The 139,513-nt window shown below is 46.2% G+C and overlaps 2 protein-coding genes across 8 annotated transcripts in view; one reads left to right on the top strand and one right to left on the bottom strand.

Annotated features, from left to right (window-relative positions):
* Positions 1-18,428: 18,428 nt before the first annotated feature.
* On the top strand, positions 18,429-121,698 carry LOC138754870 (phosphatidylinositol 4,5-bisphosphate 3-kinase catalytic subunit alpha isoform). Of its 2 annotated transcripts, none has more exons than XM_069919793.1 (22): positions 18,429-18,625; positions 60,434-60,702; positions 62,260-62,422; positions 63,876-64,085; positions 65,284-65,534; positions 66,388-66,633; positions 67,112-67,197; positions 70,702-70,807; positions 72,538-72,690; positions 83,654-83,788; positions 84,535-84,659; positions 86,408-86,489; positions 103,530-103,694; positions 105,243-105,346; positions 106,065-106,236; positions 108,189-108,295; positions 109,324-109,445; positions 109,647-109,725; positions 110,158-110,328; positions 111,565-111,682; positions 111,953-112,104; positions 116,302-121,698. In XM_069919793.1, exons 2-22 carry the CDS (start codon positions 60,514-60,516, stop codon positions 116,564-116,566), a joined length of 3,201 nt encoding a protein of 1,066 aa, XP_069775894.1. In that variant the 5' UTR covers positions 18,429-18,625; positions 60,434-60,513; the 3' UTR covers positions 116,567-121,698. The 2 variants fall into 2 exon arrangements, with proteins under 2 accessions (XP_069775894.1, XP_069775895.1); XM_069919794.1 differs by having other exon boundaries at positions 18,429-18,629.
* A 9,403-nt stretch (positions 121,699-131,101) lies between these two features.
* The window catches only part of tfr2 (transferrin receptor 2), a 66,156-nt gene continuing 57,744 nt past the window's right edge, over positions 131,102-139,513 (bottom strand). For all 6 annotated transcript variants that reach the window (XM_069919800.1, XM_069919803.1, XM_069919801.1 and 3 more), the window contains exons 15-19: positions 137,827-137,903; positions 134,853-134,937; positions 132,970-133,197; positions 132,154-132,294; positions 131,102-131,948 (exon numbers count right to left, since the gene is read on the bottom strand). In XM_069919800.1, the coding sequence (XP_069775901.1) occupies positions 131,706-131,948; positions 132,154-132,294; positions 132,970-133,197; positions 134,853-134,937; positions 137,827-137,903 (774 nt within the window). In that variant the 3' untranslated portion in view covers positions 131,102-131,705. The remainder of the gene's footprint in view (positions 131,949-132,153; positions 132,295-132,969; positions 133,198-134,852; positions 134,938-137,826; positions 137,904-139,513) is intronic.

Raw genomic sequence — 139,513 nt, 5'->3', positions numbered from 1 at the left:
TAGGTCAAACTTGAAGGCTGAGTACATAGTTAATGGTGAGATACTTAACAGTGTGTAAGAACAGAAGGACCTTGGGGTCCAAATCTGTTAATCTCTCAAGGTCGCTGCCTAGGTTGATAGGATAGTTAAGAAGGCCATTGGGATGCTAGGCTTCATTAGATGGGGGATTGAGTTCATGAGGTGATGTTGCAACTCTACAAATCTCTGGTGAAACTACACTTAGAGCATTGTGTTCTGATCTGGTCATTTCAAGCAATGGAGAGGGTGCAGAGGAAATTTACCAGGATGTTACTTGAATTGGAAAAGCTGGGGCTTTTCTCCTTGGAGAGAAGAAGTAAGAGCGTTCTATAAGATAATTAGGCCTAGATAAGGTGGACAGTCAGCACCTGTTTCCCAGGGCGGGAGTATCAAATACCAGAGAACAGGTCTGCAAAGTGGAGGGAGGGAAGTTTAGGGGAGATGTCAGGGGTAAGTTTTTTTACACAGAGAGTTGTGGATGCTTGGAATCCCTTGTCAGGGATGGTGGTGGAGGCTGGAACATTGGGGACATTTAAGAGACTCTTAGACAGGCACATGGATGGAAGAAAAATAGAGGGTTATGGGGTAGGGAGGGTTTAGTTTTTTTTTATATATAGGTTACTGTGCTGTTATGTAATCTGTCCCAATTTTTGTACTCCATACCCCATCCAAAAAGGTGCCAAAAGCCTTCTTCATCACCCTGTCAACTGGAGTCTCCACATTCTGTGTTGCCCAGCTCAGAATGAATCAGGAGTTTATTTTATAAATTTAGAGTTACTGCACGGTAACAGGCCCTTCTGGCCCATGAGCCCATGTTGCTTCAAATAGACCAATTAACCTAAAAACTCTTGTAAAAACACAATGCTAGAGAAACTCAGCAGATTAAACAGTGAACTTTAAACAGCAAAGATAAAAATGTTTTGGGCTTGAGCCCTTCATCAAGGTGTAGACAAAATGTAGGTAGGTGCCCAAACAAAATGGTGGGGGAAGGGGCAGGGGGAGGAGCATGGTCCCACAGGCAGGAGCTCATTGTTGGATCAGGGAAGTAGAGCACAGCAGCAAATGGGGGGATAGCTCTGTGAATAGAGAGGGAAGTGGGTGGAGAGTTGGAGGAAAGGGAACAGAGGGACGGGGAGGGGGGGAGAGAATGGGGAGTGATCTAGCAGAAACCGGAGAAGTCCATGTTAATGCTATCTTTCTGGCGAATGCCCAAACCAAGGCCCCCTGTAAATTGGACGAGAGAAAAAAAAAATCAAAGGACAACCTACAAACCCCATACCTTTTTGGAGGGTGGGAGGAAACCGGAGCACCCGGAGGAAACGAGTTGAAATGAGTTATCATGATCCACAGACACTATCTTGTTTTCTCTTATTTTTGCACTAATTTATTTATTGTTGTAATTTATAGCAATATTTGCATCGTAATGCTGCCACAAAACAACAAATTTTGTGACACGCTCTGAAAATAAATTCTGATTCTGAGTTCCTTATAGCGAATTTGGATACATACTGTGTGTCAGACAGCAACTTCTCTGCTGAGTCCAGTAGTTTGCATTTCAGTGAAAGTACTCCTGGTTAGATTCCCCTGGTCTCTGCAGAATTTGCAGATTTCACATAGGGAATTAAAAAGAATAAAAACAGAAAATGCTAGAAAAATTCAGCATGTCAGCAGAATCTGCGGAAAGCAAAAATAAACACTTTAGATCCAGGAGTCTTTTTTAATTTAACTGTAGACAAACAGACCGGTTAACAGGCCCTTTCAGTCCATGAACCCGTGCCGCCCAATTACACCCAATTAACCTACAACCCCCAATACGTTTTGGAGGATGGGAAGAAACTGGAGTCCCACACACACACACAGGGAGAACATATAAACTCCTGACAGACAGCACAGGATTCAAACCCTGATGAAAATTCCTCAACCTGAAATATTTCCTGTTTCTCTTTCCACCAATGATATCTGACCAGCTTGAGTTTTTCCAGCATTTTCTAATTTCAGATTCCCAGAGTATGCAGTTTGTTTTGTTTTCATTTACGGTTGGCCTCAGAATCATGGGTGTCCAATCTCAATTCTGATTACCACACTCTGGAAAGGACATGCATGTGAAACTAAACTGAGGGTGTGACTGAGATAGGTGAAATGGCTCGCCAGTTTTGCAACAAATGATTCCCACCTGGGCAAGAGCTGTAGAGAAGTTACCTAATCTCAGTTGTGGTTGTTAGGAATTGCTTAGCAATAATTTTGCAATCACTGACAGGGTGTGACAGGAGTGAAATACTTGCAACTCCCTTCTCTGTTCATTCAACGTGTTTGTGTGCGTGTGCGTGTGTGTGTGTGTGTGTGTGTGTGTGTGTGTGGGGTGGGGTATATGCATGCGTTTGTGAGTACACATGTTTGCATGTGTATTTGAGTGTGCACGTGTATGTGTGTGAATGTAAGTGTTTGTGTGTGTGTGCATGCATTTGCATATGTGTGTTTGTGCACGTGTGTGGATGTGTGGGTGCGCATGTATGGGTGCGTGTGGGGTTGGGTGTGTGTCTGTGTGCGCGCACATATGTGTGTCCATGTGCGGTGCATGTGTGTGCACACGTGTGTTTGTGAGTGTATGTGTTTTTGTGAGTGCGTGCGTGTTTTTGTGTGTGTGCATGCGTTTACATGCGTATGTGTGTGGGTGCATAAATATGTGTGTGTGAATGTGAGTGTGTGTCCTGAATTGAACAAAATCAGAGTGCTTCTGAACCTCCCAATACTCCCAAAGCCCTAACCATAAACAACCCTGGAAACTACCAATAGATCTGTTTACACGACTGGGACATCACATTTTATTTCTTGTACCAAGTGCACATTTATTTATCTATCCTTTGATATTTATGATGTCTTTCGGTCCTGCATATGTGGTCGTTAAAATTTTTATTATAGTCATCGGGTTATCTTAAGTACCTGTTTGGGTAAAGCAGGTAAGAATGTCTGTGTGTCTGCCCATTGTGCACACATAAATGGCAATAAATTCACATTGGACATTGAACATTTTAGATTTGTGATCTCTCTGATTCACATGCAGACATTTGTCAAGTAATCTTGTTATACCTACAAACGAAATAATATCTCCTCTGTTTTATAATCCACACTTAACTCTTGAGGTGTGATCATATAAAAGCAGGAGTTGGCCATTCAGTGCATCGAGTCCGCTCTGCCATTCCATCATGAGCTGATTCATTCTCCCACTCGGCCCCATGCCCCAGCCTTCTCCCCATAACCATTAATACCCTGACTATTCAGATACCTGTCCATCTCTGCCTTAAGTACACCCAACGACCTGGCCCCCACAGCCGCCCATGGCAGCAAATTCCAGACACTCACCACTCTCTAGTTTAATAAATCCCTCAGTTTTAAATGGACACCCTTCAATCCTGAAGTTGTGCACTCTTAAATTTTACATTTACATTATTTAAAAATCTCAACATACAGCACTGTTACAGGCCATTTTGACCCACGAGTCCGTGCTGCCCAATTTACACCCAATTTACCAAACATTGAGGGAACCAGAACCCACAAGGAAAACCCATGCAAACACGGGGAGATCATATAAACTCCTTAAATACAGCATGGGACTTGAACCCTGGACCCGATCACTGGCTCTGTAAGTGTGTTGCTCTAACTGCTATCCCATCCGTGCCGACTTTTTGTCCTAGACTCCCCTACCATGGGAAACAACTTTGCTGCATCTACTCTGTCCAGGCCTTTCAACATTCAAAATGCTTCATTCTTCTGAACTCCAAGGAGTACAGTCCAAGAGCCATCAAATGTTCCTCATGTGCTAATCCCTTCATTCCAGGAATCATTCTTATGAATTTTTCTGGACCCTCTCCAATGCCAGCACATCCTTCCTTAAATAAGAAGCCCACTGACACAATGGCTGCAAGGTCAACATGGAAGTTTCATCAATGTTCAAAAACATTGAAAATCACAGATGCTCTTGATGTTTTAATGCTTTCACCTCAATAAAGGCAAAAAACCCCACAAGAATAATAATATAATTAAATTAAATTAAATAATGTAATTAAATGCACTGAGTTCATTTGTTCCCAGGATGAGGTCTTCCATGCCAGATCATTAGAGATATCCTCTTTCTTCAAATATCGTAATGTCCCCTCTACCACCATCGACTTGGCTCTCACCCACACATCCTCCATTACCCGCACATTTGCCCTGGCCCCCTCTGCCCCAAGTGCAACAAGGACAGGATTCCCCTTGTCTTCACCAGCCACCCCACCAGCCTCTCTGTCCAACATATCCTCCTCCACCATTTCCACTACCTACTTTGTGATCCCACCACCAGAAAGATATTCCCTTTTCTTCCTCCCACCTTCCTCAAGGACCACTCCCTCCGTGACTCCCTCGTTTACTCCTCCCTCCCCACCAATTATCCCCTTGTTAGCTATCTATATGACCACAGGAGGTACTCCCTCACCACCATTCAGGGCACCAAACAGTCCTTCCAAATGAAGCAACACCACTTGTGAATCTGCAGGGTTCGTCTACTACATCAGGTGCTCCCGTTGTTGTTTCATCTGCATCGGAGAGACTAGGCGCAGACTGGGAGATTGCTTCATTCAACACCTCGGCTCTATCCACCGCCATTGCGTGGATATCCCAGTGGCCACCCATTTCAATTCTCCATCCCATTCTCTTAATGACATGTCCATTCGTGGTCTCGTGCACTGCTAGACTGAGACCACCCGCAAATTGGTGGAACAACACCATATCTTCAGTTTGGGCTCCCTCCAACCAGATGGTATTAACATCGACCTCTGGCTTCTGTTAAACCCCCTCCCCACCCCCAACTTCTTCCCTCTGTTGCCTTTTCTCAGGTCTATCTGTCTCTTTTCCATTTTTTCCTCTGTCTCTTTTCAGAGTCAAAATCAATTCTCACCTCTCCTCTTATCATAAATTAACACCTTTTGTGGTCTGAACCCCTCCCCAGCCAGTCTTCAGTCTTTATCCAGACATCTTCCTGTTCTTTGCTTATACATTGAAGAAAGGCTCAGGCCTAAAACGTTGGTGATGTCCAATAGACGCTGTGAGACCGGCTGAGTTCCTCCAGCGTTTCTATATTTTTACAACAATCACAGTGTCTGTAGACTTTCGTGTTTCACTCCAAACTTTTAAATACCCTGGTCATCTTGTGCTTTGTTATATAAGAACAAAACAAGTTTTTACGTGCTCTGCCATAATGATTTGTTTAGCAAAGAAGCTGGCCATCAAATAACAAATTTTGTGTTTTTTTTAATTACTGTGGACATTTAAAAAATGGTAGAGATTGTATAAATCCACCAGGCTGAGAAACAGCATCTTCCCTTCCCTTCTTTATTTGGGAGAGCTTGTGCATGAATTACGAAAATGGTTTGGAGGTGCAATAGGTTATCAGGAAGGTAAATGGAACCTTGAAAGCCTTCATAGCTGGAGGGATTGAGTTTAGGAGCAGGGAGGTTCTGCTGCAATTGTATAAGGTGCTCCATGCAGTTCTGGTCTCCTTACTCGAGGAATGGACTGGCTTTGGAGGCGGTGCAGAGGAGGTTCACCAGGTTGATTCCAGAGATAAAGAGGTTGGCCTACGAGGGACTGTACTTGCTGGAATTTAGAAGAATGAGAGGGGATGTTATGAAACATAAAATTATGAAAGATTGAGGGGGGAGGCCAGAACTAGGGGACATAACCTTAAGATTCAGGGTAGTAGGTTTAGGATGGAGATGAGAAGGAACTGCTTTTCCCAGAGGGTGGAGAATCTGGAATTCACTGCCCATTGAAGCAGTGGAGACGACCTCAGTAAATATAGTTAAGACAAGGTTGAATAGATTTTTATATAGTTGGGGATTTAAGGGATATGGAGAAAAGGCAGGTTGGTGGAGATGAGCCTGTCATCAGATCAGCCATGATCTTATTGGATGGCAGAGCAGGTTCGATGGGCCAGATGGCCAACTCCTGATCCTATTTCTTATGCTGTTATACAATTCGCAGCGGGCAGTGAGACTGCTGAACTGCTCATACAAACCCTCCAAGACTCTACTATTTATTTAACAACATTTATTTGTGTGTGTTTGTTTGTGTGTGTGTGTGTGTGTGTGTGTGTGTGTGTGTGTGTGTGTGTGTGTGTGTGTGTGTGAGTGGGGGGGGGTGGTACTGAATATGTGTGTTATGTCTTGTTGCGCGTCTTCACCAAGGACCATAGAGCGCTGTTTCGTCAGCTTGTGTTTCTACAATCAGATGATAAATTAACTTGAACTTAAATAAAGTTAATGGCTCATCAACTTTTGAGTTAAGTACATGTGTACTTTTCAATTTTTATTTAGCATTCTGCATAATGTTAATAAAATCGTGCCTTTGCTTTTGGACGCAGTTTCTGACAATTGTTCAGCATCGGTTGCTCCACTGCTGTTGTGTTGGGCACCAGGAGTCTTTGCTCCACTGCTGTTGTGTTGGGCACCAGGAGTCCTGAAGTATTGAAGCATTCCAGCAACTGAACTGATATTTGATCTTGCAGGGAGCTGAAACTTTGAGGTCAATGACGAGGGTTATGGAGTCATACAAATAAATGGTTAGTGTAGGGGTGACACTATTGGCGCAATGCTATTACAATGCTAGCAAGTGGAACCTGGGCTTGAATCCGGCGCTGTCTGTAAGGAATTTGTACATTCTCCCTGTGTCTACGTGGGTTTCCTTTGGGTGGTCTGGTTTCCTCCCACCCCTCAAAATGAACCTGGGGTTGTAGGTCAATTGGGTATCATTGGATGACATGGGCTCATGGGCCAAAAGAGCCTGTTACTGTGCTGTAGGTCTAAATTTTTTTTTAAACTTAAAATTATAAAATTAAAACAATCTTTCACCCAACAAATGATGATTTGCATTCCAAGATCCAAGATTATTTCATTGTTGTAATAAAACAGAAATGTGGCATTATACGAAATTTCATAAGGAAGACGAAGATTCACCATCAGTAGAAATTGCCCAGCACCCCTTACAGTCAGAGAAAGAGAAGCAAAATAGAGTCTCACCAAAGATACTGAGTGTTTGTGGATTCGCCTCCAGTGCTCCAGCACCCACACAGACTTCAGTCCAAACCAATGGCCACCCGAGCTCCAGGTGCACGTCTGACATGATCAGGAAGACCTCAGTGTCCTCTTGCATCCTATGCCTTCAGCCAGTCTAGAACTGGTTTCCAGCAGTTCGCAGCCTTGTGCGAGTCCCTCGACCTAGACTACGTGGGTTCCTTGCCTTGAGTCACCCACACCCAGCCACCTGTGTGTTCTTCAGCCTCTTTGCCATTCATCTTCCACTAATTAATTTTATTCTCCTCCACATTCCCATCAACTTCCCCTAGATTCTACCACCCACCCGCACACTCAGGGGCAATTTACAGTGGCCAATTAACCCAGGATGAGGGAGGAATCCAACGTCATACGTTCTTGCGTTCAATTCTATTTACACCATTACCACCCCTGTGGCACCTTGATACTCTGTCCTCTGTTGTTTGAGGGGCTTCCCCTTGGCCTCAGCCCCTCATTGCCCAATAATAGGAGGACTAGATTTTAAGATGAAAAATATGAAAGTCTGCAGACACCATGAGTGAAGTAAAACCAGAGGTTAAAAATTTGTAGTTAGCAGTGAGGCTAAAGGTGGGGGTGGTGAGGGAGAGAAGGAAGTGAGCAATGGCTGCATGGCATAGCTGTCAGAAGTGTTACTCGATACAAAGGAATGGTGTAACGCAAGGCCATCAGGCAGAGGTCTGCGGGGATCGTCCTTCAGACTCTGAGAGACCGAGGACTCGATGGGGTGGTTCCCTGAGCAGAGCATCCAGGTCATCTGGCGGAATGCCTCATCGCCAAAGCTCACAAATACCCAGACTTGGCCTGGCTGGCAGTGAGAGGAGCCCTTCCGGTCAGGTCCTCTCTGTGCAACCAGAACATGCACCCACAATGCAAGTTGTCCTCGAGATGACTGCAGTGGAGACTGTCACCCACCTCTTTAACCTCTTTACAGAATGCAGATTCACCAAGAGTGTGTGGAGAAGGATGCAGGGGCCCTTGTCACAGTTCATCCCCAGCAGCAGCACGACAGAGGACTCTCTAGTCTACGGACAGTTCCCAGGAATGCACACAGAGTCAGAATCTGGAACTGCTGGAAGACCCAGTGTCCTTCCCCACAGTGCCCTCATGTTGGCTGCACCAAGCCTCAGTGCATCATTCAGCATGTACTCCTGCAGCCTGGAACGTGCCAGTCGACAGCACTCCCTCACTGACATCTTGTTCTGGAAGAGCAATGCGTTTTGAGCAGATCAAAGTGCATCTTTCACTGGATCTTCCAGCAATCCAAATTCTGACTCTGTGTGCATCCCTGGGAACTGTTCGTAGACTTGAGAGTCCTCGGTCACGCTGCTGCTGGGGATCAACCGTGACAAGGACCCCTGCATCCTTCTCCACATACTCTTAGTGAATCTGCATTCTGCAAAGAGGTGGGTGACGTTCTGCACTGCAGTCATCTCGGGTACAACATGCATTGTGGGTGCATGTTCTGGTTGCACAGAGAGGACCTGACCGGGAGGGCTCCTCTCACTGCCACCCAGGCCAAGTCTGGGTATTTGTGAGCACTGGCGATGAGGCATTCCACCAGATGACCTGGATGCTCTGCTCAGGGAACCACCCCATCGAGTCCTCGGTCTTTCAGAGTCTGAAGGACGATCCCCACAGACCTCTGCCTGATGGCCTTGTATTACACCATTCCTTTGTATCGAGTAACACTTTTGACAGCTATGCCATGCAGCCATTGCCCACTTCCTTCTCTCCCCCACCACCCCCATCTTAAGCCTCACTGCTAACTGCAAATTTTTAACCTCTGGTTTTACTTCAATCATAATATCTGCAGACTTTCGTGTTTTGCATCTTAAAATCAAGACATCAAGTAAAAATATCCTGTCCAATCACTGTTTCCCTCTCTAATGAAACTTTTGTTTCATTGAAGTAAAACCCTAAATCTTGCAGACACCGTCGCTGAAGCCCGGAACAGTGGTGATGTGTCTTTCCCTTTGCAAAGCTCTGCATACCAAACTGCATGAGTTTTTCATGCTCTGCTGGGACCAAGGAAAGCTGCCTCAGGACCTTCGTGATGCCATCATCATCATCCTGTACAAAAACAAAGGCGAGAAATCAGACTGCTCAAACTACAGGGGAATCACGCTGCTCTCCATTGCAGGCAAAATCTTTGCTAGGATTCTCCTTAATAGACTAATTCCTAGTGTCGCTGAAAATGTCCTCCCAGAATCACAGTGTGGCTTTCGCGCAAACAGAGGAACTACTGACATGGTCTTTGCCCTCAGACAGCTCCAAGAAAAGTGCAGAGAACAAAACAAAGGACTCTACATCACCTTTGTTGACCTCACCAAAGCCTTTGACACAGTGAGCAGGAAAAAAGGGCTTTGGCAAATACTAGAGCGCCTCGGATGCCCCCCCAAGTTCCTCAACATGGTTATCTGAAGGAGTCAGGTGATGGAGTAGTGGCCGGACGGTGAACTCCAGCACTCTCCAGAAAAGTCGGAAAAAACAAAGGAAAACACAAAGGCACAAAAATAAAAATTAAAGTAAAGTGAGTATAAAGGTGGAAAGAAGATGGCGATGAAAAAAGAAAAATCGAAACCAACGGTAAGAAGAGAGGAAGAGAAGACAACGGAAGAAGAAGGAGAAGGCCTTACCCATTCGAAGAGGCCCGCGGTGGAGAGAGAAACCCGCTCCCTCAGGTCGGTAGAAAGTGGACTACAAAAATGGCTCGCTGAGCCGAGTAAAAGTGCGCAACCGCGCATGCGCGATGCGCATGCAAAAAAACACACCGACGGGAGGGGTGACCAGCTGGGGAGTCAATCTCCACAGCCGGCAATGACAGCTGCAGAACAGCTGCAGCAAGAGGAGAATATAGAAGACAACGAAAACAAGAAAGAAGAGAAGAAAAGGACAACAAAGAAACAACAGATGGCCAAACCAGAGGAAGAAGAAGAGGAAGAGTACAGTGAAATAGAAGAAGAAGGGAAAGGCAAGACAAAGGATATACTTTCTCTTATTAAAGAATACATGGAGTCATTTAAAGAATGGCAAGCGCAAGAACTTAATGATTTAAGAAGAATAAACAACACAGAAGAGAAAATGAATAAAATAGATATGACCTTATCAGAAATGGGAAAAAGAATGGACAAGGTGGAAGAACGAGAAGCAGCAGTAGAAATGGAGGTAGAGGACTTAAAAAAGAAATTAGAGGAATCTAATAAAAAAGTTAAAGAGACACAAGAACTGTTAGCTCAGAAAAAAGATATAATGGAAAATTATAACAGAAGAAATAACATAAAGATAGTGGGCCTTAAGGAAGATGAAGAAGGCAAGAATATGAGAGAGTTTATAAAAGATTGGATCCCAAGGATCCTAGGATGTCCAGAACTACAGCAAGAAATGGAAATAGAAAGGGCACATAGAGCAGTGGCCTTTAAACCACAACCACAACAAAAGCCAAGATCTATTTTAGTAAAATTCCTAAGATATACTACAAGAGAAAAGGTACTGGAGAAAACAATGGAAAAAGTAAGAGAGGGCAACAAGCCACTGGAGTACAAAGGGCAAAAAATCTTCATTTATCCAGATATAAGTTTTGAACTCCTGAAGAAGAGAAAGGAGTTCAATACAGTAAAGGTGATTTTATGGAAGAAAGGGTATCTTCTTCTTTGGCTTGGCTTCGCGGACGAAGATTTATGGAGGGGGTAAAAAGTCCACGTCAGCTGCAGGCTCGTTTGTGGCTGACCAGTCCGATGCGGGACAGGCAGACACGATTGCAGCGGTTGCAAGGGAAAATTGGTTGGTTGGGGTTGGGTGTTGGGTTTTTCCTCCTTTGCCTTTTGTCAGTGAGGTGGGCTCTGCGGTCTTCTTCAAAGGAGGCTGCTGCCCGCCAAACTGTGAGGCGCCAAGATGCACGGTTTGAGGCGTTATCAGCCCACTGGCGGTGGTCAATGTGGCAGGCACCAAGAGATTTCTTTAGGCAGTCCTTGTACCTTTTCTTTGGTGCACCTCTGTCACGGTGGCCAGTGGAGAGCTCGCCATATAATACGATCTTGGGAAGGCGATGGTCCTCCATTCTGGAGACGTGACCCATCCAGCGCAGCTGGATCTTCAGCAGCGTGGACTCGATGCTGTCGACCTCTGCCATCTCGAGTACCTCGACGTTAGGGGTGTGAGCGCTCCAATGGATGTTGAGGATGGAGCGGAGACAACGCTGGTGGAAGCGTTCTAGGAGCCGTAGGTGGTGCCGGTAGAGGACCCATGATTCGGAGCCGAACAGGAGTGTGGGTATGACAACGGCTCTGTATACGCTTATCTTTGTGAGGTTTTTCAGTTGGTTGTTTTTCCAGACTCTTTTGTGTAGTCTTCCAAAGGCGCTATTTGCCTTGGCGAGTCTGTTGTCTATCTCATTGTCGATCCTTGCATCTGATGAAATGGTGCAGCCGAGATAGGTAAACTGGTTGACCGTTTTGAGTTTTGTGTGCCCGATGGAGATGTGGGGGGGCTGGTAGTCATGGTGGGGAGCTGGCTGATGGAGGACCTCAGTTTTCTTCAGGCTGACTTCCAGGCCAAACATTTTGGCAGTTTCCGCAAAGCAGGACGTCAAGCGCTGAAGAGCTGGCTCTGAATGGGCAACTAAAGCGGCATCATCTGCAAAGAGTAGTTCACGGACAAGTTTCTCTTGTGTCTTGGTGTGAGCTTGCAGGCGCCTCAGATTGAAGAGACTGCCATCCGTGCGGTACCGGATGTAAACAGCGTCTTCATTGTTGGGGTTATCATGGATAACATGATTATCCAACTGCACGAAAACCAACAAGGTCGGGTCAGTTACAGCAATGAGCTCTCTGAACCCTTCTCCATTAACAATGGCGTGAAGCAAGGCTGTGTTCTCGCACCAACCCTCTTTTCAATCTTCTTCAGCATGATGCTGAACCAAGCCATGAAAGAAAGGGTATAAATTTATACTAAAGCATCCAGCGGTATTGAAAATATTTATTCCAGGACAGCAAAACAGACTATTCTCGGATCCAGAGGAAGCACGAAAATTTGCAGAACAATTACAAAATAGACTGAGAGATGAAGACGTGTAACGAGAGTACAAAAGACTGCGAACTAAAAAGACACATAAGTTTTGAACTCCTGAAGAAGAGGAAGGAGTTCAATACATCGAAAACAATCTTATGGGAAAAAAACTATTCTTGGATCCAGAGGAAGCAAGGAAATTTGCAGAACAACTACAAAACAAACAGAGAGATGAAGACATGTAATAAGAGTAAAAATGACCACGATTTAAATGTATGTGGGTAAAGAGGTATATGTGTGTATATGTATAATGTGCATACATGAATGTATCCGTATTTAGAGGAAAATATAGATAGTATAGACAAGAATTAATAAGGGAAGGAAATGGAATAGAGGGAATAAGGAGGGAATTAAAAGAGTGACCTTTGTTACATATGAAAAGTGAAACCTTTTCTGGGGGTTGCTGGGTGGGGAGGAGTTACGGTCACTGCAAAATCAGCTGACGCTTGCGAGTGAATTCGCAAATCCAAATGGAGAGGGGAGATGTGGTTGTCCGACAAGGGATAAAGGACAACTCAGGAGGGGAAGGGGAGATTGGGGTTAAAGAAGTTTTAAATAGGAGAATAAGGAAAATGTTTGAATTTTAGGAATGTTGTCTTATAAAGGGTTCAAAACAAGAAAACAGAAATGGATAAGAAGGAAAGGTGATGATGGAGAAACGGAAAGGGAAGATAAACAAAGTATGAAATGGCTACGTTGAACTATATGACTTTAAATATTAACGGAATACATAACCAAATCAAAAGGAAGAAACTGCTAAATTTACTGAAAAAAGAAAAAATTGATATAGCATTTGTGCAAGAAACACATTTAACTGAATTGGAGCACAAGAAATTAAAGAGAGATTGGGTAGGACATGTAACAGCAGCGTCGTATAATTCAAAAGCAAGAGGAGTAGCTATGTTAATCAGTAAAAATATACCAATTAAAATAGAAGAGAAATAATAGATCCAGCAGGGAGATATGTAAAGATAAAATGTAAGATATATTCAGAGTTTTGGAATCTACTCAATGTATATTCACCTAACGAAGAAGATCAAAAGTTTATGCAAGATATTTTTTTGAAGATAGCAGATACGCAAGGGAACATATTAATAGGAGGGGATTTCAACCTTAATTTGGATTCAAATATGGATAAAACTGGGAAAAAAATTAACAGAAAGAACAAAGTAACCAAATTTATAATTAAATCGATGGAAGAAATGCAACTTTTGGATATATGGAGGAAACAACACCCAAAGGAAAAGGAATATTCATATTACTCGGCTAGACATAAAACATACTCAAGAATAGACCTATTTTTGTTATCAGCTCGTATGCAAGATAGAGTAAGAAAAACAGAATATAAAGCTAGAATACTATCGGACCATTCACCCTTAATATTGACAGTAAAGTTAGAGGACATCCCTCCAAGAATGTATAGATGGAGATTAAACCACATGTTACTTAAAAGGCAGGATTTTAGAGAATTTATTGAAAAACAAATTAAAATCTATTTTGAAATAAATACGAAATCAGTGAAAGATAAGTTTATACTATGGGATGCAATGAAAGCATTCATTAGAGGGCAAATAATAAGTTATGTAACCAAGATGAAGTAGGACTATAATCAGGAAACAGAGCAGTTGGAAAGGGAAATAGTAAATATAGAAAAAGAATTAGCAATGAAGGAAGATACAACTAAAAGAAGAGAATTGGCGGATAAAAAAATAAAATATGAAACACTACAAACATATAAGGTGGAGAAGAATATAATGAAGACAAAACAGAAATATTATGAACTAGGTGAAAAAACGCACAAAATCCTAGCATGGCAGCTTAAGACAGAACAAGCTAAGAAAATGGTATTGGCATCAAGGAAAAAAGACAAACAAATTACATATAATCCAAAGAAATTAAGGAAAATTTTAGAGAATTCTATGAACAATTATACCGAACTGAAAACGAAGGGAAAGAAGGGAAAATAGATGAATTTCTAACTAAAATTGAACTACCAAAAGTACAAATAGAGGAACAAAATAAATTAACAGAGCCATTTGGAATAGTAGAAATACAAGAGATAATAAAAAAATTACCAAATAATAAGACACCAGGAAAGGATGGATTCCCAATAGAATTCTATAAAACATTTAAAGACTTATTAATTCTGCCCCTCCTGGAAGTAATCAACCAGATTGATAAAACACAAAGCTTACCAGATTCATGTAAAACAGCAATAATTACAGTAATACTAAAGCAAGGGAAAGATCCACTCACACCAGCGTCATATAGACCAATATCTTTACTTAACACAGATTATAAGATAATAGCTAAACTATTAGCAAACAGATTAGCAGAGTATGTACCGAAAATGGTAAATCTAGACCAAACTGGATTTATCAAAAAAGACGCACAACAGACAATATTTGTAAATTTATTAACTTAATTCATGCAGTAGAAGGGAATAAAGCACCAACAGTAGCAGTTGCTTTAGACGCAGAGAAGGCCTTTGACAGAGTAGAATGGCATTATTTGTTCAAAGTATTGCAAAAATTCAGTTTACCGAAGAAGTATATTAATTGGATTAAAGCATTATATAAGGGACCATTAGCGAAAGTGACAGTAAATGGACATGTATCAAAGCAATTTAACTTAAGCAGGTCAACACGGCAGGGATGCCCACTATCACCTTTATTGTTTGCGTTAGCTATAGAACCACTAGCAGAATTGATAAGAACAGAAAATAATATAAAAGGGATAAAAATAAAAGACAAGGAATATAAATTCAGTTTATTTGCGGACGATATTATAGTATACTTAACAGAACCAGAACTATCAATTAAAGCATTATATAAAAAATTGAAGGAATAATGAGAAGTGTCGGGTTACAAGATTAAAAGTGAAGCAATGCCAATGAATAATGCGGATTTCTCAAAATTTAAGAAGGAATCACCATTTAGATGGCAAATGCAAGCAATAAGATACCTATGTATACAAATAAATAAAAATCTCGGTCATCTATATAAACTCAATTATTATCCACTAATAAAAAATTACAGGGCGATTTAGAGCATTGGAAAGATTTACCACTAACACTAATAGGAAGGATAAACTGTATTAAAATGAACATTTTCCCAAGGATACTATACCTATTTCAGGCATTGCTAATACACCTGACAGAGAAATTCTTCAAGGAGTTAAAGAAAATAATAAGGATATTTTTATGGAAAGGAGGGGAAACCGAGGATAGCACTAGATAAATTAACAGAATGGTATAAACAAAGAGGCTTACAATTGCCAAACTTTAAAAATTATTATAGAGCCGCACAATTAAGATACCTATCAGATTTTTATCAAACAAGGGAAAAACCAGACTGGACGAGATTAGAATTAGATAAAATAGGGGAAAGGATACCTGAACACATATTATATAAATAGGATGAAAAATTGGTACAACATAGAAGTTCTCCAGTATTACATCATCTACTCAATATTTGGAAGAGGATTCATGTAGAAAGAAATAAAACAAATGATCAATTACCAAAACTAATATTGATGCAAAACAAGTTACTCCCTTTTACAATAGATCACCTTTCCTTTAGAGAATGGGAGAAAAAAGGGATTAAAAGAATAGAAAATTGTTTTTCAGGAAATAGATTCTTATCCTTTGAACAAATGAAAGATAAATACAATATAACTCAAGATACAGCGCTGGCATATTACCAATTGAGATCCTACTTGAAGGATAAATTAGGAAGCAGTTTGAGTTTGCCAGAGGGCAAAACTTTGAATTTGTGATTACAGATACAATGATAATCAAAAGATTTATACAAATATGTATATTAAACTGCAAGAAAAGGAGAATGAGGAAACAAATGGTAAAACTAAACAAAAATGGAACAAGATTTAAATATAAAGATAAAAAAGGAAACATGGGAGAAGTTATGCTCTCGAACGATGAGAAATACAATAAATACGAGGTTACGTATGATACAATATAACTGCATACACAGGCTATACATTACACATCAAAAGTTAAATAAATGGGACCCAACAGTATCTGATAGATGTTTTCGATGTAAAAAAGAAATGGGAACAACAATTCATGCAATCTGGACATGTGAGAAAGTAGAAAAATTTTGGGAAGATCTCAATCAGATATTAAATAAAATAACAGAAAACAATATAGCAAAGAATCCAGAGATCTTCCTCCTAAGTAACATAAAAAACAAAGAATTTGGAATTGATTTGGAGGATGCACAAAAAAGATTTGTTAAGATAGCTCTAGCCGTAGCAAAAAAAATGTATTATGTCAACCTGGAAATTGGAAGATAATTTGAAAATACAACAATGGTATATAGAAATGAATAAATGTATTCCATTAGAAAAAATAACATATAGTTTAAGAAATAATATTGAAATATTCAAACAAATATGGGAGCCTTACATTAAACATAATAGCGAAAACCTACCGGGGACAATCACTACCTAAGTTAACGGAAGGAAAAGGAAATGAAAAGAATGGACTCAGTGGAATTTCTGGTGTATTTTTATTGAATGACAACATTGTCTGACTGGTTTAATGTATCCTAGATTTTATACCTTAAATGGACGGGATGAGGGAGGTAGGGAGGGTGGGATGGGAGGAGGGAGGGGGGGTAGAAAATGGCACTGTATATGTGTGAAATAGAAAAAGTGTGTATCATGGTTAATGTGATTTATGGAGTGAAAAATAAAAAATTTAAAAAAACAAAAAAAAAACATGGTTATCCAACTGCACGAAAACCAACAAGGTCGGGTCAGATACAGCAATGAGCTCTCCGAACCCTTCTCCATTGACAACGGTGTGAAGCAAGGCTGCGTCCTTGCACCAACCCTCTTTACTATCTTCTTCAGCATGATGCTGAAACAAGCCATGAAAGACCTCAACAATGAAGACGCTGGTTACATCCGGTACCGCACGGATGGCAGTCTGAGGCGCCTGCAAGCTCACACCAAGACACAAGAGCAACTTGTCCATGAACTATTCTTTGCAGACGATGCCGCTTTAGTTGCCCATTCAGAGCCAGCTCTCCAGCGCATGACGTCCTGTTTTGTGGAAACTGCCAAAATGTTTGGCCTGGAAATCAGCCTGAAGAAAACTGAGGTCCTCCATCAGCCAGCTCCCTACCATGACTACCAGCCCCCCCACATCTCCATTGGGCACACAGAACTCAAAACGGTCAACCAGTTTACCTACCTTGGCTGCACCATTTCATCTGATGCAAGGATTGACAAAGAGATAGACAACAGACGCGCCAAGGCAAACAGCGCCTTTGGAAGACTACACAAAAGAGTCTGGAAAAACAACCACCTGTAGAAACACATCAGTGTGTACAGAGCCGTTGTCATACCCACGCTCCTGTTCGGCTCCGAATCATGGGTCCTCTACCGGCATCACCTACAGCTCCTAGAACGCTTCCATCAGCGCTGTCTCGTTCCATCCTCAACATTCATTGGAGTGACTTCATCACCAACATCGAAAAACTCGAGCTGGCAGAGTCCGCAAGCATCGAATCCACGCTGCTGAAGACCCAACTGCGCTGGGTGGGTCACGTCTCCAGAATGGAGGACCATCGCCTTCCAAGATCGTGTTATATGGCGAGCTCTCCACTGGCCACCGAGACAGAGGTGCACCAAAAAAGAGGTACAAGGACTGCTTAAAGAAATCTCTTGGTGCCTGCCACATTGACCACTTCCAGTGGGCTGATATCGCCTCCAACTGTGCATCTTGGCGCCTCACAGTTCGGCGGGCAGCAACCTCCTTTGAAGAAGACCGCAGAGCCCACCTCACTGACAAAAGACAGAGGAGGAAAAACCCAACACCCAAACCCAACCCACCAATTTTCCCTTGCAACCGCTGCAACCGTGTCTGCCTGTCCCGCATCGGACTTCTCAGTCACCATCGAGCCTGCAGCAGACGTGGACATACCCCTCCATAAATCTTCATCCGCGAAGCCAAGCCAAAGAAAAAAGAAGAATAAACTACCCTGTCTGACCTGCTGAGTTTCTTGACAAGTTTAATTGACGTGTAATGCAGCCTGGCCCGGGGGTGGGGGGGGGGGGGGAAGAATATCTGGGTTGTGTGTGATGTGTATTCAGAAATCTGAAAGATAACTTGCCCTGGCCGTGTGTCTGCCCCTTTAAGGGGCCGAAGCGCCCGCCCCTTTAAGCGGCCGGTGCGCTCTCCCCTTTAAGCGGCCGGTGCCCCCTCCCCTTTAAGGGCTGCAGCTCGGTTGCCATCCCGACTTCTCCCGGCTGGATCGGGGCGGAGATCGGACGGTGGGACCTGGACCACAGCTCGAGGCCCAGCTCAGCTCAGCTCTGCCCTGCTTGGCCCAACGCCCGCGTGTGGAGCCGCAACCGGAGCAGGACGAGGAGGGAGCTCGAGTGTCGGCGGCCCAGGCCGCGGGAGGCAGGCAGGTGGATGGGTGGGTGGCGGGGCCCGGGTCCCGAAGATGTAACCGCCCCCCTCACTCTCACCCCCACCCTCACCCTCATCTCTGCCACTCATCCTCACCACCCCACCCCCCCACCCTCACCTCCACATCATCCTTGGGCCGCGGAGGCAGGTGGGTGGCGGTGTCCGGGGCCCCGGAGGTGTAACCGCCCCCTCCTCCTCCCTGGGAGCGTTCTCTGTCAGCATTACTCCCATCCTTACTTGTCTCTCCTTCCCCCCCCACCCCAAAACTATTCCCTGGCTGCTTTAGCCAGATGAGTGAACCCCCTCCCCCCAGACGTGTTCCCCCACCCCTCCTGTCTCAGCATTATCCCTACTTCCCCCCCCCCCCTCCCCCATGTACCTCTGTGTTGGGCTTACCCCCCCCCCCGTGTTTCTGTATTAATTCCCCTACCCCCCCCCCCAAATTATCCCCACCCCAGTTTCCCTTTGTTAATTCCAGCCCTCAAATTATCCCCGTATCTCTACATTAATCCCTTAGCCCCTAAATTATCCCCCTAGCATCATCCCCCACCCAGACATCTCCCCTCTGTGTATCTGCATTAACTCCTCTACCCCCATGTAATCCACCACCCAGCCCAGACGAGTATTTCTACCTTCCCCCCCCCCCCCCCAATACCTGTATTATTCCCCTGTCTCTTGTTTCTGCATAATCCCCAGTCCAGTCTGCAGGCAGGGTGGCAGGGAACCCTGGACCCCAGACATGTCTCCCCTCGGCCCCGGTGGGTGTTTATGTATGTATGCATTACACCCCTGAAACCTCACCCAGATCCCAGACATGTCCTCTCTGTCTTCATATGCCATAAGGAATTACTTAAGGTGGTGTGCTAGTGGGGGAAAAAAGTTGAGAACCACTGCTCTAGACCCCCACATTAACTCCTATGTCTCTGCATAATCACCCAGTCCCCAGAGAAGTCCTTCTCTCCAGGTGCATGTCTGCATCCCCTCCTTCCCTGCAAGCACCCTCATCTCCCACCATCACTCATTCAGAGAGGTTGAGTCCACCATTGTAAGGATAATCCAGGCATTTGTCTCAAAATACTTGCTTCTTCTTGGCCTTCCCAGTTTGTAACAGGCCTGAAATACCCAACGAATGTGACATTAACCCTTGCCCCTAACTCATTTCGTATCAAACAGGCCTTGTGCTGAATTATTTTTCTGCCTTGTGTGACAGACACTGACCTGCACCTACATTACATTGGATCTGGCCAAATTTAAAAAAAAAATGTCAAACTACCAATTCAGCCCACAGCTAGTACCACACTCCTATCACTCTGCATGAAGTTTCCCAAAAACTTTGCCTTTCACCCTTTACTTGCGTCCTCTTGTTTGTATCTCATCTACCTCAGTGGAAAGGCCTGTCTGCATTTGCTCTATCCATACCCCTCATAATTTTGTACACCTCCCAAATCTCCCCTCATGCTTCTACGCTCCAGGGTATAAAGTCCTAACCTGTTTAACCTTTCCCTACAACTCAATTGAAGTTCTTAAACATTAGGTAACTGAATCAAGATTTTTACCCCAGCAGGTCTAAATATTTCAATTTTGCTTCTGCGCCCCCCCCCCCCCCCCCATCCACCCTGCTTATTGAGAGAACCCTTTCCCTGTCTCGCTGCTGCCAATTTTATTGGTGGTTTTACTTTTGTAACATGCTCAACGTGAGTTGCTGGCGATATGTACACCTTGCTATGACTGTTGGCCTCTTGGTGTTCATTGTTGGTTGGCTGCTTTCCCCCGAACGGGGAGGCTATCGGAAACTTATTCCAGGGTGGTCAAAGTTATTTAATGCAAGAGCCATTTGCAATAAACTTCAGATGTTTTAAAGCCGCAAGTCATGAAAAATATATTACATACATGTTTTTACTTTTAAATGTGGATTTTGTTAACAAAGAATTTATATAAATATTAGAAAATATATACAAGTATGTAATAATATTTATTCATGTGCATTGTTTTAAACTAACTAATATCAGTTTCAATAATAAAAAAGTACACCTATATACCAAATATTTTCTAAACCCTGACGGATTTTATGTGGAAATCTCTGCCTCATTATATTTAAGATGTAGCGTGATAGATTTTTGCATTGTGGGGGAATTGAGGGTTATGGGGGAAAGGTGGAGCTGGGACTACAGCCAGATCAACTGTGATCCCACTGAAAGTAGGAGCAGGCTCGACGGAGTGGATGGACGACTCCTGCTCCTGATGCGCTCTCTTTGGGAACGCTGCTGCCACTGACCGCTGCAGACACCTGCGCCACTGGAGCATCCACAGTCGAATGTGCTATGCGGGAAGTGACCCGATGCAAAGCTGCCTCCTGTGGCAGGGCGAGGCCAGGGGGCCTGGTCTGACTGCAGGGATTTGGAGTGTCCTGCAGCAGCTCCGGGTGCGCTAGTACCTCCTCCAGCCTTACGCATTTCCGCGAGCCTCATGTAATGTCAAAGAACTGCATGTGGTTCCTGAACCGCGGTTTGTCCACCCCAGCGTATTCGTTGTGCTTAGTTTTTTGCTGGTGTGTGTTACTTGCTTTACCCTGGTATGCATTTCCTGTTGAAATGAAGGTGAATTTATCAATATTTAATAATTCCTTAGCCTGCAGCCTTTTTACACTGGATAAGTTCCAATTAAAAAAATTCACTTTTCAGTACAGAAAAGGCTGAATGTTAATCAAGATGGGGAAATTATACAAATTGAATCTATTTTGGAGAAAGGACTCGACAGATGTTTGGTTGTAGCTGCATTCTCTGTCCCAAAAAAGGCAATGATTCACATGTTTGCCCTGTTTTATGGAATAACAGGAATCTTGTGGAATTGACACACAGCTGTGACAGTGCCAGTGTGCTCGACCTTGCAGCTCTTGTTATATTGCTGTTTTTTTCATTATTCACTCTAATGGGAGGAGTATGTTACAACTTTATTTTGTACTGGGCTTGCTGGGAGTATTGTCAGAATCTGGTTTATCGTTGTGAACGTGTCACCTTAATTTGTTGTTTTGCAGTAACAGTATTGTGCATTATAGGTGCAAAGTTGCTATAAATTACAATTCCGTAAATACAAGACTTTAAAAAAAAAAGTGCAATAGAGGAGAAAGTGAGGTCGTGTCTGGGGTTTGTTGTCTGTTCAGGAATCTGATGGCAGAGGGGAAGAAGCTGTCCTTGTGCCGCTGAGTGCTTGTCTTCAGGCTCCTGGACCTCCTTCCCAATGGTAGCAGGGTGAAGAGGGCATGGCCTGGGTGGTGGGTCCTTGAGAACAGAGGCTGCTTTCTTGAGCCACCGCCTCTTGTAGATTGATGGAGTGGTGTCTGGTGTCCGTGATGTCGCTGGCCGAGTTCACAACTCTCTGTAGCCTTTTCCTGTTCTGTGCATTGTACACAGATTACCAGACAGTGATGGTATATGGAGGTGCCACTCTGTTGTGCATTCCAGCATAGTGTAGGTCCTTCGGCCCACTGTGAACCTACCTAATCTGACCCTTCCCCTCCCTCATACCATAACCCTCCATTTTTCTTTATCCATGTGTCTGAATCATTTCAATGCCCATATTATACCAGTTTCCACAACTGTTTTAAAAAAACCCTCACTATCCTAAACTTATACAGATGTCCTCTGGTGTTTACTACTGTCACCCTGGGAAAAAGATGCTGGCTGTCCGCCCTATCTATACCTCATCATCTTGCAGAGTCCTTCGTACCTTTTGCATTATAGCTGGAGAATCTGACTGAATGGAGGCCATTTGCCCCATCATACCCCCTCTGAGGAGGGGGTGGTGGAAAAAAAATTAATAGAACATAGAGCACTGCAGCACAGTACAGGCCCTTAATATTGTGCTGAACCATATATTCCTTGAAAAAATAGTGAACCCTCCCTATTCCGTAACCCTCTATTTTTCTTCCATCCGTGTGCCTGTAAGAGTCTTTTAAATGTTCCTAATGTTCCAGCTTCCACCACCACCCCTGGCAAGGCATTCCAGGCACCCACAACTCTCTGTGGGGAGCGGGGAGGGGGGAAACGAGCCCCTGTTGTCTATTCTAACTTTCCTCCCTTCCCTTTGTACACAGGCCCTCAGGTATTTGCTGTTCCTGCCCTAAGAAACAGGCACTGGCTGTCCACCTTATCTATGCCTATCAGAATCTTGTCAACCTCTTAAGTCTCCTCTCATTGTTCTTTGCTCCAAAGAGAAAAATCCCAGCTCTGCTAACCTTGCCTCGTAGGACTTATTTTCCAGTCCAGGCAACATCCTGGTAAATCCCCTCTGCAACCCTCTCCACAGCTTCCACATCCTTCCTGTGATGAGGTGACCAGAACTGAACACAAGTGAGGTCTCGACTTTTGAGCTCAGTTGGAATCCAACATCCCAAAGGCCTTCATAACCTGTGCAGCAACCTTGAGAGATGTATGGATTTGGACCCCAAAGTCCCTCTCTTCTCCCACACTGTTAAGTATCCGACCATTAACCCTGTACTCGGCCTTCGGCCCTTTCCCCCTGGCTGCATTATCTTTATCTAATAGTAAGCAACACATTGAGCTCAGTTACCTTTTGAACAAACTTCCTAATTAATTCCAGCCAAAGGAACAATAGTGTTAGGCTGGAATGAATGCAGGGACAATTCACAAAAATATTGTGGTGGCATAGTTGACATCGCGTTTAGCACAACACCTTTACAGCGGCAGTGATTGGGACCGGGGTTTGAATCCTGCTCTCCCCATATCTGTGACCCCATATCTGTGTGGGTTTTCTTCAAAATAGTAGGATAATGGGGTGTAAATTGGGCCGAAATGACCTGTTACCGTGTTTTATGTTTTAATTTAACTTAAAATTTGCTTGGCTGGGGGACTGAATTGTTAGGGTAGGCTGGGATCTTTCTCCCTGGAGTGTGGGAGGGTGAGGGCGACCTTATTGAAGTTTAGAAATGCACAGACAAGGAAAGCAGTCTTCCCAAGAGAAGGTGAATCTCAAACTAGAGGGTGTATGTTTTGGGTGAGAGGGAGAAGATTTAAAAGAGACCCTCTGCCCAGTGTCTGAGGGGTATGTGAAGTGAACCACCAGACGTAATGGGAGAAGCAGGTACAATTCCATTCAAAAGATAGGCTCATGGATATGGAAAGTTGAGAGGAAGTAGAACATGAAAGTTTGCAGACACAGTGATTGGAGTAAAAATTATGTTGGAGAAACTCAGCAGGTCAGACAGTGTATTTTATGCAGCGAAGATAAAGATGCATAAATGACATTTTGGGTTTGAGCCCTCCAAGGTATAAAGAAAATGTAGACAGGCGCCTGAATAAAATGGTGGGGGGGGGTCGAAGGAGCACGGTCCCACAGGCAAGGAGGTCATAGCTGGGTAAGGCACACCAGCAAACAGGGAGGGAGGATGGTTCTGAATGGAGTGGGAAGGTGGTGGAGAGCTAAGGGAAATGAGACAGAGGGATGGGGAAGGGAGAATGGGAAATGGGCTAGCAGCAACTGGATGTAATGCATCCGGTTGGAGAGTGCCCAGATGGAATATTAGGTATTGTACCTCCAATTTATGGGCAGTCTTGGTTTGTCAGTACATGAGACCACAGACAGACATCGGCGTGGGAGTGGGGCATGGAATTGGAATTAGAACATTTTTCCAGCTATGGCCCCCCCCCCCCCAGCCCCATTCCAGGAATCTGCTCAAAATTTATGGGCCCCTGTCCCTGTGAAGCAGTCACATTTTGATTTCTTCTATACTTATCTCCAACAGACTGGGGAAAAAAAGCATTAATGTGAGGTGAAAAGAAAACTGGGCTTTTATTTAAATGTGCTGACCCCCTGTTTGGAGGCAAATGGGATTAGTTTGGTCAATGTGGATAAGTCAGAGTCGAGATTATTGTCATGCACGTCATGAAATTTGTTATTTTGCAGCAGTATTATGGTGCAAATATTTCTATAAACCATTTCAAAATAAATAAGTGCAAGAAAAAAGTCAAAGTGAGGCAGTATCTGTGATTCGTTGTCCATTCAGGAATCCAACGGCGGAAGGGAAGAAGCTGTCCTTGTGCCGCTGGGTGTTCGTCTTCAGGCTTCTGTACCTCCTTCCTGATGGTAGCAGGGTGAGGAGGTGGTGGGGTCCTCGAGGAAAGAGGCTGGTTTCTTAAGGCACTGCCTTTTGTAGATGTCCTCAATGGAGTGAAGTCTGGTCCCCATGATGGCACGGGCCGAGCTCACAACTCTGTAGTTTTTTTCTGGTCTTGTGCATTGGGCTGAAGGGCCTGTTTCTTTGCAGTGCAACTTGAAAAGCTCACAAAATATTTAATTTTTCTTTTAATTTAACCTGTCCCCAAGCAAATTAAACTGTCATTCTCAAAATATATCAACACATGTTGAGAACCAGTTGTGTGATTACATTGCATAAAGCCCAGTGATCTCAGCCTTTTCCCAGCATTAAGGCCTGTAAATAAAGATAGTTACTCAACATTATTGGAGTGGGCTTTCTTCTCCCCTTTGAGCCTGTCTGTTTTTGAATTGTTGCTCCTGATCTTCACTGGAAAATGCTCAAGATCTTGCAGAGGGTGGCTTGTGACTGGCTGAATGGGGTGTCAGGTTTTGCACTGGGATGCAAGAGGGTGCTGAAGGGTTCCCAATTGTATTGGAGGTTCAGATCTGGAGCTCCAGTTGCAAATGGTTTGGATTGGACTCTTGATGTGGCTGCGGGAGCACTATGGTGAATCACGGACATGGGATGACTCTGGGGTACTCTCGCTTCTCCTTCTCTGACTAAGGTGCTCCAGGCAATAAAAACAATTTTGTGTAATGTGATATTGTTTTTAATTACTTGACAATAAATTGAATCTTGAGACTTGCCAGGGATCTCTGTCACCAGAAGGAACTTTCCTTTTCTAGGCAGCAGAGGAGATTACGGGGAAGGTTCTCCAGGCTTCAGGCGAGCGTTGGTCAGAGTAAATAAAGTGTTTTCAGAGTTGGGAGGGTTGGTGAATCGGGGTGAGTAATTGGTGAGAATTTGGGTGGGGGAGGGAGAATTTCCTTTCCAGAGTTTGAAAGAGGTGGGGGGGGGGGGGGGAAGCAGTTTCGGGCAGTTTTCCAAATAGTGCTTGTGTGGATAATTAAAGGAAATGTTTACAGGGTTGCCGGAGAGGGCCAAGCTCGATTTCCCTTGAGGGGGGGGTGATGTTCAAGCGATGACTTTGAGCTGTATGATTCCTTGCATTGCACTAATGTGCCTTGTTCCTGAAAGACTAGGCACATTTTGGAAAGCCTACAAGTAGTGATACAAATCTCTGTATCCTACTGATGGTTTTTTTTTGGTTTGAGAACTTCACTAATGCTCTTCAAGTTTAGCAACCCATTTCACTTTCCCACCCCATTCCCTGGCCTGTCCATGGACTTTTGCACTGCCAGACTGAGACCACCCACAAATTGGATCTTCATCTTCCATCTGGGCAGCCTCCAACTGGATGCCTTCTGTAGTTCCTGTGAACCCCTCCCGATTTATCCCTCCGTCTCCTTCAGTTGTGCTTCTCTCTTACCTTTCCCACAGCTCTGCATTCACAGAGCCAAACCCAACCCCATCAATTCTTTCCTGTTCTCTCCATATCCAATTAACACCTTTTCTCTTTTGGTCTGTACTCCTCCTCCTGCCCTTTCCTTTAATTTGGGCACCTGCTTGCTTCAAAGAAAGCTCAGGCCCGAAACGTCAGTTTCTTGTAGATGCAGCCTTTGCCTGCCCTGTGCATTGGTACCTCTGTACCAGACAGTGATGTAATCAGTTGTAATGCTCTCCAATGGGGGCTCTGTGTTACCTGCTCAGTTCCTCCAGCATTTCTGTGTTTTTACTACAATTACAATGACTGCAGACTTTTGTGATTCACTCCACTCGCATCCACAAGTGAAGGGAACCTTTCAACCCATCACCCAGTTTTGGATCAGAATCGCAAAGCTCAAAAATACTTGGTAATATTCTGTTGTACACCATTTGCTTGCTTCCTCCCAGACTCCAAGTGTCCTGTAACAGAAAACCAATTGAACTGCAGATGCTGGAATCTGAAAGACAACAAATGCTGGGAGAACTCCGCCTGTTCTGAATAATGTTTGTGTTACAGTGACAGCGAGCTCGGATTTTAATCTGTTACTGCCCGTTAGGACTTTGTGCATTTTCCCTGTGACCCACGTGGGATTCCTCCAGGTGCTCCAGTTTCATCCCGCATTCCAAAGACTTGGGGTGGTTAATTGGTCACGTGGGTGTAATTGGATGGTGAGGGCTCGTGGGCCAGAAGGGCCTGTTACAGTGCCGTATCTCTCAAAATAAAATACACACACCCAAGAACCGGGCCCATTGGCCCAATTTGACCATACTGACCAAGTCGTCTACCCAAGCTAGTCCCACCTGCTTCCATTCGACCTGTGTCCCTCTGAACCTCTGCTATCCATGGAGCCATTCTCAATGGCTATGCCCCCCTTGGGACTCTGCTCAAAGTTTCTAGCCCACCCCCCCCTTCCCTGTGACACCGTCAAATCTAGTTGGTTTCTTCTGTACTTCTTTCCTACAGACTACAAAAAAAATCAGTCTGTGCCCCCCCCCCCCTCCTTAAATGTGCTATGGCCCCTGTTGAGAACGGCTGCTCTTGATGTCTGTAAAACGCTGTAATTTTACCCATAGCAGTTCACCAATGGAAATCATTTGCCTCTCACCTTAAACCTATGCCCTCTGGTTCTGCACTCCCCAACCTCATGATTTTATAGACAGTTAAGGTGAGCGAATGAATGAGTTTTTGTCATACACATGATGTTCAGATATAAAGAAAGTCTTGCAGCTTTCCAGTGACGTAAAGCACAGGAACAGTGATTAAGGTACCTTGATACAAAAGAAAGAGAAAAGAAATAATAACACTTGGCATTGGTGCAAAAAAAATTGGTCATCACTCTGCCTCCTACACAACAGGAAGAGAAGTCCTAGCACCTCCTCGTATATCAAACTCCAGTCCCAGTAACACTCCCCCAGTTTCCCCTCTGTTTTCTGGAAGGTTGATTGATCTGAAACATTGGCAGGTTTCTCTTTCCACAGGCACTACTTGGGCTGAGATTTTTTTCAGCATTTTCTGTTCACCTGCAGTCCCAGCTCTCTCCTAGCAGGCTTAGAACATTTTAAAAAATCTTTAGACATTCAGCACAGTAACAGGCTTTTCTGGCCCATGAGCCCATGCTGCTCAAATGCCCCAATTAACCTATAACCCCATGTACCTCGCATTTTTAATTTCCCACACCGATGTCTCTATCCATGGCCTGACATCGATTTCTAGACCTGGTTGAAGTGCTGGCTGGCTCTGTTGAATTGCAATTCATGAACATGCCATGACATTCGCTGTTTCTCGGCAACATTACAGGTGCAACTATTGCTATAAATTTTTAAAAATTAGTGCAAAATAAGAGAGAGTGAGGTAGTGTCTGTGGTTCATCATCCATTCAGAAATCTGATGGCGGAGCTGTCCTGATGGTAGCAGAGGGAAGAGGGCATAGCCTGGGTGGGGTGGTGGGGGTCCTTCAGGGTAGAGGTTGCTTTCTGAAGACTCTGCCTCTTGTAGATGCAGCCTTTGCCTGCCCTGTGCATTGGTACCTCTGTACCAGACAGTGATGTAATCAGTTGTAATGCTCTCCACAGTACACTTGTAGAGATATTTTGAGTCTTTGGTGACCTACACCATCTCCTCAAACGCATAAGGAAGTATAGCTACTGGCAAGCCATCTTCATGTTTGCATGGAAATGTTAATTTAATGCCCTGTTTCTTTAGGTGTGTATAATAATTTGCGTGCCCCCTGGAAGAAGATCATTGGCTTGCTCACCATCTGCATTTCGGAACCAATCCGTTGGCTGTAGGATGTTCTGAAGAGGTACAAGTTGTTATAAAAACACGATTCCTTTTGTTAGTGGTGGAGCTGATAGAGCCACTGCCTCAGAGACCCAGGTTCAGCCTCAACTTCGGGGACTGTGTTGGCCTGTGTGTTCATACACATTTGGTTAGCACCTTCTCCCCCATGAACATATGGAATCCTTTTTTGCTTTGATTTCTTCCCACTTCCCAAAAAGTGGGTAATTGGTTGCTGTAAACAGCTTCCTTGTGTGTTTGAGGCTAGAATCCAATGGAGTGGATTGATAGAGAGCACAAAAGCTGTAGCTGTTGGAATTCTGAGTGAACAAAGAGAAGCAGGAGGGACTCAGCAGGTCAGGCAGCATCTATGGAGAGAGTTGATCAGACAACATTGTGGTAAAAGCACACAAATGCTGCAGGAACTCAGCCGGCCTCACAATGTCCATAGGAGTCAAAGAAATATAACTGATGTTTCTGGCCTGAGCCCTTCTTCAAGGAATGAGTAAAGAATAAGAAAGTGCCAGAATAAAGACTGAAGACTGGCAGGAGTCCAAACCAACAAAAAGTGTTAATTGGATACAAGAGGAAAGATGAGATTTGATTTTGGCTCTGTGAAAGGAGACCGGTGGGGGAGAGGTGATAGGGGAAGAAGGGGGGGGGAGGGGGGGGTTGGTCTCCATTTTCTTGTGTCCTGCACCAGTCTTCTGGTTACCCTCGAGGCCACTGCCGAACACAGGCACCACCATCTTGGGCTCAGATCCTGCAGTCAAAGGATTTTAAATAAAACCACCGTTGGCTCCTTTAACGGGCCATTTAAAGCCTGCACGGAGCTGTCGGCAGTGGACAGGTCAGTAGGAATCCTCCAGGGAGTGCTCTGTCTCCGTGCGTGTGCACCAGCGGCAGCGCAGCCATTAATTCCCACCTCTCCCCCTCTACCTGCCTCTACACATCTACCTTCTGTCCAATACCCTATTTGCCCTTCTGCCTTTCCCCGTACCTTCCTAGTTTAGCCTCGAGAAAGAGTCCAGACTCGAAACACTGACTTGCTATTTCTACCCACGTAGCCGCCGAGTCCCCCCAGCAGAGTTCACTCAAGATACCAGCATCAGCAGTCTTTGTGGAGTCTGAGAAGGCTTCCTGGCCCACTGCGTCCCATGGAATTCGGGTGATCTCTGCATGCTTTGATGCACATACAAATGCTCTTGCAAGGAAAATTATGCTGTTTCCCTAACTTTCATGGAACACACAAGTCTGTAGACATTGTGGTTGTAAAAACACACTGAAATGCTGGAGGAAGTCAGTGTCCAAAGGAGGTAAAGATATATTGCTGATGTTTTGGGCCTGAGCCCCAATAGAGATAGAACTACCTGGGGGAGGAGTCCAGACCAATAAAAGGTGTTCATTGGAGAGGTAAGAATAGATTTTGTCTGTGTGAAAGGAGACAGAGGGAAAAGGGAAAAAGACAGCAGGTGGAAGGCGATAGGGAGGAATGGGTAATTAACGAAAGGCAGAGAAAACTGTTAATGCCATCCAGTTGGAGGGTCCCCAAACAGAAGGTGTTGTCCTCCAATTTGTCAGAGGTCTCAGTTTGGAATTGCATGAACCCATGAATAGACGTGTCAGAAAAGGAATGGGACAGGGAATTGAAATGGGTGGTCATTGGGAGATCCACACTATTGTGGCAGGCAGAGTGCTCTCTCAGTCTGTGCCCAGTCTCTCTCTGGCGTAGAGGAGGCCAATGACCTTCCCTGCCAGTGGCCTTCTTTGTCCCTTTACCCCACCAGCCACTCACCTGACAACTTTGGTGATCTGATGGCAGGTTATATTGGAGTAAGAACACAATGCTGGAGAAACTCGGCAGATCACAGTGTACTTTATATTGCAAAGATAAAGATACATAACCAACGTTTCGAGCTTGAGCCCTTCATCACTGTATGATCACAACATTTGTTTTACTCCTGCAAAACTCTGAAATCTCTTCGAGAAAGGCCTATCTTTTACTCTCCGAAGGGAATTCTCTCTCACTGCCCTCCACCTGTAATTCCTGCTGTTCTCCAGCTTTACAACTATGTACTCACCCAGACTCGTTTCCACAGCCACGTTGACTTCCTTGCTACTGCCTCCATCTTGTGCCTTGTGGCTCCCAGCACTGGTTTTAGGCCTCCCAGTTTGGCCCCCCCACAAGGATCTCAAGAACATGCACAGCAGAGACTGCTGCTCTCTTCGCTTCTCTCGATGAATTGCCTCCTGCCTGTGGGACAGTGCTCAACCCTCTGCCCCTCCCCACCATTTTGTATGGGCAACTGCAGACATTTTGTTTATACACTGATGAAGGGCTCAAGCTCAAAATGTTGGTTATTTATCTTTATAAAGGACACTGTTTGACCTGCTGAGTTTCTCCAGCATCGTGTTTTTACTTCAACCACAGACTTGTGTGTTTTACTTCAGGTTAGTGGCGCTGTTAGCGCAGTGCTGTCACAGTGCCAGTCACTCAGGTTTGAATCTCGCGCCATCAGGAGTTTGTACGTTCTTCCTGTGTCTGCATGGGTTTACCCTGTGGGGCTCAGATTTTCTCCAACTGTTCAAAATGTACTGGGAGTTGTAGTCCACTCGGGTGTAAATTGGGTGGCACAGGCTCATTGGCCAGAAGAGGTTGTTACTATGCTGCATGTCTTTTTAAAAAATAGTTATATTGGTGCTCATCTGAGTTTCTGAGTGCGCAATTCAATTGTTTTCTGTCACTGGGGTACAACGAAAAGCTTTGTTTTGTGTGCTATCCAGGTGAGCTAGCCTTGCAAAGTACATCAAGTAGTCCAGGAATAAAAAGTGTTCTGATAAATGAAGAGTGCGAGGTTTATTGTCACACAAGACAAAAATGCAAGGGATAGTGTTAAAGTTCAATTAAACAGGGTAAGGTATGCTTTGTATTAATGAGAGGTCCTTTACCAACAGGAAATGATCTTGAATCTGGAGTTCATTTTTTTTGTGTATCAATTGGGGGAGTGGGGTGGGGTAGGTGGGTGGAGTGTGACTGGGGTGGGACGTATCCTTTAACCCTTTGGACTCTGGACATTGTAAACTTTCATAATACATACTCTGGACTGGGTCCATGGGTAAACTGCAGTTCGAACACCAGTTTGAACCAGCTTATGGTTGGGTATAAAACCAAATCTGGAAAAGAAGGTCATGGAGTATATGCTCTAAAAATCAGGACACTGAACCGGGAACTTCTTCCCACCGAGAGTGGTGGGAGTGTGGAGCGAGCTGCCAGCTAAAGAGGTGTATGCGGGCTCAATTTTAACGTTAAAGAAGAATTTAGACAGGTACACAGATGTGGACTGGGTGCAGGTCAGTGGGACTAGTTCGGCACAGGCTAGAAGGGCTGTAGGGGCCTGTTTTTGTGCTTTAGTGTTCAAATTTGGGTTCTTTCAAAATCCGAATTTATTGTCATGAACATATCACATAATTTGTTGTTTTGCAGAGGCTGTATTGTTCATTACAGCTGCAAAAATTGCTGTAAATTACATATAAAATAAAAAGAGGTTGTGTCTGCAGTACATTGTCTGTCAAAAAACTGTTAGTGGAGGAGCATAAGCTGTTTGAATGCCAATGGGTGTTCATCTTCAGGGTCCTGTACCTCCTTCCTGGGGCCTTCATGTCGATGCAATCATGAAGAAGGGTCACCAGCAGCTACTCTTCATTAGGAGTTTGAAGAGGTTTGATCTGTCACCAAAGACGCTTGCAATTTTCTGCCGGTGTACCGTGGAGAGCATTCTGACTGGTTGCATCGCTGTCTGGTACGGAAGTGCCAATGCACAGGGCAGGAAAAATTATTTGAATGTCCAAATCATTGGGCAGCTGATCAAGGGAGTTTTACTCTACCTCCCAGAGGCCATCGCTGGCGAGCTGACCTGCCGCGTTTTGAACTCTAGTCTTGACTCCAGAATCTAAACTTTTCAAGGTAAAAGAGCTGTATCCGGTGGGAGATGCTCAAAAATCTTTCGGAGAGGGGCTTCTGGGTGAGAGAGTGTGTTCAGTGCCCTCTATATAACATGCAGTATGCTTTAGAAATAATTTCTTGGAACTCGTCATGTTGATCCATGCACACTGTCCTTGGGAAGGCATTTGTGAGCTTGTGGCCAACAGGAAGGCTGATGTTTGTTTTCCTGCTATATTTAAAAGATTTCTGTGTTACATCATCATGTACCCATCTGTTCCTAATAACAAGCCGAGTTATTTCTGTTCTCATCAAATTCCATCGAGTTTTGTCCCATGTTGTAGTTGACTTGGATTGAAATCCTGCAATTTTCATGTGTTTGAGGTTCCTTTTATTGTCCTGCAAGTATACAAAAGATGTAATATAAGCAATATACTTCAACTTGTCCCTGTCATAAGGCAAACAAAGAGTTGCTGTGAGCATTGCCCGGCACTCCCAACAATAGGAGAAAGAGAAGCAAAAGAGGCACTGAGTGTCCGTGGATTTGCCTCCAGCGTTCCTGCAGCCTCTGCAGCTGTACAGACCCCTGCTCAATCCATTGGCCACCCGAGCTCCAGATCCCAACCTCCAATACGATCTGAAAGTCTTCAGTGCTTGAGGCCCTTTGGGAGCCTTTCTTGCCCTTAGTGCTCTCTTGGTTCTGATACCTGGTTTCCATGAATGAGCCGCCTGCAGCCTGCGTGTGTCACCCAAGGTTGAGAGGGGTTGGGTTGGAATAAATTGTTTGTTATTTTTATTTTGCATTTGGTGGGTGTCTGAGTGCCTTCATGTTGGTTGTGGTGGAGTGGTTTGTACTCTTGCCTCAGACTCGACCTGGCAAGAGTGTGTAAACTTCAGTGCAGAGGGAGTGCTGTTTTCAGAGGTGGTGTTGTTTGGACTGCTCTCCAGTTGAACATTCTTTTGTTGAGAGAAGCAGCCATATGGCACTGCTCTTTGAGGGAGAGCAACTCTGGTTCTCGACCAGTGCAGGCCTCGCATTTACTCCTTATCCCATGTAATTGTACGCAGATTTTTTTGGTCATTATCCTCCTGCTGCTTGTGGGAGTTGCTTTGAATAAATTTAATTACCATACTTTCCCCAACTTGCATGCCTACCCCTGCAGTACTGTGGCTGTACTGTGCTATATGCTCAGAGCTGATTGAGCTCTTTGGGGTATCTGCGGTTGTAAAATGCAACCTAGAAATAGTGTGTCCAGGTGCTTTTGTGTGGGCTTGTAGCAATCCTTTAGTGTTGAAGCTTTATCACACTGCTCAGAAGAGTGGTGGATATCCACATATGGTCTAGAATTTCAACGTGCCCTTCAGATCTGTGGGCTTGCAGCTAAAGCATTTCTACGTGGCATCAGTGTCTTGGAGTTTGGTTTATCGTCTGCACTGCTGATGGTTCACAGCATTTTAGTTCTTTTTTCTAAAATTCCAAATCCAAATAGTGCATTTGATTGACGTATTTTGGCATTGAGAAACCAGGAAGAGAGGCTTCTCTTTCTCTAGGGATTTTGTTTCCAGCCCTGTCACACCCCAACACATTTCCTTGAAATGGAAAAATGCTTGCAGTACTCTGGATCAGCCAACGTCTGTGGTAGGAGAATTGGTTGACGTTTTGGGTTGAAGACCTGCCTCCAGGGTGCAGGTTGATGGGATGAGTTGGGATAATAGCTCGGCATGGACTAGATGTGCTGAAGGACCTTTTCTCTCGCAATAGTGTTCTAGATTCTAAGTGAGTTAACGAGGTAGTTTTCAATAGCGGTGGGGAAAGAAGTGCAGAGAACTTGGGGAATATCTCTGGGGTGAGATGGAATGGGGTAACGCAACAGAAGTGTATCGTGCTGTTCAGAAATGCCTTCCAAAGCAGATTGTGCGAGGGGTGAGAAAGTGAGCATGTTGCCCTGAAGCATGAGCAGGGAGGGCCTTCAATGCAATTGACGCCTAGCAGAAGAGACCAGTTCTGATACCAACAGAAAGAGATAATTGTTTTAAAGTTGCACCATTTGCTATCGAGTCCAGATTCAAATCTGAATTCTTAGATCTGGGATTTCCACTAGTTGTGTAAGTAATCTAATTTCCTGGGCACAATCCTCAGACTGACTATCAATAAGACTTAACAGAGGCGATGTACTTAGGAGACACAGTTTTAAGTTTAAAATTTTTATTTTAAATATTATTTAAAGCATGGTTGAGGCTGATTTCAGCCATTTAAACCCGCGCTGCCAAAATTCACCAATTAACCTACGCACTCTGTATGTTTTGAAGGGTGGGAGGAAACTGGAGCACCCGGAGGAAACCCATGCAGACACATGGAGAATGTGCAAACTCCTGACAGACAGTGGCAGATTGGAGCCATGGTCGCTAACTGTGCCACGCAGTAGATAGAGCGGCTTCATAGCGGCAGAGACCCAGGTTTGATCCTGATCTCTGCATGCGGAGTCTTCATGCTCCCCCTGTGTCTGCACATGGGCGTCCTACATACCGAAAGATGTACAAGGTCGGTGGATTAATCAGGCACTGTAAATTGCTCCCTCGTTGCATGAGTGAGGGGTAGAATGTGGGAGGAGTTCGATGGAAATGTGGGGACAACATGGTCGTGGTGCGAGAGCCGAGGTCCCCTGGGTGCGAGAGCTGAGGTCCCCTGGGTGCGAGAGCTGAGGTCCCCTGGGTGCGAGGGCTGAGGTCCCCTGGGTGCGAGAGCTGAGGTCCCCTGGGTGCGAGGGCTGAGGTCCCCTGGGTGCGAGGGCTGAGGTCCCCTGGGTGCGAGGGCTGAGGTCCCCTGGGTGCGAGGGCTGAGGTCCCCTGGGTGCGAGGGCTGAGGTCCCCTGGGTGCGAGGGCTGAGGTCCCCTGGGTGCGAGGGCTGAGGTCCCCTGGGTGCGAGGGCTGAGGTCCCCTGGGTGCGAGGGCTGAGGTCCCCTGGGTGCGAGGGCTGAGGTCCCCTGGGTGCGAGGGCTGAGGTCCCCTGGGTGCGAGGGCTGAGGTCCCCTGGGTGCGAGGGCTGAGGTCCCCTGGGTGCGAGGGCTGAGGTCCCCTGGGTGCGAGGGCTGAGGTCCCCTGGGTGCGAGGGCTGAGGTCCCCTGGGTGCGAGGGCTGAGGTCCCCTGGGTGCGAGGGCTGAGGTCCCCTGGGTGCGAGGGCTGAGGTCCCCTGGGTGCGAGGGCTGAGGTCCCCTGGGTGCGAGGGCTGAGGTCCCCTGGGTGCGAGGGCTGAGGTCCCCTGGGTGCGAGGGCTGAGGTCCCCTGGGTGCGAGGGCTGAGGTCCCCTGGGTGCGAGGGCTGAGGTCCCCTGGGTGCGAGGGCTGAGGTCCCCTGGGTGCGAGGGCTGAGGTCCCCTGGGTGCGAGGGCTGAGGTCCCCTGGGTGCGAGGGCTGAGGTCCCCTGGGTGCGAGGGCTGAGGTCCCCTGGGTGCGAGGGCTGAGGTCCCCTGGGTGCGAGGGCTGAGGTCCCCTGGGTGCGAGGGCTGAGGTCCCCTGGGTGCGAGGGCTGAGGTCCCCTGGGCGCGAGGGCTGAGGTCCCCTGGGCGCCAGGGCTGAGGTCCCCTGGGCGCCAGGGCTGAGGTCCCCTGGGCGCCAGGGCGCAGGGCCCCTGGGCGCCAGGGCGCAGGGCCCCTGGGCGCCAGGGCGCAGGGCCCCTGGGCGCCAGGGCGCCGGGCCCCTGGGCGCCAGGGCGCCGGGCCCCTGGGCGCCAGGGCGCCGGGCCCCTGGGCGCCAGGGCGCCGGGCCCCTGGGCGCCAGGGCGCCGGGCCCCTGGGCGCCAGGGCGCCGGGCCCCTGGGCGCCAGGGCGCCGGGCCCCTGGGCGCCAGGGCGCCGGGCCCCTGGGCGCCAGGGCGCCGGGCCCCTGGGCCCCTGGGCGCCGGGCCCCTGGGCGCCGGGCCCCTGGGCGCCGGGCCCCTGGGCGCCGGGCCCCTGGGCGCCGGGCCCCTGGGCGCCGGGCCCCTGGGCGCCTGGGCGCCGGGCCCCTGGGCGCCTGGGCGCCGGGCCCCTGGGCGCCTGGGCGCTGGGCCATCTTGGTCTGTAGGAGTTGCAGAAGAGTTTGTGTCTGACAGAATAAACCAGTGATGCCCTTTTGAAGCAGGAAAAGACTGCAGAGAGTTGTGAATTTGGCCTGCAACATCACGGGCACCAGTCTCCATTGATTACATCTACAAGAGGCGGTTTCTCAAGAAAGCAGCCTCTATCCTCAAGGTCCCCCACCACCCAGGCCATGCCCTCTTCATTCTGCATGAAATATGAAAGTCTGCAGACCCTGGAATTGTGGTAGAAACACAGAAATGCTGTGAAACTCAGCCGGTCTCACAGCGTTCATAGGAGGTAAAGATGTATGCAGATTCTACAGGTATACCATGGAGAGTATTCTGACTGTTGCTTCACTGTCTGGTACGGAGATGCCAATGCACAGGACAGGAAAGGCTACAGAGAGTTGTGAATGTGGCCAGTGCCATCATGGGCACCAGTCTTTACTCCATCGAAGATGTCTACAAGAGTTGGTGTCTTAAGAAAGCAGCCTCTATCCTCAAGGACGCCACCACCACCCAGGCCGTGCCCTTTTCACTCTGCTACCCTCGGGAAGGAGCCTGAAGATAGACACCATCTTCCCTCTCCGCCACCAGATTCCTGAACAGACCATAAACCACAGGATCTATTTCACTCTTTTCACTAATTTATTTATTTAATTAAAGAAATATTTGTACCCACAGTGCTAATGCTGCCATAAAACAGCAAATTTTGCGACATGTTCATGATAAATTCTGATTCTGAGTCCTGCCTTTGTATGGTCATAAAGTTGCAGAATAAAGGGCTTTGTCAGTGAGCGGATTCTGAATGCCTGCCTTCAGCTGAAGAGCATTAGGGAGAAGAGTGCATCCTGTTGGCTCGCCTTTTATGTATCAGTAAATGAACAGATGAATTAATCCCACACGAGCTGTTCTAATACTGATTCAAATGGGGCTTTTTTGTCAGTTTTTTTCCTCTCTGGGCCTGTCAACTTGGAACGTATCCCACACAGCTCCTGTCCCCGCACTTTTTTTTCCCGCAGCTGTTAACGTCTAGCACATGGAATCTTTCAGAAAGGCAGTTATTGTGTTCTGTTTGAGCAAGAGCTCAGCATCGTTTGGCTGAGGCTCTGGATTTTTTTGTTTAAATTTTTAATCTTTATTGAGTGTTTTCTCTTGGAAACAAAGCACTGGGTTATAATGAGATTTGATTGAGTGCCATAGCTTCTGGGCTTGCATTGCTCTTTGATAGGTGATGGGTATCTGCAACTGGCCCCCATTTCTCCAGCTAGGCCCTCCCAAGTTCAGAAGGTCACAGGTTGGAGTGGAACTTAAATTCCGTACTTGGGGAGTGCACGGTCGGTGGTCCCAGAGAGTCGGAGAGTTAGAGCACAGAAGCAGATTGTCCAGTCCTCTAAATCTGTACTGTCCATCAGGAGTAGAAACACAGCAGGTCAAATAGTGTACTTTATGGTTAGCGACTAGCATGGGCCTATTACAGCGCCAGTGATCAGGACCAGGATTTGAAAGCATCACCAACCAGCAGGAGGGACCCAGCTCACTCTGAGGAGGCAGCTGCAGGCTCTTTACCATCTAGCTGACTTAACCTCTCATATCAAAGAGCGCACAATTGCTGGCAGAGTGGGTAGAGATACTACCACACAGTTCCATAAACCTGGGTTAAATCATGACCCCTGGTGCTGTGACCCACGCCTTCCCTGTGATGTAGATCACAGAAAACCACTGGAACAGACCCGTCAACCCCCAATGTCTGCACCACACAGTCCAAACCGTCAGCAACCTGAGCTCCAGATCCAAACCTCTGAAAGAATCAGGAAGCCTCCAGCACTCTCGGCACCCTTTCGCCTCCCAGTTCCAATACTGGTACTCCAGGTATCTGCTTCCACCACTACCCCTGGCAGCCCATTTCAGGCACCCACCACTGTGTGTATAAAAAAAAAAAAAAACTTGCCCCTCACTTCTCCCTTAAACTCTTCCCCCCCCACCTCACCTTAAATGAACATCCTCTGGGGCATGATACTCTTACCCTGGGGTAAAGATTCTGACTGTCCACCCCATCAACTGAATTTTATAAACCTCTACTAGGCCTCTGTTGCTCCAGACAAAACAACCCAAGTTTATCCAACCTCTCCCCATAACTCTTACCTGCTAATCCAGGCAAACCTCGTGGAACCCAGCACAGATGCTACCATCTTGGGCACAGACCTCAGAGGTAGCACAATGTTCAAAACATTGTTGGCTCCTCCAATAGTCCATTGTTTGTATGATCTTGCCAGTATTTGGGAGCATCTAAATTCCTTGCCTCCTGGTTCTCTTGAATCACAAAAGGTTGGTTTGCAGGTTCAGCAGGTTATCAAGAAGGCAAATGCAACATTGGCGTTTATTGCTGGAGGGGTTGAATTTAGGAGCAGGAAGTTTTCTGCTGCAACGGTACACGGTCCCGGTGAGATTTCAGATTTATTGTCAGTACATGCATGACATCGCATACAGCCTTGAGATTCTTTTCCCTGTGGGCTAGGCAGAATGACTGCAAAAAAAGTTGTACACAAGATGTACACAAAGAAATGTAAACTGTGCAATAGTTAGAAAAAAAATCAATAAAGTGTACGTCCTTAAATGAGTCCCTGATTGAGTTTGTCATGGAGAGGGAGCAGCTGTTCCTGAACAGTCTTGTGTCACCGATATCTCTTTCCTGATGGCAGCAGCGAGAACAGCGTATGCTGGGTGGTGTGAATTTTTTGAATATTTTAAGAAAATACAGAATATAGGACTCCATTAATATAATAACAATAATACATTGAATATAGAATCATAAAAAAACATTCATAAGGTCTTGGGGGGGGAGGAATATAAAAAGGAGAGTCGATCTTCTCCCAACTTCCCTCCCCTGATTCTAAAGAAGAGGGGACAAGCCTGTTTCCGCTCCGTAAGTGGTTATATGGTTATAACAGCAGGGAATAGAGGGAGAGAAAAAGCAACAGGATCAAGGTTCGACATCTCAGAGTCGCATCATTTTAAAGTACTAATAAGAACTATACTAATTGACAAATATCAAAATAAATTACACAATCTAGGCATTTAAGTAATGTAGATAAGGTTCCAAATTTCGACAAATGTACTATGTCTATTCCTAAGACGAGAAGTAATCTTCTCAAGGGGAAGGTCACTTTTCACATCCATGTTCCAACAATCAATGTGAAGTCGGGAGTCGGATTTCTGTGTTACCGCAATACATTTCCTGGCTATTGACAGTGCAATTTTAATAAATTTAGATTTGCTTCTGAAGTTTATCCCCACATATGTTGTCAACACTTCCCCAATTCCATCCAAAAGGGTCTTAATTTCGTGCATAACCAGGTGGAATGTAAAAAGTTACCAATGTCTGTACCACATCTAAAACACCTATCAAAAAAATTCTGGTTTATTTTTATGTATCTTTTGAGGTGCGAGATATAATTGGTGCAGACATTATAATGAATCTGTCTATATCTAGAATTAATAAAGGTCGTTATGCTATATCCATATAGATCTGACCAGCAATGCCCAAATCTGATTCCTGTCTCTCCCTTGATCTAAGTCGTCCAGATTTTGGGCTTTGATCTTGCATCAGAGCATTTATATTAGAGATAAATTTGGCTGTATTCCCCTTTCAAATTAGAATTTCCATGTCTGAGCACATTGATAGGATCATTAATGGTCCCCAATTTTTCCTCAAAAACTGTCACAATTGGAGATAGCAGAAGAATGTGTTGGATAAATTATATTTATTTTTAAGTCCCTCAAAAGACATAAATTACTTCTGTTGATCATAACAATCTTCCATGCACCTGATACCATGTTGGTATCAGGCAGCCAAGATTCTATTGGTCAAAGTCATGGGTATTAAACTGTTTTGCGATAGAGGTGTCTTTGAGGATAATCCCTCTTTTAATCTCACAAATTGTTTAATTTTATCCCAGATATAAATTGCATGTTTCAAAAATTGATTATTTGTTTTCCTTTTAATTTTAAAATTCCATTTATAAATAAATTCTTCTGTCATCTCCTCCCCTACCACGTGCAAGCCAATTATAAAAAGTCTCATTTGAGAAAAGTAGCAACAAAACTAATTTGTGCCACGAAATAATATTTTTAAAAAACTGGTAATTTTGGTGGTGTGGATCGTTGATGATTGCTGGTGCACTCTGGAGGCAGAGCTCCCTGCAGATGTTCTGTAGAGGTTCACCAGGTTGAATCGGGAGATGAGGGGGTTCGGCAATGAGGAGAGATTGAATTGCCTGGGACTCGACCCGCTGAAATTCAGAAGGATGAGCGGGAATCTCATAGAAACAAAATTCAGAAAGGGGTCAATAAGATAGAGGCAGGAAAGATCAGAATATTCTGATAGTATTTATTGTTGTGTAATGAAAAAGCTATGTAATATTACACAAAATTGCCTTTAGTCTGTCATAACCTGACAAAGATTTGCTATTTGCATTGCCTGGCGCCCCTTAGAGTCAGAGAAGCAAGAGTCCCCCAGAGTCACTGAGAGTCCGTGGATTCAATTCCAGCACTCCTGCAGCCACACCTACTCCTATTCAGTGCAAGCTATTGGCAGCCCAAGCCCAGATCTAAACCTCCATCATGATGAGGAAGGCTTCAGCACCCAAGGCACTTTGGGAGTCTTTCTTGCCCTCGGCACCCTCTCGAATCCCAGCTCAGATTCCTGGTTCCCACAAGCCAGTCGCCCACAAATCGCAGTTTCCACTGGGGGTAAAGGCTCATGATTTGGGGAGTAGACAGGGATTGAGGTGGTACGTTTCTCAATAGTTAATTGGAGTACATCCTGCCAGTAGCCTAACATGTTAGTTCTAACATTCAGACTGGTGTATAAAGCACAATTTACAGGGTTTGAAGTTACAGTGAATGAAGAATGGGCAAAGCAGGCTGTCCTTAATTAGTCAAATGCCTTTATTTATCATTCATATCATGCTTGCACGGTAAAGACTAGAGCATTTCTCCAGGAACAAGGAGCATATTTACATAAATATGTCAGAAGTTAAATGCATTAACATATAAAGATGTATATAGTAACAGTGCCCAGCACCCTATCCACAAATGTTCTGGGAGTTCAGGAGCCTGATGGGTGGGGGGTGGGTGGAAACTATTGCCCAATCTGGAGGTAAGGACCCGAGAGCTATGGTACCGCCTACCAGATGACAGAAGGGAGAACAGTTTACGTGAGGGGTGTGTGGAGTCCTTCACAATTTTTGCCTTTCGCCCGCATCGAGTATTGTAAGTGTCCTTCGTGGTAGGAAGGGACCCCCCCCCCCCATGATCTTTTCTGCTGACTTCACTCTCAACTGCAGGGTCTTGTAGTCTGAGGTGGTACAACTTCCAAACCAGGCAGTGATGCAGTTACACAGGATGCCCTCGATTCATCCTCTGTAGAATGTAGTGAGGATGGGAGATGAACTTTCCTCAGCCTTCGCAGGAAGTAGAGGCGTGTGGCTGGACTTTCTTGGCTATGGAGCTGGTGTGAAGGGACCAGGTGAGATTCTCTGCCAAGTCATCTCCAAGGAATTTCATACTCTGGGTGACCTCAATGACTGAGTCGCCAATGGTCAGGGGAGTGTGAGCTCCCCGGCCCCCCCTGAAGTCTACAAACATCTCTTTTGTTTTATTAATGTTCAGATACAGGTTGTTGGCTCTGCACCCCTTCATCTCTGTACACTAACTCATCATTCTTACCGATAAGGCCCACCACGGTCATGTCGTCAGCGAACTTGATGATGTGGTTCGACCCACAGTCGTGGGTCAGCAGAGTGAACAGCAATGAACTAAGCATTCAGCCCTAGGGAGATGTGCCCCTGTGCTCAGTGTGATGGTCTTGGAGATGCTGTTACCAATCTGAATTGCCTGAGGTCTCCCTGTCAGGAAGTCAAGAATTCATTTGCAGAAGGAGGTGTTTAGACCCAGCAGGCTCAACTTCCCTATCAGGTACTGTAGTATGATTGTGTTTAATACTGATCTGAAGTTGATAAATAGCATTTCAGTTTTCCAGGTGGGTGAGGGCATAGAACTGCAAGAGGTCCAGTGACGGGGGGCAGCAGGAGCTTGATGTGTTCCACGATGAGCCCCTCGAAGCCCTTCATGATTTAAAACAAAAATTTTTTTTATTTTTCACACTGTGAACCATATCAATCAAAATGCATACAAACATTTCCCTCTTAAATATACACTGGCATTTTCTTTTTTTTTCCCCTACCTTCATTTCCCCCCCCCCCTTCTCACCCCCTCCAAACCCATTAAACATTCAACATATTTTCTTTCTTTTCTTTGGCTTGGCTTCGCGGACGAAGATTTATGGAGGGGGTAAATGTCCACGTCAGCTGCAGGCTTGTTTGTGGCTGACAAGTCCGATGCGGGACAGGCAGACACGGTTGCAGGGGAAAATTGGTTGGTTGGGGTTGGGTGTTGGGTTTTCCTCCTTTGTCTTTTGTCTGTGAGGTGGGCTCTGCGGTCTTCTTCAAAGGATTCAACATATACAATACAATAAAACCACAATGAAAATAAACAAGAAAAATGTGTCATCTACTTTTACACACTGGGTCAGTTCATTTTATCTTATCATTTTTGGGGGTGGAGGTCCGAGGCAAGCCCTCTCTTATGTTCCATGTACAGTTCTCAAATTTATTCAAATAATGTGACTTTATTTTTTAAATTGTGTTATTTTTTCCAATGGAATACATTTATTCATTTTTATGTACCATTACTGTATTCTCAGGCTCTCTTCTGATTTCCAAGTTGACATTTCTAAGTTGACACTACAGCTAAGGGCTAACATAATAAATCTTTTTTGTGCTTCATCCAGTTTGAGGCCTAATTCCTTACTACTTATTACTTGGAAGAAAGATTTTTTGGTGATTTTTGCTTTTTGTGATTTTTATTTAATACCTGATTTAGATCTTCCCAAAACTTTTTCACTTTCTCACATGCCCAAATTGCATGTGCTGTTGTTCCCGTTTCCGTCTTACAGCGAAAACATCTATCTGATAATGTTGGATCCCATTTTTTCTTAACTTTTGGGGTGTGATATATAACCTGTGTAACCAATTATACTGTATCATACGTAACCTTGTGTTTATTTTATGCTCTGGAACTATGAAGAATATCTTTTCCCATGTTTCATTTTTTACCTTTGTGTTTAAATCTTTTTCCTACTTTTGTTTGGGTTTATAGCTTATTTCCTCATTTTCCTTCTCTTGCAGCTTGATGTATATGTTCATTATAAATCTTTTTATTATCTTTGTTTCTGTAATCACATATTCAAAGCTGCTTCCTTCTGGTAATATCAGTCTGTTTCCCGATTAAGTAGGCTTTCAGTTGATGGTATGCAAACATTGTACCATGAGTTGTTCCATATTTGTACTTCATTTGTTCAAAAGATAATAAATTATTTCCCAAAAAACAATTTTCTATTCTTTTAATTCCTTTTCTCTCTCATTCTCTAAAGGAAAGGGATTGTAAAAGGGATTAGCTGATTTTGCGTCAATAATAATTTTGGTAGTTGGTAATTTGTTTTTTTCCTTTCTAAGTGAATCTTCTTCCATATATTGAGTAAATGGTGCAATATTGGTGAGCTTTTATATCGTATCAGTTTTTCATCCTACTTATAAAGTATATGTTCCGGTACCTTCTCCCCTATTTTATCCAGATCTATCTTACTCCAATCTCGTTTTTCCCTTGTCTGATAAAGATCTGATAAATACCTTAATTGTGCTGCTCTATAATAATTTTTAAAGTTTGGTAACTGCAAACCACATTGGTTGTACCTCTCTGTTAATTTATCTAATGCTAGTTTCCTAGTTTCCCCCCTTTCCATAAAAATTTCCTTATTATTCTCTTCAGTTCATTAAAGAATTTCTCTGTTAAGGGAATTGGTAATGATTGAAAGAAGTATTGTATCCTTGGGAAGACGTTCATTTTAATGCAATTTACCCTTCCTATTAGTGTTAGTGGTAATTCTTTCCAATGTTCTAAGTCTTCCTGCAATTTCTTTATTAGTGGCTGATAATTTGTACAAGTGGCTTAAATTATTATCTAATCTAATACCTAGGTATCGGATTGTTTGTGTTTGCCATTCAAATGGTGATTCTTTTTTAAATTCTGTATAATCCGCATTACTCATTGGCATCGCTTCACTTTTATTTGCGTTGATCTTGTACCCCGATATTTCTCCATATTCTTTCAATTTCTTATGTAGTTCTTTTATTGATATTTCTGTTGAAGCCTTTCATGATAATGGATATTGAGTGCAACAGGGCATTGAGGCAGGACACAGATGACTTCTTCGACACGGGGACAATGGTGGCGGCTTTGAAGCACGTTGGGACCACGGTGCTTCTCAGGGACATTAAAGAGGTTAAGCAATGCTCCCAATAAATGCTCTCAGTAGAGGAACTGTGATCTTAGCCATTTTGCTGTCTTCCAGTCCAATATTTTGCAGCTCCTGTCCCACACAATGATGCAGCCGGACAGCTCCTATAAAATGTTGTCGAGATGGGAGCCGGTAGCCTTGCCCTCCTTAACCTCCTCAGGAAGTGTAGACACTGCTGTGCCTTCCTGACTAATGAGGTGGTGTTGTGGGTCCAGGACAGGTCATCTGTTATCTACACACCAAGAACCTTTGTTCTCACCAGTCTCTCCATGATGGAGCTGTTGATGAGCAGTGGAGAGTGGTTGACCTTCGCCCTCCACGATCTGTGGACAACACAAATGTAGCAATTAAGGTTTAATTGGTCACATTGTTTATTGGAGTTGTTTGGATCTGAATTGAGAGGTGATATTTATTTATTGACAGTGGATGCCAAGTCTGATGTCTGTTACTTGACTAATGGCAAACTGGATCTGGTGGGATGTAATACTAGTTTATCATAATTAACATTAGGCAGTCTTAGTCATGTAGTGTAAATGCTCCTATGTTGTGTGTGAAATTGAACTTCAGCCTTTTCATAGTGATTTGTTAGCATGCTGCTCTTTGGAAGCAAACCAAGATCTCTGCTGACCTAAGGCCAATATTTATTCCTTGGATCTATTAATTTTGGAAAAAAAATATTGGATGATCTTGCCATTTGTTGTGGTTAGGTGAAATTTAAAACCAGAGGGCATGAGCTGAGGGTGAAAGGGGAGATGTTTAAAGGGAACATTAGGGAAAACTTCACTTAGAGCGGTGGGAGTGTGGAATGAGCCGAAGCAGAGAATGCGGAATCAATTTTGACATGGGAGGGGTACGGAGGACTATGGCCTGGGTGCACAGATTAGATGGACCAAAGGGGCTGTTCCTGTTTCTGTGCTGTTATGTTCAATGGTCCTAGGACCGGGATCCGGGATGTTTGTGTTTCGGCTTGGCTAATTGAACATACAAACTGAATTTTATACCCTGAAACTCTCCCAGGTTCCCATGCCCTTTTAAATTTGCTGGATCGCTGGAAAATTTATTATATTATTATGTCAGGTGATTTTTTTTTAAATTAAATTAAATGAAATAATTATGCTGATGTGTCAATAGATGTAATGTCCATTGGACCAGTAAAAATGTTTCTCAGTCTGCTACCAAGGTCCTAACTATGAACTTTGAACTTTGGAAGTTAGGTTGACTACTGGGCTAGTCTTATGAGGGGAACATTAGTTTCTCACCAAACCCCTCTTCCCTCCATTGACTCTATCTACATTTCCCACTGCCTCTGATAGGCAGCCAGTGTACTGAAGAGCACTTCCCATCCTAGGCACACTCTTCTTCCCCCTCCCACTGCGGAGAAGATTCAAAACCTCACTTGGAATTTTGTGTTCAGTTCTGGTCACCTCACTACAGGATGCTGTAGAGACGGTGCAGAGGAGATTCACAAGGATGCCTCCTGGATTGGAGAGCCTGTCTCGTGAGGAGAGGTTGAGTGAACTCGGTCTTTTCTTCTTGGAGTGATGGAGGATGAAGGGTGACCTGATAGAGGTCTTCAGGATGTGGAGAGGCATTGATTGTGTGGATGGCCAGAGGCTTTTTCCTTGGGGCAGAAACGGCCAACATGATGGGATGTAGTTTTAAGGTGCTTTGGTGTAAGTACGGGGTGGGGGGGGATGCTCTTCACACGGAGAGAAGGGTGGGTGCATGGAATGTGCTGCCAGTAACTGTGGTGGAGACACTGTGGTGGACAGGGTTTTTAAGAGATGGGTACATGGAACTGAGAAAAATGGAGGCTTACCTAGTAGGGAAATTCTAGGCAGTTGTTAAAGTAGGTTATTGGGTTGGTACAGCACTGTGGGCCAAAGGGTCTTGGCTGTAGATTTCTACATTCGATGTAAGGGTGTGAAATTGTGCACCAACAGGTTCAAATAGGAACATCACAACGGTGGTGCTCTTTCTCAGTACTGACTGATCTTTCACTAACTATTCCTTCCGGAATACTCTTCCTCTTCGATGTTGTACTGCTGTTCTAGATTTGTCTTGCTAGCCTGCTTGTGAAAGGAACACCTCTGTCTACCATGTTTAATATGACTATAAACTTGAATTTGAGAAATAATTGTATTGATTTTCTTTTGTCTGCAAAACGACCCCAAGCTTCCCGTTTGATACTTCGATTCTCCAGCCTACTCCCATGTCTGTCATGTTCAAGTTTCTTATCCGCTGACTGTTTTTTGTTTATTCCCATCTGATTCCACCAACGGAGGTTTGGGCCTGGAGCTCGGGTTGCTGATGGTTTGAACTGGAGTCCGTGTGAGTACAGAGACTGTGGGAGCACTGGAGGCGAATCCACGGACACTCAGTGACTCTTTGCTTCTTTCTCTGACTACAAGGAGTGCTGAGCAATACTAACAGTGAATCTTTGTCAGACTAAAAGCAGTCTTGTGTAATATTACATCTGTTTTAAATCTGTAGTATCTGATGTACATGCACTGATGAAACAGCACATCTCTGGACCAGACACATGACAACCTACACAAACAGCATGAATACATAGCAATCCAAAACAAATGCATGTAAGAATAATTTGCAGGTTTCTAGGATTGTTCAACAGTCCCACTACCTGCAGGAGGAAGCTGTTTCCCAGCCGGGCATTCCTGGTTTTTATGCTCCTATACCTCCTTCCTTGAAGGCAAAGATGCTGCAGGTCATGGTCCTCGATGATTTCTGAGCCCTCTTTAAGCACCACTCACTGTAGATGCATTCGACAGAGGGAAGGGAGCCCCCATTGATCTTCTCATCAGTTTTAATCTCCCTCTGTACAGACCTTTGATCTGATGCTTTGCACCTACCGTACTAAGATGCAGCAAGGCAGGACATTGCTCCTGTAGAATGGGGGTCAGTGGCCTTGCCCTCCTCATCCTCCTTAGGAAATGTAGGGACTGCTGTGCCTTCCTAACCAATGAAGAGGTGTTGTGGGTCGAGGAGAGGTCGTCCTTTGTGCTCCCCACTTTCTGCGACGGAGCCATTGATGTGACATGGGGAATGGTTTTATGGTTGTAAATGTACAGATGAAACGGCGTTTCCCTGTGCCACGGTGTGCACACATAGACAAGATACACAGCTCATAGTAATCACATACATAAAGATATAAACAAAAATGTATAAATATTTGGGGATGATTTACTCAGTTACTTCAATCTCGCAGCCTGAGGGAAGAAGCTGTTCTCTAGCCTAGCAGTCCTGGTTTTGATGCTCCTGCCTCTTCTTCCTGATGGTAGTAGGTCATAGATCCTGTGAGTGGATGGAAAGGGTCCTCAATAACCCTTTGAGCCTTTATTTAAGCCACATTTCCGGTGAACATCTACTCTCTTGCACAGCCCAGTGCAAACTGGAAGGAATGTCTCCCTTTCTGACTTGGCACATTTACAGTCCCAAAGAATTTGTAAGTGTCCAATAACCAGCCTCTCCAACTTGTGCCCCATTCTGACACAAGGTCGTCCATCTGAAACACTTACTCCATTTTCTCTTGATTATGATTTTAATTTCAGGTTTGCAGTGTTCTGTGTCTCACAGTTCCAGGATTCTCTTTCCATTTGTCATTTTCATTAATTTCTCTCCATTTACACCTTTATCTAGACACATCAGGGAGCACAGCGCTAGTGACCAGGGTTCGAATCCGCCGCAGTCTGTTTGTACATTCTCCCCATGTCTACATGGGTTTCCTCCGGGGTCTCCGGTTTCCTCCTCCCACTCTATTATAGGTTAATTGGGGCATTTGGGTGGTATATTTAAATATTGAAGTCTCAGAGGGAGTGTATGAGCAGTTGCTTTGGGTGATCAACATTCTTATTGCCTGGGGGTGGGGTGGAAGTTGTTCTTCAACCTGGTGGTGCTGGCTTTGATACTCCTGTATCTCTTCCCTGACGGGAGCAGCTGAAAGAGGCTGTGTGCAGGGGTCCCCAATGACTTGTACGACCTGACCTCTTCAGACAATGATCCGGGAGGAGTCACGTGATGGAGTAGTGGCCGGTCGGGGAACTCCAGCCCTCTCCGGAAAAGTAAAAAAAAAAGACAGTGAAAAAACAAAGGCACAAACACAAAAACCAAAATAAAGTGAAAGTAAAGGTGTGGAGAAAATGGCAGCGAAAAAAGAAAAGCCAAAAGCAACAGGAAGAAGAGAAGAAGAAAGGACGTCGGAAGAAGAAGGTGAAGGCCTTACCTGTACGAGGAGGCCCACCGTGGACAGAGAAGCCCGCTCCCTAAGGTCAGTTGAAGCCCCGAACTCGGGACTACAAAAATGGCTCACGGAGCCAAACAAAAGTGCGCAACCGCGCATGTGCGAGGAGTCGTGCATGCGCGATGCGCAAGACAAAAATAACACTAATGGGAGGGGGGGACCAGCTGAGGAGTCGATCTCCACAGCTGAAATTGACAACCACAACAAAGCAGCAAGAGGAAAACACAGAAAATAACGAGAACAAGAAAGAAGAGTGTAAACAGAAATCAAAGAAACAACAGATGACCAACCCAGAGGAAGAAGACCAGCAACAAGACACTTCTAGTAAAAATAAGAAGACCAAAAATACCCAACAAAATAAAACAAACAAACCAACAAGAAAACCAGAAGAGACAGGTAAAGGACACAGACCCTGGAGTGGACTCAGAAGAAGAAGAAGAGGAAGAACACAGAGAAATGGAAGATGAAGGGAAGGGCAAGTACATGGATATATATATTTTAAAGAATATATGGAAACAGTAAAAGAATGGCAATCACAAGAATTCAGTGAAATAAAAAGAAGAGTAAAAAGTACAGAAGAAAAAATGAATAGATTAGAGATGATCATGTCAGATATAGGAAAAAGAGTGGACAAGGTGGAAGAACGAGAAACAGCCATAGAAATGGAAGTAGATTACTTAAAAAAGAAATTAGAAGAATCTGATAAAAAAGTTAAAGAGACACAAGAGCTGTTAGCTCAGAAGATAGATATAATGGGAGTTTTGCTGCATGAAAAGTATTTGGGCTCCAGTTCCTGAAAGGTAAATGAGTTGAATGAGTTAATTAATTGGTTCCATACCATTGGGATTATAGAAATAATAATACAAAAATCTTGAAAACACGTTGTTCTAACTTATTGTGGTTTTATTCTTGATTAATTTTATTGAGGTAAATTGCATTCTAAAAATTTAAACCATTTTGAAGCAAAAAAAATTGCCCACTTAAGTCATTAACACACTACAATTTAAAATGGGGTCCACATCCTTCTTTACTAATTGCATTTCATTTTTTTTAAAATGCCATTCTAGATTCACATTGAACTTGCCATCTCAATTCTTGTTTCCTGTGTTTCACTTAAAATAAAACCTTGACATAATATCTGTAAATTTTTGAGAAAATATTTTCTTCATCTATTTGGTCAAATAATTTGGCATTAATGGAGCTGTTCCAAAACTAATAACTTAAGTTTTTTTTTAACTATTCTTCTTTGGCTTGGCTTCGCGGACGAAGATTTATGGAGGGGGTAAATGTCCACGTTAGCTGCAGGCTCGTTTGTGGCTGACAAGTCCGATGCGGAACAGACATCAAGTTAATCAATTCTGCACATACATCATCATCATCATTCAGGTGCCTTGCCGTTCGGCCTGGGTGATCATCTTCCTCCATCCGTCATAAAGGCTCCATCTTTGATCTGACACCGTAGTCTATGTTGTGTTCACGATTATGATTATCTAAGGGAAAAATACTTGTGGTTTCTCGTTGCCACCTTCAGTTGCAGTGACCATACTGGATGGGTAACCCTGGCTCAGTGGTTTTAGTTTTACAATATAAATTCCAATTTGTAGAATCTTCTTGCAAAAGCCATCCACCATCTGCAATCCGTGGCTTCACGTGACCCTGAATGGGAGGCTAAAGAGGTACTACACTTGCCTAAGGGTGACCTGTAGGATATCGGACAGAGGAATGCCTTGCATCTCCTTTTGCTGAGCAATTGCGCAACACTGACCACACATATTTTTAGTAAATGGGCAATGTTTCAGACCATGGACGTGCTGTTAGATTGGTGATAACTTCCCAGAAATGCTGTTGAAGTGCTGCAACAGAAGAGAAAGATTCCAGAGTCATTAGAATTATAATGCTACATCTTTAAAACATTAGGATTGATAAGACCCTGAGACTGGACAAGATGTTCCCCAGGTTACAACAGGAAGCAAGGGAAGAGATTACTGGGGCTTTGGCTATGATCTTTGTGCCCTCCCTGACCACAGGGGAGGTGCTGGAGGATTGGAGAATGGCAAATGTTGTCTCCTTGTTTTAAAAAGATAATGGGGGAATCCTGGGAATTGTAGACCAATGAGTCTTATGGCAATGGTGGGGAAACGATTGAAGAGGATTCTTAGAGACTGGATTTACGAGCATTTAGAGAAGTAAAGTCTTCTCGGGGATAGTCGGCACGGTTTAGTGAGGGGTCGGTCGTGCCTCATGAGCCTAATTGAGTTGTTTTTTTGATGAAGTAACTAAAGAAAATGATGAAGGTTGGGCAGTAGATATGGTTTAAGGCATTTGATGAGATCCCCCATGGTGGTCTCATTTCAGAAAGTGATGAGGCATGGGATCCATAGAACCTTGGCTGCAGATTCAAAATTGACTTCCTGCAAAAAGCAGAAGATGGTGGTAGTAGTAGATGGAGCATATTCTGCCTGCAGATCTGTGACTAGTGGAGTTCCACAGGGATCTGTTCTGGGACCTCTGCTATTTGTGATTTTTAAAAAATATATAATATATAAATGACATAGACGAAGAAGTAAATTTGCAGATAACACAAAAGTTGTGGATAGTTTCGAGGGTTTGTCGTAGGTTATAACAGGATAAAGACAATGCAGATTTGGGCTGAAAAGTAGCAGATGGTGGTCAGTTCAGATAAGTGTGATGTGATGTACTTTCGAAGGTCAATATAAAGTACAGTTTGACCTGCTGAGTTTCTCCAGCATTGTGTTTTTACTTTAGAAGGTCAAACTTGAAGGCAGAGTACATGGTTAACAGCAGGATTCTTAACCATGTGGAAGCACAGAGGGACCTTGGGGTCCATATCCATAGATCTTTCAAGGTTGCCGTACAGGTTGTTATTGTAGTTACAAAGGCTTATTGTGTGCTGGTCAACATTATTCAGGGGGTTGACTTAAAGAGTCATGAGATAATATTGCAGCTCTATAAAACTCTGGTTAGACAACTTTTAGAATATTGTGTTCAGTTCTGGTCACCTTATTATTGGAAGGATGTGGAAGCCATGGAGAAGGTGCTGAGGAGATTTATGAGGATGATGCCTGTCGTGTTGGGAAGAGTATCAGGTTCAGTGGGTTCACCGAGAGATGAGTCTGGAAACAAGTGGTACAATTAAACATAACTTTTATTAACAAATGGGGAGAATGTTAAACCGTATTCGATCACAATTTCACTTAAGTGATGATATAGACATTCATCTCTGACTTTGGTTAGACTTCGACAGCAATAAACCTGGATCGACCCGCTCACACACACGGTTCACTGAGCAATGGAGATGTGGCATCCTGCAAGTATTGATCTATCGCAATACTAGGGCTCAACTTCAGTGTAGTGCACACCTTACCCATGACATTTCCAGCGAAGTCCACAGTAGCAACCTGTTGTGGAGTGATGTCCAGGGCTTCCACTATGAGGCAGAGAGAAAACATGTGCTGTGTGTTGGTGTAATATACAGTGCTAATTGATGCTTCTAACCAATAATGACCTTGGGTAATTTAAATTAGCCAACACCAAGGTATGCACTAATGGGTGCCCAGAGTCCAACCTTGATTCACAGGTAATGTGACTTCCAAATAAGTTTCAGATGAGGACATGTGACCACCTGCAATACACATGTTCAGACGGGCAGGGAATCCACGTTTCCTCCACACACAACATTCCACCCCTGGAAGCTACATCACCCTGTAATGACTATGATGACAGTGCGTGTTGTGACTAAAAAAAGGAAAAGAACAAAAAAAGTTTAAAAAAAAATTAAGATACTCATTAAGTGGAAACATATATCACAAGTGCCTTCCATATGCTGGACGACGCACATAATAAAATCCAATGACAACGCCTCACCAGCTCCTCCCCCACCCCCCCCCCCCCTCGCTGACCAAACAGGGCACTGTGTTTTCCTATGGAGCAGGGTGCTGTGGGATCTGCCAGTGGGGAGGGGAGAGAAAGACATTTTGTCTGGTCACTGACTCACGTGCCTTGAAAGTTGAGCAATTTGCGATTTATCTTTTTTTAAATAAAAGCTCCTGAGGTATTTGTTTCTGTTGATGGGAGTGTTGGTGGGGATGCTAAAATTGCCAAGTGGTTACAAAATATATACAATATTTCCTGCTTGTGTGTGATCTGTAACATTGTAACTATAATCTGCACCTTTGTAATTTAAAGCTGAAACTACAATTTCCTGTGCTGAGAGACATTTTACAGAGGAGGTACCACAACTCGTGCAAAAGAAATGGTCCATTACAAAGGCTGTACTTGGAAGGTGCATAACAAAAGATGTAGTTGAATGTCCTATGTTGAGGTCTAGGTTTCCATGGCAACAGCTCTTGCCTGTTTTTCGGAGAGTTCTTTGCATAATAAGTGGCAAACTATGTCTTGCTGGTTACGGTAAAGGTGCTGGCTGAAATCATTGATGGGATCGTAGCCTGTTGAGATCAATGTGAGGAATTTACTCATTGCATATGTAGAAGGATAAGGGGAGATTTGATAGAGGTATTTAAAATTATTATGGGCAGAGGTGGAGAGGATGAGCAGGTGTGGGTTCTTGGGAGTCACTGTCTCGAAGGATCTTTCCTGGAGCCGGCACACCAATGGCATTATGAAGAAAGCCTCTGCTTCCTCAGGAGTTTGCGGAGGAGCTAGTGGAGTTGTTCAAGTGAACCGGTACGGACTTGAAGGGCCGACATGGCCTGTTTCCGTGCTGTAAACGGTTATATGGAAAATTATAATAGAAGAAACAATATAAAGATAGTGGGCCTTAAGGAAGATGAAGAAGGCAAGAATATGAGAGAATTTATAAAAGAATGGATCCCCAGGGTCCTAGGAAGACCAGAATTACAGGAAGAAATGGAAATAGAAAGGGCACACAGAACATTAGCCCCTAAACCACAACCACAACAAAATCCAAGATCCATTCTAGTAAAATTCTTAAGATATACAACAAGAGAAAATATATTGGAGAAAGCAATGAGGAAAATAAGGTCAAAAAAAAATTTTCTATCCAGATACAAGTTTTGAACTCCTGAAGAAGAGGAAGGAGTTTAATACAGCAAAAATGATCCTACGGAAGAAAGGATATAAATTTATGCTAAAGTATCCAGCGGTACTTAAAATAGTTATTTCAGGGCAGCAAAACAGACTATTCTTGGATCCGGAGGAAGCAAGAAAATTTGCAGAACAACTACAAAACAGACAGAGAGAGGAAGATATGTAATGAGAACAAAAATTACCACAAACTGTGTGTGGGGAATTAAGAGAGTGACCTTTGTTATATAAAGATTAAAATCTTTTCTGGGGGGACTGGGTGGGGAAGAGTTACGGTCACTGCAAAATCAGTTGACGCTTGCGAGTGAATTCGCAAATCCAAATGGAGAGGGGAGATGTGCTTGCCCAACAAGGGACAAAGGGCAACTCAGGAGGGGAGGGGATAGTGGGGTTAAAGGAATTTTAGATAGGAGAATAAGGGAAATGTTTGATGTTTTAGAAATGTTGTCTTATAAAGTGTTCAAAAAAAGAAAGCAGAAATGAATAAAAAGGAAAGGTGATGATGAGGAAACGGAAAGGAAAGATAAACAAAGTATGAAATGGCTATGTTGAACTATATGACTTTAAATATTACCGGAATACATAACCAAATCAAAAGGAAGAAAGTGCTAAATTTACTGAAAAAAGAAAAAATTGATATAGCATTCGTACAAGAAACACATCTAACTGAAGTGGAACAAGAAATTAAAGAGAGATTGGATAGGACATGTAACAGCAGCGTCATATAATTCAAAAGCTAGAGGAGTAGCTATATTAATGAGTAAAAATGTACCAATCAAAATAGAAGAGGAAATAATAGATCCAGCAGGGAGATATGTAATGATAAAATGTCAGATATATTCGGAGTTTTGGAATCTACTCAATGTATATTCACCTAACAAAGAAGATCAAAAATTTATGCAAGATATTTTTTTGAAGATAGCAGACACACAAGGGAACATACTAATAGGAGGGGATTTCAACCTTAATTTGGATTCAAACATGGATAAAACTGGGAAAAAAATTAACAGAAAGAACAAAGTAACCAAATTTATAATTAAATCGATGGAAGAAATGCAACTTTTGGATATATGGAGGAAACAACACCCAAAGGAAAAGGAATATTCATTTTATTCGGGTAGACATAAAACATACTCAAGAATAGACCTATTCCTGTTATCAGCTCGCATGCAAGACAGAGTTAGGAAAACGGAATATAAAGGTAGACTATTATCGGACCACTCACCCCTATTATTGACAATAGAGATAGAGGACATCCCACCAAGAATGTATAGATGGAGATTAAACTCCATGCTACTTAAAAGGCAGGATTTTAGAGAATTCATTGAACGACAAATTAAAATGTACTTTGAAATAAATACGGAATCAGTGAAAGATAAGTTTATACTATGGGATGCATGAAAGCGTTCATCAGAGGGCAAATAATAAGTTATGTAACTAAGATGAAGAAGGACTACAATCAGGAAACAGAGCAGTTGGAAAGGGAAATAGCAAATATAGAAAAAGAATTAGCAATGAAGGAAGACACAACTAAAAGAAGAGAATTGGCAGATAAAAAAATAAAATATGAAACACTACAAACATATAAGGTGGAGAAGAACATAATGAAGACAAAACAGAAATTATATGAACTAGGAGAAAAAACGCACAAAATTCTAGCGTGGCAGCTTAAGACAGAACAAACTAAGAGAATGGTATTGGCATTAAGGAAAAAAGACAAGCAAATCACATATAATCCAACGGAGATTAATGAAAACTTCAGAGAATTCTACGAACAATTATTTCAAACTGTAAACGAAAGGAAAGAAGACAAAATAGATTAATTTTTAACTAAAATTGAACTACCAAAATTACAAACAGGAACAAAATAAATTAACAGAATCATTTGAAATAGAAGAAATACAAGAGATAATTAAAAAAACTACCGAATAATAAAACACCAGGAGAGGATGGATTCCCAATAGAATTCTATAAAACATTTAAAGATTTATTAATTCCTCCCCTTCTGGAAGTAATCAACCAGATTGATAAAACATAAAGCTTACCAGATTCAGACAATGATCCTAGTAGATTACATTTAAGGCAGGGAGGGGGACTCCAATGATCCTCTCTCTGCCACTCTTATGGTCCTGTGGATTGACCTCTGTTCCAGTAGCCTACAACAATGATTTTTAAACTACCCCCCCCACCCCCCGATTCGCATTCTACCTTGAGTAATCACTATGCCATAAGTGCTGTGATTAGTAAGGAACTGCTTAAGGTGGGACGTGAGTGGGAAGGGCAGGTTGAGAACCATTGCTCTAGACCCAATTGTCACTGAAATATTTTGCTTGAGAAAAATTGTCATTGGCCCATTTCCTTTGGAGTTATGAAACTGTGCACATAACCACTGTACTAATTGTACCTAATTGGCTAGTTTTCAAACTTTCTTTCCACTCATGTACCACTGGAATGTGAATTTAAGGGGGCATTTTGAAAACTATTGCTCTACAGCAACTGCACCACACTGATGTAGCCGGCCAGGATGCTCTCGGAAGAACTCCTGTAGAAGGTTGACGTGATGGTAGCTGGTAGTGTCTTGCTTGGTTCAGTCTTCGTAGGAAGTGCAGTTGTACATTTTTGACAAGTGAGATATGTGTACACCAAACTTAAGTGAACTCCAAGGAACTTGCTGTCTCCACTCTCTCCACCGAATTATTGATGTGTAGTGGAGGGTGGTTGTTCCTGGTCCTCTTGAAGTCCAAGATCATCTCCTTCGTCTTATCCATGTTGAGGCTCAGGTTGTTACTCTCGCACCACATCACGAGATTTTCCACCCCTTCTCTGCAGTGTGACCCGTCATTGTTGCTGACGAGGCTGACGACTGTCATGCCATCTGCAAACTTGATGACTCTGTTGGAGCTGGATCTGGCAGTGCAGTCGGGGTTCAGTAATGTAAACAGGAGCAGGCTGAGCAAGTAATATAAGCGGGATGATTTTTGGGGGGGAATTGTCGATGGGAAAAGGAGCTAAGTAAATAAGTGTGAAGAAAGTTTTATCTAGTTCAATAACAGACTATTGTATTCTTCATAATGGGAATATTGCGGGATTTTGTGTAATAATCAGGCATCAGGATTTGGCCCTACTGTTACTAACAAGTACGTTGCTGCTTAGGTACAGGGGTATGAGGGTTAACATCTGGCAAAATCTACTCTGTTTGGCAAACTAAACTTTCACCAGACTTCTGATTTCAATCAGGAGCATTGGCGGGGAGTGTGAGAGTTGTCACACTATTTATTTGGAGACAAAGAAGAGGGAGTACAAATGGAGAATGTATTTTTTGTTCCAAGTTCGAAAAAGCCATATTGTCAAGTGTAAATTCTTGCCCTCAAACCTCCACTATTACCAGCAATGCATTCCCTGCACCCACCACTCTCTGTGAAGAACTTGCCTCTTACACCCCCACTGTACTTACTCCCAAGCACCTTAAAACTATTCCCCCTTGTGGTAGCCGTTTCCACCTCGGGGGGAAAAGCCTCTGGCTGTCCACACAATCAATGCCTTTCATCATCTTGAGCACCTCTATCAGGTCAGTGGAGGGTGCATAGAATATGCCGCCAGCAATGTTGGTGGAGGCAGGGGCGATAGGATCCTTTGAAGGGAAATTATAGATAGTTGTTAGAATGGGTTATTGGGTCAGCACAGCACTATGGGCTGAAGGGCCTGTACAGTTCTGCATTTGTGTGTTTTTCTGCATTAATTGAAGGTTCAGAGTACATAGACATACAACCTTGAGATTCAGGTCAGGCAGGATTTCTGATTTATAGAAAACTGTAAACTGTACTCAAGAAAAAATAAATGTATACAAAGGAGAGAATTTAAACAAAAAAAGAAAGGTAAATGAACTGAGGGATAAATAATATGCAAAGAGTCCTTAAGTGAGACAGTCTGTTGGAGAGTCTGATAGTGGGCCTGATCAGTAAGAATGAGGAGTCAGCGGACAGAGATGAGGGGCAGTCACTAACAGTCTGGTGCAGAACCAACAACCTGTATCTAAACGTTTTTTTTTAAATCAAAAGAGATGGCTGTCGACTTCAGGGCCAGGATCACACTCTGCTGACCATTGACGGCTCAGCTGTTGAGATCATCAAGACATCAAGTTCCTCAGGGTGGACCTGGTAGAGAATCTCACTTGGCCCCTTAACACCAGCTCCATAGCCAAGAAAGCCCAGCAGCTATTTCCTGTGAAGGCTGAGGATCTCCCATTCTCACTACATTCTACAGAGGATGTATCGAGAGCATCCTGTGCAACAGTATCTATCACCGCTTGGTTTGGAAGCTGTGCCCCCTTTGACCACAAGACCCTGCAGAGGATAATGAAATCAGCGGGAAAGGACATTGGGGGCTCCCTTCCTACCATGAAGGACGTCCACAACACTCGATGCAGGCAAAAAGCAATAAACTTTGTGAAGAACTCCACCAATCTATCATGTAAGCTGTTCTCCCTTCTGCCATAGAGTAGGGAGGTACCATAGCACTTGGGGTCCTTATGCCCAGATTGGGCAACAGCTTTTTCACTAAAGCCATCAGACTCCTGAATTCCCAGAACATTTGTGAATAGTATTATGGGCCCAAAGGACCTCAAAACAAAAGTTATTTTTAATCCACTTCAAACTTGAAAATAGAATCAAACTTTAACTTAACTCTATACTTATACGATACTCTATACTAACCTAACTTACTGCCTTCTAATTCTAAGCGCACGTGTATGTAATGTGTGTGTATTTTAGAAAAGTTCTTTGGTTCACAGTTCAATCTCACTTCTCCTTCCAAGTTCTCTGGTTGCAGGCAATCACCATACTGTGCACAGGCTTGGTGCTTGAAAGGTAAATGTTTACTGCTCAGGAGGGTTCTTGTAGGGTTTGCAGAGAGAGATATTTGTTGCTCCAGGATTTCCAGGTCTCGCTGATGAAACTTTCCCCATCAGGGTCTTCCAGATGGTAACCTCTTTCTTCAAGCTACCACGAGTTCCATTCCTTCTATTTCAAGAGAAACATCAGACAGATAGCACTTCCAGCCATCTACTGCTCTGGAACTTGCTTTTATCAGTTTCAAACAGTTTTTCCTGGATTGCACTTTTCAGTTACTTGTCAGTGTTCCACACACTGACTCACTAAAACTGAGCTGTTAACTCTCTCTTTTCCAAATGAAAACTCCAAAGAGAGCATGTGACTCACGGCTTGCAAAACCCCCAGCTTCTCCAGCAAACAACAGGAGTTCTTTCTTCTTCTCAAGTTGTTATCTGAGGTAAATAATCCAGGAGTGACCTTTCTGTGCACTTTGGCAAAACCCATGAAAAGAGCTTCCACCAGCCACAGTGTCTCCAGTTCCAAACAATGGTCATTCATTTTATGATGTCAGTTCAATTAACACGTACTTGTGAAAGGTGCTTACATTCTCCAAGAGATCTTCAATATTTCTATAGTCTTTCAAATAAGATATGTTTTAAAATGTGTATATGTATGTGACCTACTCTAATAAATTCTCCCCAAATATTAATATTGTTACAATAGGGTACAGTTACTGTATATATCTTAATATTGTCATATTTCATTGTTTAACTTCTAACTAATATTTATGTAAATATGCTCCGTTTCTGGAGAAACACTATCTCATTGTTACCATGCGAGCATGGTAAGAACAATAAATAAAGGTGGCAAGGGTGGCAACTTTTCCTGACATACAGTCTTGTAACAGCCCCTTCTGTTCCATAAGCCCAAGCCACCCAATTAACCAACAACGCCAGTGCGTTTTGGAGGTGAGAGGAAACCCGAACCCCCGGGGAAAACCCAGGCATACACAGGGAGAAAATACAGTTTCCTTGCAGACAGCATGGGATTCAAACCCAGGTTGCTGACCCTATAACAGCATTGTGCTAACTGCCATGCTAATTGTGCTGCCCTGGGGGTGTGAGTCTTGTGGCACTGATACCTCTTTCCTGATGGCAGCAGCGAGAATAGTGTGAGCTGGGAGGGGTGGATCCGTGATGACGGCAGCATTTCTCATAGATGTTCTCGATGGTGGGTAGGGTTTTGCCTGTGATGTCCTGAGGATTGAAGGATTTTACGGGAAAGGTGTTGGGGTATTCTGGTGGGGTATTTATGTTCTCTCTGCCTTCCTCCCGCAGCTACCCTGGCGGCCTGCGCAGCCCACGTGAGTTGAGGACCGTGCTCTGATCAGACCGTGTCCCTCGCCAGGCCGGCCGCCATGCCACCCCGGCCATCCTCGGGCGAGCTATGGGGCCTTCACTTGATGCCGCCGCGCATCCTGGTGGACTGCTGCCTGCCCAACGGCATGATCGTCACACTGGAGTGCCTGCGGGAGGCCACGCTCATCAGCATCAAGCATGAACTTTTCCGGGAGTCCCGCAAGTATCCACTCTTCCACCTCCTGCAGGTCAGTCCCTTGGAGTGGGAGTGGGAGGGGGAGGCACCTGGGGATGCTGCATTCTGTCATCTGGTGGGTTGTTCCTTACTCTCGCAAGCGGGGAGGGACCACCTTGGACTGTTTGCATCTCCCAACTGAGCGGGTGGCTGCCAAATTCAGCTCTGTTGGTTCCTGACGTTTCCCCAAGGTAGGTCATGGGTTTGAGCTCCACTCTGGGCCACAAACATCCAGACCACCAACTCCACCTCGAAAGAGGCCATCAAATCTGTTCCGGCTTTCAGAATAAACCTTGCATATTGTTTCCATCTTTATGACAGAGATGGGTTCTCGACCTTCTTTCTACTCACATAGCACCTGAAGTAATCCCTACGGCAGAGGATGAGAACATCGGTAGTCTGTGGTTAGTAAGGGATTACTGAAGGCATGTGAGTGTAAAGAAAAACGATGGGAATAGAAGGAGGCTATTCCGCCCATCATATGGTCTACCTCGCAGTGATCCATTGTTTCCCCCCGGCTCCAAACTAATTTTCTCACCAACAGTCTCTCCACATTTCCTTCAGTGGCCTATGTCCCCACTGAACTTACTGGTCTGGGATGTGGAAGGGAGCTGAAATATCCAGGGGAGGTAAAATATTATGGACACAGGGAAGATGTGCACATGCAGAGACAAGTACATGCACGCATACACCTGCGTGTGTCTACATGTGAACCCGTCCACGTGCATACGGACGCTCGTACATAAAGGTAAAGGTTCCACTATTGTAACATAATACCACATTTAGGCAGACAATTGCCACTTTACCTAGAGCCCTCACGTTGCCTCCATCACCCCTTCACAGATGCCTATATGTGAACACCTAAAATATGCACCTGTGCGCAGACACTTCAGTGAGTCTATCTGCATACAAACAGGCCAGCACCCACCTGCGGCTGCATAGGTATATCCCTGCACGTGCCCAAATGTGCCTATGTTTGCCATCGCCACGCACACCTCCACTCTCATGCATGGATGTCTACACGCACACCCATTGCAAGAGCCTGCATGAGCCTACATGTGCACACTGAGCACAAATACAGGGGCACCCAATGTGCATGCATGTCTCCAGAGGTGGGGATTGAACCTCTGTCTCCAGATCTATGAGGCAACCACTCACCCCAGTGCTCCATTTTGATCCCCCTTGGTGTTGAGATAACACACTCGATCCTTTGGAGAGGGCTTGAGGAGCCTTGAAGTATCCACATGCATCCCCAACGGTTAATGTGGTGGTGAGGACAGGCTCAATGAATTAGACCTGATAACCTGACTGGTTCCTTAAGAAGAGAATGAAGGATCTCTCCTGCTTGTTCATCTGGTCCAGGCCTCCCTGTTATTCTAGTCCCAAGCCAGCTAGGTTACTGGCTGCTGGCTGTTTGAAAGTCAAAGGACCTCAGGGTTGTAAATGGTGACCTTTCCAGCGTTGACTCAGGAACCCTTGTGGCGCAGGGTTTGGGGGTGGACACTGGCCACTTCTCTGGACAGACACCTGGCAGGAGAGCTAACCGTGCGACTCTCTTCACCCTCCCCAGGACGAGTCTTCATATATCTTTGTGGGAGTGACGCAGGAGGCTGAGAGGGAGGAGTTCTACGATGAGACAAGGAGATTGTGCGACCTGAGGCTATTCCAGCCTCTGCTGAAGGTGATCGAGCCCGTGGGCAACCGGGAGGAAAAGATACTCAACCGCGAGATCGGTGAGCATCCACGTTAATCCTTGGGTGCCGTGGTCTCATTGGTCCGTAACCATGATGCATTCCCATCCCTTGCATCTTTTCACTGTTTCCCCTCCATCTCTCACAGTGGGGGTTCATTTGGGGACTGGTACAGGGCTTTGGGGAAGTTACGGGACTGTTTGGAGAGAGTGGGTCTGTGGGGAGAAACTGGACAGTGGGATTAGTTTGGGGACAGATACAGGGCTGTGGGGAGAGAGGGGACAATGGGATTAAATTGTGGACTGATACAGGGCTGTGGGGAGAGAGTGGAACAGTGGAATCAGTGTGAGGGCTGTGGGGAATTTTCCTTTCACTCGTTTCTCAGGGTTTGGCCTCCAGTGGGAATGTCTGGGTTTTGGTTGCATGCCCTGTGTGTCTTGGGGATCAGGTTTTGTTTGAAAATACCACATCAGATTGCCCCTGAACTGAGACTATCCTTTTGGTGAAACTGCTCATGTGGTTTAATGGGGAGGAATTTGAGGATTCAGGCAAATTTGTCAATCTTGTCGTTATGAGACTTTTGAACAATCCTCTCACCGGTACAGTTCTGCTGCCTTCGCGCTGTTGTTTTGGACTGTTCCCTGTTTATTGTAGGATATGCAGCCAGACTGCTCTCAAAGCAGGCTTTATCACTGCATTATGGTGCAGATGTCTGCAAATGTGGTTGGGAGCTGGCTTAGTCAGCCGTACAGGATGGACACAGGCTATTGGCCCAATGAGTCTATGTTCGAAATTCAAGATTCCTCTATTGTCGTGCAATAGTACAGAACAGAACATGTGGCATTACACAAAACTGCCTTCTGCTCGCCATAAGACAGAGTCACTATTAGTGTAGCCTGGTATCCCTTCAGAGGCATTGAGTGTCTGTGGATTCGCCTCTGCAGCCGGACAGACTCCTGTTCGATCCATCGGCCACCCGAGCTCCAGATCCAAACTTCTGATCGAGAGTTGCCCTCAACCGCTGAGCCCCTCTCTGGCCTGCTGCTGTGGTTACCGTCCTGCAGGATTGCCTCCTCTGCTTCTCCTCCTCAATGATGGACATCTTCCTTGTTTCTGGTGTCCCGCACTGGTCTGCTGTTCCCTCTGGAGTCTGCAGTCCCTTGTGACTGTTGCCGAGTACATCATGTTGGCAGCTTCATGCCAAAGGGATGGAAAGACCCAAGTTGATGGCCTTGATTTCTCTGACATTCTGATGGCACAACTGAGCTGTCTCGTTGATAACAGGATGTTTGTTCCAGAGCCATAGCCCTTCAGCCCAACATCCATAATGACCCAGTTTGTCCCATCTGCTTGCGTTTGGCCCACATCCCTCAACCACTGCTCGTGCATTTGAAAGGTTAACCCTTGGTTGTGTGAGGATGACCAGTGAGATCCTTGCATTGCCGTGATTGTACAAGACATCTGACCCTTCCTGTGATCTTCTCCCTACATGCAGGGTTTGCGATTGGAATGCCAATCTGTGAGTTTGAGCTGGTGAAGGACTCGGAGGTGCAGGATTTCCGGCGCAACATTCTCAGTGTGTGCAAGGAAGCAGTGGAGCTGAGAGATGCCAGCGGACCCCAGAGCCAGTCTCTGTACGTCTACCCACCGAATGTGGAGTCCACGCCTGATCTCCCCAAGCACATCTACAACAAGTTGGATAAAGGTGAGAGTGAAGTGGGGATGGGCCAAGGGTTAGAGGTCTGGTGGATCAGACCAGAGGCTTGGGAGTTGGGGGGGGTGGAGAGGGGAGTTGAGAGGAGGTTGGGGAATGGGAGGGTGTGTGGAGAGATGGGGGTGATGGATGCTTGGGGGAATTTGTAAGTGACAGTCTGGGGAGAATTAGGGTAGGGAGTTGCTGGAAGGGGGACAATGAAGACTACAAGGGTAGCTAGAGAGATGGGGCAAGAGGTAAGGAGGGGCAGGACTGGGGAGAGGGAGATGAGGAAATTGCATTTTTTTTTAAAAGGACAAACCAAGAAAGGACGTACACGGTAAATGGTCAGCCACAGAGGTGTGCAGTGGAACAGAGGGATCTGGGAATAATTCCCTGAAAGTGGTGACACAAGTGGTCAGGGTTGTAAAGAGAGCTTTTGGCATATTGACTTTCATAAATCAAAGTATTGAGTATAGGAGAAGGGATGTTATGGTGAAGTTGTATAAATTTGGAACATTGTGTGCAGTTTGGGTCACCGAACTACAGGAAAGATATCAATAAGATAGAAAGAGTTCAGAGAAGATTTACCAGGATGTTGCCCGTACTTCAGGAACTGAGTTACAGGGAAAGGTTAAACAGGTTTGGACTTTATTCCCTGGAGCGTAGAAGAATGAGGGGAGATTTGACAGAGGTATTTAAAATTGTGGAGTATAGACAAAGTAAATGCAAGCAGGCTTTTTCCACTGAGGGTAAGTGAGATGCAAACCAGAGGACATGGGTTAAGAGTGAAAGGCGTGGACAGAGTAGATGTAGAAAGGTTTCTTCCCCATGGTGGGAGAGTCTATGACAAGAGGGCACAACTTCAGAATTGAAGGGTGTCTGCTTAGAATAGAGATGTGGAGGAGTTTCTTCAGCCAAAGGGCAGTGAATCTGTGGAATTCGTTGCCAAGGGTGGTTGTGGAGGCCAGGCCATTGGGTGTATTTAAGGCAGAGATTGAGAGATTAGTCAGAGCATCAAAGATTATGGGGAGAAGGCCTTGCAGTGTGGCTGAGTGGGGAAATGGATCAGCTCATAATGGAATGGCAGGGCAGACTCAATAGGCCCAATGGCCTATTTCTGCTCCTTGTGTCTTATGGGTCTCTGCCTGCCTGCTGTGTTTGTTTTCTGGAGGGGAAGCAACTCAACTGTCTGACATCCTTCTTTCAGGACGTATCATTGTCACCATTTGGGTGATCATCTCCCCAACCAACGACAAGCAGAAGTACACGCTCAAGATCCCGCATGATTGCATGCCGGAGCAGGTGATTGCCGAGGCCATCCGCAAGAAAACTAGGAGCATGCACCTTTCCATGGACCAGTTGAAGCTGTGTGTGCTGGAGTACCAGGGCAAGTACATCCTGAAGGTGTGCGGCTGTGATGAATACCTGTTGGAGAATTACCCCATCAGTCAGTACAAGGTAAGTGGCCCATCACCCAGGGGTGGGTAGGAGCTGGGGGGGAGAGCGCGGGGATGTGAAACGGGGGCTAGTTTGGGGGGACTGCGCCGGGGGTGAAGTCACCACTTCTGTTGGTCCTTGGAAATCAGCTGGCTGGAAGGCTGGACTTGAGAGGTGAAGGGCGTGAGCATTTCTACATTAGTTACCTCCAAGAGGGACACTTTATCAACTTCCCATTTTTAAAAACAAGCAGTCCTGATCTGGTACGAGGAGAAAAGTGCTAAAAGCTTGTGTACAATTGCAGAAATGCACCGTTCACCTCTCTGGTGTCAGTATTTTTGTTTGAAATCTGCCAAGTATCCAACCGTCACCAGAGATCGCCAGTGTGGAAAATGTTCATTGAGACTGGAGGAAGATCAGTTAGTACTGCTGGATTGCTACTCCAGTGACCTGGGTTCGATCCTTACCTCCCACATTCAGTGTGCATGTGACTACAGGTTCGTTAACCCACCCCCTCCCTGATTTTCTTTGAGTCCTCCCCACTATGTTCTGTGGGTCGGTGAGTATGGGTATGAGAGCTTTGTTGTCCTACACAGAAGTACAATTAACAGATGCACCGTTATTCCTGTTTGCTGTGGCCAAACAGGCTCGCACGGTGCACCAACTACGTTGGTATAATTTAATGCTACGAGACCGTCACTGTAAACTGCCCCTCATGGGGGGAGGGCAGGGAATGTTGCTCGACCTGTGGAGTTCCTCCAGCAGATTTTTGCTCTTTGAACTACAAGAGTTGTGGGGTTTCCATTGTCCATGGTGCCTTGATGATGCTTATATAGGGGTTGTTAATATATCTGCTCCCCCCCCCCCCCCCCAGTATATAAGGAGCTGTATCATGATTGGCCGCCTGCCGCATCTGATGCTGATGTCGAAGGAGAGCCTCTATAGTCAGCTGCCAGCGAACACGTTCGTGATGCCTTCGTATGCCCGCCGCATATCGACTGCTGCCACTTACATGAATGGGGAGGTGCCAGCTAAATCTCTCTGGTCGTTCAACCACCTGCTGAGCATCAGGATTCTCTGTGCTACTTACGTGAACGTCAACATCCGAGACATTGACAAGGTAGGCCACGTGCCATTGGAAGGGGGGGTGTATCGACAAGGTAGACCACATGCCGTCAGGAGGGGGGTATTGATGAGGTAGGCCACAGACAATCAGGAGGGGGAGACGTGGCAGCTCGGGCAGCGGCTGTGGGGGCATTACAAGAGTTTTGTCCTGCGGGTGTCCAAGGGGGTGGCGGTTGATGAGGGGGTTGGTGTTGTGGGGGGTTGAGGCAGAAAGGTAGAATATTGGATGGAAGAGGGTGAAAGTGGGGAGTTGGGTTGAAGGGAAAGGGTAGGGTGAAGGTGGCGAATTAAGTTGAAAGGGGTGGGTTGGGGTGGTGTACGAGGGTGGAGGATGTGCAAGGATCAAGGTTGCTGGGTGAAAGGTTTTGGGGGTTGGGGAAGAGGGTGCATGCCTACCTTTTTGTCTCCCACAGGCGCCAATGTGACATTGGAAATCCCCACCAACCTGCAGGCCTTTTCTTGTTGCTCCCCAGATCTACGTGAGAACTGGCATCTATCACGGAGGGGAACCCCTGTGTGACAACGTCAACACCCAGAGAGTTCCCTGCTCCAACCCCCGGTAAGCCATCTCCAAACCCCCGCGGAGAAGGTGGCCATTCCCCCTTGTCGTCCTGATAAATTTTTCTGCCACTCTGAAGGAACATTTCCTCTTGAGATATTCACCCTCATTAGAATTTCTTCCTTTTACCCAACACCGTTCTCCATCACAGACTGCCTGGACAACAGAGACGTTTTGAAATTGATGTAGGCCTCGAACCCACAAACTGGCAAGTGGGAACAAAGCCCTGAGTTGGGGCTCTAATCAATAACCATAAGACATGGGAGCAGAAATCAGTCATTCAGCCCATCGAGTCTGCCCCCCCCTCCATTTAATCATGAGCTAATCCATTTCCCCACCCAGCCCCACTGCCTGGCCTTCTCCCCATAAACTCTGATACCCTGGCTCATCAAGAGCCTGTCAAACTCTGCCTCCACAACCACTCGTGCCAACAAATTCCAAAGATTCACCGCCCTCTTGCTGAAGAAATTCCTTCTCATCTCTGTTCCAAGTGGACACCTTTCAATCCCTCTTGTTCCTCTGTGGGGAAACAACCTTTCTGCATCTATCTGTCCACACCTTTTAACTTTCAAAATGTTTCAATGAGAACCCCCCACCATTCTCTTAAATCCGAACGAGTACATCAGGAGCTGTCAAATAATATTCATATGATAACCCCTTCATTCCTGGAATCATCCTTGTGAACCTCCTCTGAACCCTCTCCAACGTCAGCACATCCTTTCTTGAACGAGGAGCCCAAAACTGCTCACATTCCTTCGTAAGGTCTCCCTAGTGCCTTATGAAGCTCCAACATCACATCCTGCTCTAATATTCTATTCCTCTTGAAATGAATGCCAACTTTACATTCGCCACCTTCACCACCAACTCAACCTGCAAGTTTACCTTCAGGTTAACCTCCACAGGGACTCCCAGGTTCCCTTGCATCTGGGTATTTTCCATTTTCTTTCCATTAAAAAAAAATTTGCCTGTTTTTTTTTTGCCAAAGTTCATGACCGTACACTTTCTGACAATCTCCTAATCCAAGTCCTGCATCTTCCATGTTTCCTCTTCACATACCTTCATGTCTGCAAACTTGGCCACAGAGCAGAAGGGTTTGGGAACTTGGTAATTTGCGATGGTGGGGGGTGGGGAGCAGGAGGGTTAGAAAAGCCTTGGTGCAGAGGGTTGGAGAAGGGGTGCGATGGATGTTGGGGAGTGGGGTGGGGGGGGTTAGATGGGACAGAGGGAACAGCAGGATTGTAATAGAGGTTGCAGAGATGATCCAACAATGATAAGATCACTCCCCTCCCTTACCTCGTCCCTTAACACAGCTCCATAGCCAAGAAAGCCCAACAGCGCCTCTGTTTCCTGTGAAGGCTGAGGTAAGTTCATCTCCCACCCTCCAACCTCACTACATTCTACAGAGGATGTATCGAGGGCATCCTGTGCAACTAAGGTTTGGAAGCTGTACCACCTCGGACCACAAGACCCTGCAGAGGAGAGAGAAGACAGCGGGAAAGATCATTGTGAGCTCTCTTCCCACCATGAAGGACATCTATAACACTCATTGTAGGTGAAAGGCAAACATTGTGATGGTCTCCACACACCCCTCATTTAAACTGTTCTCTCTTCTGCCATGTGGCAGGAGGTACAGTAGCATTCAGGCCCTCATGTCCAGATTGGGCAGCAGTTTTTTCCACCCGCCCCCCCCACCAAGCATCAGGCTCATGCATTCCCAGAACATATATGGATAGTATATTATGGACCTTTACTGTATATACATCTTAATATTTTCATGTTTAACGTCTATATGCAAATGTTCTCCGTGGTCCTGGAGAAACATTATCTCATCTTTACCGTGTGAGCATGGTATGAACTTGACCTTGAGAGATCTATAGATTTGGAACCCAAGATCCTCTGTTCTTCCACACTGATAAGTCTGCTATATTGGAGACCACTGGAGAGTTGGGAACAGTTGCAACGTCAGGGGAAAACTCAGGAAGATTGTTCAGGATCTGATTGAGGAAAGGCCTCCTCATGAAAGGTGGTGAGGGAGGAACGCAAAGACTGCAGACATTGGTGTCTTGAGTGAACTACAAGAAGGTGTAAAGGGGCTCAGCTGGTCAAGCAGCATCCGTGGAGAGGGATGGTGGGTCATCATTTTGGGTCGGGACCCTGCATTGAGACAGGGTGTTGGGAAGGGGAGATAGAAAACCTGAAATGGGAGGGGGGAGGCTGGCGAGGTGGCGTGGTTAGCACAACGCTGTTACAGGGCCAGCGACCAGGGTTTGAATCCGGCACTGTCTATAAGGAGTTTGTACATTCTCCCCGTGTCTGCGTGGAACTCCTCCAAATGCTCTGGTTTCTTCACATCCTTCAAAAACGTATGGAGTTTTTAAGACCAGAAAACCCCTGCGCTACACAACACTACTGAAGTTTATTGATGCTATAGTTAGCATTTCTGTATCTGCTGCTCTTAATTTAAATGGATACAATAAAACTTATTCTAAAAGTTGGGTGGGAAATAAGATGAAGGAAGGGACAAGGCCTTCTCCAACATTCCTCCACAACTCTGAATACAGCCATGGCCCAAGTGTCCACCTTAATGATTGATGCACTGTGTAAATCTGTAAATAGGCTATTAAAGATGGATGTTAAAGTTAACAGATTCCTTACAAATCAAACCGGCACACTTCCCCTCGACTTCAATAGAAAAGGTATTCCTTTTCCCACTGTGTCTGAAGTTTTCAGCATTCCCTTGCTAATTTCTGTATTTTCAGGTCTGTCATGTGTAATCAACTGAGGTAAATGTGTTTTTTTTTAAACTGGGTTTGAAATGTATTGGGGGTTGTAGGTTAATTGGATGTAAATTGGGTAGCATGGACTCTGGTCTAAATGGCCTGTTATTGTGCTGTATGTCTAAAATTTTTTTTTTTAAGTTTTTTAAAATTTTTCATTAAGTCAACATTTTCATCCATTGCAACAGTTGGGTTAGTAGTTGTTCAAAATGACAGTGAAATCTAGTGTTGAAACTAAGAAATTCTAACAGACCATATTCCATTTTATTTGTTGGCCTGGGGTCTGTTGATGGCCCACCCCTGGATTATGGGTAAAAGGCTGGAGAGTGCGACTGAATGGGAGATTGGATCAGCTCAGATGGAGTTGTGGATCATACCTGAATGGCTAACCTCTGCTTCTACATCTTATGGGCCGAATGGCCTACCTCCTCTTCTACATCTTGTGGAATGGTGAAGGAAGTTGGTGGCCGGCGACCAGGAGTTCCAGCTGGTGCCCAAGGATGAACTGGTGCTGGACAAAGTGATCAACCTATCTGCATTTGGCCACACCAAGTTGGAGGTTTCTGTAAATTCTCCGTCACTCTATTTGTGCTAACACGCTCTGCGCTCCCTTAGCAGCACTGGCTCAGAATCGAGGCATCGGATTCCGGCGTTACTCTCCAGACTGTTCCCCCTTCTGACCCTTCCCCTTTGCTGCTGAACATCTGTTTTGATGCTGTCTTTTCAGATGGAACGAGTGGCTTTCTTATGACATCTACCTCATCGACATCCCGCGAGCTGCCCGCCTCTGCTTGTCCATCTGCTCCGTCAAGGGGAGGAAGGGAGCGAAAGAGGTGGGTGCTTCACCTGGTGACAGGGGCAAGCTCTGGGTGCAGATACAATTGCGCCGTGCAATGTGGATATAGGACCATTGAGTCCGTGACCATCCCATTTTATTCTCCCTTGTTCTCCTTAGTTCCCCCTAGGTTTTTAGCCATTGTTTACAGTGACTGATTACACTGGACATTAAGGTTTTTAAAAGGTTTGCTTCCTGAAAAGAAAATTGGGGATTATGATGGACAACACAAAGATAATTGCAGATTTGCTGTATAATGCAGGAAGTTGGAGAAACATTTCAACTTTTATTGAATTTAGTGTGTTAAATTGCATAATGACACTGACACTTTGCGTCAGTTCAACCGACCGAAAAATGTTTTGCCGCTGATTTCTGTTTGTACTCAGCATCTGATGCTCAATAGTCGGCCTGCGTTGATGGGTTCCAGTTGTCCTGATCCCGCTTTTCCACAGTCACAATGTCCTGGTGAAACATTTCACCGTGTTCGTCACTGACGGCACCGAGATCAGCAGGGAAGACGTCCAAGGGTGAATGCAGATAATTAATTTTCAATGACATGTTGCCCTTCATGGTTTTGTCTGCTTGAAGTCGACTAAAATATGACAGGAAATCCCAAAAGTAGATAACTTTTTTTTAAAGTACACGATAGGAAAATTTTACGGTAATTTTTTGTGTGTGTGTGATCAGCAGCCAAAAATCCACAAAAGTGTTCAAAAATCAAAATCTTTGTTGTCCACTGTTACCCCACAGATCCTGCATGTCTGTGTGAGAGGACGAGCAAACTGCATGCATGCACACCACATCCCACCCACCCAGAGGTGGGGATCAAACCCAGGTCTCCGGAGTCGGGATACCTGCTGCGTCACCTGTAGATCACCGTCTCTCCCCTGCCAATTAATAAATAGGCAGGAATAAACCACTCTGCTCCCTGAGACTGCTCTGCCATAGAACCCTGCAACAGAAATGGTCCTTCGAGTCTGTGCAGAACTACTATTCTGCCCTGTCCCACTGACCAACACCCAGTCCAAAGCCCTCCATACCCCTCCCATCCACGTACCTGTCCAAATTCTTCTTAAAAGTCAAAATTGAGCCTACATCACTTCAATTGGCAGCTCTTTCCACTCTCCCACCTCTCTGTCAAGATGTTCCCCTGAATCTGCTCCCTTAAACTAGTGATTCTCAACCTTTTTCTTTCCACACACATCCCACCTTAAGCAATCTCTTGCTAATCACAGAGCACCAATGGCATAAGAATTACTTAAAATGGTATGTTGAGAACCACTGCTTTAAACTATTCGAACATATTCCATACAAGTACATGTTTAAGATTCTTTCCACTCTGCCATGTCCGTTACCCAGTGGTTAATGGTCTTGTACAGTTTTTGCCAAGTATAGAGTTGCTCTTCTTCACCATCAGCTTTAGCCTTGCTGAATCAGCACAGAATGGAATATTTTCTGCTACTTTACTCTTATTACAACTCCCATTTTCAGTGGGGATAATTTTGACATTTGTTAGGCAGATGTATGGGGAGGAGGCAAGCTTGGGTGTGTGTGGACAATGGGGTAGTTTCTGTGCTGAGGCGGGGTGGGGGTGGGGAGGTGCAGGCTCCACACACAAACAGCACCAGAGCATGAGGCTTTGTGCCAGTTAAAAGTTCATTGTGTTGGCCAGAGTCTGCACCTGCCAACGTTGGGTCAGCTCACCCCTTCCTGATCTGTCTCTTACAGGAGCATTGTCCGTTGGCTTGGGGCAACGTGAATCTGTTTGATTATATGGACAACCTGGTGTCCGGCAAGATGGCGCTGAACCTGTGGCCTGTGCCACATGGCCTGGAGGACCTCCTGAACCCCATTGGAGTGACAGGGTCCAACCCCAACAAGGTGAGAGTGGGGATCGCCCCGCAGGATTTGGCTGTTACTAATGCTTGATGCATAGGGCAATGTCAGAGCCAAGCTCTGCCTCCACACTGCTTACTCAAGTTCGTTATTATCTGACTGTACATGAATAACCAGATGTAACAGCATTTTGTTGGACCATGCGCACGCACTCACAAACACACACAATGGCACTCATGTACCCCCTCAGCACCCTCTTGAACTCTAGTTCCAATACCTGGTTGTTGTGAGCCGGTCTCCAGCAGCAGCCCACAACCTGAGATGCGAGTCCTTTGACTCCAGGAGACTACAGCTTGGTATGGGTTTCTCGCCCACAAGTTGCCAGTATCCTGCCACGTGTGTACATCCTGAGTTGATGCTAATTACCTCTTCTAATTTCTCTTTGTGTTTATGATTGGATAGTCCTTGATAGTCCTTGGAGTGAAGGAGGCTGAGGGGGAGATCTTGTAGAGGTTTATAAAATGACAAGGGGAAAAAACAAAGTCTTTTTCCAAGGTGAATGATTAGAGGTTGAAAGAAGGCAGGTTTAAGTTGAGAAAGAGGCAGGTTTAAGTTGAGAAAGAGGCAGGTTTAAGTTGAGAAAGAGGCAGGTTTAAGTTGAGAAAGAGGCAGGTTTAAGTTGAGAAAGAGGCAGGTTTAAGTTGAGAAAGAGGCAGGTTTAAGTTGAGAAAGAGGCAGGTTTAAGTTGAGAAAGAGGCAGGTTTAAGTTGAGAAAGAGGCAGGTTTAAGTTGAGAAAGAGGCAGGTTTAAGTTGAGAAAGAGGCAGGTTTAAGTTGAGAAAGAGGCAGGTTTAAGTTGAGAAAGAGGCAGGTTTAAGTTGAGAAAGAGGCAGGTTTAAGTTGAGAAAGAGGCAGGTTTAAGTTGAGAAAGAGGCAGGTTTAAGTTGAGAAAGAGGCAGGTTTAAGTTGAGAAAGAGGCAGGTTTAAGTTGAGAAAGAGGCAGGTTTAAGTTGAGAAAGAGGCAGGTTTAAGTTGAGAAAGAGGCAGGTTTAAGTTGAGAAAGAGGCAGGTTTAAGTTGAGAAAGAGGCAGGTTTAAGTTGAGAAAGAGGCAGGTTTAAGTTGAGAAAGAGGCAGGTTTAAGTTGAGAAAGAGGCAGGTTTAAGTTGAGAAAGAGGCAGGTTTAAGTTGAGAAAGAGGCAGGTTTAAGTTGAGAAAGAGGCAGGTTTAAGTTGAGAAAGAGGCAGGTTTAAGTTGAGAAAGAGGCAGGTTTAAGTTGAGAAAGAGGCAGGTTTAAGTTGAGAAAGAGGCAGGTTTAAGTTGAGAAAGAGGCAGGTTTAAGTTGAGAAAGAGGCAGGTTTAAGTTGAGAAAGAGGCAGGTTTAAGTTGAGAAAGAGGCAGGTTTAAGTTGAGAAAGAGGCAGGTTTAAGTTGAGAAAGAGGCAGGTTTAAGTTGAGAAAGAGGCAGGTTTAAGTTGAGAAAGAGGCAGGTTGAGGAGTCACGTGATGGAGTAGTGGCCGGTCAGGGAATTCCAGCCCTCTCCGGAAAAGTTGAAAAAAAAAATGCACAAAACACAAAGGTGCAAGAGTAAAAATTAAAACAAAGTAAAAATAAAGGTGAGAAGAAAATGGCAGCGAAGAGAGAAAAGTGGAAAACAACGGGAAGAAGAGAAGATGAAAGAACGTCTGAAGAAGAAGGTGAAGGCCTTACCTGTCTGAGGAGGCCCGCTGCAGAGAGAGAAGCCCACTCCCTCAAGTCAGTGGAAGTCCCAGGCTCGGGACTACAAAAATGGCACGCAGAGCCGAGTAAAAGTGCGCAACCGCACATGAAAAAAAAACACTGACGGGAGGGGGGAACAGCTGCGGAGTCGATCTCCACAGCTGAGAGAGACACCTGCAACACAGCAACAGGTGCAGAACATAGAAAATAACGACAACAAGAAAGAAGAGGGTAAAAAGAAATCAAGGAAACAACAGATGGTCAACCCAGAGGAAGAAGAAGAAGAAGAACAGAAAGAAATGAAAGAAGAAGAGAAAGGCAAGACAATGGATATATCTTTTTTAAAGAATATATGGAATCAGTGAAAGAATGGCAATTACAAGAATTTAATGAGATAAAAAGAAGTAAGAGTGCAGAAGAAAAAATGAATAAAATAGAAATGGTCCTATCAGAGATAGGAAAAAGAGTGGAAAATATGGAAGAACGAGAAATAATTGTAGAAATGGAAGTAGAGGACTTAAAAGAGAAATTAGAAGAATCTAATAAAAAAGTTAGAGGCACATGAGCTGTTAGCTCAGAAGATGGATATAATGGAAAACTATAATAGAAGAAATAATATAAAGATAGTGGGCCTTAAGGAAGATGAAGAAGACAAGAATATGAGAGAATTTATAAAAGATTGGATCCCCAGGGTCCTAGGAAGACCAGAATTACAGGAAGAAATGGAAATAGAGAGGGCACATAGAACATTAGCCCCAAAACCACAACCGCAGCAAAAACCAAGATCCATTTTAGTAAAATTTTTAAGATATACAACAAGAGAAAATATATTGGAGAAAGGAATGAAGAAAATAAGAGAAGACAAAAAGCCACTGGAATACAATGGTCAAAAATTTTTTTTCTATCCAGATATAAGTTTTGAACTCCTGAAGAAGGAGTTCAATACAGCAAAAACGATCTTATGGAAAAAAGGATATAAATTTATGTTAAAGTACCCAGCGGTACTTAAAATAGTTATTCCAGGGCAACAAAACAAACTATTCTCGGATCTAGAGGAAGCACGAAAATTTGCAGAACAACTACAAAACAAGCAGAGAGATGAAGACATGTAATGAGAGTAAAAATTACCACGAACTATATGTATGTGTGTATATGGGTATATATATATATATATTTTTTTTTTTTTTGGCTTGGCTTCGCGGATGATGATTTATGGAGGGGGTAAAAGTCCACATCAGCTGCAGGCTCGTTTGTGGCTGACAAGTCCGATGCGGGACAGGCAGACACGGTTGCAGCGGCTGGAGGGGAAAATTGGTTGGTTGGGGTTGGGTGTTGGGTTTTTCCTCCTTTCCCTTTTGTCAGTGAGGTGGGCTCTGCGGTCTTCTTCAAAGGAGGTTGCTGCCCGCCAAACTGTGAGGCGCCAAGATGCACGGTTTGAGGCGTTATCAGCCCACTGGCGGTGGTCAATGTGGCAGGCACCAAGAGATTTCTTTAGGCAGTCCTTGTACCTCTTCTTTGGTGCACCTCTGTCACGGTGGCCAGTGGAGAGCTCGCCATATAACACGATCTTGGGAAGGCGATGGTCCTCCATTCTGGAGACTCGATGCTGTCGACCTCTGCCATCTCGAGTACTTCGACGTTAGGGATGAAAGCGCTCCAATGGATGTTGAGGATGGAGCGGAGACAACGCTGGTGGAAGCGTTCTAGGAGCCGTAGGTGATGCCAGTAGGACCCATGATTCGGAGCCGAACAGGAGTGTGGGTATGACAACGGCTCTGTATACGCTTATCTTTGTGAGGTTTTTCAGTTGGTTGTTTTTCCAGACTCTTTTGTGTAGTCTTCCAAAGGCGCTATTTGCCTTGGCGAGTCTGTTGTCTATCTCATTGTCGATCCTTGCATCTGATGAAATGGTGCAGCCGAGGTAGGTAAACTGGTTGACCGTTTTGAGTTTTGTGTGCCCGATGGAGATGTGGGGGGGCTGGTAGTCATGGTGGGGAGCTGGCTGATGGAGGACCTCAGTTTTCTTCAGGCTGACTTCCAGGCCAAACATTTTGGCAGTTTCCGCAAAGCAGGACGTCAAGCGCCGAAGAGCTGGCTCTGAATGGGCAACTAAAGCGGCATCGTCTGCAAAGAGTAGTTCACGGACAAGTTTCTCTTGTGTCTTGGTGTGAGCTTGCAGGCGCCTCAGATTGAAGAGACTGCCATCCGTGCGGTACCGGATGTAAACAGCGTCTTCAGATTGAAGAGACTGCCATCCGTGCGGTACCGGATGTAAACAGCGTCTTCAGATTGAAGAGACTGCCATCCGTGCGGTACCGGATGTAAACAGCGTCTTCATTGTTGGGGTCTTTCTCAACAGCCCCTAAGGCTAGAGCTGGATGAGGTTCTCACCCTGGATGAGATATATAAGGCAATCGAACAACTGAAAAGTGGCAAAGCAGCAGGTATGGATGGAATCCCCCCAGAGGTCTGGAAGGCTGGCGGCAAAACCCTGCATGCCAAACTGCATGAGTTTTTCAAGCTTTGTTGGGACCAAGGAAAACTGCCTCAGGATCTTCGTGGTGCCACCATCATCACCCTGTACAAAAACAAAGGCGAGAAATCAGACTGCTCAAACTACAGGGGAATCACGTTGCTCTCCATTGCAGGCAAAATCTTCGCTAGGATTCTACTAAATAGAATAATACCTAGTGTCGCCGAGAATATTCTCCCAGAATCACAGTGCGGCTTTCGCGCAAACAGAGGAACTACTGACATGGTCTTTGCCCTCAGACAGCTCCAAGAAAAGTGCAGAGAACAAAACAAAGGACTCTACATCACCTTTGTTGACCTCACCAAAGCCTTCGACACCGTGAGCAGGAAAGGGCTTTGGCAAATACTAGAGCGCATCGGATGTCCCCCAAAGTTCCTCAACATGATTATCCAACTGCACGAAAACCAACAAGGTCGGGTCAGATACAGCAATGAGCTCTCTGAACCCTTCTCCATTAACAATGGCGTGAAGCAAGGCTGTGTTCTCGCACCAACCCTCTTTTCAATCTTCTTCAGCATAGTGCTGAACCAAGCCATATATATATATATATATACATAGATGTGTATGGATCGACAATGAGATAGACAACAGACTCGCCAAGGCAAATAGCGCCTTTGGAAGACTACACAAAAGAGTCTGGAAAAACAACCAACTGAAAAACCTCACAAAGATAAGCGCATACAGAGCCGTTGTCATACCCACACTCCTGTTCGTCTCCGAATCATGGGTCCTCTACCGGCATCACCTACGGCTCCTAGAACGCTTCCACCAGCGTTGTCTCCGCTCCATCCTCAACATCCATTGGAGCGCTATCATCCCTAACGTTGAAGTACTCGAGATGGCAGAGGTCAACAGCATTGAGTCCACGCTGCTGAAGATCCAGCTGCGCTGGGTGGGTCACGTCTCCAGAATGGAGGACCATCGCCTTCCCAAGATCGTGTTGTATGGCGAGCTCTCCACTGGCCACCGTGACAGAGGTGCACCAAAGAAAAGGTACAATGACTGCCTAAAGAAATCTCTTGGTGCCTGCCACATTGACCACCGCCAGTGGGCTGATAGCGCCTCAAACCGTGCATCTTGGCGCCTCACAGTTTGGCGAGCAGCAACCTCCTTTGAAGAAGACCGCAGAGCCCACCTCACTGACAAAAGGCAAAGGAGGAAAAACCCAACACCCAACCCCAACCAACCAATTTTCCCCTGCAGCCGCTGCAACCGTGACTGCCTGTCCCGCATCGGACTTGTCAGCCACAAACGAGCCTGCAGCTGACGTGGACTTTTACCCCCTCCATAAATCTTCGTCCGCGAAGCCAAGCCAAAGATACATGAGTGTATTCATATTTAGAGGAAAATATATAGAGTATTGATAAGAATTAATAAGGGAATGAAAGGGAATAGAGGGAATAAGGAGGGAATTAAAAGAGTGACCTTTGTTATATATGAAAATTGAAATCTTTTCTGTGGGGGGCTGGGTGGGGAGGAGTTATAGTCACTGCAAAATCAGTTGACGCTTGCGAGTGAATTCGCAAATCCAAATGGAGAGGGGAGATGTGGTTGCCCGGAAAGGGATAAAGGGCAACTCAGGAGGGGGAGGGGAGATTGGGGTTAAAGTAGTTGTATATAGGAGAATAAGGAAAATGTTTGATGTTTTAGGAATGTTGTCTTATAAAGGGTTCAAAACAAGAAAGCAGAAATGGATAAGAAGGAAAGGTGATGATGGAGAAACGGAAAGGGAAGATAAACAAAGTATGAAATGGCTACGTTGAACTATATGACTTTAAATATTAACGGAATACATAACCAAATCAAAAGGAAGAAACTGCTAAATTTACTGAAAAAAGAAAAAATTGATATAGCATTTGTGCAAGAAACACATTTAACTGAATTGGAGCACAAGAAATTAAAGAGATATTGGGTAGGACATGTAACAGCAGCGTCGTATAATTCAAAAGCAAGAGGAGTAGCTATGTTAATCAGTAAAAATATACCAATTAAAATAGAAGAGAAAATAATAGATCCAGCAGGGAGATATGTAAAGATAAAATGTAAGATATATTCAGAGTTTTGGAATCTACTCAATGTATATTCACCTAACGAAGAAGATCAAAATTTTATGCAAGATATTTTTTTGAAGATAGCAGATACGCAAGGGAACATATTGATAGGAGGGGATTTCAACCTTAATTTGGATTCAAATATGGATAAAACTGGGAAAAAAATTAACAGAAAGAACAAAGTAACCAAATTTATAATTAAATCGATGGAAGAAATGCAACTTTTGGATATATGGAGGAAACAACACCCAAAGGAAAAGGAATATTCATATTATTCGGGTAGACATAAAACATACTCAAGAATAGACCTATTCCTGTTATCAGCTCTTATGCAAGATAGAGTAAGAAAAACAGAATATAAAGCTAGAACATTATCAGACCATTCACCCTTGATATTGACAATAGAGTTAGAGGACATCCCTCAAGAATGTATAGATGGAGATTAAACTCCATGCTACTTAAAAGGCAGGATTTTAGAGAATTCATTGAAAGACAAATTAAAATGTACTTTGAAATAAATACGGAATCAGTGAAAGATAAGTTTATACTATGGGATGCAATCAAAGCGTTCATCAGAGGGCAAATAATAAGTTATGCAACCAAGATGAAGAAGGACTACAATCAGGAAACAGAGCAGTTGGAAAGGGAAATAGTAAATATAGAAAAAGAATTGGCAATGAAGGAAACACAACTAAAAGAAGAGAATTGGCAGATAAAAAAATAAAATATGAAACACTACAAACATAAGGTGGAGAAGAACATAATGAAGACAAAACAGAAATATTATGAACTAGGAGAAAAAACGCACAAAATTCTAGCGTGGCAGCTTAAGACAGAACAAACTAAGAGAATGGTATTGGCATTAAGGAAAAAAGACAAACAAATCACATATAATCCAACGGAGATTAATGAAAACTTTAGAGAATTCTATGAACAATTATACCAAACTGAAAACGAAGGGAAAGAAGACAAAACAGATGAATTTTTAACTAAAATTGAACTACCAAAATTACAAATAGAGGAACAAAATAAATTAACAGAACCATTTGAAATAGTAGAAATACAAGAGATAATTAAAAAATTACCAAATAATAAGACACCAGGAGAGGATGGATTCCCAATAGAATTCTATAAAACATTTAAAGATTTATTAATTCCTCCCCTCCTGGAAGTAATCAACCAGATTGACAAAACACAAAGCTTACCAGATTCATGTAAAACAGCAATAATTACAGTAATACCAAAGACAGGGAAAGATCCACTCGCACCAGTGTCATATAGACCAGTATCATTACTTAACACAGATTATAAGATAATAGCTAAACTATTAGCAAACAGATTTGCAGATTATGTACCTAAAGTGGTAAATCTAGACCAAACTAGACCAAAAAAAGACGGACAACAGACATAATTTGTAAATTTATTAACTTAATTCATGCAGTAGAAGGGAGTAAAGTGCCAACAGTAGCGGTTGCTTTAGACGCAGAGAAGGCCTTTGACAGAGTAGAATGGAATTATTTATTCAAAGAATTGCAAAAATTCAGTTTACCAGAGAAGTATATTAATTGGATTAAAGCATTATATAAGGGGCCATTGGCGAAAGTGACAGTAAATGGATATATATCAAAGAAATTCAATTTAAGCAGATCAACAAGGCAGGGATGCCCACTATCACCCTTATTGTTTGCGTTAGCTATAGAACCACTAGCAGAATTGATAAGAACAGAAAATAATATAAAAGGGATAAAAATAAAAGACGAGGAATATAAAATCAGTTTATTTGCGGACGATATTATAGTATACTTAACAGAACCAGAACTATCAATAAAAGAATTATATAAGAAATTGAAGGAATAATGAGAAGTGTCGGGTTACAAGATTAACGTAAATAAAAGTGAAGCAATGCCTATGAATAATGCGGATTTCTCAAAATTTAAGAAGGAATCACCATTTAGATGGCAAATGCAAGCAATAAGATACCTAGGTATACAAATAAATAAAAATCTCGGCCATCTATATAAACTCAATTATTATCCACTAATGAAAAATTTACAGGGCGATTTAGAGCATTGGAAAGATTTACCACTAACACTAATAGGAAGGATAAACTGTATTAAAATGAACATTTTCCCAAGTGCATTGCTAATACACTTGACAGAGAAATTCTTCAAGGAGTTAAAGAAAATAATAAGGATATTTTTATGGAAATGTGGGGGAAACCGAGGATACCACTAGATAAATTAACAGAATGGTATAAGCAAGGAGGCTTACAATTGCCAAACTTTAAAAATTATTATAGAGCCGCACAATTAAGATACCTATCAGATTTTTATCAAACAAGGGAAAAGCCAGATTGGACTAGATTAGAACTAGATAAAATAGGGGATAAGATACCTGAACACATATATAAATGGGATGAAAAATTGGTACAACGTAGGAGTTCTCCAGTATTACATCATCTGCTCAATATTTGGAAGAAGATTCATGTAGAAAGGAATAAAACAAATTACCAATTACCAAAACTAATAATGACGCAAAATCAGTTACTCCCCTTTACAATAGATAACCTTTCCTTTAGAGAATGGGAGAAAAAAGGGATCAAAAGAATAGAAAATTGTTTTTCAGGAAATAGATTATTATCCTTCGAACAAATGAAGGATAAATATAACTCAAGATACAGTGTTGGCATATTACCAATTGAGATCTTACTTGAAGGACAAATTAGGAAGTAGTCTGAGGTTACCAGAGGGAAGTAACTTTGAATATGTGATTACAGATACAATGACAATCAAAAGATTTATAACAAATATGTATATTAAACTGCAAGAAAAGGAGAATGAGGAAACAAATGGTAAAACTAAAGAAAAATGGGAACAAGATTTAAATATAAAGATAAAGAAGGAAACATGGGAGAAGTTATGCTCTGGAACGATGAGAAATACAATAAATTCGAGGTTGCGTATGATACAATATAACTGGATACACAGGCTGTACATTACACCTCAAAAGTTAAATAAATGGGACCCAACACTATCTGACAGATGTTTTCGTTGTAAAAAAAGAAATGGGAACAACAATTCATGCAATCTGGACATGTGAGAAATTAGAAAAATTTTGGGAAGATCTAAACCAGATATTAAATAAAATTACAGAAAACAATATACTAAAAAACCCAGAGATCTTCCTCCTAAGTAACATAAAAAAATAAAGAATTTGGACTTGATTTGGATGGTGCACAAAAAAGATTTAAGATAGCTCTAGCCGTAGCAAAAAAAATATATTATGTCAACCTGGAAATTGGAAGATAATTTGAGAATACAACAATGGTATGTAGAAATGAATAAATGTATTCCATTAGAAAAAATAACATATAATTTAAGAAATAATATTGAAATATTTGAACAAATATGGGAGCCATATATGAAACACAATGGAAAAAACCTACCGGGGTCATCTCCCACCTAAATTAACGAAAGGAGAAGGAAATGAAAAGAATTGACTCAGTGGAATTTCTTGTTTATTTTTATTGAATGACAACATTGTTTGACTGGTTTAATGTGTCTTAGATTTTGTACTTTAAATGAATGGGGGGGAGGTAGGGAGGGTGGGATGGGAGGGGGGGAGAAAATGACACTGTATATATTTGAGAAGGAAAATGTATGTATCTTGGTCAGTGTGGTTTATGGTGTGAAAAATAAAAAAATTTAAAAAAAAAATAGAGAAAGAGGCAGGTTTAAGTTGAGAAAGAGGCAGGTTTAAGTTGAGAAAGAGGCAGGTTTAAGTTGAGAAAGAGGCAGGTTTAAGTTGAGAAAGAGGCAGGTTTAAAGGGAGAGGCTACTTTTCCACCCTCAGGATCAAGCTGTAGAAAGGGGTACACAAGAACATAAGGAACAAGAGCAGGAGTCGGCCATCCGGCCTGTGAAGCCTGCTCTGATCTGATGATTAGTTCATCTCCACCGACTTTGCCTTTTCCCCATATCCATTAATTCCCCAACTGTAAAAATCTATCCAACCTTGTCTTCAATATATTTACTGAGGCTGCCTCCACTACTTCAATAGGCAGTGAATTCCACAGATTCCCCACCCTCTGGGAAAAGCAACTCCTCCTCATCTCTGTCCTAAACCTACTCCCCTGGATCTTGAGAGGCCATGTCCCATAGTTCTGGTCTCCCCCACCAGTGGAAAAAACTTACCTCCATCTTATCTATGCATTCCATAATTTTATACATTTCTATAAGATTCCCCACTCATTCTTTTGCAACGTTCAGAAGCTAGGTAGATGGATGGGTAGGATGAGGACCAGGATGCCATGGACAAGCTAGGCTGTAGGATCTGTCCTGTGCTGCATATCTCTCATGAATCTCTTTGGAGACTCTGGCATGTTAAATAGGAATTTGTTGATATTGAGAATTTTTTTTTAAATATTATTTACAACATGCTAGAAGCAGATTACAGCTATTTAGTTGAGAAAGAGGCAGGTTTAAGTTGAGAAAGAGGCAGGTTTAAATAATGCTGCTCAATTAACCTACAACATTTATATGATTCAGAGGGTGGGAGGAAACAGGAGCACCCGGGGTAAAACCCACGCAGATCATGGTGAGAGCATGCAAACTTTACAGGCGGCAGCAGATTCAAACCCTGGTGCTGCAACAGCGCTGCATTGACCTTGTATCCCTGCTGTAGACTTCCCTCATCTGTGTCCTTCCAGGAAACGCCATGCTTAGAGTTGGAGTTCAGTTGGTTCAGTGGCTCGGTGAAGTTCCCGGATGCTGCAGAGATCGAAGAACATGCAAACTGGAGCATGTCGAGGGAGCTGGGCTTCAACTACTGCCTGGTGGGACTGGTAAGAGAGTGTCGACCACTGAGGAACTACTTTATGCACAAAATATCACCCTGCTTTTTAATTTAAAGGGTTCCAGATTCTCGTAATGAAATGGGTATGTCATTGCACAAAATTTCCTTTAGCCTGATTCACCATTAGTACTGTGCCTACAATCAAAAAGAAGCGAAATAGGTTCAAGGTTCTTTTATTATTGTCATGTATAAAACAGAAAATATAACTACACAAAATTTCCTTTAGTCTACCGCAAGGCAGATAAAGATTTGCTGTCAGCAGAAATTGCCTGACATCCCTTGCAGCCAGTGTCCTTCCCACACACCCCCCCCCCCACCCCCCCCCCCATAGTGGGGTATGTCCAAAATTTTGCACTCAGCCCCTCTATGGATACTCCCCGATGTTGGGAAGACTGGGAGATTGATTCGTTGAGCACATTCGCTCTGGCCGCTGCAATAACAGGCTTCCTGTTATTTCAACCCCACACCCCATTCCCACACTGCCACCTCTGTTCATGGCCTCATGCACTGCCAAATTGAGGCCACCTGCAAATTGGAGGAACAAGACCTATTATTACATTTGGGCACTCTCCAACATTAACATTGACTTCTCCGGTTTCTGTTAACCTCCTCCCTCCAAGTCTCTCTCCTTCCCTTTCCTCCAGTTTCACAATCCATTCCACTCCATTCAGAGAGGTTCCCTCTCCCCCATTACTTCTCAGCTGGTTCTAAGTAACCACGTGCCATTTCTCGCAGAGTAACCGGCTGGCGAGAGACAGTAACCTGACAGACAGTGACATCGAGCAGCTGCGGAACATCTACACCCGCGACCCACTGTCTGAGATCACTGAACAGGAGAAGGATTTCCTGTGGAGGCACAGGTAAAGAAGTGGGCTGGTTGGAGGCTGGGTGTGGAGAAAGGGGGAGCTGTGGGGGGAGGGGGAGAGGCTGGCTGTGGTAGTGGGGAAGAGAGGCTGGCTGTGGTGGTGGGGGAGAGAGGCTGGCTGTGGTGGTGGGGGAGAGAGGCTGGCTGTGGTGGTGGGGGAGAGAGGCTGGCTGTGGTGGTGGGGGAGAGAGGCTGGCTGTGGTGGTGGGGGAGAGAGGCTGGCTGTGGTGGTGGGGGAGAGAGGCTGGCTGTGGTGGTGGGGGAGAGAGGCTGGCTGTGGTGGTGGGGGAGAGAGGCTGGCTGTGGTGGTGGGGGAGAGAGGCTGGCTGTGGTGGTGGGGGAGAGAGGCTGGCTGTGGTGGTGGGGGAGAGAGGCTGGCTGTGGTGGTGGGGGAGAGAGGCTGGCTGTGGTGGTGGGGGAGAGAGGCTGGCTGTGGTGGTGGGGGAGAGAGGCTGGCTGTGGTGGTGGGGGAGAGAGGCTGGCTGTGGTGGTGGGGGAGAGAGGCTGGCTGTGGTGGTGGGGGAGAGAGGCTGGCTGTGGTGGTGGGGGAGAGAGGCTGGCTGTGGTGGTGGGGGAGAGAGGCTGGCTGTGGTGGTGGGGGAGAGAGGCTGGCTGTGGTGGTGGGGGAGAGAGGCTGGCTGTGGTGGTGGGGGAGAGAGGCTGGCTGTGGTGGTGGGGGAGAGAGGCTGGCTGTGGTGGTGGGGGAGAGAGGCTGGCTGTGGTGGTGGGGGAGAGAGGCTGGCTGTGGTGGTGGGGGAGAGAGGCTGGCTGTGGTGGTGGGGGAGAGAGGCTGGCTGTGGTGGTGGGGGAGAGAGGCTGGCTGTGGTGGTGGGGGAGAGAGGCTGGCTGTGGTGGTGGGGGAGAGAGGCTGGCTGTGGTGGTGGGGGAGAGAGGCTGGCTGTGGTGGTGGGGCAGAGAGGCTGGCTGTGGTGGTGGGGCAGAGAGGCTGGCTGTGGTGGTGGGGCAGAGAGGCTGGCTGTGGTGGTGGGGGAGAGAGGCTGGCTGTGGTGGTGGGGGAGAGAGGCTGGCTGTGGTGGTGGGGGAGAGAGGCTGGCTGTGGTGGTGGGGGAGAGAGGCTGGCTGTGGTGGTGGGGGAGAGAGGCTGGCTGTGGTGGTGGGGGAGAGAGGCTGGCTGTGGTGGTGGGGGAGAGAGGCTGGCTGTGGTGGTGGGGGAGAGAGGCTGGCTGTGGTGGTGGGGGAGAGAGGCTGGCTGTGGTGGTGGGGGAGAGAGGCTGGCTGTGGTGGTGGGGGAGAGAGGCTGGCTGTGGTGGTGGGGGAGAGAGGCTGGCTGTGGTGGTGGGGGAGAGAGGCTGGCTGTGGTGGTGGGGGAGAGAGGCTGGCTGTGGTGGTGGGGGAGAGAGGCTGGCTGTGGTGGTGGGGGAGAGAGGCTGGCTGTGGTGGTGGGGGAGAGAGGCTGGCTGTGGTGGTGGGGGAGAGAGGCTGGCTGTGGTGGTGGGGGAGAGAGGCTGGCTGTGGTGGTGGGGGAGAGAGGCTGGCTGTGGTGGTGGGGGAGAGAGGCTGGCTGTGGTGGTGGGGGAGAGAGGCTGGCTGTGGTGGTGGGGGAGAGAGGCTGGCTGTGGTGGTGGGGGAGAGAGGCTGGCTGTGGTGGTGGGGGAGAGAGGCTGGCTGTGGTGGTGGTGATGTAACATTGGGGAACAGTACTGGCGGGCACACGTCTGTCGCTGTGTGACATTGGGGCATGGTATCACTGGGAAAGACTTACTGATCCACTTGTCTCTCCAGACATTACTGCGTGAACATACCTGAGACGTTACCCAAGCTGCTGTTGTCTGTGAAGTGGAACTCACGAGATGAAGTGGCTCAGGTAATGATGCTTACTCCCTCTGTCCACAGATTTTATTTTATCTGCTTGTGGGATGTTGACATTGCTGGATGGCCAGCATTTCTGTCCAAAGCCCGTTTCCCTATTATTTGATTGGTTAAGGGTCGACTACATTGTTGGGTCTGGCGTTCACCTTGGCTGAATTGCATGAGCAAATTTCAAGTTGAAGTTTGTCATCTGACTGTACTCATTCAACCAGGCTAAGCAGTGTTCCTCCCGACCACGGGTGTACACACATGGTTTGCAGTTGCTGTACTAATGGTGGATGGAAAGGATCCTCGATATTTAAGCAATGCTCCCAGTAAATGTTGTCAGTGGAGGAAAGGGAGATCCCAGTGATCTTCTCGGCTGTTTTGATGATACTGTGTGGACTTCTGTTCTGATGATTTGCAGCTCCCGTCCCTGACAGGGCATTCAATTGTGCTCCTGTAAAATGTCAAGATGGGGGCTGATAGCCTTGCACCCCACCCCCCCCCCCCCCCCACCTCCTTCAGAAGAGTAAAATGCTGCTGTGCTTTCCTGACTAATGAGGAAGTGTGTGGGTCCAGGATAGGTTGTCTGTTATCTGCACACCAAGGAACTTTGTGCTGTCCACGCGTCAGAACCATTGTAATGTGGAGAGTGGTCGACCTTTGTCTGGAAGGGCACGAAAGTTCCCTTTGTCTTTCCACGTTGAGATTCTGTGTTCTCGCACCATTTGTTGAGCCTCTCGACCTCCTCTTTGTAAGCCAACTCATTGTTCTTGTTGTCTCCTCTCAGAGTGTACAGCTGCCCTGTGTTTCTACCCATGAGTGTAGTTCAAGGGGAGTTGAATTGCACATGGAAAATGAGGGGGTGTCATGTGAGGTAAATTTGTCCTGTCAGGTAGCGGAGATGGAGTGCAGAGAATTGGCACAATAATCGGAAAAGGGAGTTTGCTGCTTGTTATGAGCTGTACCCTGAGGAGATGGCAGAACCAGGTTTAATGGTAACCTGCGGAGAGGAGAATTGAGTGAAGAATTTCTAGGGGTGTGTAGGGGAAGAAACATGGATATGGGAGCAATAGTAGCTCAAAGGGCTGGCATAGGCTGATGGGCAGAAAGACCTCCTGGGCAGTATTATTCCATGATATCAGTGGGAATGTGGCTTACTCATTTATTGATGCTGTTTTGATTTTCCTGGAGGCTCCGAAGAAATTCAGGGGGATGTTGCAGGGTCTGGGAAGAGTTTGAGGTGGAGAGACTGGACATGTTGGACATAGAACAATACAGCACTGAAACAGGCTCTTCTAGTCTGGACTGAACCATTATTCCACCACATCCCACTGACCTGCACCAGTCTATATCAAACCATACCCCTCTCATCCACGTGCCTATCCAATTTCTTCATAAATGTTAAAATTGAGCCCGAAAGGGGTGGTTGCAGCAGGGTCAATTTTGTCATTTAAGAGGAGGTTTGATGAGTACATGGATGTGAAGGGGTTTGAGGGTTATAGGCAGGGAGCAGGTAGGTGGTACTAGTGGAGTTCACTTAAATCGGTGTGGACTAGATGGGCTGATATAGCCTGTTTACGTACTGTAATTGTTGTATGAATTCACCACCTCAGCTCGTTCCACACCCCCACCGCTCTCTGTGAAGAAGTTCCCCCTAAACTTTTCCCCTTTCGCCCTTAACCCATGTCCTCTGGTTTGTGTCTCCCCTACCCTCGGGTGGGGGGGAAGGAAGAAGTAAAACGTGAAAGTCTGCAGACAATGGTTGAAGTAAAAACACGATGCTGGAGAAACTCAGCAGGTCAGTGTACTTTATATAACAAAGGTAAAGATACATAACCAATGTTTTGGGCTTGAGCCCTTCATCAGTGGAAAAAGCCTGCTTGTATTTATCTATCCTTCTCAATTTTGTGTGCCTCTATCAAATATCCCCTCATCCTCCGACACTCCAGAGAATAAAGTCCTAACCTGTTTAACCATAACTTGGTTCCTGAAGTCTGAGCAACATCTTTGTAAATCTCTGCACTCTTTCCATCTTATTGATAACATTCTTGTAGTTCAGTGACCAAAACTGCGCACAGTACACCAAAATTTGGCCTCACCAATGTCTTGTACAACTTTACCATAATATCCCTAACTCTTGGACTCTTGGGAATGAAGGAGGCTGACCTTGCAGAGGAATGCAAACTCGTGAGGGTGTAGATAAGGTGAATGGTCATGGAATTTCCCCGAGGGTCGGGGAGTTTAAAACTAGAGGATACTGGTTTGAGGTGAGGATTGGGGGGCAGGTTTTTGGGGACAGTTACAACATTTAAAAGACATTTGAACAGAGACATGGTTAGAGCAGCCGTTCTTAACAGGGGCTGTACCCCCCACCCCAGACCACAGACTGAAATCATAAAATATTTATTGTGTCGTTGGTAGAAGTACGGAAGAAACGTCTCTGCGCCTCTGCCAATTTTCGACTTTTCTCTTATCCAATTAACACCTTTTGTCTGTACTGCTCTCCCTCCAATTCTTTCTCTTCAGTCTTTTTTCTGAAACCTGCCAGCTTTTTTGTTTGTACCTCGAAGGGCTCAGGCCTGGAATGTTGGTAATGTATCTTTACCTCCTGAGGATGCTACGAGACCTTTCTCCAGCATTTGCTTTAAGTTTTTAACTACAATCACAGTGTCTGCAGACTTTTGTATTTTACTCCATCAACTTTGAGCAAAGCCCCAAGAGGTGTGGGCCCATAGCCAAAATAGAGGGGTATGGGCCAAACGTAGTCTGAGGAGGCTAACTGAGATGGGCTGGCATAGATGAGTTGGGCCAAAGGGCTTGTTACATGCTGCCTGAATCCAATACTGGCCGTATGACTTGGTTTTTAATGAGAGAGGGATTTAACTGGAGACGAGTGTTCTATAAAAACCATGATACGTATGTCAGAGTTAACCAAGAAATTCTGCAGATGCTGGGGTTGTAGTACAATACACAAAATGTGCTGGAGAAACTCAGCAGGTTGGGCAGCATCTGTAGGAAGTAAAGAGTGACCAACTTTTTTGGCCTGGCCCCTTCAGGAATCAGGAAAACCAGGCTGACGCCTGAATGAAATATTGGGTGGGGGGAAGAGAAGGGAGAGGAGGACAGGTGTAAGCAGGGGAAGGAGGAGTGGAGAAAGGGACAAGGGAGGAGGAAGGAGCAAGGGGAGGAGCACAAGCCAACAGATGAGAGGCCACAGGTGGATACGGGTGGGATGATAGAAGAGACAGAAGCTGGGGAGGGGTGGGAGCTGGAGAGAAGGAGACAGAGGGAAGGGGGCAAAGGAGAGACTTGGGGGAGGGTGTAAACAGAAACTGGAGACATCTAAGCCCCTTGCACATCGCCAACCCTCCTAGAAAGTGGCAAACTTACTGGGCATGCTGCACATGGAGAGCCTTTCCCATTGCACCATGATTTACCGGGCTTGTCGGGAATCTTGAGGGTGGTTCCGCCTCACATGGTGACATCGCAAGTGATGTATTACGTTTGGTGCTCTGACAGCCCCGCTAACTGCACAGTTATATTTTCACAGCGCGCCACCTCTGACAGCCCAGCTTCCGGTCATGTCAGAGCTTCAGGCCGGCCGCGCTGTGAAATATAACCGTCAGGCTGACGCAAGCATGCAGGCACTAATGGTACCTGGTAAGTTGAGTAGGCCATTCACACCGCCACAGTGTGATTAACAAGTTAATTCAACTGGGCTCTGATATTTCCCACCCCGCCACCCCAAAAAAAAGTGTTAAGCCCAGTTGATATTTACTCATCTTGCCCCGTTGGGACCTTTCACACTGCCAGGGGACCCGCTAAATTGACCGGTTCAGTGCATGTACTTGGCAGTGTGAAAGGGTGTTAATGCCGTCTGGTTGAAGAGTATCAAGGTGGAATTTGTGGGTAATTCTTTAAAAATATAGACTTGCAGTCCCAGCCCACGAGCCCATGCTACCCAATTACACCCAAATGACCTACAATCCCTGGTGTGTTTTGAACGGTTGGACAAAACTGGAGCCCCCTTTGTTACCCAAGTTAATTAATATGGATCAGATAGAGTGTGTTTAAAAACAGATTATCTTTGGAGAATGTAGCTAGATTACTTAGCATAATTCATTTAGTGCAAGAAAGGTGATTTGAGTGTTGCAGAAATTTTAGATGCAGAAAAGGCATTTGATAGATTTGAGTGGGTATTAGAAAATTTTGGATTTGAGTTAACTTTTTTGTTGGATTAGAGCTTTATATAATAGTCCAAAAGCTACAGTAGTAACAAATGGGCAAGTGTCTTTGCCATTTAAGTGAGTGAGCTCAAGTAGATAAGGTTGCCCTTTTGTCACCAGCTTTATTTGTTTTTGCCAAAGAACCACTTGCTCAGGTGTTGGGCTCTGATTTGCAAATTAATGGTTTTATGGTGGATCAAGAGGAACACAAAATTAGTTTATTTGCAAATGATGTTTTAATATATTTGACTGATCTTGAGTTGTCATTACAAAGGATGTATGCTCAATTGGAAAAGTTTCGGGATATAAAATAAATTGGGATAAAAGTGAAATTATGCCTTTTGACAGCAGATAATTATATTCAGTGCCAAAGGGACTCTCAGTTTAAATAGCCAAAAGAGGGTATTAAATATTTAGGAATACATACGGATAGGAATTTGAAGAATTTGTATAAATTGAATTATTTATCTGTAGCGGCTGCTACACACACAGAAACACACCACAGAACACAGTGGAGGTTTCAGTTAAACTGTTGATTTGAATTTTGCATGAGCCCCTTTAAGGCCAACGGGAGTTCCGCTCCGTGCAGCGGTGACATTTCCAAGCTGCGGCCTAAGCCACGAGGCAATGAGCAAGCCACAATAGCGTCATCTTTCTATAGCTGCCCTGCCAGCGTGACTGCACACGCGGGGCTGGTTCGCTCAGAGATGTGCGCCGCCCCACAACCCCCCCAGAACTGGCTTACGAGTCCCACCGCTTGGGTGACCGACCCCTCCGATTAGGTTGGGCTGTCTGCATGGGTTGGCCACGTGTGCCAGCTTCAGTTGCTCAACCGTGAATAGTTCCTCCTTGCCCCCAATGTTCAGAGTGAAAATCTTTCCCTATCGAAGGAGGACCTTGTACGGGCCCTCATACGGGTGTTGAAGAGGGGTTGGGTGCGGACCACGCTGGACGAACACAAATTCTGCTCACTTGGGCATGTGAGAAGGCGGTTGACTAACCCCTGGTCAATAAAACTTTCAGTGCTTCCACTATCTATTGAGCAATTTACCCTCACATCATTAATTTTGATCCACACATTGGCATCAGATAAATTGTGTGGACTTGCCTGATTCATACGTAGGGAAGCTCTGGCATGTCCTTCGTGTCCTTCCATCCGATAGTACTCGGCGTCATACTCATCTCCTGAAGACTGTGTCCTCTCCTTTGTAGCATTCGTCCAAGATGGCCGGCTGCACTTGGCATTCTTCTTCTGTTTGTCTGTGGAGAAAGAAGAGCTTTCCCGCCTCTCATTAGCATGAGAATGGGCCTTGGCTGTGGCCTTGCGTAATGCCCACGTTTTCCACAATTGGAACAGACATTTTCTCTGGCAGGATTTTCTTTGTCCACAGAAAAAGCACTTTGGACCCTCAAGGTGTGCTGCTGCATGGAGGGGAGAGGATTGGAGGGGTATGGACCAGGTGCTGGTCAGTGGGACTAGGAGGCTGGGGATTTGTTCCGGCATGGACTTGTAGGGCCAAACTGGCCTGTTCTGTGCTGTATATGATTTTATGCTGTGAATTCCTGTGAGGCAGCATACTTTTCTTTTCGTGGTGCTAGAGAGTCCAGCAGTGTGACGTTTGTCCAAGCCCCAGGGTCCTGTGAGTGTTCCTCCAATTCTTTCCTGGTGATTTCTAAAGCTTCTGCAATAGTCTCTGCCTCATCTATCCCTACCATTCCTTTCTCATCTCTTTGGGGACGTTCACCCTGGAGGTGCCAGTGAAGTCTGTTGCGGAGGTCTGTGAGAAGGGTTTGGATCTCCCCTCTAGAACCTGCGCCCACTCCGAAAAACTCCCCTAGTAGCGACAGCAGTGCACCGTAGATGAGTTCCGTGGATGAAGCCTGGAGGTCCTATTTCGGAGCCGTTCGAATGCCAGGCAGAACCCACGGTAGCTTGTCTGTCCAGTTGGGTCCTTTTAGCCGTGCCATGAGAGCTGCCTTGAGGTGCCGGTGGAAATGCTCTACGAGTCCATTTGCTTGGGGATGATAGGCTATGGTGTGGTAGAGTTTGATTCCCAAGCGGTTTGCCAATTGCGTTCAGAAGGCGGAGGTGAACTGGGCGCCCCTGTCGCTGGAAATGTGGGCTGGAATGCCGAAACGGGCGACCCAGTTAGCGAGTAGGGCTCGGCTGAAGTGTCCCTGATGGGAATGGCTTCCGGCCACCTCATCGTCCAGTCAACCACAGTCAGGAGGTAGGGGGCCCACTATATTGATGTGGTATGGTTAAATCTCCTGGCTGGTGGGTAGAAATGTTGTATCGGGGCTCTAACATGGCGCTGGACTTTGGAGGCTTGGCAATGCATGCAATTCCTCGCCATCTGGGCCACTTTTTTAATCCATGCCAGACAAAACATTCCACCACCATGCATACTGATGTCTTGATGGAGGGGTGGGCCAGGTTGTGAATTGTCCGGAATGCCTCCTGCCTCCACTGCGGGGAGGACTACCGGTCGAGACATCAACAGGAACTTGTCGTGGCTGCCCGGCAGCTTCAGGTCCTCAAGGTGCAGGCCGGTGATGACGGTTCGGAAGGCCTGCATCTCTTCGTCCTATCTCTGGGCCTGAGCTAATTGGGCGTAATTCAGGCTGGGGTCAAGTTGTGGATGGTGGGTCTGGAGGGCGTGTCGGCAACTACATTTTCCTTACCTTCAGATGTTGGTGGTGAACTCCAAGATGTAGGAAAGGTGTTGCTGCTGGAGAACCGACAAGGGATCCTTAGCCATGGCGAGGGCCTGAGAGAGCGGCTTGTGGTGCATGAAAGCGGTGAACGGTCTGCCCTCCAGGAAGTAGCAGAAGTGCCTCATCAAGAGGTACAAGGCCAGGAGCTCCCTGTTGAACGCGCTATGCTTCAGCTTGGGTGGTCGGAGATGCCAGCTGAAGAACGCCAGCAGGCGCCACTGCCCGTTGACTTCTTGCTCGAGGACGCCCTGATGGCTATGGCGGACATGTCCACCAAGAGTGCTGTGTGGGCGTCAGGCCGTGGGTGGGCCAGCAGGATGGCGCTTGTGAGGGCGGCCTTGGTCTGTGCAAAGACTGTCTCATCCTCTTTCGACCACTCAAGTGTCTTTTGTTTGGCTGAGATCAGGGCAAACTGGGCGTATTATGTGGGCAGCCCCGGGATGAAGTGGTGATAAAAGCTAACCATCCCGGTGAACTCCTGAAGGCCCTTGAGGGTGTCTGGCTTGGGGAACTGCTGTATGGCCTTGATCTTGTCCTGTGATGCCCCATCCGCGGTGATGGTATGGCACAGAAACTGTAGCGACTCCTTCCCGAACTGACATTTGGCCACGTTGATGGTGAGGTCGTATTCCACCAGGTTGGTGAATAATGTGCAAAGATGGGTCTTGTGCTCATTGTGATCTGAACTGTCAATGAGGATGTCGTCGAGATAGATGAACACGAAGTTCCGGTCTATACCTACTGCATCCATGAACTGCTGGAAGGTCTGGGCTGTGTTCTTCAGGCCAAAAGGCATCTGCAGGAATTGGAAAAGGCGAAACGGGTTTTGCCAATATCATCAACCTTAGAGAAAACCCATGTAGGTTGGCCGTAAAGTCCTGTATGTGGGGGATGGGGTACCAGTCAGGCGTGGTTGTGTTGTTGAGCCGGTGGTAGTCCCCACAAGGGCGCCAACCCCCAAAGGCCTTTGGGACCATGTGCAGGGGAGAGGCCCAGGGACTGTCTGACCTGCAGACTATGCTGAGTTCCTGGAGGCAGGAGAACTCCTCTTTCATGAGCTGCAGATTCTCCAGCAGCAGTCATCTGGCCTTGGCGTGGAGTGGGGGGTCCTGTGTGGCAATGTAATGGACATCGTGCTGGGCCATGGTGGCGGTGAATTGTGGCCATAAGATGGCGGGGAACTTGTCTAGGATGTGGGTGTGCAGACAGTGGCTATCCTTGGACTGTGTGTGCTAGGCGGCTCAAGTCGAAGGGACTGGAAGATACGGGTGTACACGAGTCTCTTGCCCTTCAGGTCAACCAGCAGGCTGTGCACTTGGAGGAAATCTGCTCCTTGCAGCACACTTCTCACGGTGGCGTGCAGGAACTTCCAGCGGTATTTGTCTGGCCCAAGGTGTACCTGAATGATCCATGTTTTTCCCAGAGAGTAGTGAATGTTTGGAATTCTCTAACCAGGGAAGTGGTTGAGGCTGCCTCATTAAACATATTTAAAATTTGGTTAGATAAATTTTTACATGATAGAGGAATTAGGGGATATGGGAAGAAGGCAGGTAGGTGGAGTTAGGTCATAAATTAGATCAGCCATGATCGTATTGAATGGTGGAGCAGGCTCGATGGGCCATTTTTGGCCTACTCCTGTTCCTACTTCCTATGTGCTGAAGGTCTTTATGTCGGTGCCGTTCGTTGCCCGCAGGGTTGGGCCTCATGCTCTTGTGTCGGATTTGAGGGCGGTCGGGGGAAGCATGTTCAACTCTGTTTCAGTGTTCACCAGAAAACCCCAGCTGTTTGTCTTGTCGACCACGTGTAAGAGGCTGTTCGTGTGGCCAGCCGTTGCAGCCATCAGAGGCAGTTGGCCTGGTCATTTCCCTGGTATGAGCAGGGTTGGCAGCACTTGCGGGCTTGGGCTCCCCAGCATTGGTGGTAGAAGAACCAGGTGGTTTGGTGCTCTTCCAGTTTCTGTCTGGGGGTGGTCTGTGGTCGGCTTGGTCCATGGTGGTCTTGTTTCCAGTTTGGTTTTCCCGCACGTCGGCACAGGCTGCGATCTTCCGGAGGACCGAGAAGTCCTCGATCACTAGTAGCAGCTGGATGTCTTCTGGGATTTGTTCAAGGAAGGCTTACTCAAACATCAGGCAGGATATGTGGCCTTCTGCCAATGTGAGCTTTTCGTCCATCAGTGCGGATGGGGCTCTGTCCCTCAGGCCATCGAGGTGAATCAGCCTGGCCGCGCACTGCCGATGGGAGAGACCGAAGGTGCCGAGGAGGAGGGCTTTGAGGGCGACATACTTGCCCTCCTCTGGAGGATCGTGGATCAGGTCGTCCACTCTGGCCTGAGTTTCTTCATCAAGGGCTCTCACCACATGATAGAACTTTGTGGAGTCAGAGGTGATCTCTCTGAGATGAAACTGCGCCTCTGCCTGCCCGAACTATGTGTGGGGTCGAATGGTCCAAAGGAGGTTCACAGAGACAACGCTGATTGCCGACAAACCCATGTTTGGAGACCAGATAACATCTGGGCTCTGTGGGGTCATCAATGTAGTGGCTGCTACACACACAGAAACACCCCACAGGACACAGTGGAGGTTTCAGTTGAACTATTTATTTGAATTTTGCGTGCGCCCTTTTAAGGCCAATGGAGTTCTCCCCACATGGTGGCGATGTCACCGTGTTGCCCGGGGCGCGAGCTGTGGCCTAAGCCACAAGGCAATGAGCAAGCCCTGACGGCGTCATCTTTCTATAGCTGCCTCGCCAGCGCGGTCGGTTTGCTCACCGAGAAATGCGCAGTCACATATCTTTATTTAAAAAGATTGAAGATTTTTTTTTAATGGATTAAATTTACCTATCACTTTAGTTGGAAGGTTGAATTGTATATTTCCAAGGATACAATCTTTTTCCGACTTTACCGATATTAATACCCCAAAACATTTTCAAGATTTAAATAAACAAATATGGAAATTTCTTTGGAAATGTAAACTGGCAAGAGTCTCTATAGAAAAGTTCATATGGAAATATGAATTGGGAGATGACATCTTCCCAATTTTAGGAATTATTATCAAGGGGATTAGATGAGATTCCTGGCTTTTTTTAAATCGAAAACCAGCATGGATTAATATAGAATTGAATAAAGTAGGAGAATTTGTATATAAATGGAATCAAAAATGTTGGTAGCTGACACTCCATTACTGAAGAATTTACTTAATGTTTGGAATAAAATAAATCAGGATATTGGAGGAGGGTCTATTTCACTTAAAGTGCCATTGATTAATCCTCTTTTGGTCTTTTCAAGAGATAATCAATTCTTAAATATATGGCACCATAAAGGGATTATTAGACTGTTACAAAAGAGGTCAATTAATGTCATTTGAACAATTGAGAAATAAATATGCTTTTCCTCGTAATATTCATTATTTTTAGCTAAGAGCATATTTGAGAGACAAGTTGAGACCAACAATGTTTCTGTCTAGCTGTACGAGATAGAATTTGTTAGGAGTGGGACTTTTTTAAATATTTATTTGGAATATTTATTATTACAAGAAGGAACTCTTAAATTAGGATTATATAGATCTTGGCAGAGATGGGAAACAGATTTGACTAATACTATCAATGTAAGATGTAGATTAGTTCAGTACAATTAGTCATAGGCCACAGAAGTTGAATAGATTTATCAGATCAGTGTTCTAGGTGTGGTGAAGATGTAGGATCTTTTATACATTCAATGTGGTCTCGTCCCAATGTGAGACCTTTTTGGGTGACTATAGGTAATTTTTTTGAACAAGTTACAGGAATTGTTTTTCTACCAAGTCCCAATTTTATTAGGAAATCTTTGGCTTGGCTTCGCGGACGAAGATTTATGGAGGGGGTAAAAAGTCCACGTCAGCTGCAGGCTCGTTTGTGGCTGACAAGTCCGATGCGGGACAGGCAGACACGATTGCAGCGGTTGCAAGGGAAAATTGGTTGGTTGGGGTTGGGTGTTGGGTTTTTCCTCCTTTGCCTTTTGTCAGTGAGGTGGGCTCTGCGGTCTTCTTCAAAGGAGTTTGCTGCCCGCCAAACTGTGAGGCGCCAAGATGCACGGTTTGAGGTGTTATCAGCCCACTGGCGGTGGTCAATGTGGCAGGCACCAAGAGATTTCTTTAGGCAGTCCTTGTACCTTTTCTTTGGTGCACCTCTGTCACGGTGGCCAGTGGAGAGCTCGCCATATAACACGATCTTGGGAAGGCGATGGTCCTCCATTCTGGAGACGTGACCCATCCAGCGCAGCTGGATCTTCAGCAGCGTGGACTCGATGCTGTCGACCTCTGCCATCTCGAGTACTTCGACGTTAGGGGTGTAAGCGCTCCAATGGATGTTGAGGATAGAGCGGAGACAACGCTGGTGGAAGCGTTCTAGGAGCCGTAGGTGGTGCCGGTAGAGGACCCATGATTCGGAGCCGAACAGGAGTGTGGGTATGACAACGGCTCTGTATACGGTTATCTTTGTGAGGTTTTTCAGTTGGTTGTTTTTCCAGACTCTTTTGTGTAGTCTTCCAAAGGCGCTATTTGCCTTGGCGAGTCTGTTGTCTATCTCATTGTCGATCCTTGCATCTGATGAAATGGTGCAGCCGAGATAGGTAAACTGGTTGACCATTTTGAGTTTTGTGTGCCCGATGGAGATGTGGGGGGGCTGGTAGTCATGGTGGGGAGCTGGCTGATGGAGGACCTCAGTTTTCTTCAGGCTGACTTCCAGGCCAAACATTTTGGCAGTTTCCGCAAAGCAGGACGTCAAGCGCTGAAGAGCTGGCTCTGAATGGGCAACTAAAGCGGCATCATCTGCAAAGAGTAGTTCACGGACAAGTTTCTCTTGTGTCTTGGTGTGAGCTTGCAGGCGCCTCAGATTGAAGAGACTGCCATCCGTGCGGTACCGGATGTAAACAGCGTCTTCATTGTTGGGGTCTTTCATGGCTTGGTTCAGCATCATGCTGAAGAAGATTGAAAAGAGGGTTGGTGCGAGAACACAGCCTTGCTTCACGCCATTGTTAATGGAGAAGGGTTCAGAGAGCTCATTGCTGTATCTGACCCGACCTTGTTGGTTTTCGTGCAGTTGGATAATCATGTTGAGGAACTTTGGGGGACATCCGATGCGCTCTAGTATTTGCCAAAGCCCTTTCCTGCTCACGGTGTCGAAGGCTTTGGTGAGGTCAACAAAGGTGATGTAGAGTCCTTTGTTTTGTTCTCTGCACTTTTCTTGGATATTGAAGGTATAAATCCTGAATTGAAATTATCAATTGAAATTTGTTAAATTAACATGAGCGGTAGCAAGAAAATGTATTCCAATTACTTGGAAATTGGGTCCATCTTTAACTGTGCCGAAGTGGCACACTGAAATTCAAAGTTGTATTCCCATGGAAAATAATTACTTATAATTTAGGAAATAAATACTATTTTTACAAATTTGGTGCCCATAAACAAATAATGGGATAAAATTTGTAGTGATATCCTGTCTGTCCCTTGGCCCTGAAAAATTCGAACTGATGAGTTGTACTGCACTACATCTCTCTCTGCAATCCAAAAATCTTTTATTACTGTGGTGTGGAAAGAAAGACACACACAAGGAGTCGAAGACTGATTTTATTGCACTGACAGCTCTGCTTGTATTCTCTTCCCGCTGCTGACGACGAGCAGCAGTTGCCTCAGATTGGTTCCCATTGTTGCTCGTTGTTTTCCTGCCATTCGGGTTGTCATCTGGGATGAAGGTCATTGGCCCCTGTGGGGACTGGACAGTCCCCGTGTTCATCAGCCATCTTGTGTACCAGGTCGCGTCCCGGTTAGCGGGGTGTTACATGACACACACACACCCCCCCCCCCCCCCCCCCCGAACGCTTATCGCCACTTTTGGAGGCCTATCTCAGCATCATGGGGGTTGAGTGGAGACCAGCTGGCTAATGTCTAGATGTGTTGGTTTGAGGCAGTCGATGGTGAAAGTCTCTTCCTTACCGCCGATATCCAGCACACATCAACCTGTTGTCTGATTACTTTTTATGGCCCCTAGTATGGCTGTTGCAGAGGTGTTCGGTGTGCCCCCTCCGAACGAAAACATACTCACAGTCTCTAAATTTTTGAGGACATAGGACTTGGCCTGGACATGCGACGGAGGCTGCGGAGGGGCTAGAGTACCCAGTTTTTCTTCAGCTTAGTCAATGAGGCTGTCGGGTCCTCTGGGTCTTTAGAGGTGGAGTGGGCCTCAGCCTGTTCAAACTACATGTGTGGCTGCGACGCCCAGAACGTTGGCAGCTTCAATGAAACTGTGTGAAGAACCAACTGGCAGTTGGACCTGCCGAGGTCACCAATGTAGTGTGAGCGCTACCACGAAGTGTGGAAAACAGCACACACTCAAGGAGTCGAAGACTGGTTTATTGCACTGGCTGGTCTGCTTATATTCTCTCCCCGCTGCTGACGACAGGAGTGATGACACGGCAGCGCTAGCCTCGGATTGGTTGGCATTCCTGCTGTTGCTTGTGGTTTCCCGCCGCATGGGTTGTCACCTGGGATGAAGGTCAATGGTCCCCGTGGGGTCTCTATTGTCGCCGCATTCTTCAGCCATCTTGTGGTCACGTCCCAGTTAGCAGGCTGCTACGATATCAATAAATTGTTTTATTATAATGATTGTAGTTACTGCATGTGTTGAATATTAAGTGAAAAAGAAACTGGAGCCCCATGCAGGAAACCCATATGGACACGGAGAGAGCGTACAAACTGTTTACAGCACCAGATTCCAACCCTGATCCTGGTCGCTGGCACTGTAACAGCGTCACACTAACAGCTACACGAACTGAGCAGAGGGTGGCTTCATTTTGGCAATGCACAAGGCTGCAGATAGACCTGTTAGTGTGGGAATAGGGTGTGGGGTTGAAATGGGTTGACAGATGCACTTCTTGTTTTTCCAATGTTACATATTCTTTGCTGCTAATTCATTTCTTCACCATACAAATCCACTTCCCAGCACAGCTGGCTGGATGGCACCTCGGAATCTTGTCCAGTTGTGTGTAGGACCAACCCTCTCTGCTGGAGATATGCAGTGTTGAAAGTCCCTGGATCATAATGGGACAAGGAGGCTGGCTGCTCTTGCAGCTCTGCAACTAGCCACGAGGTGGCAGGCAAAGGTCATGATGAAAGTAGCATTGCAACCCACTAAATGTGCCGGAGAAACTCAGCGGGGTCACGGGTCACCAACGTTTCGGGCCTGGGTCATAACTGGACCCCCACATCTGCAGACTCTTTTGATTACCATTGAGGAAATGGGGAGGCTGCAGAAGGACTTGGACAGATTAGGAGAATGGTCAGAGGAGGGGCAAATGAAAGAGTTGGAAAGTGTACGGTCAAATTATGATTTTGCTGGCATAAAATTGTCAATGACAATGCCAGAATTGGGTCTTCCTGTCAGCTGTCTGTTGGAGTTGCTGCTTTTTACAATGATTCAGATTGTGGAATGAATGTTTGAGGCCAAGTTTACACACGATATGTTAGTTACCCTTTACTTTCTACAGATGCTAAGTGACTTTCCGCGTCTCTCCAGCAGATTGAAAACAAACTATCACTTTTTGTAAATTGCATTATATCGGGAGCATCACTGCGTGGGATGAGATCGGCACCAATCAAGTCCACAGTCGAAGTTTGTGAATGTAACTCGTGTCGAGGTCAAAGTTCATATTTATTGTCAGTACATCACATTATAACTTAGACTCTACTTCCTGCTGGTGAGGCAGAATTACCACCTATTGGCAGTGCAAATAAAACTCTACACAATGTACACACGCAAACAAATAAAGACCTGCATTTAGACATTCATACAGCACAATAACATGCCCTTCAGGCCCACAAGCCCCTGCCCTCAAATTATACCCAATTAACCTACAACCCCCCCCCTCCCGTATGATTTGAAGGGTGGGAGGAAACCAGAGCCCCTCGGGAAAACCCACGCAGACATGGAGATTGTGCAAACTCCTTACAGTGTGGGATTTGAACCCTGGTCCCCATCGCTGGCGCTGTAACAGTTGTGCCAACCATGTAAGTACACTGTGCAAAGCAGAGAGGGAAAAAAATCAATGAAGTGCTTCAGTGAGAGTCCTTAAATGAGTCCCTGGTTCACGGTGCCATTTGTGTGTTGGGTCCAGTAAAGATGCTCCAAGTTAGGGATTCCCAAGAACTTAAATTTGCTCCCCCTCTGGAGAAACTCAGCTGGACTTGCAACATCCATAGGAGGTAGGGAGAGAACCAGCGTTTCGGGCCTGAGCCCTTCCTCGAGGTGTGAGCGTAAAGTAGGCAAGCGCCTGAGTAAAAGGGTGGGGATGCACTTTCCCTTTCTGTCTGGGCACCTGCCTGCTTTTTGCTCACACCTTGAGGAAGGTCCCAGGCCTGAAATGTTGGTTACCCTTTATTTCCCATGGATCCTGAGTTTCTTGTATATTGCTGTATTTTCATGCATACCACATGCAAAAAAAATCATAAATTATGTAAAAATATTTTCATATAACGTGCAGAAAATAAATTATGTAAAAATATTTCTGCACACACCACTTTGCATTTAAATGGAACATGTGTCAAAGCACAAACCCAGTATCTACCACAGTTAATCTTCCACAATTAACACCCAATCAACTCCCCCCCCCCCCCCCCCCAGAGGTGTCTCACCATTAGGTACTTGATATCCAGCTGCATCACATTAACAAGCTTTGGAGAGGGAGGAATCAATTAAATAGATCGGAAGATCGGCTTTGATCAGAGGCACTTGATATGTTGATCTTCTTATCTCCTTCGGTGACTGGTCTAGGTAATTAACATCGATAAGGTGCCAGCCAAAACATCCTGTTTTATAGGAATACCATGGCATTCAGTACAAAGAAATCAAAATTTCCCACACCTGCTACAAATTGTGCCCATTCTTTCATTGCAACTATGCTCACTATAAATTGCTTGTTTGACTTTCACACACCCATGTTCCTTCAATGCCGTCCTCATATTCCCACACTCACTATAACTTGCCAATTTGATTTTGTGCGCGTTCTTCAGTGTGTGAAAATATTTTCATAAAGCGCGCACCTGCATATAATGCGGTGGGAGGGACCTGGTTCATAAAATACACATATAATCTGTGCGTTATATGCGTAAAAATGCAGTACACTACCATCTCAGCGTCTGCAGACTTTCCTGTTTCACTCCCCGGCCTGTGCATTGGCTGCTTTACTGAGGGAGTTTTGGGCAAGGGTGGGGGAGTGGGGGGGGGGGGTGATGGATTGAGCTATCTCCACAGCTCTGGTCTTGAGTGGAGTGGTTGCCGTCCCAGGCGGTGATACAGAAAATGCTTCTCTTCCCAAAAGGTCTTCGCAATTCAGTAAGTTTCCTTGATAACGGTTTCTGCTGTCACAGGGGCTGCCAACACTTGGTGTTTCCAGTACACTTTCAGTTCAACACCTCTTTGACCTGTCACAACTTGTCAATTCAACCTCCCAAGCTGAGCACAGCCTGTCGCAATTTTTTTAAGCTTTGTAGCGTTCTGTTTGTCCACGATTTGTTTTGAATCTCTTGTGTTGAAACCGCTGCAGAAATTCCTGTGGCATAAGGGGGAGGCTTTGAGTCAGCCCTGTGTCAGTGGGGTGTTTGTGTGTTGGACGTGGGAAGCGCATCAAGTGGTCACGGACTTGGAACATAGGGTGGAAGGTCAGACAGTCCGCACCTGAAGCCAGAAATTACCCTCAACTGCCTACTCACAAACTTTCAACCATAATTCTTGGAGCCAATAAAGTTAGCACATCCACAAAAGTCAAGTTCACAGATAAGAATGATAAATTACACGCGCTGTGTGATTTGTAGGTGACGCTGGCTTCAATCTCAATAACCAGGGGTTACATTTGATGTGGTGCAGGTGACACATGCTCTGCCAAAGGCAGGGAAGGAGTGGGTGGGGGAGAGGGCCGATCTGGAGGAGCAAGGGGATCCTGTGGGGTGGGGGAGGGGCAGGGCTGGGGGGAGGTAAGGCCAGGTGGGGGAGGTTTGAAGAGGGGGAGAAGAGGTGGGAAAGTGATGGACTCCCCCTTCTTGCCCCACCCCCTAACACCAATGGCTGTGTCTCCCGCACAGATGTACTGCCTGCTGAAGGATTGGCCGCTGATCAAACCGGAACAGGCCCTGGAGCTGCTGGACTGTAACTTCCCCGACCCCATGGTGCGGGAGTTCGCCGTCAACTGTCTGGTCAAAGGGCTGTCCGACGATCGCCTCTCCCAGTACCTCATCCAGCTGGTCCAGGTGAGTGAGGGTATGGCCCCTCGTTTTCCCCACCCCGATTACATCTCTTTCCCCCCCCCCCACCCCCTGTGCTCTTCCTGCCACTTTTCCCCCCACCTCGAGGCCTTCTCTCCCCCCTCCCCTTAAAGCTGGAGGAACTCGGACAGTTCCACAGTGTCCATTGGAGGTAAAGATGCATCACTGACACTTTAGGCCTGAGCCCTTCCTCACGATACAAGATGTTTCACAGTCACAGTGTCTGTAGACCTCTGTGTTTCACTCCTCTTCCCCATCCCTGTGGGTGAGTGCTGGGATTCCTCGTGAACACGGAAGGGGTGGAGAATTGGATAAGCAAGTTTGCGGATGACACAAAGATTGGTGGTGTTGCAGACAGTGAGGTAGATGACCGTAGATTAAAAGGTGATTTAGGAAGGCTGGAGGTGTGGGCTGAGAAATGGCTGATGGAATTTAATACAGATAAATGTGAGGTGCTACATTTTGGAAAAGCAAATTTAAATAGGTCATATACATTGAATGGTAGACAATTGAGGAGTGCAGAGCAACAAAGGGATTTAGGAGTTATGGTAAATAGTACCCTCAAGGCTGATACTCAGGTAGATGGTGTGGTGAAGAAGGCATTTGGAATGTTGGCCTTCATAAATCGGAGTATTGAATTCAAGAGTAGGGAGGTTATGGCATTGGTGAGACCAAATTTGGAGTACTGTGTACAATTTTGGTCACCAAATTATAGGAAAGATATAAACAAAATAGAGAGAGTGCAGAGAAGGTTCACGAGAATGTTGATAGGATTTCAGGGTCTGAGTTACAGGGAAAGGTTGTGCAGACTGGGGCTTTTTTCTCTGGAGCGTAGAAGATTGAGAGGGGACTTGATAGAGGTGTTTAAGATTTTAAAAGGGACAGACAGAGTAAATGTGGATAGGGTTTTTCAATTAAGAAAGGGGGAGATTCAAACTAGAGGGCATGGTTTAAGATTGAAGGGGGAAAATTGTAAGGGGAACATGAGGGGAAATTTCTTTATGCAGAGGGTGGTGGGGATGTGGAATGAGCTTCCGGCAGACGTGGTCGAGGCGGGATCATTGGTTACATTTAAGGAAAGACTGGGTCGTTACATGGATAGGAGGGGACTAGAGGGGTATGGACTGGGTGCTGGTCAGTGGGACTAGGAGGGTGGGGATTTGCTACAGCATGGACTAGTAGGGCCGAACTGGCCTGTTCTGTGCTGTAAGTGGTTATATGGTTATATGGCTTGGGTGGAGTTGATGTTGAGAGGGCATTTTCTGTGGTGAGGGAGTCCGGGAGCAGAGGATCCAGACTCTGAACAAGAGAGCGTCCCCTTAGAACAGACACGTGGGGGAGTTTCTTCCCCCAAAGGGTGGGAAAACTGAGATTTGATGCTATGGTCGGCTGTGGAGGGTGGTCATTAGGGGTATTTATGTCGAAGATGGATCGGTTCCTGATTAGGAAGGAAATGCACACAGCATTCTGCTCTGGGGTGTCCCTCACCCTGGTGGGCAGCCCCTCCTGCATCACCTCCGGGTCTCCCCGCAGGTCCTGAAGTACGAGCAGTATCTGGACAACCCGCTGGGCCGCTTCCTACTGAAGAAATCGTTGACCAACCAGCGGATCGGGCACTTCTTCTTCTGGCATCTGAAGCAAGTATTAGTATTGCACAGGCCCTTTGGCCCATCGATTCCATGTTGACCCATCTCAACGAAACTCCTACCAGCCTGTCAACTCTTGCCCTCCTGCCCCCTCCCCACACCATGGGGCAATTAAGCCCCGCCCATCTCTGGGATGTGAGCGATACATGCCCTCACTCTCGCGTGCACAATTTCTCGCGCGCATGCCATCTCACAAACACGCAGTCTCACACGTATACACCAACGAGCAGTGCCAGAGGTGGGAATCGACCCTAGGTGTGTGGAGCTGTAAGGAAGCACCTCTCTCCTCTATGCCACTGGCCCCCCCACCCTCCCAAATATTGTTCCCAAGAGTGGTAATTGTCACCACTTCCTATGGATTCACATTCCCCTCCCAGTAATCCACTAACTGGGTCTCTCTCTCCTCTTTGCCAGGGTGAGCCCCCATGCTGCTCAATACTCTGGTTCCCAACACCTCACTCCCCATCTCCACAGAGGATTCCCTCTCACCTCCTTCCTCAAAGATCTTTGAGTCTCTCCTCCCCCTTCCCTCCCCCCACCACCTCTGCCTTCCATGCCTGCCCTGGGTTCCTGACCCTAGGGGTTGACCAATGACTGGGGAATACCCCTGCTTCTCTGCACCCATCCCATTCCCCACCCCGCTCTGCCTCAGCCCCCTCCAGAGCAGCAGGGCTGGACGAGCACCTGATTGCCTGTCATTGTGCCCTAGGTCAGAAATGCACAACAAGACAGTGAGCCAGCGGTTCGGGCTGCTGCTGGAGTCCTTTTGCCGTGCCTGCGGAATGTACCTGAAACACCTCATCCGGCAGGTGGAGGCCATGGAGAAGCTCATCAACCTGACAGACATACTGAAGCAGGAGAAGAAGGACGAGACGCAGAAGGTTAGCCCGGGTGCTGCTGACCCATGTGCGATGGGCTGTGTTGGAACTGGCAGAGGAGTGAGTTGTGCATCTCTGCAGCCCATCTGGTCCTCGCCAACCGGGTTGGGCAGGCCCCATTCACTTGGACGAAGAACATGACAGCACAGAAACAGTTCCCTTCTGACATTCTAGTCTGTTGAACCATTTTTTTGCCTAATCCCACTGAACTTCACCTAGTCCACAGCCCTTCAAACCTATCCTATCCATGTACCTGTCCAAATTCCTCTTAAATGTTAAAATTGAGCCCCATTCACTACTTAAGCTGATAGCTCATTCCACACCCCCACACCTCTCTGTGTGAAGAAATTCCCCCTAAACTTTTCCCCTTTTATCCGTAACCCATGTCCTCTGGTTTGTATCTCACCCACCCTCAGTGGAAAAATCTGTCTATCCCCCTCATAATTTTAAATACCTCTATCAAATCTCCCCTCATTCTTCTACAGTCCAGGGAATAAAGTCCGAACCTGTTTAACCTTTCCCTGTAACTCAGTTCCTGAAGTCTGGGCAACATCTTAGTAAATCTTCTCTGCACTCTTTCTATCTTATCGATATTGTGTCCCAGGCCCTCTTCTTCCATGCCTATCCTTTCCCACTCCTAACTCTCCGCACTTCTGCAGCTCCCTCCGGCTCCTGGTTCCACACACTCCGAGTGGAAAAAAGACTCCCCTCAGCTCCTTCTTTAAACATCTCCATTCTCACCTGAAACTGTCTACCCTGGGGTGGGGGTGGGATATGACTGTGAGCATTCACTTTATTCAAAGAACAACAGTGCAAAAGTGGGCCCCTTTGCCCTTTGAGTCTGTGCCGAACTATTGTTCTCCTAAAAGGTAAAAAAACACAATGCTGGAGAAATTCAGCAGGTCAAACAGTGGATTTTATATTAGCAAAGATAGAGAACCAATGTTTCTAGCTTGGGCCCTTCATCAAAGGTTGGAAAAGTATTGGCAGGCACCCAAACAAAATGGCAGAGGGGAGGAGTACAAGCCACAGGCAGGAGGTGATAGGTGGATAAGGGAGGGAGGGCACAGCAGTAAATGAAGGAGAGGGGATGAAGAGATGGAGGAAAGAAACAGTGAAGTTATCTCCCAGTCTGCGTCCAATCTCTCTGATGTAGAGGAGACCACAGCGGAGCACCGGATGCAATAGACGCACTCTGCGGATTCACAAGTGAAATGTTGCTTCATTTTGAAGGATTTAGTGAAGTGATATAATTAGCATCGACTTCTCCAGTTTCTGCTAGAAACTCCATCCCTCTGTCCCTTTTCCTCCAGATCTCCACCCTCTCCATTCACAGAGCCATATTTCCCCCTCCCCCCCCACCTCCTGTTTGCAGCTGTGCTCTCCTTCCCCGTTATCCTGCTCCACCGTTCAATGTGATCACGGCTGATCTCCACCAACCTGCCTTTCCCCCATATCCCTTAATTTCCCCATACAATGTAAAAACCTACCCAACCTCATCTTAAATATATTTACTGAGGTCGTCTCCACTGCTTCAATGGGCAGTGAATTCTACAGATTCCCCACCCTTTGGAAGAAGCAGTTCCTCCTCATCTCCATCCTAAACTTACTGCCTTTGGATCTTGAGGCCATGTTCCCTTGTTCTGGTCTCCCCCACCCATGGGAACAACTTACCTACCTCTATCTCATCTGTGTCTTTCATAATTTTATGCGTTTTGATAAGATTCCCCCCCCCCCACCTTATAAATTCCATCGAGTTTAATCCCAGATGACTCAATCACTCCTCAGCTTGTGTTTTAAAAATACCTCCATCATCATTCAGATTGACCTTCTGTTTGTTGTACACACAAAACATGCGCCTTATTTTCTCCGTTGAGGCTCCATCCTGCTGTGGTCAGGAGCATTGGTTTGCTGAGCTCTGGAAGTGACCTGCTGCCTCTCTCCCTCTTCTCCAGATGCAGATGAAGTTCTTGGTGGAGCAGATGAGCAGACCCGATTACATGGAGGCACTGCAGGGGTTTATCTGTCCCCTGAACCCAGTCCACCAGCTAGGCAACCTACGGTAAGTGCCAGGGAGAGCTCCCTCACCCTTGTCCCAAGGAGACGGCTGGCAACTGGTGTTCCATGCTCAGGGCTGGGTGGTCCGCATGTATAGGCATGTACGTGCTCAGAGCTGGGCAGTCTACGCATGCGGGTGTGTACGTGATCTGAACGGGTGGGCCACACGTATGAGCGTGTATGTGCTGGTGGCTGGGTGGTTCACGAGTATGGGGTGGTAGGCTCCCTGCGTGAATGTGCGTATGTGGTGGGTATGCGAGCATGCACACTCAGGCTGGATGTGTGCACACAAGCTGTGCGCACGTTGTGGTCTTGTGCTGGATGTGCATCACGCCCAACTGGATGTGCGTATGAATTTACGCTGCTATTTGTGTGCATGCACGTGCAGCTGGTCACGTGCACGAGAATGCGCACACTGATCATGTGTTCGATATTTTCTTAAATTTGAAGACACATCGTAGTTACAGGCCCTTCCAGCCCAAGAACATGCGCTGCACAGAAACACCCACATGACTAATTAACCCGCGTTCCCCATACGTCTTTAGGAATGGGAGAAACTGGAATGAGCGGAGGAAATCCACAAGGATACGGGGAGAATGTCCAAACTCCTCACCCACAGCGCCGAATTCGAACGCAGGTCGCTGGCACTGTTAACAGTGTCATGCTAACTGTGCCATCTCGTTTCTTCACTTTCCCTTTATGGGCAAGAATGGGCCAAATGCCCTCATCCTGCTGTTCTTGGGCACTCCTGGGTGCCAAGGTGGAGCAGGCGGTCCAGAAATTATTCTGAGAGTTAATCATTGGCACCTGACATATCTGCGCAGTTACTGTGGTCAGCGTTTATTTCTGGAAAGTTCTGCGTCAACTGCGAATTACCTGGTGGATGCCTCGTTGGCCTGAATTATGCAAGACTATCTCAGAGGAGGTGTTTAGCCTGCAGTTGTGATGGGGGGGCAGGGCGAGTCAATGTCTTCACTCAGTACCAGCTCCTGGGCTCCATGTGGACCTCATTCCTGCTCTGTGTCCCCACAGGCTGGAGGAGTGCAGGATCATGAGCTCGGCTAAGCGACCTCTCTGGCTGAACTGGGAGAACCCCGACATCATGTCTGAACTGCTCTTCACCAACAATGAAATCATCTTCAAGAATGGTGATGGTGAGTCTCTCCCCCTCTCACCTCCTCATTTCCCTGAGCGCACTCCATCTCCCTCCCCACATGCAAATTGCCCCCCCCCCCCAAGCTCCCTCTTCCCCACCCCCTCCTATTGGCCCCTTCCCGTTCTCTCCCCCTGCAGCCCCTATTGTCCAGGTCAGGTACATGCTGGAGTGCTCCTCACCCGTCCGACTCTCTTCATAGATCTACGGCAGGACATGCTGACGCTGCAGATCATTCGGATCATGGAGAACATTTGGCAGAACCAGGGACTGGATCTCAGGTAGGTGAGGAGCCTGGGGACTGTTTTTATGCTGGGCCTGAGAGCCCTGGACATCTGGTCCTGCTGCTGGTCAGGGCATGAGGTCCCACTCAGGACCGTCCTCCTCTCCCCTGCCCATGGATGAGGCTGAATTGAGAGAGAGGTCCATCACTCAGATTTTTCTTCCTCCTCTCCCTTGCCCCCTCCCCTCGCCCAGCGGGCTCCCTCTCCCTTCCCCCCGCCCGGTGAGCCCCCTCCCCTCACCCAGCGAGCACCCTCCTCCCCTGCCTCATCCAGTATGGCAAGCTCCTCCCATCCCCCTCAGCGTCATGCAATGAGCTGCCAGCTCTCCAGATTGCTTGTCTACGAAGTTGAGCAATAAATGGGGAAATGCCTTTGATTCTGTCCCCCCTCCTCTCTCTCTCTCTCTCTCTCTCTCCCCTGCTCCCCCAGGATGCTTCCCTACGGATGCCTGTCAATCGGTGACTGTGTCGGGCTGATCGAGGCCGTGCGGAGTTCCCACACCATCATGCAGATCCAGTGCAAGGGTGGGCTCAAGGGTGCGCTGCAGTTCAACAGCCACACCCTGCACCAGTGGTTGAAGGACAAGAACAAGGGCGAGGCGTAAGTGTGGCGTGACCCTCCTTCCAACACGGCCTGCGAACTGTACATCACACAGGAAAAAGACTCAGGAGTCGGCCATCCGGCCCATCGAGCTAGCCCTGCCCATTCAATGAGCCTATCTAATGATAGGCTCATCTCCACCCACCTGCCTTTTCCCCATATCCCTTAATTCCCCGAATATAAAAATCCATCCAACTTGATCTTAAATATATTTACTGGGATCGCCTCCCAGTTGGTGAAGAGCAGTTCAGACATGATGTCGGGGTTCTCCCAGTTCAGCCAGAGAGGTCGCTTAGCCGAGCTCATGATCCTGCACTCCTCCAGCCTGTGGGGACACAGAGCAGGTATGAGGTCCACATGGAGCCCAGGAGCTGGTACTGAGTGAAGACGTCGACTCACAACTGCAGGCTAAACACCTCCTCTGAGATAGTCTTGCATAATTCAGGCCAACGAGGCATCCACCAGGTTATTAGCAGTTGACGTAGAACTTTCCACAGATTTGCACCCCCCACAATTCAGGAAAAGCAGTTCCTCCTCATCTCCGTCCTAAACCTACTACCTTGAATCTTGAGGCTACGTCTCCTAGTCTGGTTTCCCCTACTCATGGGAATAACTTGCCTTCCTCTATCTTAACTATCCCTTTCGTAATTTTATATGTTTCTGTAAGATCCCCACTCATTCTTCTAAATTCCAGTGATTATAGTCCCAGACGACTCGATCTCTCCTCATAGGCTCATCCCTGGAATCAACCTGGTGACCCTCCTCTGCACCACCTCCAAAGCCAGTCCATCCTTCCTCAAGTAAGGAGGCCAGAACTGCACGCAGTGCTCTACACATCAACAAACTATGCAACACAGAGAGGGTAAAAATCGATAAAGTCCTTAAATGAGTCCCTAATTGAGTTTGTCGTTGAGGAGTCTGGTGATGGAGGGATAGCAGCTGTTCCGGGCATGTGAATTTTCTGTGGATTTCCACGTTTTTAAAATCCGCCTCTGTGTTTTATCAGTGCCCTCCCAGCCTGCTCTGACTCCCTCTGCCTGTTCTGTTCCATGCTAGGATGTTGCTCTGCCAACTTTGGCTGCCACGTTTCCTGCAGTATAGAGGTGCATGACATTCCCCATGCACTCCCCTTCATCTGTGATGTCATGTGTGTGCTCTCTGACAACCAGTCTGACATTTGGAGTTCCCCGTGGAATGACCTGGGTTACGCTGATGTGCATTATATTTGGTTGCCAGGTACGACGCAGCCATTGATCTGTTCACCCACTCGTGCGCTGGGTACTGCGTGGCCACCTTCATCCTGGGCATTGGAGACCGGCACAACAGCAACATCATGGTGAAGGACGATGGCCAGGTGGGTGGGAGGGGGGAGATCTCCCTGTGAGTGGGGGATAGAGTGTGGGGGAGACTCCTCGTGGGTGGGGGGAGGGGAAGGGGGGTTCTTTCCATCGGTGGGGTGGACAGGGTCTTCCCGTGGATGGGGGAGGGGACAGACTAAACTGGGATCTGTGCAAATGAGAGGCAGATGCCAGTACAGTCCTTTGGGCTGAAGGGCCTATTTCCAGGCCGTGCGTCTCCACAAAACGTCTCTGTGTCCAGCCTGACATTCTCTCGCTCTTTCCAGCTGTTCCACATAGACTTTGGCCATTTCCTGGACCACAAGAAGAAGAAATTCGGATACAAGCGTGAGAGGGTCCCCTTTGTGTTAACGCAGGATTTCGTGATCGTCATCAGTAAGGGGGCGCAGGAGTGCACGAAGACCAAGGAGTTCGAACAGTAAGTGCGGGGTACGGGCAGCTCACCGAGCCAGGGAGGGTGGGAGTGTTTAAAACCTCACAGAAATGCTGGAGGAACTCAGCCAGTCTCTTAGCTTCCACAGGAGATAAATATATATTACCGACATTTCGGGCCTGAGCCTTTCCTCAAGGCATCTGAATAAAGACTGGGGAGAGGAAGCAGGAAGAATGTGGGTGGGGAGTACATACCAACAGCAAAAGGTGTTAATGGATATGATAAGAGGAAAGGTGAGAATTGATTTTGGCTCTGAAAGGAGACAGAGGGAAAAAGGAAAGAGAGAGAGAGAACTGAGGGACAAAGATGGAGGAGTTTAAACAGAAACCTGAGAGGTCGATATTAATGCCATCTGGTTGGAGGGCCCTGGACGGAAGATGAGGTTCCTTCAATTTGCGGGTGGTTTCAGTATGGCAGTGCATGAGACAGTGGATAGATATTTTGATGGAATAGGATGGTGGCCACTGGGAGCTCCACACTATTGCAGTGGACAGAGCCAAGATGCTTGGTGAAGTGGTCAACCAGTCTGTGTTCAGTCTCTTCGATAAAGAGGAGACCACAACGGGAGCAGCGGATACAGTAGATGACTTTCAAAGATTCACAATTGTTGCTTCACTTGGAAGAACTCTTTGGATGTTCACACAGCTTCTTTTGAGTATGGTGGTTGCCTCATTACCACCTGGGGCAGTGCGAAGGGTTCGTTCCACAAGCAGTCCAGCAACGCCCAACAGAGCAGTACAAAGGGCAGCATGGTCAGCCCAATTCTGTAACAGCGAACGGGGCTCAAATCTGTCAGGAGTTTGTATGTTCTTCCTGTGACTGCGTGGGTTTCCTCTCACCCTCCAAAACCATTTGGGGTGAAGACCATAAGACATAGGAGCAGAAATGGCCATCAAGTCTGCCCTGCTATTCAATCATGAACTGATCCATTTCCCCACTCGGCCCCACTGCCCATCCTTCTCCCCATAACATTTGATGCCCTGGCTGATCAAGAACCTATCAATCTCTGCCTTAAATATATCCAATAACCCATCCTCCACAACCACCCATGGCAATAAATTCCACAGATTCACCACTCTCTGGTTAAGAAAGGGTCGGTAATGGATGTATTTGGGTGGCAAGGGCTCAAGGGCTGGAAGGGCCTCTTACCACGCTGCAGATCCATAGAAGACTGAAGGGAAGTTATACTGGGAGTTGAAGTGAAGGATCAGTTGGTGCATGGCAGGGGTAGCATGAGAGCATGATGGCTGCAGGGCAGAAACTGCTGTTGAACCTATCTTGGAGAAGGGCCCAGGCCCAAAACACTGGTCTACCCTTCATATGGACGCTACATGACCTGCTGAGTTTCTCCAGCATCTTTGCTTGTTGAACTTGACCCCAGCTGCAGACTTTCTGGTTGAACTGCTGATGAACCCGTCATCGCGCCAGCTCACGCTCTTGAGACTTGTCCCCGAGGAGGGAGAAGAGTGTTTCCTGGGGGAGAGATGTGGGCAGCCTCTCTGGGGCAGCGGAATGGGTCGACAGTCGAGGATGTGTGATGTTCTTACGCCTTTACCACCTTCCAATTCTGGGACGAGCATCTTTAAGCCAGGACTTGTATATGCAGCAATTGGGCTGACTTTGTAAAAATCAGTGGCTCGATGCAAAGCAAAATCCTGCAAAGGCAATGTGGTTGCAACCAGATCATCTGGTTGGCGGTGATCTTTGGCTGAGAGTTGACTGCTATCTCCAGCCCTTCTGTAATGGTGGAATCAGCCCCACTTCCCCAGTCCACTTTCAGGGTTAACGGAGCCCTGGATTAACATTCTCCCTGAACATTGGCAGTGCTCCTTCTGTGTGACATTTCAAGTTTATTATCACCTGACTATACAAATATAAACTGATGAAACAGTAAAATCCCTGCTATCCAAAATTCAAGCAATTGGCAGCATCAAGCAACCAGCAAAAAATACGTAAATTTAAAATTAGCACGCCAATCAGTTTACCGTGCAGTCAGAACTGTAATGGAATATATATTTGGGAGATAATTGTTAAAATTAGAGTAGGTTACATACAGATTTTAAAACAGATCTTATTTGAAATACTGAAGAATGCATATTCAGTGAACTTTACAGAAACTATGGAGAATGCTATGCACGTTTCACAAGTAGGTGCTAATTGAAATGACGTAATAAAATGAGTTAACCATTGTTTTGGAATGGAGACACTCTGGCTGTTTGCAAGTATCTTTGGTGCTCACAGAAAGGTCACTCCTAGGTTTTGTTTACCTAAATCAACAGCTTGACCAAGAAGGATAACTCCTGTGGTTTGCTGAAGAAGGTATGGGTTTTGTGGCAAGTGAGAGAGTCACATGGGCTTTCTAGCAGTCCCAGTTGGGGAGAGAGAGAGAGAGAGAGAGAGAGAGAGAGAGAGGCGAAACAAGCTCTCTCAGCTAGTGTGTGTTACACTGAAAGCAGCTGAACAGTGCAAGCCAGGAAGATGGTTGGAAACGGAAAGCTCCAGAGTGGCAGATGGCTGGAAGTACTATCTGTCTGATGTTTCTCTTGGAATAAGTGGAACAGAAAGGAACTCTGTGGTCGCCTGAAAGAAAGAGGTTACCATCTGGAGAACCCTGCTGGGGCAAGTTTCATCAGCAAGACATTGAGGTGACTAATGGTGGTACCTCAGTTGTGGAAATCCTGGAACAACAAATCTCTCTCTGCAAACCCGACGAGAACCTTCTTGAGCGGTAACCATTTACCTTTTGAGCACCAAAGCCTGTTAAACTTTATACATGTTAAATTCTGTGCACAGTCTAAGAATTGCCTGCAACCAGAGAACTTGGAAGAATGAGAAGTGAGATTGAACTACACATCACACACATGTGCTCTTAAGAAAGGGGTTAAGTTGAGTTTAGTTAAGTTAATAGAGATAAGTTAAAGTTTGATTCTGTTTTCATGTTTAAAGATAATTAAAAACAATTGTTTAAGTAACCATTTGTCATGGTGAATATCTATTGCTGCTGGGTTTTGGGGTCCTTTGGGCTTGTAACAGAAGCAACCGGTAAATTCATTTTTCCAGCATTTACCAATCTCCATAGGTGCCGGATAACACAGTTTTACTGTAATCACATATGCACATATAGGGAGGATTTTTAAAAAATATACATAAATATTTTGGGATGATTTACTCAGGTACAGGATCATTAATCTCAAAGCCTGTGGGAAGAAGCTGTCCCCCAGCCTGGCTGTCCTGATTTTGATGCTCCTGTACCTCCTTCCTGATGGTAGTGGGCTTGCTGTATGGAAAGGGTCCTCAATAATTCTCTAAGCCCTGTTTAAGCACCGCCCCCAGTGAACGTCATCAATAGAGGAAAGGGAGACCCCAGTGATCTTCTTGGCTGTTTTGATGCAGCTGGACTTTCAATTGTGCTCCTGTAAAATGTTGGCTGAGAGATGACTGATACCTCCAGAGCTACAAGAGATGACGTCTATCCTCCAGGACCCCCGCCATCCAGGGCATGCCCACTTCACTCTGTTACCATCAGGAAGGAAGTGTAGGAAGCTGAAGACGAGCACCCAATACCCAATACAGAGTGAAACACAAAAGTTTGCGGATGCTGTGATTTTAGTTAAAAGCACAGAAATGCTGGAAGAACTCAGCTGGTCTTGCAGTGTCCACAGGAGGTAAAGGAATGAATGGCTTAGGCCTGAAATGTTCTTGGGACTCTATTGCCAGTGACCATCGACAGCTCAGAGCCGAGCTCGTAAACACTCACCCTGGCTCCCTTCCCGGGACTGGCCTCTTTTTCACGCCAGCCTGGCGTCAAAGCAGTCACCCTTGACACCTGCTTAACTCTGTATAAATGCAAGTTGTTGTTATATTGTGACTTGAAATTCTTCTGTGGGGCTGTGGAGGAGGGGAAAGGGGAGAGTGTGTAGGGGTAGGATAGGATGAGGAGGGGATTCTTTGAGGTGATGGGTACAATGGGGTAAGGCTGCATTGGAAGTCAGGTGGCTGAGTAATGAATGTTAGATTCACCATTTTGTTTCTGCCCCCCTTATCTCCCCCTCACCCCCTTATCTCCCCCTCGCCCCCTTATCTCCCCCTCGCCCCCTCATTGCCCCCCCTTATCCCCCCTTTTCCCTCGTCCCATCTCCTCCTCCTCTCTTGTCCTCCCCCACCCCCCCAAATCACTGGCAGGTTCCAGGAGATGTGCTACAAGGCCTACCTTGCCATCCGCCAGCATGCCAACCTCTTCATCAACCTCTTCTCCATGATGCTAGGCTCCGGCATGCCTGAGCTGCAGTCCTTCGATGACATTGCCTACATCCGCAAGACCCTGGCGCTGGACAAGACAGAGCAGGAAGCCCTGGAGTATTTCACCAAGCAAATGAACGACGCCCACCACGGCGGCTGGACCACCAAAATGGACTGGATCTTTCACACCATCCGCCACATGCCCTGAGCGCACCAGCACAATCGCCCCAGGGAGTTGGCGGATCCTGTCCGTTCTCCAAGTCGGAGGCCCATCCAGGCAAGAGGATGCTCACTTCGACCCAGGGGTACGTCGGGAGCCAGAATCCTTCCTGCCCTGGACTTGGATGCAGCCAGTCTCTTCCTTATCATTACACATTGAACGTCTTGCACCAACAAACCCTGAATCTGGTCTGGGTGAGGTTTTTGCCCCTCCCTCTCTCTGCAGGAGGGGTGGGGAGTGTCTGAAAGGAAGAACTAGATTTTGAGATCAAATCCTATCTTCAGAGATGGGGCAGCAATGCATCGGGTTCCGGTGGATACGAGCTGTGGCACTCCACAGCTTATATGAAGGAGCTTTGTCCATCTTTTGATTGCACGGAGCAGTTTCCTTCTGTAGCAACCCGAGGCGCTTATTGCCTGGTTTCCACCCCCACAAAACAGTGAATGGCGTGCTGTGAGTGGCGAGGGCTTCTCCACCCAAACCGGTATAAACTGCACCAGGATGCCCTGGCTCTCCGGAGGAATGGCTGAACTGTCGATTGTGGAGGGAACAAGGGATTTTTGTTTTCATTTTTGATCCTGTGTGATTGTACTGGGGAGTGGGGAGGGGGGGGGGGAGGTGGTGAGACTTCCGGGGACGAGTATACAGGGGAACGTGGTGCTACCCGACTGGTTTGTCCAATCTGCTTGGCAAAGTGGCCCACAGAGAGACAGCACTGTTCTGAAATCCTGTAACTGACAGGTTGGTTAGATAACATGATGGTTTATTTATTGGAGGTGATCACACGGTTCGTGTTGGTTTTTGAGGTCAACGTTGGGTTGAGATGGCTTGTCGGATTGGATTGACAGGTTATTGGCTAGTCTTGAATTGGCTTGGGTTGACTGCCTTCTATTGGGTTGGGATTGGCCAGATTTACCTGCATTGGGTTGAGGTCAACTTGGTTTAGATTAGGTTGGCCAACATTGGGTTGTATTGAGTTCCTATATTGCCTCGTGCCTTGTAATGGCTGAGATTGCAATTGGATTGAGCTTTGGGTTAACCTTGGTTCTGATGAGTTGGGTTGATGTGGGCGGCATTGGGGTGGGCTGATGCCTCCAAGACTGGAAGCATTGAGTTGTTCGTTTCTAAGCCTGAAGCCCTTCAGGAATATTATCGTTCTCTTGCTCTGAAGCTGTCTCGCTGCCTATCCACCCTATCTTGTTTTTGGAAAAGGGGAATGGGAAGTTCTCAATTTTTTTTAAGCAGTAATGTCATCCATGAAGGAAATAAACAGGAAACCAAGCCTCTTCCCCTTGAGGTGATGACCCTGCCTGCAAAGATCCAGTGAAGAAAGCACGTTAGTGTCCCAGCTGACAGACTTGGTTGAATCTTTGCAAGGAATAAGGCAAAAGGAAACCTCATCTCGGCAGCACTGAGCAACTGAGTGGATTTAACACAAATACCAACAAGTATTAATAATAACTAGAATTTATTTGTGGGAGGGGGATGGAATATGTTTTCGAGTTGGGGCAGGCATTAATAAATGCCTGTTTATAATGGCAGTGTGACTGGGGACAGTCTACAGCACCGCCAGTTTACTTCAGGAGGCCAATCCCAAGTTCTTCATCCTTTCCATGTTACTGAAGCCTCTCGTTCCTGGCCCCCATGCAGTTGATTTGTCTCTGCTCGCTCCTCAATGTTATGGCTAGAATTGGACCTGAAAACTTGCTTGTGATTTGTGGAGGTTCAGCATTACATCTTTGCTTTTGGGCTTTATTTATTGAAGCGAAGGCTCACAATAATGCTTTTTTATACATGTACCACATCTATGACTTTTGTTTAAAGTTCCTGCTCCAAAGGTGTCTGTTTTAAATATTGCCTGAAATCGTTCCAAGCCCTTATTCTGAGCTTGGCTGATCAGAGGCTGTTGACAGTCTTTCTGACATCGCTGCCCATTATCTCGTTATGCAATCTGTGTGAAGCCTGTATTAACCTCCGCTCGCGTTGCCTTGAGTGTTCCCAGCTTCAGAGAGGGTCGAAGAAACTGTTTACATTTAACAGGACTTTTTAATTCCTTAGTACATCGAGTTGGAGGTTTGATGTTTTGTCGACTGGCCAGCAATGGTGGCTGCAGTACCCACAATCCTCTTTGGCCTGGAAACTTGTCTATCTATATGTCAGGACAATTGGGAGGATCAGAAAGCAACTTGGAGCATTCCAAAATGAATGCAGTGTGTTGTTGGCGTAGGTGTGCAGTTGTGTTGGTGTGGTGACCGATGGTGGAAGATTTACTTATTATCCTGCACCCAGGAGGCTGGAGGTGTGGGATTATCATTTGTCAAATAACATTCGGAATCCATCAGATTTCTACCTTCCTGTTTTGTTTTTGTTTCCTAGTCTTGGAGTTCCTGTAGTTACCTCCTGAACTACTCACCCTTGACATCGATAAGTACAACTCAACGAGCAGCTCACTCTCGTCCACCAGAAGCACCCCGGTGTGCACCTGGCTCAGTACTACCCCTACCCAGTCACCTCTCAGGACAGAAGGTCCCACACCCAAAGCCAAGAGTTGCTCCATCCATTGATGGAGTTGGTAAACCAGGGGCCTTATTTTCCCCTGCAAACATCTCACTGCAAACACTGCCACTGGATAGGTGGCACAATGCTGTTACGGCATCAGCGACCTTGAGTTCGAATCCCACGCTGTCTGTAAGAAGTTTGTACGTTCTCCCTGTGTCTGCATGGGTTTCTTCTGGGAACTCCAGTTTCCTTCCACTGTTCAAAACATACTGGGGTTTTTTAAATTTAGATATACAGCATCACGGTAACAGGCCCTTCTGGCCCACGAACCTGTGCCACCCAATTCACCTACAGTCCCCAGTACGTTTTGAACGTACAGTTGTAGGTCAGTTGGGTGTAATTGGGCATCACGGGCTTGTGGGCCAGAATGGCCTGTTACAGTGCTATATGTCTAAATTTTAAAAATTGTGCTGGTCTGTTAGCACTCTGGTTAACACTAATCTCAGCAGAAGTAAGCTGGCCAGTATCTCAGTAGGGTGTGTGCAGAGTTAGTGGGGTCCTCGCTGGGTTCCAAAATGGTTTGAGGCATCCCAAGCACTGTTTTTCCCAGTTCTCTGAAATGTCGCCGTGGAGCCTGGACTCGATTTACCAGCCACAAGAAGGAGATTCCATTTCATCTCCTTTTACAGCTTAGGAGTACCCATGCTGACTCATCTCCCGAGGGCTGAAAATACCCTGTATGCAAGGCTTCCTGACCAAATCTTCCTTAGCATTCAAAATAAGGTCAACAATGATGGGAGAAATTCGTTTGGGGCACCAAACATCTCTGCACACCAGCCAGTTCAAACCCAAAAGTATTTGCCCCACCTCCTCCATTTGACATTAGAGTTTCTGACCCTTCAGGGAGAAGATGTGAGTTTTATTTTTACAAAAATAACCATTGTCTCTCATAGAAAGGGAGAGCTTCTCATGACTGTTACCTGTGAGAGTTAGGGAACATTGCATGGAGTTTGCCTTTATACAAAGCAAAACAACTACCCTATTGAAAGTAATGGGTCTGGCAGAGTGTGTGGATGGAAAAGGAACTGGCTTTTCAGGTTCTCAATAATATCCCAAATTTATCTCTCCACCGAGTATTTCCAACATGTTTGTATTTTACGTAAGTGGCAATACTATAGCATGCTCATTTGTGTATCTCCATCTTTCCCCTCACCATGCATCCCCAGGTCTGAATATGAATGATCTCCAATTGTTGGAGTCAATGCTGAGCTACTCTTTGCAGGGCCGCATGAAAGGATTCTATTGAGTCTCTGGTGCTGAGAAAGCTTTGGTGAATTCAACGCATGTGTATCTACCCTGGGAGTGTGTGAAGGGATGTAGAGGGAGCTTCACTCTGTGTCTGACCCTGGAGTGTGTGATGGGACGGTGTGGAGGGAGCTTCACTCTGTGTCTGACTCCGGGAGTGTTAGGTGTGGAGGGAGTTTCACTCTGTCTGACCCCGGGAGTGTGTGATGGGACGGTGTGGAGGGAGCTTCACTCTGTGTCTGACCCTGAGAGTGTGTGATGGATCGATGTAAAGGGAGCTTCACTCTGTGTCTGACCCTGAGAGTGTGTGATGGGACGGTGCGGAGGGAGCTTCACTCTGTGTCTGACCCTGAATGTGTGTGATGGGATGGTGCAGAGGAAGGTTCAGTCTGTGTCTAATTTGTGCTCTGGGAATGTGTGAAGCCTTCAGTGGATCTGGCTAAATTTTCTTTACCCAACAATCACTTCCCTTCCTTAATTTGAAATTACTTTAAAAATTAATCAAAATCTACCCGTTCAAACGTATTGGACAGTAAATTCCAACCTTTGCCAAGTCGCACTCGGCAGAGGAGATTTGAAGGAAGCTTGACTAAACGTGGCGATACAGAAGAAATAATTGCTGTGATATAACTGTGGCCCCTCGAGTGGTCTTTGATGTGGGAGAAAGGGGATGAGGGAATCAATCCCTTGGGGAGTGTGGAGTAAGATGATGGGTTGGACAGGATGTCGATGAGGTTGAAATCTGCCTGCTCCAGTTTTCAGACATTCAGCCACCAAATGCACCAGTCTCACTGGTCTGGTTTCAGCCCAAGGTGCTTTAGGGTTACCTACCTCTTGCTCTCGGCGCCCCGCCTTCTTGCCCCGTTCCCCCCCCCCTTCTCTTTCTGCCCCCGCCTCCCCATCTCCCAGCACCCCCCCCCCTTCCAGTGTCAGGCAGGGTGGGGGTGCTTGTTTGCCGTGGTTCCCACGCTGCTGCTGAGAGTGTGAGAATGGGGGCTGTTACCATCGGCATACTGGGAACTCTGCCCTTTCAGTTCATCGTTATATTTTCTCTGTGTGTGTGTGTGTGTGTGTGTGTGTGTGTGTGAGTGTCTTAACCCCTGCAAATTAATCCTGATTTAGATGTCGGTGTGAGAGAGGCTGCTGTGTAATCTCATCACAGATACTGTACATGTGTGTTTTTTAATTAATAATTAAAAAATATTGTATTTGCACTTTGCAAAGAGTAAACCTTGTACAAATGTAAAGTCAGATCAAAATAACGACGCGCCTGTGGCCAAGCGTGCCGGTTTAATAAAGGTATCAGCTATTTTAAAGTCAGTGGATGTTCTTTTGCGTCCCGTTGCTGCCATCTCGCAATGATTGATGTCTGTATCCCCTGTTCTCCCTGTCCTCTCTTTCCTGCCCTTCCTTCCTCCCTCTCTCGCCTTTCCTCCCTCCATCTTTCTCTCCTGTCTCCCGTCTCTGTCCCCTCCCTCTCCCGTCTCTGTCCCCTCCCTTTCTCTCGCCTTCCTCCCCCACCCCCTTCCTTCCCCCTCCCCTGATTAATATGCAGTCAGTGTTGCTCAGATCCAGGTAACTGAAGGCAATGAGGAAGTGTGCAGGAGAGAGATAGATAACTAGTTGAGTGGTGTCACAACAACAACCTTGCACTCAACGTTGTGGACTTCAGGAGGGGGAAATCAGGAGAACACGATCCAGTCCTCACTGAGGGGTCAAGAATGTCAAATCCTGGGTGTTAACATCGATGAATATCTATGTCAATTGTTTGAGGTACGTCACCAAATTTCTACACTTGTGCTGTCTTCTTTGGCTTGGCTTCGCGGACGAAGATTTATGGAGGGGGTAAAAAGTCCACGTCAGCTGCAGGCTCGTTTGTGGCTGACAAGTCCGATGCGGGACAGGCAGACACGATTGCAGCGGTTGCAAGGGAAAATTGGTTGGTTGGGGTTGGGTGTTGGGTTTTTCCTCCTTTGCCTTTTGTCAGTGAGGTGGGCTCTGCGGTCTTCTTCAAAGGAGGTTGCTGCCCGCCAAACTGTGAGGCGCCAAGATGCACGGTTTGAGGCGATATCAGCCCACTGGCGGTGGTCAATGTGGCAGGCACCAAGAGATTTCTTTAGGCATTCCTTGTACCTTTTCTTTGGTGCACCTCTGTCACGGTGGCCAGTGGAGAGCTCGCCATATAACACGATCTTGGGAAGGCGATGGTCCTCCATTCTGGAGACGTGACCCATCCAGCGCAGCTGGATCTTCAGCAGCGTGGACTTGATGCTGTCGACCTCTGCCATCTCGAGTACTTCGACGTTAGGGGTGTAAGCGCTCCAATGGATGTTGAGGATGGAGCGGAGACAACGCTGGTGGAAGCGTTCTAGGAGCCGTAGGTGGTGCCGGTAGAGGACCCATGATTCGGAGCCGAACAGGAGTGTGGGTATGACAACGGCTCTGTATACGCTTATCTTTGTGAGGTTTTTCAGTTGGTTGTTTTTCCAGACTCTTTTGTGTAGTCTTCCAAAGGCGCTATTTGCCTTGGCGAGTCTGTTGTCTATCTCATTGTCGATCCTTGCATCTGATGAAATGGTGCAGCCGAGGTAGGTAAACTGGTTGACCGTTTTGAGTTTTGTGTGCCCGATGGAGATGTGGGGGGGCTGGTAGTCATGGTGGGGAGCTGGCTGATGGAGGACCTCAGTTTTCTTCAGGCTGACTTCCAGGCCAAACATTTTGGCAGTTTCCGCAAAGCAGGACGTCAAGCGCTGAAGAGCTGGCTCTGAATGGGCAACTAAAGCGGCATCATCTGCAAAGAGTAGTTCACGGACAACCTCAACCGATGGTCAGAACACTTCCAAACTCTTTTCAGTGCCAACCGCTCAGTCCAAGATTCCGCCCTGCTCCAGCTCCCTCAACAGCCCCTAAGGCTAGAGCTGGATGAGGTTCCCACCCTGGATGAGACATATAAGGCAATCGAACAACTGAAAAGTGGCAAAGCAGCAGGTATGGATGGAATCCCCCCAGAAGTCTGGAAGGCTGGCGGCAAAACTCTGCATGCCAAACTGCATGAGTTTTTCAAGCTTTGTTGGGACCAAGGTAAACTGCCTCAGGATCTTCGTGATGCCACCATCATCACCGTGTACAAAAACAAAGGCGAGAAATCAGACTGCTCAAACTACAGGGGAATCACGTTGCTCTCCATTGCAGGCAAAATCTTCGCTAGGATTCTACTAAATAGAATAATACCTAGTGTCGCCGAGAATATTCTCCCAGAATCACAGTGCGGCTTTCGCGCAAACAGAGGAACCACTGACATGGTCTTTGCCCTCAGACAGCTCCAAGAAAAGTGCAGAGAACAAAACAAAGGACTCTATATCACCTTTGTTGACCTCACCAAAGCCTTCGACACCGTGAGCAGGAAAGGGCTTTGGCAAATACTAGAGCGCATCGGATGTCCCCCAAAGTTCCTCAACATGATTATCCAACTGCACGAAAACCAACAAGGTCGGGTCAGATACAGCAATGAGCTCTCCGAACCCTTCTCCATTAACAATGGCGTGAAGCAAGGCTGTGTTCTCGCACCAACCCTCTTTTCAATCTTCTTCAGCATGATGCTGAACCAAGCCATGAAAGACCCCAACAATGAAGACGCTGTTTACATCCGGTACCGCACGGATGGCAGTCTCTTCAATCTGAGGCGCCTGCAAGCTCACACCAAGACACAAGAGAAACTTGTGCTGTGGAGAGCTGTCAAATCGCTGTCTGGTACAGAGGTGCCAGCACTCAGGAAATAAAAACTACAGAGAGTTGTGAACTAGTCTTCACTCCGTTGAGATCTAAATGAGGACCCCACCCCCACCCCCCACCCCCCCAGGCCATGCCCTCTTCACTCCGCTACCATCGGGAAGGAGGTCCAGGAGCTTGAAGACGAGTCACCAGCACCACAAGGACAGCTTCTTCCCCTCCTTTCCTGAATTGACACAATTTCTGTTTCACTAGTTTATTTTTTAAATCTTGTATTTATGGAAATCTAATTTAAAGCAATTTTCCACCTGTAATATACAATACTGCTGCCACAAAACAACTCGTGATACGTTCTTGACAATGAACCTGATTCTGAGGTGTAGGGTGTTGGAGGAGACTCGTCCACGGTAAGTAGGCGTTCCTGCTGAGGACCCTCCACTGGATGTGAAGAATTGCAGGGCACAATGCCGCTCACAGTGAAGCCCTTTGTATGTATAATGTACCAAGATGTTCCTCATCCAGCCCATTGTTTGTGGAATAATCCCTTCTTTCCCATTGCTCCAACCATTTTTCTGTATTTTAAAATGTTTTTAAATTTAGGCATACACCACGGTTGCAGGCCCTTTTGGCTCACGAGCCCAAATTCTCCAATGAACCTACACCCCTCCAGAGAATGTACCAACTCCTTAGCGTTAGATTCGAACCCGGTCCCTGCAATGTGTTGCGCTAATCTCATTTAGATTTTTTCCAATATTACGCAGGTTGACAGAGCTGAGGCTTTTCTCGTTGGAGCGACAAAGGATGACGGGGGCGGGGGCTCGGATTGGGTGGACAATAACCAATACCAGAGGGGAGGGAGGTTATTTTTATAATGGTGGGTGCCTGAAATTTGTTGCTGGGGATGGTGGGGGAGCCTAAAACGGGCATTTAAGAGACTACAGCACAGAGCTGGAAGACAAATAGAGGGTCGTGGAGGAAGACTTGTGGACCAGCTTTACAGAGGACAGTACAACATCACAAAGGGCCTTGGCTGCGCTGTCATTATTTTTCACACAGTACCACAAGCCCGAGCTGCCCAATAAATGTGGAAGGAAACCCACGCTGACACGGGGAGATCGTTACCAACGGCGCGGGATTTAAACGCGGGTCGCTGGTGCTAACCTTGTTCAATGTAGGAGGCGTGATTAAGTCTACAAAATACACCAATGTTGGTGCGGTGATCAGGGCCCAGGTTTAAGGTGGATGGAGTCGGGGGAGAGATTTAACAGGAACTCGAGCGGTAACGTATTTACACAGGGAGGTGGGTGTGTGGGATGGGCAGCCAGAAGGGGTGGTTGAGGCAGGAACTATTGCAGTGTTTAAGAATAAAATTGGTTGGATTCATGGATAGGGTGGGTTTAGAAGGATATGCAGTTGGGACTGGTGTGGGTGGGTCGTTACTGTCAGCAAGAGAGGCTGACTGAAGTGATGGACTTTAAGAACTTTAATGCACAGGGGTCAGAGTTGGGACCAATCTTTATGTTGAATATCAATGATTTGGATTCTGGAATTGATGGATTTGTGACCCAAGTTTGCAGATGGTACGAAGGTAGGTGGAGGAGCAGGTCGTGAGAGGAAACGGAAGCTACAGAGGACATGGAAGAATGGGCAGAGAAGTGTCAAATTAAATACAATGTCAGAACCTGTAGGCCATGCATTTGGTAGAAAAATAAACGAGCAGATTATTTTCTAAATAGGGATTTAAAAATTGAAAAGGGACCTGGGAGTCCTCATGCAGAAGAGCCTGAGGGTAAAGTTGCAGGTTGAGTCGGTGAAGAAGGGAAATGCGATGCTGGTGCTCATTTCAAGAGGAATAGAATATAAGAGCAGGGATGTGATGTTGAGGCTTTAAAGGCCCTGGTGAGGCATCACGTGGTCAATTGTGAGCATTTTTGGGCTCATTTAAGAAAGGATGTACTGAGGTTGGAGAGAGTTCAGAGGAGGTTCACAAGGATGATTCCAGGAATGAAAGGGTTATATGAGGAGTGTTTGACAGCTGTTGCCCTGTACTCATTGAAATTTAGGAGAACGATGGGGGGGGGGGGGGGATCTCATTGGAACATTTTGAATGTTGAAAAGCGTGGACAGAGTAGACATAGAAAGGTTGTTTCCCACTGTGTAAGAGTCCAGGACAAGAGGACACAAGTTCAGGATTGAAGGGCGTCCACTTAGTACAGAGATGTGGAGGAATTTCTTCAGCCAGAGTGTGGTGAATCTGTAAAATTTGTTACCACAGGTGGCTGTGGAGGCCAGGCCATTGGGTGTATTTAAGGCAGAGTTTGTTAGCTTCTTGATTGCCCAGGGCATCAAAAGTTATGGGGCAAAGGCCGGGCAGTGGGGCTGAGTGGGAAAATAGATCCACTCATGATTAAATGGGCAGAATTGATGGGCTGAATGGTCTGCTTCTACTACTTTATGGTTTTATAACCTGCCATCCTCTGTGTATGTTGAGAAAAAAAAATTTTCAGGTTCCTGTTCAATCTCTCCCCAACTCACCTTAAACCCGTATCCTCTGGTTACCAATTTTCCCCGATCTAGGCCAAAATCTCTGTGTCCACCCAATCTGTTCCTACCATGATTTTCTACACCTCTATGAGATCATCTGAAGGGAATTGGAGAGTGGAACAGTGCAGGAATAATAACCATGCATTGGATGGAACGAGATACTAAAAGGTAACAGGTAAAGGGTTGGGCTGTACTTTTGGTGTGAACAGGAGAGAAAGGGGAGACCAGGAGGGTTTCTAACAAGTATGGTTATTGTGATGGGATCATTTCAGGGGCTGTGTGCGCCTACCCCAGTGACCGCAGGAGATGTTCCACTTGCACCCACCACTCCTCCCTCACTGCTATTTGTGGCCCCCAACAGCCCTTCCAGGGGAAGGGGTCGTCCACTGCATCTGGTGCTCCCATTGTGGTCTTGAGATCACAGATTGGGAGATCACTTCATTAAGTACCTCAGCTCTGTCCTCTACCAGTGGCTGCCCATTTCAATTTTAGCAAGCCCTGTCAGAATGAGACCATGTACAAATTCTCCATCTGGGCACCCTCCAGCTGGATGGCATTAACAGCAACTTCCCCAGCTTGCCCCCGTCTCTCCCCTTCTCCTATTCCCGTGGTTCCCTCGAGCTTTGCATTAAAAATCAATTCTCACCTGTCCTCTCCATATCCAAATATGTGGCCTGTGCCCCTCCCTCTGCTCCTTCTTCCCTCCACTCAGCCTTTTCATTCTGATGCTTGCCTGCGTTTTACTGAAACCTTGAGGAGGGACTCTGGCCTGAAACGTGGGCTACACAGTAAATCTTTACCTCCTGTGGACACTGCATGATCTACTCAGTTCCTCCAGCATTTCCGGCCACTTGCTGTATTTAATCACCTGGTACTTGGGGAGCTCCAATGAACTGCAGTTCAGGGCTGGTGGAATGGTGGGGACCTGGGGCTGGAAAGATGGAATTTAGGGAGGGGGTGGTGGTGGGAGAGATAGGAACAAGAAAGTTGTTGAGGTTGCAGAACCTGAAGTTGAGATCAGAATGATGGGTCTTTTTGGGGTGGGGAAAAGGTCAGTGATAGTGATGAGTGGTCAGGAGTATTTGTGTTCAGTTCTGGTTACCTCATTACAGGAAGGATGTGGACGCTGTGGAGAGGGGGCAGAGGAGATTCACCAGGATGGATTAGGAAACAAGTCTCATGAGGCGAGGTTAGCAGAGCTGGGACTTTTCTCTTTGGAGCGAAGGATGAGAAGAGACTTGATAGAGGTCGACAAGATTCTGAGAGGCATAGACAGGGTGGATTGCCAGCACCTGTTTCCCAGGGCAGGAATAACAAACACCAGAGGACGTTCGTACAAAGTTAACAGAGGAAAGTTTAGGGGAGACATCGGGGTATGTTTATTTCGTCAGAGAGCTGTGGGTGCGTTGCAAGGGGTGGTGGTGGAGGCTGGAACAATAGGTGACTTTCAAAATACACAGGAGGGAGGAAAATTTTAAATCGAGGGTTGAAGGCCCTGTACTGCACTAGAATGTTTTAGACATGTTAGGCAGCATCAATAGGAAGTGAAGGGCATCCAAGCCCTGAGGAAACTCCTCCCCAATTCTTCCTCAAGAGGCAAATGAGAATAAAACCACGTATAACCAGAAGTTATACTTTGCAAGGAGATTCGGAAGTCATCAAAGATTGAAAACTCCTACAGGTGTCCCGTGGAGAGCATTCTGGCCGGTTGCATCACTGCCTGGTACAGAGGCACCAACTCTCAGAACCAGAATAAACTCCGGAGGGTTGTTAACTCTGCCTGCGACATCACGGGCACCAGACTCCACTCCATCAAGGACATCTACAAGAGGCGGTGTCTTAAGAAAGCAGACTCTATCCTCAAGGACCCCCACCAACCAGGCCATGCCCTCTTCACTCTGCTACCAGCAGGAAGGAGGTCCAGGAGCCTGAAGACTAGCACAAGGACAGCTTCCTCCCCTCCACCATCAGATTTCTGAATGGACAACAAACCCCAGACCCTTGCCTTGTCTTTTTATTGCACTATATCTTGAAATGCCGCAAAACAACAAATTTTGTGACCATAAATTCACACTCTGAAAACCAGGGAGTAGATTAAAGGCAGCTCCCCTCCAGGTCTCAAACCACAGCATGAGAAGGCAAGGCAAGGTGCTAAAACCTGCTGTTGAATTCGCCTGCTGATGGTAATGTGGCCGGTGTTATAAAGTCAAATCTTCGTGGGTGTACACATGGTTTACTTGAAGAAATTCCGCCCTGATCCCGGGTGCACTGCTGCTGGATCATGTGGGAGCTGCAACTGAAACATGGATGAATGCAGGCGCAGTGACCACAGTAAAAAACACAGAAACGTGGGAGGAACTGAGAGTCTCTCAGCATCCAAAGGAGATAAAGGTATATTGCTGATGTTTCAGGTCGTGGAGAATGAGTAAAACTTGCAGAGGGATTTGGGCAAGTTAGAAGAGTGAGCTGAAAGTTGGCAAATGTAGTTTAATGCTAATGAGATGCTACATTTTGATTGAACTCATCAAAATAGGACATAAATGATGAATGGTCAGGCATTAAAGAATCCAATTGAACAGAGAGATCTAGGATTAATGGTCCACAGTTCCCTGAAGGTGGAATCTCAGGGGGATGGGGTAGTGAAGAAGGCCTTTGGAATTCTGGCCTTCATAAATCAGAGCATAGAGTCTAAGAGTTGGGAGGTCACTGGTGAGGCCAAATTTAGAATATTGTGTTCAGTTCTGGTCACCACATTAAAGGAAGGATGTGAAAAAAATAGTTTAGAGAAGATTCACCAGATGATACCTGGGTTTCAGCACCTAAGTTATAGAGAAAGGTTAAACCAGTTTGATCTTTATTCTTTGGAATGTAGAAGGCTGGGGTGGGGGGGTGGGGCGAGATTTGATAGAGGTCTTTAAAATGTTGAGGGGGATAGACAGAGTAGATGTGGATATACTTTTTCCATTGAGGAGAGGGAGATTCAAACAAGAGGACGTGAGCTGAAAGTTAGGGGGCAAAAGTTTAGGAGCACCAGAAGGGGAAGCTTCTTTACTCCGAGAGTAGGGTCTGTGTGGAATGAGCTTCTGGTGGAAGTAGGTACAATATTATCTTTTAAGAAAAATGTGCATGTAAAAGGTATGGGCAGAATGCAGGTCAGTGGGACTAGGAAAGGTAAATGTTTTGGCACAGACTAAAAGGGCCGTGAGGGCCTGTTTCCGTACTGGAATTGTTATATGGCTTCTCTTGGGAGATGGGGACACTGCCAGTGCCTGACACAAGCTTGCTCACTCAGAGAATGGGTGTCCATCCCCTTGCCCTGTGTGCTAAGACCTCCTTCCACTCCAAACAAATCTGCTTTATCTTTCAGAGTGTGAATAATTTGTAATTACCAACCTACTGAACATTGCAGTTAATACACAAAAAAAATTATAGTGATCACTGCCCCTGATAAATTATCGACAGCCAGTGTACAGACAAAAGCAATTAATCCGGTTAAATTGGTAAATTACATCACGTTGATCTTAAGTTCCTGAAAAGGATTAAAAAGCTTGCATTTATTTGTGGAACAGACTTGGGGAAGGCGGGGGGGGAATCTGGGTTCCCGGAGAGGGGCGGGGGGATCTGGGTTCCCGGAGAGGGGCGGGGGGATCTGGGTTCCCGGAGAGGGGCGGGGGGGGATCTGGGTTCCCGGAGAGGGGTGGGGGGGGGGGATCTGGGTTCCCGGAGAGGGGTGGGGGGGGGGATCTGGGTTCCCGGAGAGGGGTGGGGGGGGGATCTGGGTTCCCGGAGAGGGGCGGGGGGGGGGATCTGGGTTCCCGGAGAGGGGCGGGGGGGGGATCTGGGTTCCCGGAGAGGGGCGGGGGGGGGGATCTGGGTTCCCGGAGAGGGGCGGGGGGGGATCTGGGTTCCCGGAGAGGGGCGGGGGGGGGATCTGGGTTCCCGGAGAGGGGCGGGGGGGGGGATCTGGGTGAGAGGGGCGGGGGGGGGATCTGGGTTCCCGGAGAGGGGCGGGGGGGGGATCTGGGTTCCCGGAGAGGGGCGGGGGGGGGATCTGGGTTCCCGGAGAGGGGCGGGGGGGGGATCTGGGTTCCCGGAGAGGGGCGGGGGGGGGGATCTGGGTTCCCGGAGAGGGGCGGGGGGGGGGGATCTGGGTTCCCGGAGAGGGGCGGGGGGGGGGATCTGGGTTCCCGGAGAGGGGCGGGGGGGGGGATCTGGGTTCCCGGAGAGGGGCGGGGGGGGGATCTGGGTTCCCGGAGAGGGGCGGGGGGGGATCTGGGTTCCCGGAAAGAAGGGGATCTGAAGAGGTAGGGCGGGGTTAAAGCCAAGGTCTTAGTTGTGTAAATACAGGGAATGGTTGGTGCCAGATAAATGAGATTTCTGGTTTCTTGAGATTGAGTGTTGCATGGATTGGCGAACTAACAGCAAGGCATGCCAGATTTCAACACATGTTTTTAACCTATTTATTTTCCACAATTTTCTTTTGCCAGTTTCTTGAGTAACATGGGTTATAGAATGAAGCAGGAGTGGGAAATGGCAAGGGTGGGTTACAGGCCAGCATAGATCAGATGGGCTGAATGCTCTCTGCTTTGGGAAGGAAATAGGGAGTGATGTGTGTGACTTGCTGACACAGCAGGCGAGGGGCAGAGCAGTCCCCAAGTGGCCGTGAGTTGTCAGATGGTGACGGTGGGTAGGGGTAGCGGTAGAGCAAGGGGAGGGGAGACGGGAGCAGGAAGAGTAGGTGGTGTGGATGGGAGATGGGTGCTGGAGGAAGACAGTGTGGAGTCTGGTAAGGATGGGAGTTTGAGGGAACGGGGGGATGCCTGGGAGGGCATGTTAGGGAACCAAGGTGGTGGGGGGGGAGAAGTTTGGGACAGGGAGTGTTGGAGGGAGGAGGGTGAGAGAAGGGAGGATTGAGCAAGATTTTGAGAGGGTGGGAGCCAGGAAAGAGGGGAGTTAGGGTGATGAGGGAGGGTGTGGGGTTTCAGAAACTCCGTCACTGAGGGGGGATAATCACAGCCACTCACTCTGCTTAACCCCCCCCCCCACCCCATTAGAAGTTGTTGTCCACACTCCACACATCGCCACTGAGCGCGTTGGCCGCTCCCTGCAGGGTCCAGGTAACGAGAGCCAGCTGCCGGCGGAAGATGTTCTCGTCGAATCGGGACGGATCGAGCTGCAACATATTGAAATGGCGGCACAGCTCCTCCAGCGTGTGGTTCCCGCGGCCCTGCAGGATGTGTCGGAACGGGGTGTCTGTCACCGACACGTACTGCGACAAGAAGTAGAACTCAACCTGCGAGGGGGAGTCAGAGCAGAGGGGTCGGGGATGGGCCAGACTTGCCCCCCACCCCTGTACCCAGCAACCCCGTCTCCCCCTCCCCTCTCATCCCCCCCTCTCCCCGCCACCCATCTCCCTCCTCTCATGCTCACCTGTCCCACATTCGTCTCCCCCCCACCCCTCAGCGAGGGCTCCTTCCACCCCTCCCTCCCTGACTCACCCTCATGATCTTGTTGTTGTAAATGCGGATGAGTCGCTCCTCCCCGTGGTCCGACGAGCGGATCAGGTTGGTGAGGCGTTCGGCTGCACGGACCAAGTCCCCACGGGCGGAAAACAGCCACTGGGCGGTCAGGCCCCGGCTCTGTGTGGAAGGGAGAAGAAGTATTGGTGAGAGGGGGAGATGGGGCATGATGGTGGAAACAGAGGGGCAGGAGAAAGTGTAAAGGAGATGAGGGGTGAGATGCGGAGGCGGGGACCGAGGCTCTAGGTGAGAAACCACATGTTTAAATTCCACTGGAACAAAATAATAGACACTTTGGACCCCTCAGATCTGTAAACGCTTTTTGATGTCAGACACATCTGGGTCAGGGCAGAGAACATGTGAGGTGCAGTGACACCCATCCATGTGTTTGTTAGAGTGAAGCTCCCTCCCCACTGTCCCATCACACACACCTGGAGTCAGACACAGAATGAAGCTCCCTCAGCACCGTCCCATCACACACTCCCAGGGTCAGACACAGAGTGAAGCTCCCTCCACACTGTCCCATTACACACTCCTGGGGTCAGACGCAGAGTCAAGCTCCCTCCCTCCACACCGTCTCATCACAGGCAGAGAGACAAGCTCCCTCCCTCCGCACCCTCCCACCACACACTCCTGGGGTCAGTCACAGAGTGAAGCTCCCTCTGCACTGTCCCGTCACACACTCCTGGGTCTACACTGTGCCATCCTGGAATAGCTCAGTTCGACACGGAGGGACGTTATACAGGCAAGTTCTGTGTTGTACAGATCCCACACAGGACAGTGGTACATAGTTACCTTCAGTTCCTGTGACAACATGTGGAGCTGCATGATGTACTTGAGAATCACTTCACTGTATGCGTGGTAGTTCAGGGGAAGCAGCTTGCTGTGGGACAGTTTGATCACCATTTGGCCAATTATTTCTGCGAGAACCCCACTGAAGTCAGCCAGCCTGTTGTTCAACTTCCAGTTCAGCCTGTCGAAGGTATCAAACTTGGTGTTGAGGAAGGGGTAGTTCTGGTCAAACTGTGGAGAGAACCAACATGCCATGACCAAGCAAACCGCATTCATGTCAGATACTGCAGTTTCTGTTAACCCCCCTCCCCCTCCCCCACCGGGTCTCTCCCTCTGTCCCCATGTCTCTCCATTCAGAGAGCTACCCTAGAGAACCATAGAACATTGCTGCACATGAACAGGCCCTTCTAGTCTGTGCTGAACTGTTTTTCAGCCTAGTCCCACTGACCTGCAAACCTCTCCAAATTCTTCTTAAATGTTAAAATTGAGACCCAGAGCTTTGTCTTCTGGGAACCTTTTCCATGGTTGGTAGATCACTAACTAATTCTCAAATTAAATTCTCAGAAATTGCCTAATGTGTGGCCAGGAACATGGAAGTCTCACTCCCATCTACCCATGGATAGGTGGTATCTGGAGATGAACAGCTGCATCCCACATACAATCCCAGGAAGAGATAATAACACCTTCCTAAAAAATCTGGCAGCCTTATTTAGAGCATTCTGGTGCCAATCTAGGGTTACGATCACTACTGGCCAGTCAGTCAACCTCTGTAAAGATCTGAATACTGGGATTATTGTCTCCACGTTTCACTGTTCACACTGACAATGGGATGATATGTTTTTTTTCTCTGATCTCTCTGTTTAATAGGACTCGTATTGAGGGGAGGGGGTGGAGGGAGGGGTTCTCTTGATGTCTTGTATTTGTAAAATATATTTAAAATGATAAATTAAAACTCAGCCCACATTCACACCTCAGTTTATTCCAAGCCCCTACCACTCTGTGTGAAGAAGTCCCCCTAAACTTTTCCCCATTCACCCTTAACCCATGTCCTCCAGTTTGCATTTCACCTACCCTCAGTGGGAAAAGCTGACTTACATTTACTCTGTCTGTCCGCCTCATAATTTTAAATACCTCGATCAAATCTCCCCTCATTCTTCTACACTTAGGGTTGTAAAGAGAGCTTTTGGCATTTTGGCCTTCATAAATCCAAGTATTGAGTTCAGGAGTTGAGATGTTATGGTAAAGTTGTATAAGACATTGATGAGGCCAAATTTGGAGCATTGTGTGTAGTTTTGGTCACAGAACTACAGGAAAGATATCAATAAGATAGAAAGAGGGCAGAGAAGATTTACTAGGTTGTTGCCTAGTAAATTTAGGAACTGAGTTACAGGGAAAGGATAAACAGGTTTGGACTTTATTCCCTGGAGTGCAGAAGAATTAGAGGAGATTTGATCGAAGTATCTAAAATTATGAGGAGGATAGACAGAGTAAATGTTGGTCGGCCTTTTCCACTGAGGGTAGGTAAGATACAAACCAGAGGTCATGATTTAAGGGTGAAAGGGGAAAAGTTTAGGGGGAACATGAGGGGGAACTATTTCACACAGAGAGTGGTGGGAGTGTGGAATGTGTCCAGCTGAAGTAGTGAATGAGGGCTCAATTTTAACATTTAAGAAGAATTTGGACATGTACATGGATGGGAGGGGTATGGAGAGCTATGGACTGGGTGGAGATCAGTTGGACTGGGCAGAAAAATAGAAAAATTAGTTTGGCATAGACTAGAAGTCTGTGGTGCTTGATGGTTCTACAGGTGAATGGTGAGCACCCAGTGCCCTGCCCAAGGAAGGGGACTGTACCTTCTCCAGTGCCCTTTGCAATGAGCCACTCACCTCCCTGTAGTTGATCTCCATGGCAGGGATACCAGCAAAGGCTGTGAAGGGATAGGCACTGCTGTCCATGGTGAGGTGCTGGATGCTGCGGGGAGAACACACAGATGATTAAGAACTCCCTGCCTCGCGTTACTCTATCCAAGTTGTTTTAATTTAGACATACAGCATGGTAACCTGTGACTCCTAATTCACACCTTGTGTGACCAATGAACCAACCTACTAACCCCAGGACGTCTTTGGGAGCTCCCAGAGGAAACTTGTGCAGGTCACGGCGAGAACATACAAACTCTTCACTCCTGGGTTGCTAGCGCTGTAATATTCACGCTAACCATGCCGTCTGGGTTAATCCGCCACGATATCCTCGAGTACAAGATTCCCTTGGTGAAGGGTTGCTGCCGACTGGCTGCAGGAGAGACACACTGGGGCTTGGTCCAGCCAACGTGAGGGCACAGTGGGCAAGGACCACAATCTAAACCAGGGGTTTGCAACCTTTTTTTGCCCAAGGCCCCACTTAAACTTTAAAAAAAACGTACACCTCACCATTAGCAGAAAGAAGTTATGTATTCAAAATAAGTTTTAATTAAATCATTTACTGCAAGCCTATTTCAATGCAATTAAGGTCGGGAATACACTGGAACATGTTTCATATTCAACTATTACTTCAGTACGTCAACCATCTCAACAACTAGCATCAACTAGCATCAGTGGGAACCTTGCCCCTTGTGCTGGCTGCAGATTTTTTTTATTCAAGGGACTAATTTTGTTAGTTTCAACCTTAAATCGCCATGTTCTGTAATTTCCAGTCAGTTCCTCTTAGCTTGTAGCTGATCACTAACAGCACTGAAGCCACATTCTACTAAACAAGACGATGGAAAATGAATCAATAGTTTCCCTTGCTACAGTAGTCTAGTTTGGGTCTTTCTTTTCGATTTCGTTATCCTGGTTCCTTTAATTTTGAACAGAGTTTTCATAGATTCATCATATTGCAACTCAGGTAACTCCTCTTGGTTTTGCACTGGGATTTCAGTTAAGTCCACCAGAAACAGTTGAGTTAACCAAGAGGGAAAATCCATTGCCTTTAAATCACAAAATCTATCATTTGAAGTCAGTAACCAATGTTTTCAAATGGTCAACAATGACCATGAGTTACCTCACACTTATTCAACCACTAGAATTGACTGAAATTTCTTGCAGAAATATTCCTTTGCATAATTCTAGAAGGGAAACAAATCCAAATATCTTTGTTTTTGCATTAACGAGTGTCATATTTGCAATTTGGAGTTGCTTGTTCAATGTACTTAGTTTCTCAAAAAATGTCCATCAAGTTTTGCCATCTGTTGTTAGCAAGAGCTTCATGACAGGTTTGTCCTTCGAAAACTCGCTGAAGAGATCTAACAGTTCCATAAACCTTTTGAAGCAGTTTCCCTTTGATGACCACCTTACTTCAGTGTGAAGCAATAATCTCACATGTTCTGCATTTTTAATCGACACAAAACTGCTTAAAAAACAGACATTTACATTTGGCATTAGCTGTGATGGTGTTGATACACTTGGTCACGGAATGCATGTCGAACAGGGGAAACTTTCTTGGCCACTAAGTTTTCTTGGTGGATACCACAAAGCACAATCAACATCCTTCATTAATTTTAACCATCTGCAGCACAAGATACAATCTTTCCTTTTGGTATTTCATTTTCATCTAAATAATTTTTGAGCTGTAGATAGAGGTTGTTTCCAATGATTCACAAAACAACCTCTCTCTTGAAACTCTTCCTGATCAATATATTTCACATATGCCAGTAACAGAGCCTCACTGTCCCTTATGGTAGATTCATCCAGTTGTATTGAGAAGTTTTGTGATTTCAACTTTTCAATAAGCTGTTCTCCGACATCTTGACCCATCTATTCTGTTGCAAACAGTACTGTTACTCAATGGCATCGCTCGGACATCTTTTTGCAGAAATGTTTTGAGAAAAAAATGATATTGAGGGTTTAATTGGTCTCTCCCCAATCGTATGATTTTTCCCATGTTTTGCTATCAGCAGAGAAACTTCATAGCGAGCTTCAAGGGTAGTAGTTTGCACAGGGAATAATGAAGTGATTTTTGATCTATTTTCAAACTTCTCTTTAGGCGATTTAAAATATTCCAATTTTGAATTGACATGGTTAGGATGTTTTACCCTCAAATGAGCTTCAATTGCTTTCATTGATTAATTTGTCAAAGTCTGTCAGCATAGGAGGCAAAAAAAAGTGGCACGTTCATTGTGTACAGCAGGTATAATCCCAAACTTCCCACTGAAAATTGATGATTCTTTTGGTTGCATGGTCTGCTTATTTTGAATATACAACAGCGCGAGCTCCCCGGAACAGATGCATGCAGCGGCGCGAGCTCCCCGGAACAGATCGACGCAGCGGGGTGAACTCCCAAAATATTTCTATGCCTCACTTTGAGAATCTATGATTTAGAGTCTGGATTTCAAACTTTTTCTTTCCACCCACATCCCACCTTAAGCAATCCTGTACTAATCATAGAGCACCGATGACCAAGGGATCACTTAAAGTGGGATGTGAGTGGAAAGAAAAAGTTTGAAAACCCCTGCTTTAATCGTCCCTCATTGACTCATTATGTGCATGGTTTCAGAACTCCAAAGGAATTTTTCTCAAGCAAAACATTTCAGAAACAATTGGGTCTGGAACAGTGATTCTCAACTTTTTTTCCCCACACTCTTTCTCCCCTCCATCGACTGTCTCTCACACACCCCCTCCCTCCATTGACTGTCTCTCATACATCCCTCCTCTCCGTTGATTCTGTCTCTCATATACCCCTCCCCTCCATCTATCCAGTTTCTCACACATCCCCGCCATTTCCCACACACCCCCTCCTTTCCAATAAAGGCAGGAGGCACAGACGTGGCAGTCAGAATTTTCTCCCTTGGATGGGGGGAGCAAAGACTCACCCCCTCATTGGACTTACATTTTCTCTTTGAAGTTTGGATATCGGGATGAAATTTGACTGTAGAGGCTCTGAGCTCCCTGATTCGGACTCTCAACCTGTCCCAACATAAGAGGCATGTGAGTGAGAGAGGCCAAGTATTGTGGGCGTAACATCCACGAATATCCATGGACACTGGAGTTGAGTCAACGCACAAACATGCTGGAGAAACTCAGCAGGACACGCAGCGTCCAGGAAGTAAAGAGTCACCATCATTTCATATAACAATTCCAGCACAGCCCTTCTAGCCCATGCCGAAACACTTCCCTCTCCTAGTCCTACTGACCTGCATTCTGCCCATAACCATATAACCACTTATAGCACAGAACAGGCCAGTTCGGCCCTACTAGTCCATGCCGTAACAAATCCCCACCCTCCTAGTCCCACTGACCAGCACCCGGTCCATACCCCTCCAGTTCTCTCCTATCCATGTAACTATCCAGTCTTTCCTTAAATGTAACCAATGATCCCGCCTCGACCACGTCTGTCGGAAGCTCATTCCACATCCCCACCACCCTTTGCGTAAAGAAATTTCCCCTCATGTTCCCCTTATAATTTTCCCCCTTCAATCTTAAACCATGCTCTCTAGTTTGAATCTCCCCCACTCTTAATTGAAAAAGCCTATCCACGTTTACTCTGTCTGTCCCTTTTAAAATCTTAAACACCTCTATCAAGTCCCCTCTCAATCTTCTACGCTCCAGAGAAAAAAGCCCCAGTCTGCACAACCTTTCCCTGTAACTCAAACCTTGAAATCCTGTCAACATTCTCGTGAACCTTCTCTGCACTCTCTCTATTTTGTTTATATCCATACCCTCCATACCTTTTACATCCACATTTTTCTTAAAAGATAATATTGTACCTACTTCCACCAGAAGCTCATTCCACACAAACCCTACTCTCAGAGTAAAGAAGCTTCCCCTTCTGGTGCTCCTAAACTTTTGCCCCCTAACTTTCAGCTCATGTCCTCTTGTTTGAATCTCCCTCTCCTCAATGGTAAAAGTATATCCACATCTACTCTGTCTATCCCCCTCAACATTTTAAAGACCTCTATCAAATCCCGCTCGACCCCCCCCCCACCCCCCCCAGCCTTCTACATTCCAAGGAATAAAGACCAAACTGGTTTAACCTTTCTCTATAACTTAGGTGCTGAAACCCAGGTATCATCTGGTGGATCCTCTTGTGAGAGATGAGAAAAACTGATATTGCAATATGAACATGAAGAGAATAAAATTGATACATAAGTAAATGAATGAAGCCAGTACAAACAACATGAGACATGGATATTAGAAGGCAGGAAGCTGACACTGTCTGAGTAAGATAAGAATCTCCTAGAGAATCAGCAAGTTCACTAACTGAAGGAGATAAGGACAGACAATTGATGATAGAAGTAGAGTTAGTCTGAACGAGATAAGGGTCTCCAAGCCCCAGATAGAATTAGCAAGGCTTGCATAAATAATTAGAAAACCTTTAGACAGTATTAGCCAGTTCTACATATATAATTAGTAAGCCATACACAGATTTATCAAGTTATGCATATTTAATTAGTAAACCCTAGACAGGATTAGCGAACTCTGCATATGAAGGGACTGTAGCTCTGAGAGTTGGAAGGGTGTGAATGGGGACAAGGGCAAGGTTGTGAATAAGGACAATGGGGATAATGGCACGAGAA

This window comes from Narcine bancroftii, chromosome 2 (assembly GCF_036971445.1).
Source record: "Narcine bancroftii isolate sNarBan1 chromosome 2, sNarBan1.hap1, whole genome shotgun sequence".
Classification (NCBI taxonomy): Eukaryota; Metazoa; Chordata; class Chondrichthyes; order Torpediniformes; family Narcinidae; genus Narcine; species Narcine bancroftii.
Note: the sequence above shows the minus strand (reverse complement) of the source record. Positions and strands in the feature narration are given on the sequence as shown.

Excerpts from the sequence above, each read along its gene's own strand:
- LOC138754870 (XM_069919793.1), top strand. The coding sequence starts at position 60,514 with ATGCCACCCCGGCCATCCTCGGGCGAGCTATGGGGCCTTCACTTGATG. Across the intron at positions 72,691-83,653 it reads CAGGGTCCAACCCCAACAAG|GAAACGCCATGCTTAGAGTT; the intron begins GTGAGAGTGGGG and ends GTGTCCTTCCAG. Across the intron at positions 111,683-111,952 it reads TGGTGAAGGACGATGGCCAG|CTGTTCCACATAGACTTTGG; the intron begins GTGGGTGGGAGG and ends CGCTCTTTCCAG.